Source organism: Lathamus discolor, chromosome 16 (genome assembly GCF_037157495.1).
Source record: "Lathamus discolor isolate bLatDis1 chromosome 16, bLatDis1.hap1, whole genome shotgun sequence".
Lineage (NCBI taxonomy): Eukaryota > Metazoa > Chordata > Aves > Psittaciformes > Psittacidae > Lathamus > Lathamus discolor.
The window spans coordinates 1,037,399-1,172,757 of record NC_088899.1 but is presented as its reverse complement, the minus strand read 5'-3'; the positions used below and the strand labels follow the sequence as shown (position 1 = coordinate 1,172,757).

Below are 135,359 nucleotides of genomic sequence, written 5' to 3'. Positions count from 1 at the left end.
CCTTAAAGCTCCTCCAGCTCAAACCCCTGCACGGGCAGGGACCTCTTCCACTGGAGCAGCTTGCTCCAAGCCCCTGTGTCCAACCTGGCCTTGAGCACTGCCAGGGATGGGGCAGCCACAGCTTCTCTGGGCACCCTGTGCCAGCGCCTCAGCACCCTCACAGGGAAGAGCTTCTGCCTAAGAGCTCAGCTCAGTCTCCCCTCGGGCAGGTTCAAGCCATTCCCCTTGGCCTGTCCCTACAGGCCCTTGTCCCAAGCCCCTCTCCAGCTTTCCTGCAGCCCCTTTAGGCACTGGAGCTGCTCTCAGGTCTCCCCTTCAGGAGCCTTCTCTTGTCCAGGCTGCCCCAGCCCAGCTCTCTCAGCCTGGCTCCAGAGCAGAGCTGCTCCAGCCCTCGCAGCATCTCCATGGCCTCCTCTGGCCTCTCTCCAGCAGCTCCACATCCCTCTGGTGCTGCTGCCCAAGTGCTTGTGTTCTGTCCCTTCCATTGGTGCTGCCCTCAGCCAGCGAATCCCCTCCCTGCCCCGGGGCAGGAGAGCGTTGCCTGTGCCCGGGCTGCTCCAGCAGCGTTACCATGGCTGCCCCGGAACAGGGGATACCGGAGCCTGGCTCTGCTGGAGAGCCCCGAAGGGTGTCTCTTGTCTCGGGTTTGCTTCCCGTGGGGGCTGCCCAGCAGCTCCCATAGACCCCAAGGCAGGGCCGTGGGGCTCCTGCTGTGCTGCAACCGGCTCCGTCCGCAGCCGGCCTGCTCCCGTGCATCCACGCGGGGCACAGGCTGTAAGCATCCTGACGGGCCGCTGGATGTCAGTGTTGATTGAGACAGACGAAGAGAGGGATGCTCACCGAGCTGCGGTGAACCCGGTCCGAGCAGCGCGGGATGAGCCGGGTCCGGCTCGCACCGGGCGCTGACACATGCAAGGGAGCCCGTCCTGGGGCTGGTGAGGGGCTGCAGTGGGGCGATGCGGCCATTCAGCACCCAAACCCGTGGCGATCACATGCAGCACTGGGGTGGGCTGCACACGGCTGCGTGTGTGTCCTGGGCAGCCAGAGCTGCCCCTGGACCCCTTCCCATGGGATGTGGCACAGGCGGGACGCGTCTTTATCCCGGTTATCCAGTGCTGGTGTGGTTCTTGTTGTTGGCTGTAGGTGCCATGGATCTGGTGGTCGTGGCCCTGCAGGGACCGCAGCCTGCTCTGGGAGCCGGGCCCTGTGCTGGGTGCTCAGTTTGTTGTGTTCTAGTCAATGGGTGAAAATACACCTTAAAAGAACGTTATCCTGCCTCTGTCTTTGACACACGTGGTCGAAAGCCAGGTGCTTTGAGGGCACAACAGTGCTCAGAGATGAAGATGGACCCAGGCAGCGCTCCGGGCATCGCACCCCTTTGCAGGCACCCAAACACCCTCTGCAACCCTGCCCTTTGCAATCCAGCCCCAGACATAACCGAGTGCTGGGCAGTGGGTGCTGCCTGCACTGGGGATGGAAGCTCCGCACGTCACAGGGACCGTCTGCAGACATCGGAGCAGCATCAGCACCTTCCCCGTTAATCCTGCACTGGAACGGGCTGGGACGTAAACTGGAGCAGGGCAGCACGGTGCCAGCGTCACTCCCTCCTCTGTGGCCATGGAGAAGAGCAGGTTGTCAAGGAAAAAGCATTTACAAAGCGAGGGGAAAGGCAGCATCCTCGTGTGCCAGGACCTGAGTGGGGCAATCTGTGTCCCCAGCCCTGAGCTGCTCCCCAGCCCGGTGGGATTATGGATGTGGGGTATTTCTGCTGATTCAGGTGGCTGAAGGCATTTGCCAAGGGTTTTCCCTTCTCCTCCCGGGATGCCAAAGGCAGTGTGAGGATGCAGGTCGGGAGGGGTCTGTCCGGGTCTGTGGGATGGCCCATGGCGCAGGACGCAGGGAACACGTGGTGGTGGGAGGGGGACACGCTGATGACCGGGTGGAAGCAGGGATGCTCTGGGCAGCAGTGATGCTGGGCTGATTTGGGGGATGCCAGCTCCCATCACGGGGATACAGCCTGAGACCTGGATGGGGACCAAGCGCCGCTGCTGGAGCAGCGCAGGCAGGGTAGGGAGCAGCTCTGGGGTTGGTGGTGGGCTGCTGGGGGGGCATAAGAGAGAGATGCCACCTCCCACTGCTCCCCCCGCGCCAGCCTCCCCGCTCTCCCCTTTCCACGCTGCAGTCACTGGATGGCGATGCTGACACGATCTGTGTGCAGCAGCCCCCGGGCTGTGCTGGCAGCACCCTGATGCCTCCCAGCCCCATCCCAGAGGAAAAGCAAGTGGGAAGAGCCCTTGGAGCCCTCCCTGTCCCTGTGGGGCAGGGCTGGTGCAGGGCTCCTCTGAGCCATGCAGGAGCTGCAGAGGTGCTGCTCTGCTGCTTGCTTAACACAGGGCATGGCACCGGGTTCTGTGTCCTGCCAAGGGTCCCCTAACACTTGTACCTGACCGGGTGATGCAGGAATCCCCTCTGGCAGAGCAGCCCCATGGCGGACACAGGCATTCCCGGCGCAGGGAAGGTGAATCCCTCCCCGGTATCCCCATGGCCTCTGCCACATCTGGGCAGGGAGATGACCTTCACTACCTCTCCCTGCCAGCTGCCGCCTTTACAAGCCCTGTTAGCATGGGTCGGAGCACCCTGGTGCATGATGGGCTCATGGAGAGCTCCTGTTCCCCTTGGATGCATCCCCCATGGGCAGCTCCTGGTGGGATCAGCCTTTGCAGCGGAAGGTGAGGAGGATTGAATTGGGAATGGCCAAGGTTGCTGGCTGGGATTCAGGAATCTGCCTTGAGCTTACAGCCCCCCGTCATCTTCGCTGCTGTTTTACCTGCCCTGGCTGCTCTCCCCACCCCGGCCAGCCCTCTTTGCTCCCTCTTTTCCCTCTCTTTATGCCATTTTCCTGCCTGGGTGCTCTGTGAGCTCGTGGCCTTGATGTCTGCCCTTCACATCTTCCATAGCATTTGCATCTAAAGGTGGTTTTAATAACACAGGGCTGCTAGGAAATGAGAAACTGATGGATTTCAGTGCTGCTGGCTCCTCCTGGGCCTTGTAAATCACTGCATCAAGCATCGCAGAGCCAGCCAGGGAGAACTGCTGCCTAGCAACTTCTCCCGATGCCCCGGGGGAGCTGGATGCGGCCCTAGAGCTACCTGAAAGGTCTCCTTTGAAACCTCCTGTCTTGGGGGGGAGAGCTGGAACAGAGGAAAACCGCTCCGGGGAAAGGAGAGCTTGGAGTTGGCAGAAGTCGCCTCTTTGCATGTGAGCGTCTGTGCTAAGAAGGAGGAGGGATGAGTCAGCCTGTGCGGGAAGGATGTGGTGCTGAGGGCAGCCGAGCCCTGTGCAGGGGGTGAGCGAGGGCAGGAGGGGGCCTGGTGCCGCAGGGAGACTCTCGGGATCACAGCCCTGTCCCGGAGGACCCTGCTGGTTCGGGGCTGAGGAGCAGCGGGATGGACACAGAAGCTGCTCCCGCATCGTGCCCAGCCTGGAGCAGGGGCAGCGGGAGCTGGTGGGATGTGCCCCATCCCTGGCAGTGCTCAAGGCCAGGTTGGACACAGGGGCTTGGAGCAAGCTGCTCCAGTGGAAGGGGTCCCTGCCATGGCAGGGGTTGGAGCTGGAGGAGCTTCAAGGTCCCTTCCGACCAGGCTGGTTCTATGGTTTATGATCCACCGCTGCAGTGCTGACCTCTGGGGCTGCTTGTCCCCAGCCAGGCTTAACCTGAGCCTCCTGCTTGTGCCAGCATGGATGTGTTTGCCTTGTGTCTTCCCACCAGTCTTTATCCCCATCCCCACCAGTGGAGCCAGCAAGCTCAGGTCTCATCTTGGCTCAGCCACCTTTGTGCCCCCAGTGCTGCAGGAACCAAACTGAGCTGATGGGGACGCCTCATCCGGGCTCCTCACTCATTCTCCCCATCCCACATCCCTCCAGCTCGCTGTGTGTGACCCCACCAGCACCCACAGACCCCCAGGAGGATGCCAGGGCTGATGAACCGGAGCACCCGCTGCCCGCTGCCCCTCACCGCGGCCGAGGTGACGTCCTGTGTCCGCGGCTATGCCTTCGGGATGAGCGCCTTGCTCACCTACCGCAACCCAGAACCACAGGCTTTGGAAGGCAAGTTCCATGGGGTGAAACTGCCAGTGCAGGAGCTGCAATGGGAGCTTTGGAGCCATTGCAGGGCTTGGTTTCTGTGTGTGACCTAAACCTTGAGATGCTCATGGGAAGAGAAACCAAGTTGTGTCCTCGGTTGTATGGTCCAAAGCTACAGGGTTTGCACTGCCTGGGAGGTGATGGAGTCACCATTCCCTGATGAGCTTAAAGATCTTTTCCAACCTGGCTGACTCCGTGATTCCGTGTGTTTTTAACTATGAACAGCAGGGCAGTGCCATGGGGGGTCCTGCCCCACTGCAATCCTGGCCAGTGGGTCTGGGCAAGTGTTTGGTGTTGCTAAACCCCATTCTGGCTGCAGGTCTCTTTGTCTACCCCCTGGATGAGTGCACAACCGTTGTTGGCTTTGAGGCGGCCGTGTCCCGGCGTGCCGTGACGGTGCAGATCAAAGACAAAGCCAAGATAGATGACACGTTCTTTGGGAGCTGCAGCTTCCCTGATGGAAGGGCTTGGGATGGAAGTGGTGAGCGTCTGGGCTGTTCTAATGGACATGGAGAAGAAGAACAGGGGAAGAGGAATGGGGAGGTGGTGGCGGGGTCTGGCTGTCATGTGCCATGGTGTGGAGGGGGCTCCTTTGGAGAGGCTGAGCCTTGGGTTGCGGTGCTCGTGTCCCTACCTCACCCGTTTTGGGAAGCATTGTTGCTTCTGGAAGGTGCAGAGGGCTGGGGCCTGGGCTCTTTAGGGAAGCACTGATGCAGTGATGGTTGTGACACCGCACCTCCCTGCGTGCGTTTCTGTGCAGGAAGGATCGTGATGGATGAGGACCTGGAGAGGATTGCGTTTGTGGCCAACCTGGGCATGGTGCCTCCCCTGGAAAGCGTCTCCATCTTCATCAGCACCTCCTCCGAGCTGCAGACGCTGCCCAGTGGGGCCGTGAGGGTCCTTCTCCCGGCTGTGTGTGTGCCCAGGGTGCCCCAGCCCAGCCTGGACAATGCCAGCAGCTTTCCCAGCCTCCAGCTCCACATGTACGAACAACGCGGGACTGGTCCGAGGGGATGCGGGACTGGCAGAGGAGAAGCCTGCTTCTGCTGCAGGGGTAGCATGGGATGGGATGGGATAGGATCTAAAGGAACACAACAGCATAGAATGGAATAGATAAGAATTGAATAGAACGTAAAAGAATAGAACAGAATAGAATAGAATCAACCAGGTTGGACGAGACCTTTAAGCTCATCCAGTCCAACCATTCCCCAGCTCTGCCAAGGCCACCACTGACCCATGGCACTGAGGCCTCGTCTCCATGGTGTGTGAGCACTTGCAGGGCCGGTGCCTGCAGCCCTGCCCTGGGCAGCCTGTTCCAATGCTGAGCACCCTCTGGGGAAGGATCCTGATCTCCACCCTAAGCTGCAGGGATGCTGCAGGCTTCTCCTCCAGCAGAGCCGCAGTTCCTGGGGGGATGTAACACGCGCACGGTGTTGACTGGGGTTCATCTCCTGCAGGGACAAGCACCACTGTGGACCGGGGAGCCCGGAGCCGGGGAGCAGGCTCTGCCTGGCTCAGCTGCTGGACACTGAGGCCACCAACCCCTTCGAGTACGAATTCAGCTTCCAGCTCGAGATCCGTGGGCCGTGCTTGCTGGCAGGTAGGAGCGGGGCAGTCCTTATGCACCAGGCTGCTCTGTCACTCCTCGAGGCAGTGCCCACATTCTTCCTTCTTCTCTGCCACCCACAATGTGGAGTCTGTTTTGGCAAGTTCCTGTGCTGGGGTGGATTTGCAGTGCTGGTGTTAACGTGGTGTCGATACAGCAGAAGTAGCTCATAGCCCGCTTGGTTCCTGCCCCTGCCATGCTGCTGCCTCTCCTCCCTGGGCCTCCCCATGCTCAGTGCCTGACAGCACCGTGGTTCCCTGGGCAGGTGTGGAGAGCCCCACACACGAGATCCGAGCAGATGCCGACCCCTGCGCCCGCTCTGCCCGGAGCATCGTGATCACTCTGGCCAACAAGCACACGTTCGACAGGCCCGTGGAGATCCTCATCCACCCCAGCGGTAGGTGCTCTGCTCGTCACAGGGCCACAGCCTGCGCTGGGCTGAAGGGCCCTTAAAGCTCCTCCAGCTCCAACCCCTGCCACGGGCAGGGACCCCTTCCACTGGAGCAGCTTGCTCCAAGCCCCTGTGTCCAACCTGGCCTTGAGCACTGCCAGGGATGGGGCAGCCACAGCTTCTCTGGGCACCCTGTGCCAGCGCCTCAGCACCCTCACAGGGAAGAGCTTCTGCCTAAGAGCTCAGCTCAGTCTCCCCTCGGGCAGGTTCAAGCCATTCCCCTTGGCCTGTCCCTACAGGCCCTTGTCCCAAGCCCCTCTCCAGGTTTCCTGCAGCTCCTTTAGGCACTGGGGCTGCTCTCAGGTCTCCTCAGAGAAGCTCCATGTCTCGCCCTCCCCGGGATGCTCTCCTCAGTGCTGGGTTAGCTCTGGTTTCACAAATGCTCTCAGGGTTTAGGCTGCCCAGGAGATAATCCCAATCCTCTCAAGTCTGTCTGTGCTGCTCTGGCTCTGTTTTCACCACTGAGGCTTCCTGCATCTCTGCCAAACCCCAGGGTTAGCCAACACTGTTCTTCACCCCATTCTCTGCATTTCCAGAGCCCCACATGCCTCACATCCTAATGGAAGAAGGTGACATGACTCCTGCAGAGTACGAACGACACCTGAAGGGGAAGAACGATTTCATTAAAGGCACTAAGAAAGACCCCAGTGCTGAGAAAAAGGTGAGAAGCACAAGGTGCAGGCGGCAGCTGAGGCTGGGACTGGAGCTGAGCAGGGAGGCTTTGCCTGCTTGCCTGCAGCACTGGATGTTACCCTGGCCCAATGAGCTCTGCAGCAGCTTCCCTCAGAGAGGGGCTTCTGTGGAGGACGAGGGGAAGATTCTTCCGTGGTTTTGATAAACGGAGCGTGGAAGCAGCTCTGAGCTGGTTATTGTGTGTATAATTAGTGCTAGTCTAGCACAGCATAATCAGACAGGTGCATTGTTATAGCATTAAGGGTATTATAGTTATTGCAGTGACATAGAATAGAATATCCTTTTAATTGCTCAGTAAATGTTTATTGTTTCTGGAGCTGTCAGGGAGGAAGAAGTGGTTTTTGCTTGGGATAATGAGCTGAACTGAAGACAAGGCGGGAGAAACTGCTCTTTGTTCTGCTGATCAGCAAAGAGAGCAATATCCGCTCGGGAGCTGCGCCTCATCCTGCAGCAGTTCTGAAGCAGTGAGTGACAGCCCGGCACGGAGCTGCCACGTCCGTGTGTCTGGGATCAGGGAATGGGCTGCTCAGAGCCCTCCCAGTCTCCAGGGTGGGCATCTTCCCTTACAGCTCACATCGCACCCGTGTAACCACAGCCCTGCTGTACCTGTTATACACTCCCCAGCATTAGTACTGGTGACCAGGGGTGCTCATTTCACCTTAAACCCGTGGATCTGAGCCTGGTTCCCCCATTTACAGACACCCCAAGCCTGCGGCACCCTGTCGCTGCCCGGATATGGGGATTGCTCCTGTCTGTGGAGACGCATCAGCCCTCTCCTCATCCCTCTTGCCCTGCGCTGTCTGATGCAGGAGCAGGACTGCGCCTGCAGCATCTCCTCTAGTGGTGTGCGGCAGGGGGAACAAAGTGGAACTCCCACGCTGTGGCTCAGATGGATCTCTAATTATTCCTGTCTCTTTAGCATGTCACGTTATCGAGTGTGGGGGGATCATTCCAGAGCTATTTCCCTGCAGGAAACCCACCTCTTTGCCCCAGGAGGACCAGGAAACAGCTGCATGGTGAGAGGCAAGAAGCAAAGAAAACACCCCCAGTATGTGGGGAGACACGGATGGGGCTTGGAGCAAGCTGTTCCAGTGGAAGGTGTCCCTGCCCGTGGCAGGGGCTGGAACTGGATGAGCTTTGAGGTCCCTTCAACCCAAACCATTCTGGATTCTATGATTCCATGAAATAGATGTTACACAAGATAATGTCATTTGGCTGGAGGAGAATGGGGATGAAAGAGCCTTTCATTCCTCAGCGCCTGATTAATGTGCACTGCAAACATGAGAGGGAAATGCAGGAGGATGAGGGTGACAGCGAGATGCTTGTTCCTGTGAATGGGAACCGCATTTCTCCGGGGTCAGGGAAGTGACAGAGCTGAAAGCGAAGCTCGTGTGTATGTGTTGGTCCTCAGGGACTCTGTTATTCTTCACCTCATAGATCCAGGGATGTGACTCACGGCTGGGGAAGAACCTGGGTGCTGGGGTCTGGTTTGTTCCTGCTGAAGCTGCCTTTGAAAGAGGAACTCAAAGGCAACCAAAGCCGCTGAGGCCAGAGGTGTTTGTTGTGGAGTGCGTTTCTGTGCTGCCCTCCCACTGAAGCGGGTCCCTCGAAAGCAGTGGTGAGCTGATTCACTGCAGCCGAGGCCATGCACCCGGGACTGCTTCACACCTGTGGGAGCAGGTGATGAACCCATCACAGGAGGCTTTGACCTGTGTTGTTTTATCGTGTTCTTAATGGAGATGGATGCAAAATGCAGAGATCGGTTGGAGTTCTGCGGAGTACAGAGGCACAGCTCATGTGGGTGCCTGTTGAGTGATGTCCTGAGGGATCAGTTTGGCTTCCCAAAGCATTTCAATCCATGCAAAAGAAAATGATAAAGGAAACGGGCAGGAAAACCAGCAAACCAGAGCTGGGAGGAATGAATCAAAGCATGAATACAGCGTGCTGAGGGCTGTATCTCGCACTTCATTATTGAGTGACCACGGACAAAACCTCCGATGCAGGTTTCTCCTTTCAGTGTGATACTAAACTGTGCAAATGAGCCAGGTTTTCCATAGGGATATATTGAAATGTTCGGAGAATCATCACTGCAAGGTGCTGCGTGGGGCCAGCCCTTTCCATTTCCTCCCCAGGCTCTCATCTGAGTGTGAAGCTGCTCCATGGGTGCTGAGGACCCTGGTTAAGGCTTTCTACCAGCCTTTGTCCAATGTGCAAAGCGTGACCATGGCTTGGAGGAGGCAGGAACCCTGCTCACCCATGGAGCAGCTCCACAGAACAACCTGAGCCCAGGTGTTGTCCCCACTGAAGCCAGAACAAGGCCACCCACTTCCACCTTCAGCCCTGCTCTGAGTCCCTTCCAAGTGACAAGGGCAGAAGCATCACCCTCTCGAGCTCTGTCCTCCCTTCCTGCAGATGGAAATCATCCGGAAGCGGCTGAGCAAGGACATCCCCCATCACCCTGTCATCATGCTCAACTTCTGCCCCGACCTGAGGACCGCTCAGCCGGGCCTCCGGAAGGCCCAGGGAGAGTTCATCTTCCTCATAGACCGCAGCAGAAGCATGAGTGGTGTGAACATCAACTGTGTGAAGGTACCACATGGGAGGGGAAGTGCCTGTGTGCCAGTGAGGCAGGAATATTAGAGAGCAGTGGGGGTTGCAGAGTGCTGATGAGTGTTCATTACGAGGGGATGGGGGGTAATTATACACTGTGTCTTTAGTCATCACGACCTTGCGGCTTGTTAGGTACCTGCAGCGAAGCTGCCTCCTGGTTCTGTTCCTCTTCCTCTTCTTCCTGCCAGCACATCAAGTGCAAAGATGTTTTCTGCCCTGGCTTGCTGGCTTGCATGTCATGTGCATCCCTTCCCCACTTCTCCCTGCCTCCGTGAGGGCTTGGGGTGATCGCTGCATAGGAGGGAAGTCTCCAGGCATCTCCAAGGGAAGCCTCGGGTCAATGCTGACCACGTGTTGGGAGGTACTTTGCTGATGGGCATCTCTGTGCACCCACAGAAGATGTTTGAACACGATGCATCACAGACGAACTCCAGCAGCGCAGTGGAGGTTGATGGGAGGGGTGCTGAGACCTCTGGATAAGAAAGGGGCTGTAGAAAGGCCTTGTCGTGATGCTTCGTGGGTCTGAGGTTCCCCTGTCAGAGGTGCCTCTGATCCAGCTGCAGGTTGGAGGCCTCAGAGCTCCTGCTCTGAGCCCACTGGGGACCACTCTGCTCATCAAGGGGAAACCACTGCAGTAATTCAAGCACACACTGAAGCTGGGCCATGGGGAGCTTCTCATTGACCAACACCCCCAAGTCCTCCTCAGGGCTGCTGTCAATCCCTCCATCCCCAGCCTGTGTTGATACCGGGGGTTACCCTGACCCAAGAGCAGGACCCTGCACTTGGCTTTGTTGAACCTCATGAGGTTTGCAGAGACCCACTCCTCGAGCTCGTCCATCTTCCAGCTCATCCCTGTATCCATCGGTCTCTGGTTTCCATGGGAACTGCTGGAGGATGGCCACCTCCAGCAGTAGGGATTGGGATGCTGGGGAGCCTGAGGATGGCTGCAGCAGCTTCCCTGTTGTCCCTGCTTCCACCAGGATATCTCTGAGGTTGTACCCACTTGCCTCTGCAGGTTTTGGAGCCTGGGAATCAGGAAGCATCTCTGCCCTAGGCCACACTTTTGCTTTGCTTGCAGCATGAATGTGTTTGGGTACCGCAGTCTCTGCAGCCTCCATAGAGGCTGCTTTGTCCCATGGGGATGGGAACCCTGCAAGGGATAGAGTTCTGAGATAGACTCTGAGAGGGTCTGATCTGGGACTTCCATCCACAGGAGGCTGTAAAAACAGCAAAAAGGCTGTTCCCCTTCTGGAAAACTGTTTTAGGGGAGATGCTGGAGATTTCAGAGGAGATACCTCAAGGGAGAAAACCACTCCTGAGTCTCCAATCCTTATTTATCCCTTGCAGACCTCAGGGACCTCAGAACAGGGGCTGTTCCTGGGGGGTTACCTTGATGGGGACATTTGCAGCATCCTCAGCTTTGCTGCAGAGGTGCAGATGGGCAGGGGGTGGTTCTGCTCCGGGCAGTGGGGAGGACGTGTCTCACTGCAAGCAGGGAGGTGCTTGGCCAAAGAGGCTGGGTGGAAAGTTCGGGGGTTTCAACATCCTGCATCTCCATTCCCACCCTGATGCAGGCTGGGAGGAGAGCCAGGCCCATGTTGATGCCCACATCTCTGGCTAAACCAGGCTAATAACTGGGAATTGACCTCTCTGGAGGCAAACATCTCTCCTCATTGAGTTGCTGTATAGATACTGAGTGCAAAGGCATCGAGATCAATATTTACCTCAAGAAGCAATAACTCTTTCTGTTTGCTGAAGCAGGAAGCAAGCAGCGGATGCCAACTTTGGGAAGCGCTTTCACAAATATTTGGGAATCTGTGGGGTTTTTAATTCTCCTTATAATTAGCTCCAAGCTGGGATGTCAGCGCTGAGGTTTGGAAGCGCTGCCATCCCAGGAGCCATCTGGGAAGCAGCAGTATAAATATATGCTCATAGGTTTAAGCTAGCAGCTTGGTTTAAAGTACTCCAGAGCCTGCTAAAGGGCAGCCCTGTTCTCATCCATCATCCTGCAGGGCTCTGGGTCTGCCTTCCTGCTGAGTCTTAGCAGTCAGGAATGGTCCCGACCTGCACCCATGTCCCTGCAGCTCTTCCCATGCGGCTCCGGCACCCACCCTCTGCGCTCACTTGGTCTTTGCCACCACAGATGACGAAGCAAGAAGCTGTTCTTGCTTGTTTGACCTTGGCAGCTCTTCTCCTGGGGCTGGCTCTAGGGTTTCTGCTGCCCTCGGCAGACTGGCAGGAGTCTGCCTTTATCAGCACATAAGCAGAAAGAACCAAGCTTCTCCTGAACGCTGCCAGCACTTGGCTTTCAGTTGGTCTCCCTCTCTTGCCACGTTAACTGCTCCTGCTGCCCATGCGGGCTTTGGAGCTCCTTGGGTAGCTCTTGCCCAGTTGCTGCTATCACAAGCTCTCTGCTGGAGTTGTCCACGGCCATCACAGATGCCTGAGACAATTTAAATCGCTCTTCCCTTATGTAAAGACCAGGAATAGGCATGTTAGATAACCACCTCTGGTGAAGAAAAGAGCTAAAAACTGTCTCTCCCGGTTATTTTAATTGATGGCAGCTATGAATACAAGAGAATTGGGGATGGGGGAGGCTTTTCCTTTTGTGTGACTTTAAGCTGTTTGTTTATTTTCTGCAAGTTTGGACATTGAAATGCATTGCGTGTCGCACTTCTCAATTTCACACTCTGCTTCTCACCCACCAGCTCCATGCTGCAGCACTGGGTTGTGAGCACAGAGCCCGTCAGTTAGAAACAGAAAGATTTGTTCAGCTCCTTTTTGTGTCTGGTTTATGAAGGTTCCCCATTTTCCCCACTGCTTTGGACCCAGATACGAAGGAGCTTTGGAAAGAGCAGAGTAACCTGCACTGATTTCTTGGTGTGATGTGGGTAAAAGGAGCAGTTGAATACCAAATGCCCACAACTAAATGCAAGTGGGAATAAGGTGTGATGGGTACGGGCAGAGCTTTGACTGGTGGAGCTGGTGCAGGCAGGGAGAGACTCAGTGTGCCTGATATCTGCTTTGCTTTCCACCCTCAGGATGCCCTGTTGGTCATTCTCAAGAGCCTGATGCCATCGTGTCTCTTCAATGTCATTGGGTTTGGATCCACCTTCAAGACCCTCTTTCCTGCCAGTCAGGCTTACTGTGAGGTGGGTGAAGGGGCAGCCACGATTCCTTGGTGCTCTGGTGCAGAGGCTGATGATCCTGCTGCTCCCTTGGGCAGGAGAGCCTGGCCATCGCCTGCGAGAGCATCAAGAGGATCCGGGCTGATATGGGTAGCACCAACATCTTATCCCCCTTGAAGTGGGTCATTCGGCAGCCCATCCACAGCGGCCATCCCCGCCTGCTCTTCCTGCTGACAAATGGGGCCATCAGCAACACAGGGAAGGTCCTGGAGCTGCTGCGAAACCATTCCTCCTCCACCAGGTATGGAGGGCAGCAGGGCCAAAGGGGCAAAAGCCTGGTATGGTGGGGATGTGCTTCCCCCATCTCACAGACATCCCCACTTCAGAGACAGAGGCAGGAGAGATTGCTGGTATGAGCCATGGGAGAACCTCAAAGGGTTTGGAACAGATCCCAGAAGTTCAGATGCTTTTGAGACAATCAAAAGCAGGATAATTGGGCTCACAACTTCACAGGCTCTCGACTGATGCTTCCTGCTAGGAGAGATTGACACATGAACGAGCTTCCTCGCCGTGGTGGGGCTTTAGGTTTTTTAAAGCACATCTGGGTCTGGCTCCAGCTGCTTCCAGGATGGGGCTGTGCAGAATTGAATGTGCTGAAAGACAGCAATGTAAAAAGCAGCTAATTTGTGCATCGAGCTCCCAGCCCTGCTGACGGCTGCTCTGCTTTCTCTGCCTCTTTAAGGGGCATGAAATACCAGAAAAATGTAGGAAAACCTCATTCCCCTTTGATCCCTCAGACTTTGGGCTTGTCAGGGAAGATGCTCTGTGGGGTTTTCTTATATGGGGGTATAACTGCTGCCCAGCTATATAGGGCAGCCCACCCCTTGCCCGTGTAGGGTGGTGATGGTGGGCTGAATGCAGAGTGACCCTGGAAGGCAGCGCCCAGTAGACCCCTGTCTCAAAAGGAGATTGGAACCTCATTTAAGAGGGGTGTGAGCTAAGATCTGCAGCTGGGGATGAGAAAAGCCTCTGGTGTGGGTGCAGTTTGCTGCTGAAGGTGGTTTCTTCCTCAGTTACCCACTGCCCCGGCTGAGTGCTGCATCCCCACATCCCCATCCCTCCTGTGTCCATCCCCACCAGGCACTCTCACTCCTGCTCTCCTTGCCTGGGCTCCACCTCAGCTCTGGGCTTGCAGCCTTCAACCAAACCCTGGCTCATGGAGCTGGGTGTCGGGGGAGCAGCCTCGCCTGGTTCCTCCTTCCTTGGTTTTAACTGTGAGCAGAGACCATTACTGGGGTTTTAGTGCCCGTCGACCACAGGCACTCAGCAGGGGAAGAGCTGAACCGGCAGCAAAGCACCTTGTTTGTGTCTGCAGAGGAGGGGAGGGCTGGGGTCCTGCAGTGGGATGAAGCCGGGGCAGGGGGTGGGAGAGCAGCGAGGGCCGGGGCTGGAATCTCCTGCTGCTGGGCGCTGATGCTCCGTCTCCCTGTGCAGGTGCTACAGCTTCGCCGTGGGGCCCGGCGCCTGCAGGAGGCTGGTTCGGGGCCTGGCGGCCGTGTCCAGGGGCAGCGCCGAGTTCCTGGTGGGGGGCGAGAGGCCGCAGCCCAAGGTAGGGAGGGCCCCCCCCGCCCGGCTCTTGCGGTGCCCGGTGCCGCGGGGGGAGGCTGCGGGTCCGTCCCCAGCTGTCGGCGGCAGCGAGGCTCAAAGCGCCGGCGGCGGGGAGAAGCGAAGGCTGCGAGCCAGCATCAAAGGAGCTGCTGCCTCCGGCACCGGCGAGGGCAGAGGGACCAGACCCCAGCAGCCAATTAGCTGTGCAGCCAGGCTCAGCCCCGGCGCTGCTCTGGCGAGGAGAAGGGTTGGAGGGAGAGGAACGCGTTGCTATTAAGCCAACTTCAAAGCAAACAGGGGGAGCCTCTTCATTTCCTCTCTCCCCACGGAGTAAACTGATGTGCCTCAAATACAGGTTGAGAATAGCTCTGTCCACCACGGTGCCTGGCCCATCGTCTGCTTGGTGCCCAAACCCAGAGACAATCGGGTCTTTAGCTCCTAAAAAGCTGGCTTGTGCCTTCTTGATCTCCAAAGATGGAGATCAGCAGTTCACCCCTCTGCAGGAACCTGGAGCACACAAAAACCTCCCTCACACAGAGCGGCAACAGCATTGCTGATGTAAATTAAAAGCAAAGACAGTGAAGGGAGAGGGTTTTTTACAGAGCTATTAATAAAGAGCTTTGCGGGCTGTGCCTTCAGCAGTCTGAGGCATCAATTAATGGCCTTATAAAACACAGCCTGGTGTGTCTTCCTGAGCCTGTGCAAAAGCAGGGAACAATAGAGAATAGTGGGGCTGTTCTGCCTCAGATCTGGTGTTCAGTTCCCCTGGTGTGCACAGAAGCTCTTGTAGACGGCTCCCTATTAGTTTGGTCCATGGACACTGGTCATCTCCACTTGCGTAAGTGGCACAGCATCGTTCATCTCCAGACAGAAAGGTACCAAAAATAACAGTGCTGTCAGTTGGTGTGTGAGGGTCGGGGCTTGGGGCTCAGACAGCCAGAGCTCCACAGCGTTTCCTGGCTGTGGGGGGAGCAGGAGATGCTGCCTTCACCTGAGCAAGATGCCTTTGGCAACAAGCTCCCCCTTGCTTTGAGCTGGGCAACGTGGTGTGAGATCAGCCCCGTGCTTTATCCATATCTGCTCTTCTGCCCTCAGTATAACCATGTCAAGGGGATGGGATGGGTGCAGAGCAGGCTCCCACCTAAGGTCAGGAGAAGGTAGGAATCAGCTGGTGGGTTTGCTTGGGGAAGCTCTTCCCTTCCCTCAGCACACGGTGCATGCACCATGGCACCCGTAACACCCAGATGTGGTGTAACCGCTCCCCTCTGCTTCCTGCTCCAGATGATCAAGTCTCTGAAGAAGGCGATGGCACCGGTCCTGAGCGATGTGTCCGTGGAATGGGTCTTCCCCGAGAGCACTGAGGTCTTGGTTTCCCCCATCAGCACCAGCTGCCTCTTCCCTGGGGACCATCTGGTTGGATACGGCATCATCTGCGACACCTCCTCGTACATCTCCAACCCCAGATCCGTGAGTCCTCGCTGCATGGAGCGGGGCTGTACCGGGAGCAGGGGCGTTGGTGTGAACACACACAGGCGGGTGTCATGGCAGGGTCAGGAGGTGTCTCCGTCTGTCCTCAAGGGAGAGGATGGGTGAGACACTGGGGAGAAATAGGAACTTGGATACAAGTGCTGGTGCTCCCCTTGTCTGATGGACACAGTGGTGGGACCCATTCCCTCTCTCTGCTTTCCAGCAGGACAAGAGGCGGCGGTACAGCATGATGCGCTCCCAGGAGTCGGGCAGCTCTGTTTTCTTCCACTCCCAGGAGGAGGGAGCAGGAATGGAGAGCTGGAATCACTCCAGAGATTCCAAGGGCTGCTGCCCTGATCGCCTGGTGGTGGGCAGAGAGCCCGGGGGAGAATCGGACATCGACACCGGTACGAGTGTGGGTGTGATGCCCCTGTCTTCCCCATCAAGCTTCTGTCTCTGCTCTGCCAATTTGCTTGGCTGTGTCTCTGCAAAGAGACAGAAGCTTTGCGGGAGGGATGACAGATCTCCTGAGGCTTGAGCCTGTTTGCTTTGGGTGTTTTATCCAAACCTGTCAGGAAATCAAGGGAAGCTCTGGAGAACCGCCTTCCCTGCAGGGCTTCAAAGCAGCTCATGCTTTGGCCGTGTAATTTGCCCAAGCTTCCCAAGCTGCCCTCCTGTGTGCAGAGAGGAGTGAGCAGATGCCCATCTAGAGCACTCGCCTCTCTGCAAGTCCTGATGTTGCAGTCAGAAAAGGGGGAGAATGATCCGTTCTTTTCAGCCTAGAGCCAGAACTCAGCACGGTACCAGCTATTTGGAAGAAAATAAACCCTATCCCAGCCAAAACCAGGACAGGATCCAAAGCTCTGTCCCCAGAGCATCACTGCTCACCAGCACAGTTTGGCCAGTGCTTGTGTGGTGTAAAGCGTCTGGTTGCACCACAGAGACAAGGAAACCTGTTACTCACGGGATGTTCTCCCTTTTTACCCGGGGAGGATCTGTGCTGCTCATCCCCTCAGCCTTGTCAAAAGCAATGAGAATTCCTGCCTTTCCAAGTGAAATGTTTCCCTTGCTCTGACAGGAGAATGTCTGCACTAATTAAATTGCATTAGTAAACCCTTTGTCTTCTTCAGGGAGGTTTGGGGAGATGCAGGCAGGTTTGTTCTGGCTGAGAACTGCTCAGACAGAACCTCCCCAACCTGCTCTCCTCACGTCCCAGGTATCTTGATGCAGGCTCTTATCTCCTTTGGTGGTTTCGTTGCTTTGCTTAAAACCATGCAGGGTTGAGTGTGGCTCCCTGACCCCTGAGGACCATGGGGTTGGACCATGAGCCGAGTGGGATGGAGCTGATCCTCTCTCCCCCACGCAGGAATGGATGTGAAGGCTTCCTCCAGGAGACGGGCGTACAGCACCCCCCCGGCCGCTGACCACGAGCCCTGCAGGAAGGTGCCCACATCCAGTGATCCCGACAGTGCCCTGGGCAGGAACCCCCTGCGGAAAACCCACCTGCAGGACCTGCAGCAGCTCAGCCCCGAGCCCTGGCAGGGGGAGCTCCAGGTGAGCTGATCCCAGAGAGGCTTTGAGGAAGATCTCGGATGCGTAAGGGAAAGAGCCTGCCTCATGCTGGTCCTGAGATATAGACATATATAGACGGATATACACACATATATATATATATCTGTGTGTGTGTGCCCATGCCTTGTGCTGCAGCACATCACAAACATGTAGGGAAAAGAAACTCAGTCAAATCAGATCGCAGAATTACAGAATCCCAGCCTGGTTTGGGTTGGAAGGGACCTTAAAGCTCACCCAGCTCCAACCCCTGCCATGGGCAGGGACCCCTTCCACTGCAGCAGCTTGCTCCAAGCCCCTGTGTCCAACCTGGCCTTGAGCACTGCCAGGGATGGGGCAGCCACAGCTTCTCTGGGCACCCTGTGCCAGCACCTCAGCACCCTCACAGGGAAGAGCTTGTGCCTAAGAGCTCAGCTCAGTCTCCCCTCGGGCAGGTTCAAGCCATTCCCCTTGGCCTGTCCCTACAGGCCCTTGTCCCAAGCCCCTCTCCAGCTTTCCTGCAGCCCCTTTAGGCACTGGAGCTGCTCTCAGGTCTCCCCTTCAGGAGCCTTCTCTTGTCCAGGCTGCCCCAGCCCAGCTCTCTCAGCCTGGCCCCAGAGCAGAGCTGCTCCAGCCCTCGCAGCAGCTCCGTGGCCTCCTCTGGCCTCGCTCCAACAGGTCCAACAAATCCATCTGGTGCTCCAGCTGGAAACACAGCCTTTGGGCTGAGACCTGGACCTGTGTGCTGATAGATCTGTGTTATGTCCCCTGCCTGCAGCAGATAGCAGGTGAAACTGGGGACGACATTTTAGCTGACCTATGGAAGGGTAAGGGATAGTTTTCTCCCATCCTTGCCATCGCCATGATGCTCTGCTCTGCAATCAGCATCTGCAGGGCTGGGAGGACCAGCAGCGCTTTTGTTCCCATGGAAACTCAGAGAGTGATGTCTGGGGCTTTCGTTTCTCTTCTGCTGCAGGTTAGAGATGTGCTGGGTGAAGGTGAGCTGGAGGTGAGGCAAGGGGATATAGGGGAAGAAGGGCCAGTACTGGGCAGGGAGCAATGAGACCTCTGCCCTCCAGTGGCATCGCTTGGCCAAGGGTGAGCAGTGCTGGGGTTTGGGGGTGTCAGTGACCTCCCCTGCATTGCGAAGCTCCACAGAGCATCCTCCTGCCCGCAGGGTGCTCAGCGTGAAGGCAGGGATGGAAACGACTCCGTTCTGGCGGGCACTGAACAGTTAACAGCGTGTATCCTGCTCTTAATTAAATGCTTCTGCTCCCGCTCCTGCAGCGAGGGCTCCTGCAGCATTCCCAGCCCGGGTCCTGCTGCCAGGGCTTGACATTTTCGGGGGTGTGAACGTGAGCCCTCGGCTCATCTCCACGGGCACCGTGCTGGGAAGGAAAGGTCAGAGCCTGTGATGGGCAGCTCAACCCCCCAGCTCTGCTCCTGCCTGGCTGGAGGCTTCAGCAGCAGAAGGAGCAGGTTTTGAGTGAGAAGGGTCTGGCAGGAGCGTCTGTGACCTCCTGGCTTTGGAATAGCTCAGTCCTAGCTTGGCAGGGAGCTCCTGCCTCCCGCTGCGCTGCTGGTCCCATAAAGCATCAGGAATCGGGTGGTGATGGAGGCCGGGTTCTTCCTGCCACCCAGAGAAAGCATCTTTCCACCCAGCCCTGAGATCCACTGCTTTGTACCACCTCTGCCCCTCGCTGGTGTTGTGCAGAGAACATGGAGGGTCCGTGGGGTTGTGGGGGGCCTTCCCAAAGCCCAGGGGATGGGGATAGGAACAGCCGGAGCTTGGTGTGAGCCGGAGCTGTGCAGAGGGGGATGTTCCTGTGGGAATTGGCACCGGAGATGCTGGAAGGGGGATTCATGATCCTGAAAGTGGAGAAAGAGTCTCATTAAAAAGAAGAAAGATAAAAATTCCCTGCTCGTGCTCCCCTGCGCCTCTCCTCCCGTTACCAAGCAACTGGTCCTTGATCTTCCTGTCTCTTCTTCCCTCTGGTTCCCAAGCGAAGTCATTAAAATGTCTGAAGGGGTGGAACTCATATTTCACCTTCCACACGGCTGGGCAAGGAGCCCTTGGGGCCAGGGTCCCTTCGGGACGCCCTGTCACAGGCAGGAGGGCTCTGTCTGGGCACGGATCCCAGCCGGGGCCATGTTTTGCACCGCTGGGATCAGGCAGGGAGCAGAAGGGATGGAGCGGGTCCATGGAGCCAGCTCCAGCCCTAACGTCTGCTCTGCTCTCAGGCCTTCACAGCCACCCCCACGAGGACGCTGGGTGCCCGGCGCCCATCCCTGCTCCACCACGGCTGCATGTCCTTCTGCCGCGATGCCGAGGCCCCGCCGGTGCCGCATGGGCTGCAGCAAGAGGGAAGAGGCTTGGAACCACTCGATGGCAGCGGGAGGCTGCGGTCCTCATCGGACAGCAGGAGCCCCGGGGACCTGGGTAATGGGGTCAGGGGAGCACAGCCTCACCAGGGTGCTGGTGCATTGAACTCCTTGTGGGTATTAGGAAGTATTAATTGTGGTTTTGGGGAGCTCAGCTCCCGCAGATGGGATTAACCCCCTGCCCCTCCGCTCCCTGCAGAGTCTGCCCAGCATCCTTCCTTCACGTTCGAAACAGAGACCTCCTCTGACTGGGAGCCGCAGGACCTGGACTTCAGCGCTGGCTGCAGCTCCCCACACTCCCCCAGGACCCTCTGCAAGGCGGTGGTGAAGGGGCTCAGGATGAACGAGCCCGTGCAGTGGGAGGTCACCTTTGATATCTGCCCTCTCTTCCGAGAGCGGGAGAGCCAAGAGGAGGGTGACACGGACCCATGGAGTGAGACCTTCCATCACCTGGCAGCCAAGTCGGTCACCCGGGACTTTGAGCATCTGGCTGAGAGGGAGTGTGAGATCGAGCATGGTAACGTGCAGCTGGCCCTGCCCTGCCTCGGGGTGGGCTCCCAGGCCCCTAGAAGAGCAGGCAGTGGTGGAATATTAGGGAATGTCTCACTTGTTCCCAAATGAGATCCCGCTCCGGCCGCTTGTGCTTTTCTCCTCCTTTTACACAGTGATGTGTCCCCTGGTTTGCGTGCTGGGGGACAGTGGTTATCTTTAAAGAGTCAGTTACCTGGAGCTGGGAGGCAGCATCAGACTCAGAGGGTCCAACAGCAGCCGCAGACCACTGCTCTGGGCTGCACATGTCATAGAGCCATAGATCGGTTTGGGTTGGAAAGGGCCTTAAGATCATCTGGTTCCACCCCCTGCTGTGGCCTGGGGTCCTGTCAAGCTTCTCCTCCATGAAGTGCGTATGTGCATGTAAAACAGGAGTGGAAGAAAGAGCTTAGAGGGATGCTTTCCCTGCAGGGCATGGGGCCTAGCATTGAGATGGGTCTGGGATGGAGCCCATGGGCTGTGTGGGCTCTAACCCTGGTGTCTCTCTCGTGGCAGGGTCCGGGCGGCGGTACCAGGTCAACGCTGTCCACACCAGCAAAGCCTGCAACGTCATCAGCAAGTACACGGCATTCGTGCCGGTGGACCTGAGCACCAACACCTACCTGCCGACCATCGTTGAGTACACACACACGGGTACTGGAGGGGAAACCCTTCCTGGGGGGGAAACATCATCAGTCTGAGGAGCTCATCACATCTTGTGTGTGCCAGTTCCTCTCACACTGGCAATTCCCTTCTCTCATGCAAGGGGCAGGATCCAAGCAAGGCAGCCAGCGGAGCCTGAGGTCGGCAAGCAGGAGGCATCGTGGCTTTTCCCCTGGACGTCCCCACTCAGCCTGTGGCCACAATGGAGATGATGGATTTTACAGCATGAGTAAGCTCCATGGGGTTTTGTCTCCTTCCTGATGTGCTGCTCTTAGTGCTGTACTCTATGAAGGGGCATCCTCTTGGTCTTCTTTTCTCGTGCCTTCCTCTTTGGCTACGGTGTTCACCAGACACATGCGCGGCTGCAGTCCACCTCCTTAACCAGGGAAGAAGCTCCAGTTCACCCTGGAACACCCAGATCACAGGCAGTGCCTCCTGACAGTGCTTGGAAGTTAACTGGCAGATATAAAGCAGATAACATGAGGGACGAAACCTCCTGCAATTGGAGGCAAAGGGATGTGAGACACTTGTCACTAAATCCTTGGTTGCGCCGGACCTTGTCTGGCATTGTCAGATCTGCAGCTGAATTAAGCTGCCCCTCGTAACGCTTATTACCCTGATAGTGCTGTGGGGAGGCAGAGTGGCCGTGCTGCAGGCGGTGTGATGGGGTTGCTGATTTGGGGTGTTGCTGACGTGGTTCCTCCGTTGCAGACGCAGAGGAGAGCAGCGTGTCCCCATGCAGCACCCCGTCCTCATCTGCCTGGGAGCGCTGCGGGCTCCCTGAAGGTAAGGGAGGAGCTGGTGGTGTTGCCAGGGTGCGGGTCCAGCTTGGCCATGACCGGGGCTCATTTCTGAGAGGTGGGAATTCCATAGGGAGCAAGGTGAGGAGAAGGGAAGGATTTTTCTACAGGCTCGGCAGCAGCAGCAGCCGCCCCAGGTCCCCGTGCACAGACTCTGCTCCCTTGGGTCCTCCTCTAGCACCTCGGTTTACCCCCAGCTTCGTGTTCCTTCCCAGGGCCGCTACAGAGCCTGTCTGCTTCCTCTGTACAAGCCCAAAGATCCATCGAGAGCCTCTTTGCTGCTAGGTATGGCCCAGCTCCACCTTCCTCTGCCTTAGCAGATACCTCGCTCTATGAGTCCAATGCAAATGCAAGTGAGGGACTGGGTGTGATGCCGGTCTCTGGGGAGCAGGGATGGTTTTTGGAGGCATCGCAAAGGTCAGAGCCACCTTTTTATCCTGCTGCAGGCTCACCCTCAACAAAACCAGGCTGCTGATGCGAGCTGCCAAGGGGTTCATGAGTAGATCTCCAAGCAGAGTGGGTGAAGGCGGCTCCGAGGGCGACAATGAGAGCACAGACTACCTTCCCCTGGTGAGCAGCTCCTCCCGGGCCTGGCTGGGCTTGCATGGAGGGAAGCAGTGGGCAGGAGGATCCCCCCGGATCCTGCCTCGTGCTGTCTCTAACGGCCGTGTCTCCGTCTGTGCGCGCCTTTGCCCTGAGCTGCCCAGAATTGGTATCTCAGAGCTTCCCTGTGTGCCACCATTGCAGGTGTCCCTGCAGCTGGCCTGCGGTGCCTTCCTCATGAACTCAGCCTTCTGTGATGCCGTCAGCATCCCCATGGAGAAGCTGAAGTGGACGTCTCCCTTCGCCTGCCACCGCCTGGCCTTCAGCCCCTCCGGCTCCTACAGCACCAAAACCAGCCCCTCCGTGGAGCACAAAAGACTCGGCTCCAACCAGCAGCTCCTGGTTCCCAACGGGCACGGGAAGAGCCCCAGCACCAGAGACCCCACTCTGGGTGCGGAGGGTGCTGGGCGCCCGCGCCACTCCTCGGGCAGCGCCATGGAAAGCATCTCCAGGGCCCTGAGAGCCGAGACAGAATTGTCCCCCCCAGCCATCACTGTCCGCCGCTTCTCCTCCCCACAGAGCACGGCAGAGCCAGCTGGGAGGCAGCCCGGCAGCGGCCAGGGCTCGGACACTGACAGCAGTGAGGTCCAGGCACTGCTCTGCGCCGTGGAGCTGCAGCAGCAGACGGAGCCGGAGGGGATGCTGTGGGCCACAGCGGTGGCGCTGGCCTGGCTGGAGAACAGCTCAGCTTCCTACTTCATCGAGTGGGAGCTGGTGGCTGCCAAAGCCAGCCTGTGGCTGAGCCAACAGGACTTCCCAGAGGGATACAGCCTGGCCACGGTGAAAGCTGCAGCCCAGCAGCTCTTTGTGCTGCTCCGTCACTGGGATGAGAATCTGGAGTTCAACCTGCTGTGCTACAACCCGGGCAGTGTGTAAAGAGTGTGAGGAGAGGGGCTGGGGCAGCTCACCCAGGAGGGCGCAGGAGCAGGGACCTGTCCTCAAGGAAACACCTCCAAGGAGCTCAGCTCACCCGGTACAGGGACAGTGAGTGCTTATCAGAGCCAGCCCTGTAGGCAGCAGCAGCTCAGGCAAAATCAGTGCTCAGCAGTTGGTGTTTTGCCCCAGGAAGGTACCTATCGGTTGCCCGCAGCTGGAGCAGCACCTCCAGGTCTCAGCCCTGTTCCCAGAGCAGGTCTCCCCAGTGCCTGCTTGCCTGCCTCTTCCCAGCCCCAAATGACTGCCTGGCCCTGCTGCAGGCCCCCAGCCCTGAGCTGCTGCTCTGCCAGCTCGGATGTCCTTTGGTGGAGACAAGGCACTCGTTCCGTGGACCAAAGGGAATCCGGGCTGGGACTGACCATCCAAACAGCAGCCCCGCTGTCCTGGCCGGGAGGCTGCTGCCTTGCCTTGAGCCCAGCGACAAGCCAGGGCGGTCAGAAGTGGCTGGGTGCAAACTGCAGCTTTGTTATCCACCATCATTGACTGAGGGCATCCAGAAGCTGATGGAAAAGGAGGAGGAGGCAAGGAGGAGAAGCTGAAGAGTGGGCAGTTCTCAACCAGAAGCTCACTTGTTATGAGTCAGTGGTGTTCCCAGGGGGAAACAGAGGCTCTGGGTTTTGGGGTATCTTTAATTTCCTGCTGGGAAAGGCCACAGTTCTGGTTGGATTTGGACTGGTTTTGTCTGGAGGCTTGGAAAACTCAAAGGAAATGCAGTCAATTCACAGGCACAAGGGTTTGGGGCCCACTGCTGAGGAGGGACAGGTGAGAAGAGGAGTGGAAGAGCTGAAAACCAGCTGCAGAGAGTTGTGAAACTGAGGAAACGGGGGGCTATGGGGAAGGCTGTCTCCTCCTTAGAGAAACCTCCCATGGGGGAAATGCATCCCCTCATCCCCCAGCAAAGCACCACGAGCAGGAAGGTGCTTTGCACCAAATGTGTGTTTTTTCTGAGCAGAGCTGGTGGAGATGAGGAGTATTTGAGCTCCGGAGCAAAACTTGCCTCTTGGTTTCTGCCTTTCCTCAGCTGCCCGCCCACCATGAGCAGGGTTAATCCCCAGGGCATGAGCATCTCAGCCCTCCTGCAGTTACTGCGAGCTGGCTTCTGATCCCTTGCTTCTCCCAAAAGACTCCCAGGAGCGGCCCAGTTCTCTGTTAATCTGGAGCCACTGGGATGAGTGTCCACCCCACTGTGGGGTCAAGAGATCCCTTGTTCTGCATTCAGGAGCAAGCACATGGCATTGACACAGCCCTTCCTCCATCCCTTTGGCTTGCAGGGAAGGAAAAGGGCATGAAATGGGTGAGCCCCTTTTGGAGCCCTTTTTGGAGCTCTCATTTCTGCAGCCCCAAGCTGTCCTGTACGTGCTCTCTCTGCCCAGTGCTGGGGCTGGCTCAGCATCAGAGCGTGCTCCAGGTGGTCCATGCTGGGACATGAAAGGAGTCTCCTTAAACCTGCTGCCTGGGACACAAGGAGCTGGTGCCCTCATCTCCCAGTTCTCTCTCTCTGCCAACTGGAGCTCAGTGTCCAGCCCCAGCAGCACTGCACCCTGCCTGGTGGCCCCAGGACAGGCTTTCCCGCAGGATCCATCCAGCGGCAGTGCCACGGATCAAGTGCCTATGGAGGGAATCGCACACCGTGGCTGCAACGCCCGTGGAGCCTGTCAGAAACCTGTTGCCTTTCACTCCCTCCCTTGGCATGTAGCAGCCTCGTGGTGCTTCAACAGGTTTATGTTTTGCGTCTGTTTGTCTGTGGAGGGCAAGTGGTACCCAGGACCGTGAGCATCCCTCTGGTCCCTGCTCTCGGGGTCCCCTCTCCAGGGTCGTGCTCTCTGTTGCTGCTCAGAAGTGTTGTTGCTGTCCCAGTAAATCACAGCTGCTTCACTGCCCAGTGTGAGTCCTTTGTTGTGGGGTGGCTTTCCTGGGGCCCCCTCTTCCATTGGAGCACCCCAGCTGGCTGGAGCATTGCGTGGATCTCCCCAGAGCCCCCCATCCTGACTTAGTGCATGAGTCAAGGGCTGGGTTTCAGAGAGGAAGAAGCTTCCTTCAGGTTTTGAGAGTATTTTCCTTACCTGAGGGTGCTGAGGCGCTGGCACAGGGTGCCCAGAGAAGCTGTGGCTGCCCCATCCCTGGCAGTGCTCAAGGCCAGGTTGGACCCAGGGGCTTGGAGCAAGCTGCTCCAGTGGAAGGGGTCCCTGCCCGTGGCAGGGGTTGGAGCTGGAGGAGCTTTAAGTTCCCTTCCAACCCAAACCAGACTAGGATTCCATGATAAAGCAGCCGTTGTGTTTTCCAACCCAAAGCAGGACGTAGGAGCTATGTCATCCCTTACTTTACTGTTGGTGAGCAAGGACCCACCCCAATGCCCTCCTGATTCTGGTGACCTACATGTATATATATACACATATATATTAAAAGTAGTTATGGCCGAATTTGCCCCCTTTGGCCCAGAAGGACCAGCAATTTCCATCTCTTGATTCATTAGTTGGCCTGCGGTCTGCTAATTAGACCAGTAATGGGAGCAGAGCTAGCTGGTAGGATAGGCTGGGAACTGCCACCTTCTCTTGGGACACAATAGGTCTCCCCAGGAGCGGGGATGGGTGTCTCCAGGCACAGCATCTCCAGAAGATCCCACAGCATCCCCTTTGCATCCAAGGGGATTTTCACCCCCTTAAGTCATCATCTTAAGGCAAGGAGCTCCGATGCTGTTGCCGGGGTGACTGCAAGTGCCTTATTAAGAGAAATTAGTTTGGATACAGCTTAATAAATGAGCCCCTTTACTCTGTGTACATAAATATTTGCACACAGTGTCTGCACAAGGAGGGGGAGGCTTCCCAGCCCTGGGCAGCATCAGCCCGAGATCGATACCCGGGGGGGGTCTGGGGAGAGAAACGACCAAATTGGGGCAGCCGCGATGCAGAACTGCACCCAGTGTGGGTGCTGGGGGTATTAGAGTGGTTGGTGGGACCTCACAGAGACCCCTCTGCCCTGCCACCAGCCACGTTCTGCTGCCAAACACCCGCAGGGGCTCATTAGGCTGCAGCTGAAGGAGCTTTTCCTCGCTTTGAAGGGTTATGAAACCTGCAGAAGAGGGGGAGGATGGGAGAGCTTAAAAAAGAGCCGTCGTGTCCCCCCCCTCCGCCCCACAACCCAGCCATCGCCTGCTGAAAAGGGCTGGCAACGTGTCGGCACCACTCAAGCACAGATTGCGGCTCGGCCCCCGTCCGCCCGCTGCCGACAGCGAGAACTTTGATGGAAAAGGAGCTTTTCAACAGCTTCTGCTGTGCTTTGTGTGTGTGTTCCCCCCATTGCTGCCAAGGGGAGCGGAGGGGCAGAGGCCACACTGCAGCCGCAACGCCCTACAAGCATCCGCAGAGTGGTCCAGGGATGCTCTGGATGCTTTTTGCTCCGCATCTCTCCAAGTCGATGTGAGGTGTGATGCTGGGGAGGGGGTCAGCAGCCACCCAGCCAAGTTCTCACCCCCAAGATGTGGCCCAGGGAGCGGCATGGGGGTTGTTTCATCTTAACTATGGAATTGTTTTGCTTTGGGGATGGTTTTCCCTTTGATTTTCCCCATCTCAGGGCCCAGGCACACCAGTGGGGGATGCAGCCGGTTGGTGCCGTAGGCTTCATCGCTCCCGAAATAGAGCTCAGGGGCAGCTTTTGGGTGTCGGAGGCATCTGAGCGAAGTCATGTGGATGTTATGCAAGACTTGATGATAGGTTGTAAACAGCTATTAAAGTGATTGACAGGCCCAGGACCAAGTTTTGAAGGGGGGGAAAAAGAAGGGGAAAGATGAGTAATAATGATTAAAATAATTAGCAAATCGAGACGTCTCATAAATTAGGGGGAAGCTTTGTGAGGACAGGGGAAGGTGCGGTGAAGGAGTCGTGTTTGTGCTCCCCTGAACGTGGGTGGATGGGGGTGATGCTGGGGCAGATCCTGAGCACATCGAGTTGGGAAAAGGGGTTCCTTTTCCAAGCCTCTGGTTCTGGGAGGGTTTCACATCCTCAGAACCAGCCCAACAGCTGAAACGGGGCAGATTTGGGTTTGTTGAGCGCCACTGGGTCCTGACACCCCCAAACCCCAGGGGCTGAGCATCCCAATGAGAGCAGCCTGAGTTAATTAGGAAGAAACAAGCAGCTTATGGGAAAGACAGCTTCTATTTATATATAAATACTTCAGTAATCAGCAGAGAAGGGCAAGGGAAATCCAATAGAAATATGTGGCTGTTTAAGAAGCTTTTTGAGCAGAAAAGTTACACAATTGAGCGTGTTGGCCCCGTTCTATGCCCGAGCCCCACAAACGGAGGGAGAAAAGGGTGAGCCCAAGGAAGAAGGGATTTCCAGAGGTTCATACCTATGAGAAAAGGGGAAATGAGGAGCCCCAGGAGCTCCTATTGCCGCAGCTCGCTTTGACCCCAAGCTCCCAAGCTCCAGCTCAGCGAGCTCTTCTCCTCCAACCCCGCTAACGTGGAGACAGAGACACACACATGGATTTTATGGATAAAAATACGCCTGTAGCTTTGCCACGGCTGCTGTCAGTGGGTGCTGACATGGTGCAGAAATAGCTGCCTTCACCACCTCCCTCCGCTTGGCTTCACCCTGCGCCTCCTGACATCAAAACAGAGGCTTCAGTGGGGCTTTAGGGGAGCCCCACACATACACTTTGCTGGGCATCACCCAAATGATGTGCTTTAGGTGCAAGCAGCCTGCCCAGGGCTCACCTTGGGGCTGGGAGCTCTTTAAGAACCTGGGTTTGGACCCTTTTTGGGTTGTTCTTTCACACCCAGCGCAGCCACAATGGGTACCTGTGATTTATTTATGCTAAAGGTAATATAAGGCCCAAGAGGAGCTGTGGGAGGGCCTCAGAGGAGGGCTGGGGCACTTGTAAGGCTCTGGGGAGCCTGACCCTGCCAGTGAGTGGTGGTTGCCCTTGTCCCAGGGCTCTGCTGTCCCTGCGGTGCCATTCCCCAGCCTACACGAGGACAGACAATGGAAACTGGTTCCCTGGCGCTGCGAGGAGCTGATGTCCCTGCCCAAGCACCTCTAAAGTCACCTTCGCTGGTGCAGTTTGTGCTGGGATGAGATGCAGCCATGAGCAGGAGTCCTGCGAGGTCTCATCCCCTCCACGTGCAGCCCCTCAGGAGGCTGCTTTAACTGCTGAAATCATTGAATCTCCTGAGCACACATTGGAGATGCTCAAGAGTGAGAGGTCTGTGAGCCTCCCCTCCTGCCCTGCGCATGGAATTAGGGCTTTGCTGTTGTTAACCCTTCCTGTGCACGAGGCAGCAAAGAGAGGGATGCGAGCAGCATGGTGAGGTGAGGTGGGTTTGGGGTGGGAAGGTGTCAGGGTAAAACCACCCTGGAAGGTGGGATGAGCTGGCTGTGGGGTGTAAACCCCTTGGAGAAGGTGCTCGGCTTGGGGCTGTGCGTCCTTGCAGCCCTCTCTTGCCATGGGCTGGTGCAAGGCAGGGAGAGGACTCAATGCCAAAGCACCATGAAGGGTAGAAGCAATGGATTTTGGGGATGGCCAAATGCATCCCGGTTTGCTGATATGGCGCTTGTCTAATGGTGGAGCTGGTTCCTTCTGGAGTGAGGGCTGGAGCTGAAGGCTGATATTTGCCCATGTGTGCTCCTCCACAGAGGGAGCAAATGGTGCTGGTCCCAGCCTGCCAAGCCCTGCAAAGTGGCTCCTGTCCTGCATGGTTCGAAGGCTTCGGAAAATGGTCTTCCCCTGAAGACGCCCCCGCTCATCCCAGCCTGGTTTGGGTTGGAAGGGACTTCAAAGCTCACCCAGTTCCAACCCCTGCCAGGGCAGGGACCCCTTCCACTGGAGCAGCTTGCTCCAAGCCCCTGTGTCCAACCTGGCCTTGAGCACTGCCAGGGATGGGGCAGCCACAGCTTCTCTGGGCACCCTGTGCCAGTGCCTCAGCACCCTCCCAGGGAAGAGCTTCTGCCTAAGAGCTCAGCTCAGTCTCCCCTCGGGCAGGTTCAAGCCATTCCCCTTGGCCTGTCCCTACAGGCCCTTGTCCCAAGCCCCTCTCCAGGTTCCCTGCAGCCCCTTTAGGCACTGGAGCTGCTCTCAGGTCTCCCCTTCAGGAGCCTTCTCTTGTCCAGGCTGCCCCAGCCCAGCTCTCTCAGCCTGGCTCCAGAGCAGAGCTGCTCCAGCCCTCGCTGCATCCCAACCCATCCCAGGGCTGTTAGGTGGATGCAGGCAAGTGCTGGATGCTGCAGGGTCGGTGTGAGCTGCTGCTGGCTTTGGGGTTTTGGCCACCTTTCTCCTGTGGTCAAGTTCCCCCTTTTCTGGGTCTCTCCATCAAGGACACTGGAGGGATGGGGTCAGTTCTGCAACCGGGGGTCACCCCATCATGTTAGGGATGGCTCCAGCAGCACCATGTCCCCAGCAGGGGACAGGTTCAGGCCATGGGTCCCACCCCACAGCACAGCTTTGGATGTGATCCCTGCTCATTTCTCCTCTCTTCCTGGGGCTGCACATGCTGCGCGTGGCTTATGCAAGCGTCGGGAGCCTTGTGTAACAGTGCTGCAGGCGTTGGGCACGGCCACAGGGGTGGGTGGCTGCAGGGGTCTGCAGCATCTGTGTGCACAGGAGCATCCATGCACCCACCTGGGCTCTCCCTCCTGCCCGTACCCTTCCTGCATTCACTCCTGGTGCTCAGGGCTGTAGGCTGGATGCTCTGGGGTCTTGTAGCTGTTTGCTCCTGGCACGCAGGTTAAACTGGGATACACCAGACACAGGCACATACACCCCAAACGGGAGATGGGGATCTGTGCTGAGCGTGTTCACTTGCAGGGCCTAAGGGATGGAGGCAGCTCCCCAGGCTCCCTGATGGGGCTGGCCTGGGGGGGTCACAGCCCCATCAGCCTGGCCTCAGCCTCCCCTCATACTCTCTTCCATTGCACCAAGGTGCAAAGTGAGATTCTGTTACTATCCCCCTTGTTTTGCTGTGCTGGGTGTCCTTTGAGCTCGCCCCTGCCTTCCCAGCACCCTCGGCCAATTTGGGACCGAACCTGTTGCTATGGAAACCAATTGAGGATGCTGAGGATGTTGCTGGGGACTCATCCCGCTCCCAGCACAGGGTGATTAGCTTCTGCCTTTCATTAACCTGCGTTATGGGGATGGTGCATTAACCTGGGCATTAACCCTGTTGGGAGGTTAAGCCCTGTGGGTGGTTACACTCAGCGCACAGCTCAGCTTTGCACCGTGCTGGATCTCGCATGTCACTCAACCAAGCGTGTAGCACCTTTGCTGTAAGGGTTTTCTGCCACTGGATTTGTCCAGGTCAGGTGAAGATAAACCCAGAGCAGCTTTCCAAAGGCAGCACCTCCAAAACAAGACCCGTCTGTTGCTGGTTTCCATCCCACTGGGGATGCTGGGGCTTGGGAAGGGCTGGGACTGGATTGCACCCAGCTGGGAGCTGAGCTTTACCCAGCTCCACTCATCACAGTGTGGGTGCCCCAGGTTTGAGGCTTCACACCCTGGAAGGGTCTCAGCTCTGTATCTGCTTCCTCTGGCCTTGACCCAGGGAATTAGCTGGTGCTTCAGGTTATAAACCATGCTATGCTGAGGGAAGGCTAATCAATTGGAGCTAGGTGGCAAATCCAACATGCTTGCATGCAGTGGCATCAGCAACAACCTCCTGTATGTGTGTGTGTGTGTATCTGTGTGTGTGTGTTTTTGTATATCTGTATGTGTGTGTGTATCTGCGTGTGTGTGTATCTGTGTGTGTATCTGTATGTGTGTGTATCTGTGTATGTGTGTGTATCTGTGTGTGTGTATACCCGTGTGTGTTTGTATATCTGTGTGTGTGTATATCTGTGTGTGTGTATCTATCTGTATGTGTGTATCTGTGTGTGTATGTGTGTATCTGTGTGTATGTGTATCTGTATGTGTGTATCTATCTGTATGTGTGTATCTGTGTGTATCTGTGTGTGTATCTATCTGTATGTGTGTATCTGTGTGTGTATGTGTGTATCTGTGTGTATCTATCTGTATGTGTGTATCTATCTGTGTGTGTGTATCTGTGTGTATCTATCTGTATGTGTGTATCTATCTGTGTGTGTGTATCTGTGTGTATCTATCTGTATGTGTGTATCTGTGTGTGTGTATCTGTGTGTGTATCTCTATGTGTGTATCTGCATGTGTGTATCTGTGTGTGTATCTATCTGTATGTGTGTATCTGTGTGTGTGTATCTATCTGTATGTGTGTATCTGTGTGTGTATGTGTGTATCTGTGTGTATCTATCTGTATGTGTGTATCTGTGTGTGTGTATCTATCTGTATGTGTGTATCTGTGTGTATCTATCTGTATGTGTGTATCTATCTGTATGTGTGTATCTGTGTGTGTATGTGTGTATCTGTGTGTGTATCTATCTGTGTGTGTGTATCTGTATGTGTGTATCTGTGTGTGTATCTATCTGTATGTGTGTATCTGTGTGTGTATCTATCTGTATGTGTGTATCTGTATGTGGGTATCGTCTGTGTGTGTATCTATCTGTGTGTGTATCTATCTGTGTGTGTATCTATCTGTGTGTGTGTATCTGTATGTGTGTATCTGTGTGTGTATCTATCTGTATGTGTGTATCTATCTGTATGTGTGTATCTGTATGTGTGTATCTATCTGTATGTGTGTATGTCGTGGTTTAAACCCAACCACAAACCTCGTTTACTCACTCCCCCCCTTCTTGCCCTCCCCCTGCTCCTGGAGGGACGGAGAGGAGAATCAAAAAGAATGCAACTCCCACGGGTTGAGATAAGAACAGTTTAGTAACTAAGGTATAACACAAATCACTACTGCTACCACCAATGATAATAATGCTAAAGGAAATAACAAGAGGAAAGAATACAACACCTTAACACCAGCCGACCAATAACTCGCCCCACTCCCCCCAGCCGAGCACCGACCGATACCTCGTCCAACCCTGTAGTCCCAACCCTTCCGGGTCACTCCAAGTTACATCCTGGGCATGACGTGCTGTGGTATGGAATACCTCTTTGGCTAGTTTGGGTCAGGTGTCCTGTCTCTGCTTCCTCCCGGCCTCCCCTCCTCCCTGGCAGAGCATGAGGCTCAGAAAGTCCTTGGCCAGACCAAACATTCGAGCAGCAACTGAAAACATCGGCGTTATCACCACTGTTCCAAGGCCAAAAGATCAAAACACAGCACTGTACTAGCTCCTAAGAAGGAGAAAAATGACTGCTGCTGCTCAAAACCAGGGCAGTGTATCTATCTGTATGTGTGTATCTGTGTGTATCTATCTGTATGTGTGTATCTATCTGTATGTGTGTATCTGTGTGTGTATGTGTGTATCTGTGTGTGTATCTATCTGTATGTGTGTATCTGTATGTGGGTATCATCTGTGTGTGTATCTATCTGTGTGTGTATCTATCTGTGTGTGTATCTATCTGTGTGTGTGTATCTGTATGTGTGTATCTGTGTGTGTATCTATCTGTATGTGTGTATCTGTATGTGTGTATCTATCTGTATGTGTGTATCTGTGTGTATCTATCTGTATGTGTGTATCTATCTGTATGTGTGTATCTGTGTGTATCTATCTGTATGTGTGTATCTATCTGTATGTGTGTATCTGTGTGTGTATGTGTGTATCTGTGTGTGTATCTATCTGTATGTGTGTATCTGTATGTGGGTATCATCTGTGTGTGTATCTATCTGTGTGTGTGTGTATCTGTATGTGTGTATCTGTGTGTGTGAGCCCCCTCCAGCAGTGCCCATTTCAAAGAGCCCCCTCAAGCGCACCCAGTGCTTTGCACGGTGCTGCCGCGTCCGACCCCGTCCCTGCGGCTCCCTGCGGGCGGCGGGGGCCGCTGCGGGCTGAGCCCCTCCGCGTGCCTCTGAGTCACGGAGCGAGTTTGTGTTTGTGTTTGTGCAGGTTTGGAGCAAAGCCGGGCGCTGCGGGGGGGCAGACACCGGCTGCGGGCCCGGGGCTGACTCAGAGCTGGATCAGCCCCATCCCCACGCCCCGCACCGTGACTCACCCGGGGGGGGTGCGGTGCCGGCGCACGGGGTCCTGCCCGGGGCGCTCTCCCTGTGGTTTGGTTTCGTTTCCTCGCCCCGGCAAGGGGGCGATGCTCCGGGGGCACCAGGGGGTGCCCCCCTCTCGTCGTGGCTGCTCAGCACAGCAGCTCCACGGGGAAGAGCGAGCGGGATGGGGAGATCCTGAGAGCGACTGGGAGGGATGAGGTGGGCGAAGCAAAGGGCTGGTGCAGGTGCTGTCTCTGCAGACGTATGTCATTAATAATAGCCTCGCCTCAGCGTGGAGGGAGCCCTAATTCTTCTGGTTCCTTAGAATCCCTCATGCTGCATCATGGGCTCTTCATCAGGGGCTGTAGCAACAGGACAAGGGGTGATGGGTTCAGACTAAAACAGGGCAAGTTCAGGTTGGAGGTAAGGCAGAAGCTCTTCCCTGTGAGGGTGCTGAGGCGCTGGCACAGGGTGCCCAGAGAAGCTGTGGCTGCCCCATCCCTGGCAGTGCTCAAGGCCAGGTTGGACACAGGGGCTTGGAGCAAGCTGCTCCAGTGGAAGGGGTCCCTGCCCGGGGCAGGGGTTGGGTGAGCTTTGAGGTCCCTTCAACCCAATCCATCCTGTGGCTCTATAAGGCTGGGAGCTGGCACAGCCCGGAGAAGGCAGCAGCGATGCTCCTTTACCCCCTGATGGCGTGAGAACACCCCTGGGTTGCACGGATGAGAGGCTGTGCAAGCATCCCTCCCTGACCTTTCTTGTTTCACTGGGGGGCACCGGCAGCGCTGCAGGGGCTGGTGCTTTGCTGAGGTTTGGGTTTGATTTGAGCAGCTGCTGCTGCATTTAGCTCCAAGTGCAACTTTCCTCCTGTTTTGGGTGAGGTGTCTCCCACTTGTTCTTATAACGCAACAGTTTGACACCTTGAGCAATGTAGGAATGGAGACGTCTGATGCTTTGCTTCATTCTCATTAGTGGGAGCAGCTGTTTAGAATATCCTTGGAATCTTAACTCCAGGCAAAAAGAAGGAGCTTGGAGAGGCGGGAGCTCTGCTTCCTGCCTCCCAGAGGGAAGGGTTTGGGATTAGCTTCAGGATATTCCCCAGGCGTGAAATGTTGCATCCTGGAAACGGTTTCCTGACCCCTCTATTTAGTCCTGGTGAGCCCATGTGTGGTCCAGGAGGAAAGCTGGGCATGAGGAAGCATTTCCCATCCTCTGGAGGTGTTTTGCTTGGTGGAGATGCCTGGGAATCCTGTTAGTGCTTATCACAGGCCTGGGCAACTGAGTGGCTGGACCAGATTTGGTGTGATAAAGGTGCTTTCCCCATCTCCCACAGGGTGCTGTGGGGGTGCCAGTGGAGCTTGGGAAAGAGCTCTTTGGTACCCTTTTTTCCCCCAATTTTGTTGCCTCTGATCATTGTTTCCCCTCCCACCCCCCCCGCTTTTAGCCCTTTGGGTGCTAATGTCAGTGTCCCAATATCCCACAGGGATAACAGGTGGGATCACAGAGCCTCAGTGGCCTCTAGTGGCTGTGGGACAAAGAGCCCGGGGACGAGGGACCTGCAGCCCCCCAGGCCCCCCAGGCAAGCAGCAGTTTGGGTCCACACCGTCAGAAGCCCGTTTCTCAGGGCAATACCCAAAGGTACAGGGGATTTAGGCAAAGAAAGGGCCCCGTTTGGTGGAGGAGCACCCAGCAGGAGGGTGCTGCACCCCAAATCCCCCTGGGCCAAGCAGGGTGCAGAGATTTGGAGCATGGGATTGGTTTTTCCTCATTCTTGCGTTAAAATGTGGGAGGAAAACCAGGTTTTCTGCAGGGCAGAATTCCCTTCATGTTTTATCCATTCCCGGTTTGCTAAAGCAGGTTTTCTGTTGGTATAAAACATGAGCCCCATGTGGTTGAAAATGGTCTTGAAGAACCAAAAAGGGTTTGATACCATTGAAACGCCCGGTTTTGTGTCTCCCCCACCAAAGGTCACTAAACCTGCCCTTTTGTGAGCGACTGTGATCTTCCCATAAGGAAAAGAGTGGGGAAAACTGTCCCCATTTTATTCCCCAAACCCACTGCATTTGGGAGCAGGATGGAGCATCCCTGCCCTCTGCACACCGCTCCCCGTCCCACGCCGTCCCTCCTGGCTCCCCCCACAACAAATAAATCCCTTTGCAGGGGAGTGCTGGCCTAGTTTAACGTGCCCTAGTTCTGGTGGGAAAGAAGGAAACAGAAAAGAGACTATTTATTTTGGGCAGTTGCTCCATGGGCATCCTTTAGGGGGGGGAAGAGCTTGGGGGGGTTTACCCATTGCAACCCCCTGCCCTCTACCTTTGGGGTGGGTTTGTGCTCGTGGGTTATTGCAAACTGCTCTGGAGAGGTGGGAAATGACCCAAAATGAGCATCCATTGATTGCCCTGAATCCCCCATCGCTGGTATCACCCCTTGGGAGTTCATGCGATGCAAAGGGCTGATGCTGCAATCGATGTGAGGGCTTCAAGCCTACAGAAATCAGTGGCTTTAGAGATGGATAAAAATACACCCCCCCCAATTCTTGGGTGCAAGGGGCCTGAGATGCTGGGGCAGCAAGTGCTCTGTCACCATCCCCCAGTGCCAGAATCCCTGCAGAAATGGGATTAAAGGGCATGTTTGGGTAAGGGAGTGGGATTTTGCAAGTGCTCCGGGTGCCACCTGGCCCTCTGCACCTCGCTTGTCCCTTGGCATCCTGCTCCTGCCATAGGTGCCAAGTTCCTCTTGGTGAATAACCCTGCGAACACCTCTTCCATTGTGGCTTTTTGGGGGTTATTTTTACTCCTTTTTATTTTCTTCCCACCACTGCCAAAACAAGCAGCCCATATGGGCCGGGGCTGGGTGGGTTTTTTTGGCTGTTTCCATAGGGATTTGATGCTGGAGCTGCTGGTGCCGGCTCCCCAGGGGGGATTCTTTTCCTCTGATCCCTGTAACCAGAGCCTGGTCCCGGCATCTCCCAGCCAAGGTCACCGGGGAGACCGCAGGCAGTGTTGGGCCATCTGTTAAATAATGTATGTAATAAACTCCTGCCCCGTGGCCAGCTTAATCCTTAAATCCTCCTTCAGAATATCATCTCCCAGTGATGCACAGCTGGGGGATCCCCAGCTCAGCTCTTGGGAACATCTTCCCCCTCACACCCCATCCTGCACCCCTCTTTCCTCATCCCTCCATCCCGCATACTCCCTGTAAGTGAGCTCGCTGCACACCGGGCCCTCCTGCTCCATTATTTATGTGTCATGCATGAAAGATGCATATAAAAGAGCAGTTTATAATGCACCAGAATCTCCTCTTCTTTCAGCATCCCTTCCCCCTTGGGCTTTCTCTGGTTCAGCCTTGGCTGCTCCTGAGAGTCAAAGTGGGTTTTGGGGGCTCCTGTGGCCATGCATGGACCCCATCCCTGAAGTACGTGGGTTTCAGTGCTCAGAGGTGTGTTTGATGCATGGTGACTGTGCAATTGGGTCTGACAGACCCAGAGATGAGGTTTTCATGCAAAATAGAGGCTTTTTGGTACATCTAATTGACCAATGCCTGCATCCAGCCCATGGCTGTGTCTTATGAGCTGGCCTCTACAGATGCAGGATGCTCTGCTCCTCCATGGGCTTCGTTTCCTCTTCCCAAAGCCCTGGGCTCGCACTTGAATGCTGCCTGGGGCAAAATGCATCAGACCTGGGAGGGGGGAAATGTCCCTCCATGGCCTAACTCATGCTTTGCAGGGGCATTTGGTCACCAGCCCTGGAGCCAAAGGGCTGGTGGTGCACACTGAGTCCAAGCCGCACAGAATGCACTGGGCGGGGGGGGTGGGGGGTGGGGGGTGTGGGGGGTGGTGGAATGAAAATAATTAGGGATTTGTAATATATTATTGTAGTTTTATATCTATATATAGTTATATTATTTCCTTTGGGATAACCCCCATACCCAGGACACATTTCCCCTGACATGGTTGTGTTTTCACCCCCTTAGTGCAGAAGTTTTCTTGTGCAGGTTGCACAGGCAGAGCCATAATGGCTCTTAGGAGCCCAGGCAGTGACTACTAGTGGTGTTCGAAGGGGACCAGCTGGGATTTGGGTTTCGATGAGAAGGGAGGGGGACAGCCAGGCAACCCTGGGATGAAAATCTCCATTTCCCACAGCCTTCTCAGTAGTGAAGGGGACGATGCCTTCCTGCATCCCCAGCATCTCCTTTTGGGACCTCGTATTGAATTTCCCCATGAATCTGAGCCCCCGAGGCATTCCCTCATCAAACAAACTAAGGAATCCCATAGGTAAATATTAATTATAACTAATTATTAGGGGCACAGCATGACCCTGATCCCGAGGGGCCCGAGCTGTAGCTTTCCTTCATTACTTGGTGTATTATTTGGGTGTCGGGGGCTCGCGGCGCTGGGTGGGAAATCACGGCAGAGCCACAGGGATTATTATTACTATTATATATATATATATATTTTTACCATTTTTGTTTCATTTTCCTCTTTATTTGGACATCGCAGAAATAGCCCTGTGGAGTGAAGTGCAACATACACAATATCTCAGAGAAGGAGGAAAGAAAACCTTGCCCGGAGGTCGGTCACTCAGTCGCAAACAGAAACAAGGAACAAGCCCTCGCCAAGAGGCTTTTTTTGGGTTTTTTAACCTCTTTTTTTATATGCACGTCATGCAAAATAGTTCAAAAGAAAGATTAGAAAAGAGAAGTCAAAGAAAAACCCCACGAGAGATTCGCCCGAGCCCTCGAAAGAGCAGAAAACCCCGAGTGCTGCTTGACTCGGGGAGGGAATCGCTGCCCTCCGGCATCTCCAAGTGTTTGGCACTCTTGTGACTACATCAGGTTAGTTTATATATCAGTTGAATACAGTCTATTAAAGAAACGGCCACAACAGAAGGAAAATAAACCCCAAACCAAACAAATCACCACACTACAGACTGCAGGGTAGTTAGAAAAGCCGAGCACCCCCCCACCCCCCTGTACATATAAAATCTGTCCCTTTGCTCACAGCAACCAAGAAATACAAGCTTTAAAAAATAGCCAGCGCTTCTTCCTCTAGGCCCTTCCTTTATAAAAGTTTGGGGGTTTCCCCCTCGAGAACCTTAAAACGTGACTAAAATGAAAGAGATATTTATATATTTTATATAGTTTTCCAACATCCAAAGACATCAACATAAAAAACAAACCAACCTCGGAAGGAAAGGGGGAGCGTGGTACATCCAAGTGCACGGATTCATTTTTGCAAGGTTAAATAATGTAAACAAGGTGCCCGCTGGGAATGCCCCTGGAAAGGGGGGAGACCCCCGGGGGGGGGAAGGGGTCCCGCTTCCACCCCTTCCATCTTTTGCCACCCCCTTTTTCCCTTTTTACCCCCCCCCCCCCCCCCCGATCTCGCGTGGCGCAAGGTTCATCAGACCCAGAGGAGGAATCGCGAGTGGTTCCGAGCCGCGGTGTCGCTGCCTCCGTTCATCCCTTGTGCCGCAGGTTGGGATAACGGATGGGGGGGGGGGTATTTTTCGCGATTCTCTCGTTTTCCAGTGGTTTATCAGTAGTTTGGTGGCCGTGGCTGGGCAGGGCTCCTGGAGGGCAGAGGCTGCGGTGCTGTGCGGCGGGGACGGCTCTCCAAGTGCTCGCTCAGCATACGGGCGCTGCGGTCTTGGCGGGGGGGTTGGTGGTGGTTATTTTCTGCCCATAACTTGTGCCATTGTAAACCGACCCCCCCCCCCCCCCCGCCCCCGGCTCTCCGGATGTCCCCGGGAAGGATTTAAACATCAGGAGGGGCTTTTTCCGAGAGGTTTTGTAGCACATCATCGATTCGATCGTCTTCAATAACCACTAGAAAGCAGAAGAAAACCCCAGCGTAACCGTGGTGAATGCTCTGCTCCCCAAGCCCAAGGTCACCCCGCGGTGGTGGGTTTTGGGGGTCCCATATCGCTGGTGTGATGGGTGGCAAAGCCAGCACGAAGCCTGATGTTCTGGGGGGGTTTACCTGGTGTGCTGTGTCCTGTCCCCAGGGAGGGTACCCGGTACCCAGCACAGTGCCTGCTGCCCTGGGGATGGTCGCCAGGGCTTGGTGGCTTGTCCCCGAGAAAGGTCCCTTTACCCCTATGCCCTGGGGATTGTCCCCGGGACATGATGCCCTGTCCGCCGGGAAGACCCCTGCTGCCCTACAGTCCGGGACACGCTTCCCTGTCCTTAGCAAGGTCCTTGATGCCCGACACCCCGGGGAAGATCCCTGGGGCACGGTGCCCGACACCTTGCAGGGGCCCCGCTGCATCGTGCCTGTCCCTGGGGACAGTCCCCGGTGTCCTGTATCCCCGCGGAAGGTCCCTGGAACACGACGCCCCGCACCCCATAGGTACCCAGCGCACAGGGTACCATCCCCAGGGATGCTCCCCGCTTCCCTTCATCCCGGGAAGGCCCCGGGGACGCGATGCCCGACACCCCGCGGGGTCTTCCCCATCCCCGGGGACGCTCCAGCCCCTGCGAGCCCGGCGCCCGCCGCCGCCGCCCGTCCCCGCCGCACCCACCTCTCTTGCTGCGGCCGATCTGCCCCAGCTTGGGCGGCCGCTTGCCCTGCCCGCCGGCGAGGAGCCCGTCGGGGCCGCGGAGCCGAACGGGGAACGGCAGCTGCCCCACGGCCGCGTCCCCCGCCAGCTGCCCCTCGCCGTAGGGCGGCCCCTCCGACATAGGAGCGGCGGGGGGGGGGCCGCCGCCGCCGCCGCCCCCCGACAGCCTCCCGGGGCGCGGGGCCCGCGGGCCCGGGGCAGCGGCGCAGCGGGGCGCGGGGCGGCCGCCCCGTCACATCCCGGCCGGGCCCGGCGCTGCTGGCGGCTCCGCGGCTGCGGCGGCGGCTCCGGCGGCGGCAGCGATAGAGGAGAGGGGGGCGGGACCGGGCGGGACGGGGCGGGAGAGGATCGGCCCCCGGGACCGGCCCCGGCACCGCCCCCGGTGGGCGACCCCCCGGGGATCTCCCTGGGCTGCCCCACCGGAGCGTCCCGCAGAGTCCCGGGGGCTCGGAGCTGCCCCACAGCACCCCTAGGGAGCCCGGAGCTGCCCCAGAGCATCCCCAAGGAGCCCGGAGCTGCCCCACAGCGTCCTTGTGGAGCCTTGAGCTGCCCCAGAGCATCGCTGGGGAGCCAGAAGCTGCCCCACAGCTCCATCTAGGGAGCTCAGCGCCTGACCCCGGGGCGTGCGGGCTGAGCCCCACATCTGCCCAGCAGAAAGGAGCCATTGTGCGGCCTCTGGCACTCCGTGGGGGGCTGCAATGCACGGAGCCGGTCAGGGCACGCGTGGCTGTGGGTCCCCAGGACGTGGCCCTGCACAAGCTGTTCCTGGAGGATTGCCAAAGGGCTTTGGGGTTGCTGAGAACTTTCCAATGGACTTTTCCCTAGCGGTGCTGCCACAGCAGAGCAGCCCGTTGTGGTTATTGCCCAGCAAAGGGCCAGCTTGGGGAAGACCAGGATTATAGTTCTATACAGTCCCTATATACGGGGTGGGGCTGTTCTGGCATCCCTGGTGCATCCTCTGCAAAACCGAGCTGTGGTCACAGTGTGGAAGGCAGCAAAAAGCCCATTTCCACAGATCGGGTTACAACAGCTCTGCTCATGGATTACTCCAGAATCATGGAATGGTTTGGGTTCGAAAGGGCCTTAAAATCATCCAGTTCCAATCCCCTGCCCTGGGCAGGGACACCATAATATAAGTAAGATCAGGCTGTGCTTTCAATATAGGACTTGCAAGCGGCTCGGATTGAAGCTGGGCGGGACCCGGTCAGAACGGGGTGTCCCATGCCCGGGGGCTGGGATGTACTGCTCCTGTATCCAAACCCTGCATTTCCCAAGCCCTCAGCTCCAGGAGCCCCTCTCCCGCACACCCCCGAGCTGTCAGCTCCTTACATAAGGTTGCGTCTCCGCCTGAGCTATCACGGGGGAAAGCTGGAAACAGGAGAAGGGGATGGGGAAAGCACAGCCCCCCCACAAGGGTATTTTTAGGCTCTGTGTGACAGTGACAGCTCCGATCCCCCAGCAAGGCGCTGAGGCCGCATCCTGCCCCACTCTGCTATGGGGTGCATGCCCTTGTGTCCCTCACGCTGCTCCTGAGGAGGGGATGAAGCTGTTTGGGCTGGTTGGTCCTCAGGAACGACAGGGAGAGGAAGGAGGGCTTGGCCATCTGGATCCTGGCTTTTCCCACTGGGATTCTGGGTTTCTGGCATGCAGGCAGTGTGCAGGCAGGCAGCCACCGCCATCTACAGCTGATGTTCCATGTGCTCTTCCCCCAGATCCTGGGGGTTTTGGATGTTCCTACTCCAGGCCCCTAAAACAGGGGCTGCCCACTTGGTGTTTAATCAAAACCTCAGTGCCCCCACAGCAAACATGAACTGGAGTGGCACACTGGGTTTGTTAACGCTCGTGGGTGCTGGCACCACACGTGATATGTGGCAAAATGAGGGATTTGGGAGTTCTCCTTTTGTGGATTCGGTGTTGTGGATGAGGGGCCAGGGGAAATGGATTCAGTGGGGGTGGGAACAGGATCCCAACCCCAACCTTGATCACAGCTTGGGGTGATTTCCCCCGCTGCAGGGCTCATCAGCGCAGCCTCACCCTTGTAACATCTGAGACAAACACGCTTTTGAGCCTATTTTATTAACTTTACACCCTATTTTGCTATCCCAGCTCAAGCCACAGCGTGTTTCCTCCCCATTCTCGTGTCCTGGTGCAATACAGTCCCAAACCAACATTGTAGATGATGGCAGCATCACTTGTGTTCACACACAAACCCACTCCCTGGCACTGGGTGCCAGCGTGGCTCAAATTCTGCAGCCTCTAAGAAACCTCAATATGCTTTATTTTCCCCCACTATGTTTTATAAGCCAGGTAAGGGCCTGCAGGTTTATGAAGCAAACCCCTGGAGTCCAACTCCTAACACAAGAGCTTCACTGTGTCTCCCAGCCAAGCAGCAAGCCTGTTGCGAGGACTCATCTCCCCCCACACATCTCTGGAGCACGATGTGACCCCCCATCAGCTGCACCATCACCTTTAAGCCCCGGCTCTGGACCCCAAGTTGAAGCACCTGCTCACTCAAGCTCCCTCCCCTTCCCTAGACCCAAGCAGCGAGGTGAGAACACCCCTTTGTGAGGGGAGAAAAGCTCCCCCTCCGCAGGCACTGAATTTAACTGTTGTAGAGGGGAACCACCCTGGCGATGCCCTGCCGGCAGATGGGGCACCGCCGGGGCTCAGGCAGCGCCCGGTAGCACTCGTTGCAGGAGCACACGTGCCCACACTCCAGGAACACGCAGGATTTGGTGTTGCTCAAGCAGATGACACAGGCATTTTTGAGTGTCTCTCCCCCCTCCACGTTCATTTCCCTCATGAGGCGCTCCTGGGCCTGCCGGAACTCATCCTGCATCTGCCTGAGGTGCTGCCGCTCGCGGTGGTGCTGGTATTGCTTCCGGAGGATGACAAAGAGGATGGCACAGGTAGCGAAACCAAAAACCACAGTCAGGATTTTCCAGAACCGGACGCTGGATTCTTGCCTGTGGAGCAAGGAGTCGAAATCCATGGCGCTCAGGTAGTAGGGCATGCCCTGCTTTGGGGGCTGCAGCTTGATGGTGGCGTTATCCAGGACCAGTTCGCCCACCCCGGTCAGTGCTGTGCCCACCTTCAGCATCTGCTCCGTCTCCTGGATGCCCTTGGGGCGCTCCCCGCTGATGTAGTGGCCGATGACATCCGTGAAGGACTGGACAGAGGGGTGGAATTTCTCATACACCGTCTCCAGGCTGAGCTCGGCCGCATCCAGAGGCTTCATCACCCTCACGGTGATGCTGCCGGCAACCTCCTCCGCAGGCACCAGGTCAAAGGGAGCTGTGTTGGTTCTCTGGTGGATGATCTTCTCATAGTCATTCCTGGAGAAGGGGATGAGGCAAAGGTGAGGGTTAGCATGTCCCCAAAGGCCTGTTTTGGGGACTGACAGACATGATGGTGATCATCAGGGGCTGGAGAACCTCCCGTATGGAGACAGGCTGAGAACACTGGGGCTGTTCAGCCTGAAGAGAAGCTGCGTGGAGACCTCAGAGCAGCTTCCAGATTCTGAAGGGGGCTGCAAGGATGCTGGAGAGGGGCTCTTCATCAGGGACTGTAGTGATAGGACAAGGGGTGATGGGTTCAAACTGAAAGAGGGGAAGTTCAGGTTGGAGATAAGGCAGAAGCTCTTCCCTGTGAGGGTGCTGAGGCGCTGGCACAGGGTGCCCAGAGAAGCTGTGGCTGCCCCATCCCTGGCAGTGCTCAAGGCCAGGTTGGACACAGGGGCTTGGAGCAAGCTGCTCCAGTGGAAGGGGTCCCTGCCCGTGGCAGGGGGTGGAACTGGATGAATTTTAAGGTCCCTTCAAACCCAAACCAGTCTGGGATTCTGGGATTCTATGTTAGAAAATACAGCAGTGCCTGGGAATGGTCACGTAGGAATTAGGGCTGCTGTGGGTCCAGGTCTGAAGCACCTCCATCAGTCTGCCCAAGCGTGATGGTATTTCAGTGTGTCAGACCCTCTGGGGCACTTTGGCTGCTGTGAAAGCTGGAGGTTTGTGTGCACTGGCCACATACCAGAGGTGCGTTGTTCGGTTCCACACCATCTTGTGCTCCTGCAGCGTCAGCCGCTGCACGACGCCCTTGCAGTTCTCCACAAACTGGCTGCTCAGGGTCTCCTTCACGGACTGCACCACCCCTGAAAGAGAAACACAGCGTGTGTGTGAGCTGCTCCCCAGCTGCACGCGGGTACGGGCAGGATCTCAACACGATGGGGGGCACACGAGCCAGGAGCCCGTGCAATGTGCTGGTCAGAGCCAGTGCCCACCTGCCAGGGGAAATAAAGCCTGGGTTGGAAGGGGCCTCAAAGCTCACCCAGCTCCAAGCCCCTGCCATGGGCAGGGACCCCTTCCACCAGAGGGAGAGAAAGGGGGAGGATGTGCCCCTAACCCCCCTTCCGCCATAGGCACACGCACACACACACACGTACACACACACCTGTGCAGCTGCATGCAGCAGGCGCTGCCCCTACCTTCGATGACCGCGTAGGGCACGCAGCGCCCCGGCGCCTCCAGCAGCACCGCCCGCAGGTCCCCGTCCAGCCGGACCCTCCTGGCGCCCTGCGGGGAGGGAAACGGAGCCCGCAGCTCAGGCGGCCGGACCAGGCCGCGGCTCCGGGACCAGGCCGCGGCTCCGGGACCAGGCCGCGGCTCCTACCCGGGCCCGTGCGCCCCCCCGGGGCCCCCCGTTACCCACCTCGAGGCCGCGGGCGACGCGGGCCCTGTGCCGGTACACGGAGCAGACGAGGGCGGTGAGTGCGGTGCTGGCCGCCAGCAGCGCGGCCTGAGCCAGCGACGGCCGCCCGCCGCCCTCCATGGCCGCTGCTGTTACCGCGGCAACCGGCGGCGGGTGATGACGCACTCAGCGGCGCTCTGACGGCTGGCTCCGCCACCATAGAGACTGGGTCCTCCACGGCGGGCGGGGGAGCTCAGCTGGGGATGGCATCGCAAAGACCCCCCCAAAAAGGGCCTTGTTTGGGGCACCCAAACCCCAGCCCCACAGCCCCAAGGGGCTGGAGGGGTCTGCCCATATCCCGGCCTCTATCCCGGCTCCCCTATGGGGGGTAAATCCAGCGTATGGGGGGAGCAGGACAGTTCCCCCCCTCCGGGTGTTGGAGGAGGGAACAAGCCCCATAAGCTCCAGCCACACAGCCTGGATCCCATCAGGATCTTGGTGTGGGGCCTAAATCCTAGCGCCCCCCTCCCCCATGGCACTGGGGGAGAACCCCAGCATGTCCTGACCCCCCCCCCCCCAAAGAGCCTGGGAGGGGGGGGGGGAACCCAAATCCCACCCCTGCAAAGCCTGCGGTGTGTCAGGCCAAAGCCCCCTCCTCCTATGGGTCCAAACACCAGCCCCATAGCGCCTTGGGGAGCACCGTGATGTGGGGCAGCAGGCCCCCACCATAGCCCAGAGTCCCCCTGTGTTGAAGCCATGGCTGGGCATGGGATCTATAGGGAAGCAGCCCCCCAGCCCCATTTCAAAGGGTCTGTCTTGCACAGCCCACGCAGGATCCTTGTCAGCCCTGTGCTGGGGGGGAAGACACAGAGACCCTGCTCCCCCTCCCCCCCCCCCCCCCCCCCATTCCCTTTGCTATTCCTTATTCTGGAAAAGCAGCAAAACAGGAGGAAAAAGCAGTGATTTGGGGTAAAGGAATTGATTTTCAGGCCCTGGTGCTGCTTTTGGGGTGGGAGGTGGGGGCTGTGGGCAAACCTCACCCTGCAGTGGGGGTCCAAGGGGCCAAACCCCCCTCGCAGCCTTGTGCCACCCCCAGCTCTATATAGATATATAGGTACATATATATAAAAGCAAGTTGCCATGGCTACGGCAAGAGCTCTGCCAGCCTTGGTGCTGCAGGGAGGGTGCAGAGAGCGCTGGGTGCCCCCAGCCCACTTTGGCTCGCCTTTGGGGGGGTAAATGCTGTTTAACCCCCCACTTTCCTCGGCGCTGAGCTTAACTCTTCCTCTCCCATGGTGCAGGCGAGACACAGGCGCTGCTACACCGCAGAAAACACACGTTGGTTTATTATGGCCGCTGTGGAGGAGGCACGAGAGCAGGTTTGTGTGTGGGAATGGGGGGGTGCATCACATACATCCCCCCCCAGGGCTCTGCCTTGCAAATGAAGCCGCTGTTTTGTCCACATCCATCCCCAAGGGGGGTGCAGGTTCAGCCGGTCCCCGCCATAGGGTGTGCGTGGCTCAGCACGCCATGGAGGCTGCAGCCCCTCATCTCCCTGGCCAGGCGCAGTACGGCTGCACGCTCAGCGCCGTCCCCCCGCGGTGCCCCGCTGCCGAAGGCCTCATCCTCCTCCTCCTCCAGGATGGAGCTGAGGCGCGGGGCGCAGCGGGTGCGCTCGGCCGGCGGGCGGTAGGGACACTTGGCATTGAGCAACCGGCGCAGGGGCACCAGGGGCACGATGGCATCGCCCAGGAGCTGCTGCTGGACGTGGCGGAAGTCGTTCTGCCTCTTGAGCCGCTTGAACTCGTTGAAGGCGGACGAGGAGGTCTGGTAGAGGAGCAGGGCCATGGCGCGTGCCTTGTCAGCCTTGGACACGAGGACGGCGTGGCACCGCAGCACCACTGCCTTGTTCTTCACTTGGTGCCTGTAGACCCAAGCGAACACCTTGGGGTGCCGGCGGTCGGCGGCGCAGTAGGTGATGCGGTGCAGGAGGTACGCGTGGCCTGGCCGTCGGGCCCCCTTCTCGCACGGGCTCATGCGGATGCCTTGAGGTCCCAACGTCAGCTTCATCTTCACCCCGCCTGCTCCCGCGTCGCTCTTCGCCCAGATCTTGCCCACCGCCTCCTCCGTGCAGCCCTCACCCTTGGCGTGCAGGGTGACGGCGTTGCCCAGGTACCTCACCGTGTACGTCGGGTCCTCTTTGTTCAGCTCCACTTTCTGGCGCTTGCCACGGAAGACGCTGCCCAGCCGCTCCAGCGGGCATTCGGGCAGGAGGTCCGGGCAGGAGCGCAGGAACCCGGCCAGCAGCGCCGCGTAGCTCAGACCCGGCCCCAGGCTCTTGCTCTTGCACTTACGTTCGTTCTCCACCAGCACAAACTTGCTCCGGCGCCAGGGCAGCATCTCCGCTGTGCCGAGGGTACTCTAATCCCGGCCGCAACAGCCCCCACCGACCCGCTTTCAAGCAGAGAGGGTCCCCCTGCACCCCCCCGCACCCCAAATCTGGTTTTTGGGGGGTTGTCCCAGCACCCCCCCCACCCGGGGGGGTGGGTGTGTGTGTGTGAAGCCCCTACCCCAGCGCAGTGGGATGTGGATGCCGTTATCCCGGTGCCGTCTGCTCAGCGGAGGATGCGGAGACGCTGCTTCCTGCGCCTGCTGGTGGGATCGGCGGCTGCGGGGATGCAGCTCTCCGCGGGCTGCTCCACCTCCCCGCGTCGCCCCGGCCCCGAGGATGCGGGGAAACGCCGGGAAACGTCGGCAAACGTCCCCCTCCTCCCAGTGCGCGCCGCCGGACGCGCGCTCGCTCCGTGCTCGGGTAAGGAAACAGAGATGCTGGGAAAGAACCACTCTCCTCCCGGCATCCGTGCAGCAGCCGGAGCCCAGTGCCAGCTCCAGGGGGAGATCAGGGCAGGATGCAGGGGGTGATGATGGGGATGATTGGATGTCAGCTTCCGGCCCTGGTATAAGGAAAGAGGGGGGGTTCTCCCCAGACCTGAGCGTTGCACAAGGGGCTTGCAGATCCTGAAGATTTGCTGGTATTTTTTGTTCCAGAAACCTCTTTTTTTACCCCATTATACCCAAGCCACTCTCACTGCTCCTCTTGGACCGGGCTTCTGGCTTTTCACTTGTTGCTTTTCACTCTATCTGAGGCCTTGGGACAGTTTTTCTCTGGAGAAAATGAAATGTTGCCCCACAGCACAGCCTAGGGGGGATTCCGGGGGAGCTGTGTGGGGGTACCTGTGAGTTTTCAACCCTACTGCGGAGTCTGAGGCTGTTCAGGGTTCAGCTCTTAGCTCAAACCTGGTTTTCTACCTATGGGGCTTCTTGTGGATGCAGCAGGGGAACCCCTTGTCTTGGGGACACACAAAGAATCCTTGGGATTGAAACATGGGGAGGAGAAAGGGGTGAAACAACAGGTTTAGTCCAGTTTAGGATGGGTTTCCTTTCCTCTCCCAGGGTTTTGTGGGCATCAAACCACACGATGGGGCACAGGAGCATCCGTGGCCCATTTCAGTTGGGAAAACAACCAGGATTTGCACTTGGAAAGATGAAAATAAGGCTCTGCGCTGATTCAGGTCTGCCAAATCCTCTTCTAGCTGCCTGTTGCCTACCCTTGCAAGCAGCTACATGTTGTCATTAGGTTTCAGGGTGAACAGTATGCAGAAGGTGGGTTGTACCATTATCCCGTGGGACAATACTGATCTCAGCATCCGGATTTGATGTCTTGGGGCTCCTGTGTCCTCTCACTGTCCCACACTCCATTCTCAGCTCAAGGCATTGTATCACACCAGAGACTGCTGCCAATTCAGTTTCATGTCCCAGCCTGTCGTGGCTTGTCAGCAGCAACCCAGCACCAAGATTTGCTCCCAGAACTGGCAGGGAAGGTCAATATCCTCCCCACATCCAGCAAACTGGACAAAACCCACAGTAATAAATCAGTGAGGGCTGGAATACCCATTTGTGCAGCCAGAAAATGGGGCACGAAGCTCCTCCAGCAAGGGAGAGGAAGAGCTATCTTTAATTAAGGAGCAATTTGCTGATCAGCCCAGCATCCTGGGAGTGCTTTACCCCATGGGGGCTGATTCCCATGGAAGCACCAGCAGAACTGGGGTTGAGGGTATCCCAAAATGGGTTTTATCAGCTCTACCTTCAGCCAGCTTTCCCTGCTGCCTGGCAGCGGTACTTAAAAGAAGTGGGAATATGTGGTGTGTGTATATATATATATATATATAATATTCCTTCTGTTTTCAAATTAATGTATTTCTTTTGATCTCACTAATCAGAACCTGTTGTTTCTTCCCCCGCAGGGGTGACTTAATGACATTTTCACTGTGAAGCAGCACAACCCGTTTTCAACTGGAAATGAAAGGAAAAAAACACATTGAGGCAGCAGCAGTGGGAAAATGCTCCGCTGGGACGGAGAAAGGAGGAGGTACAAAAGGGACAAAGTGGAAAGCATGAGGCAGCAGATGGGGAGGGGACAGGGGACACCCTGAACGTGATGCCTGGGGGGTCAGGGCTGTCCCTAGGGATGCTCCGCATGGTTCACTGCCGGGGCGTTATCCCGGCAGCGCTGCCCAGCCTATTTTCCAGGCGAGGAAATATTTAACTACGGCGTCAGCGGCCAGGGCAGGCAGGGGCAGGAATGGAGGGTGACAGGCAGGACCCAGCCCCTGCTGCTCCCCCGAGAGAGCACCTACAGCTCCTGTTGCGCCGCAGCCGGGAGGCCAAGAACTGCGCCTACTGCCCCTACAGCCGCTTCCCGGTGGGCGCCGCGCTGCTCACAGCCAGTGGGGAGATCTTCTCCGGTAAGACGAGGCTTGTGACCCCCGTTCTTGTGTTTTGGGGTCTCTTTGGCCATGCGTGGGGTGTAGAGGGGTTGGTGTGAGGTGCTGCACCTCCCCGAGGCGCCTCTTTGGCAGTCGCCACCCCAGAGCGAGCCAAAGATCGCAGTGGATGGGAAAAGAGGAGAATGAATTGGGAACAGCCCAGGATGGGGTGTTGCACACTGAAAATGCTGGGTTTTTTTTGAAAATTCACTAATAAATAGCTCACTTGGAGGGTTTTGGGGTGGCTGAGTGGGTGCTGGGGGCTTCCCCACAGGGTGCAACGTGGAGAACGCCTGCTACAGCCTCGGGGTGTGCGCCGAGCGCACTGCCATCCAGAAAGCCATCTCCGAGGGGCACACCAGCTTCAGGGCCATGGCCATTGCAAGGTAAGGGCACAGCGAGGGAGGGGAACTGGGAGGGGGAGTGGGAAAACCTTCCATGCACCTAAGGGGCAGCTTCTGCTGCAGCGACCCCAGTATTCTGCTGGGGGGATATAGGTTTCTGCATGGTTATTTTGGAGGAAAGGGGGGAAATGTGCTGTAGCTCTGTATTTTTTGGTGCAGGAAGGTCTTCTGCAGGTGTTTCCCTCCTACCTCTGATCATAAGACTGAGCTCTGTGCCATTCTCCTTTGGCAGTGACATGGGGGACACCTTCATCGTACCCTGTGGTGCCTGCAGACAAGTGATGAGAGAGGTGACAGTGCACGCGGGGGTCCCGTGTCTCGTCCCCTGACCCCAGGAATCTCCCCCTAAACCACCCCGAGGTGCAAACGCGGGGTTGCATCCCCCTGTCCCCAGCCCCAGGCTCCTGGAACTGCACATTCCTCTGGGAAAAGGGTTTTCCTCCCTGTCCCTTGGGAGTCGGTGCCCAGGGTAATCCATTAACTCACCCTTCCCAGGGGGTTTATTCCTGCTGGGAGATCCACGTGCAGTCTGGCTTCGGAGCTGTTGCCATGACTTTGGCAAGCCTGAAAATGAGGGTTTTCCTGCAAAAGCCAAGCTCCAAGTGGAGCCCATCCCACTCTCACCCTGCTCCTCCCCGTGGGCACCCCTGCCCCTGCATCCCATTTTGGGATGGTGAATATTTAACGGGTGGCAGGGCTCAGAGTGAAGACCAGATTCAGCAGGTTTGAAGGCATCAGGGCTCACCCTGAGGGGGCAAACCCACACTTTGTGAGCCCAAAATACCCCCTGCGGGAGGTGATGCTGAAAAGCTACCCAAAACACATGCAATAGAGGGCGATGCTCCCTGTGGAGGTGGCCAAAAAGGGCTCTAGAGCAATTTGCTCTAGTGGAAGGTGTCCCTGCCCATGGCGGGGTGGGGGGAACTGGATGAGCTTTAAGGTCCCTTCCAACCCATTCTACGATTCTATGGTTGTTTGGGTAATTTGAGGAAGAAATGGAGGTTTTGCACAGGCACTTCTCCCCTCTCTTCCCCTCCAGTTCGGCACGGATTGGGATGTCTACCTGACCAAAGCAGATGGCAGCTACATCGTCAAGAGGCTGGAGGAGCTGCTGCCGCTCTCCTTTGGCCCTGAGGACCTGAAGAAGGTGTGAGCAGCGTGGCTGCAGCAGCCGTGGCTCTTTGGCAGCAGAGGAGGATGGTTTTCCCCCAATTGCCTGGTGTGTAAGCAGCTTTTTGGGGACAATGCAATTGGAAATGCATTTATAGTGTTAAATTAACCATTCCTCTTGTCATCTTCTGATTCAGCACTGAACAAGTGAAATCAAACTGTAGAAACGCCCTGTTATTAGGAAAGAAAAGTGTCCAGGTACTGCTGCAGGCAAGGGGGTAGTTCACAGACAGAGAAGAGTTCGATGCATAGCTCAGGCTTGGGCTTGTTGGTACAGAAACCACTCCTAAATTGTGCAAAGTCATTGTAGCAGAAAAATGCTGAATGTTTCAGCTCCAAAGGAGAAAGGAAAGAAAAAAGGAAAGGCTCCATCAACCCCGGCAGTTATTAATAAGCCAGTTCAGATTAGGTGACACGCTGGAACTGGTTATCACACCGAGTGTGTCCTTTGCTCTATTCTCTCCAGCTTGTTTTCTTTGCCTTTATTCAATTTGTGGGAATGAAGAGGGAAAGGAGGTTTTGAGGGCTTTGGGGGGGGGGGGGGTTTCCATCTCCAGAGTAATGCTGTTTTCTGATTGTACTATTAATTGAATCATGCACAGTGACAAATGAATGTTATACTGCTCCCAGCCAGCATGCTGCCCATGCCCAAGTGAAATAAAAGCAGTCCTGGTTTATCTCCTATGGTTGCAACCAATGATGAATCACAGGGCAGAGGAAATGGGTGCTTGGGCAGAACAGGAGGGTGCTGGTGCTGCAGGTAGGTCATGGCCAGAACACTGCATGGCCCAGTGTGGCCAGGGCAATGCTGTCCACACAGCCAGGGCCCTACTGCCCTCCGCTGCATGGGCCATGCCCCTACTGCCCTCCGCTGCATGGGTCATGCCCAGCTCTGACCTGGGATGTGAGGGTGCTGAGGCGCTGGCACAGGGTGCCCAGAGAAGCCGTGGCTGCCCCATCCCTGGCAGTGCTCAAGGCCAGGTTGGACACAGGGGCTTGGAGCAAGCTGCTCCAGTGGAAGGGGTCCCTGCCCGTGGTTGGAGCTGGGTGAGCTTTAAGGTCCCTTCCAACACAAACCACCGTGATTCTATGTGCCCAGCCTTGCAGCGGGCTCTCTCGCGCACCGGGCTGTGCCCGGGGCAGTGCTGTGCTCCTTGCCCTGCCGAGCCCCGGGCTGCGCCGAGCACAAGGCACACCCAGCTTGTCCTGGGCGCACCGGGCAGTACCTCGGCTGCGCTCGGCTCCACGCCCCGCCGGGCCCGGGCTGTGCCCAGGACAGCGCGCAGCGGGGGCCCGGCTCCGCGCCCTCTCAGGGCCCCGCTCCACGCCCCAGTCCATTCTGCTCCATGCCCCGCCCCGCCCCTCGCCCCGCCCCGCCCCTCGCCCCGCCCCGCCCCTCGCCCCGCCCCGCCCCTCGCCCCGCCCCGCCCCTCGCCCCGCCCCGCCCCTCGCCCCGCCCCGCCCCTCGCCCCGCCCCGCCCCTCGCCCCTCGCCCCGCCCCTCGCCCCTCGCCCCGCCCCTCGCCCCTCGCCCCGCCCCTCCCCTCGCCGTTGCGGGCCGGCCGCTATGGCGTTTCGGCTCCTCCTCGCCCGGGCCCTGCGGCTGCTCCCGCGCTGCCGCCTGCGCTGCGCCCCACGGCCGGACCCGCGCCCCGAGCCCCGCTCCGTCCCGTCCCCGTCCCCGTCCCGGTGGCAGCCGTGGCTGTCCTGGCTGCCCGCCGCCCGCCGCCTGCTGCTGCCCGGCCCGGCCCGCGGGCTGGCGGCCGCGGCGCTGCGGGGCCGCGGCGGGGCCTGCCTGGCGCTGGCCATGGCGCTGGGGATGGTGGAGCCGCGTCTGGAGGAGCAGCGGCGGGCGGAGGCTGCGTGCAGGCACATCCAGGTGCGGGGAGCCGGGGCTGCGGGGCCTGGCGCGGCGGCACTGAACGGAGCCCAGTGGGGGGCAGTGGGGGTCAGGGCTGTGGGGAGCCCCACAGACACCCCTCATGGAGGGCAATGGAGGTCAGGGCTGTGGGGAGCCCCACAGACACCCCTCATGGAGGGCAATGGAGGTCAGGGCTGTGGGGAGCCCCACAGACACCCCTCATGGAGGGCAGTGGGGGTCAGGGCTGTGTGGAGCCCCCCAGACATCTTTCATGGGACTCAGTGGGGATCAGGGCTGTGGGGAGCCCCACAGACACCCCATAAAACAGGGTACTGGGGAAACAGCCCTGTCAGCAGCCCTAAAGGTGATACTGGAGGATCCTCATTGTGGGGACCCACTCACTCCCTGTCCCCCACAAAGGGAGGGGGTCCTGGCCCTGGTGATGGATGTCTCGTGTCCCAGAGGCTGGTGCTGAGCCCTCAGGGTTGTCCCCTCTTCCCAAGGCAGGCGGTGCTGGCAGGGCACCAGGACGGATGGTGCTGAACAGATTTCATGGGTAAAAATAGATCTTTGGTGTTGGGAGCCAGCGCTCACTGCTAGCCAGGGACCAGCACGTTCCTGCTGAGGATCTGCCTCTCCCTCAGGTTTCCCGGGATGCTTTCCCTCCCTGCCCTTGCTGGGCAGTTACATTTGCTGTCTTCCCCTTCCACTGCCCCTCCTGGGGCACATTCCTCAGCCAGCCACTGCAGCTGAGAGCTCTGGCACTGCCAGGCCTGTAGGGCTGTGACTGCTCTGTGCTTTCCTGTTCTTTGTTCTCTCACATCTTGTGCCTGTCCCATCCCTGGCAGTGCTCAAGGCCAGGTTGGACACAGCGGCTTGGAGCAAGCTGCTCCAGTGGAAGGGGTCCCTGCCTGTTGCGGGGAGTGGAACTGGATGAGCTTTGAGGTCCCTTCCAATCCAAACCATTCAGTGATTCCATGATATAAGGAGGAAATTCTTTCCTGTTAGGGTGCTGAGGCACTGGAATGGGTTGCCCAGGGGGGTTGTGAGTGCTCCATCCCTGGCGGTGTTCAAGGCCAGGTTGGATGAAGCCTTGTGTGGGATGGTTTAGTGTGAGGTGTCCCTGCCCATGGCAGGGGGTTGGAACTGGATGATCTTGAGGTCCTTTCCAACCTTAACTGTTCTATGATTCTGTGATTCTATGATTTAGTTAGACTTGCCTCCACCAAACTTATTTACATTCTAGATTAGCAGATGAATTCTCCTCCCCATTCCTCCTTTTTCCTGCGTGTCCTCATCACCCTCGGAAAGGGCACCTTTGGTAAAGACTATTTTAGGGGTTATTTGTTTCAGAAAAAAATACATGGTCTGCTCATTATTTTCTCTCTGGTTACATTGATTTGAACCTCATGGGTAGAGCCTGATAATGGCTTTCCAGGTTGGTCCAACCCAACAGAATGCAAGATACTGCTTCACCAGCGGGAGAGTTCTTCCCTGGGAGTTCTTGAATAACCAAGTGGGGGTTTTATCATTTCTTCTTCCTTTCAGACCGTGTTTGTTGGGAAGAACAAGCCACAGAAAGATCCCCTGAGCTGCCTCCGCTGGCAGGGCTTCAAGCTGGAGGAATATCTCATTGGCCAGCCCATCGGGAAGGGCTGCAGCGCCGCGGTGTATGAAGCAGCTATTCCTTTCTCCCGCCATGGTCAGGGCTGTGTGGAGAGCAGGCATCTCGCAGGGCATGGCTCAGCTTCACAGGCAGCAGAAGAGGAGCCCGTAGTGAAACACCAACCGAAGGAGGCTTTTCCATTAGCTATCAAAATGATGTGGAACATTTCGGTAAGGAGTCGGTGCCTCGTCTGTCACTGGGAGAGTCTGGAATGTTTAACGCTGAAGTGTTGAAAGTGCTAATTATGTAGTGCACGATGAGCTTGTCAAAACAAAGCTGTTGATAAGTGACACTGGAGACGTCCATTGTGGTGAGCAATCCCAGAGCAAGGTAATTAAGCATTCGTTATTCCTCTGGGATCGGCATCGGGAGCTGCTGCTGGTGGAGTTGTTGGTTATGAAGGTGATGGGTTTGGGAGAAAGCTTTTCTGGAGCTGGCTGTCATGGCAAGGAGTAAGGTTGGGAAAGCCACTGCTGCCACTGCTTCAGGAATCAGTGTCCTTGTCGTCAGGACAGAGAGAGGTTTTTCTTCTGCCAAGTGCAGCCGAGTGAAGCTGTAGTCAGGGCATGGGACAGTAACCTGCATGCTGGCTCCCTGGGCTGTGAAGTGGGTAGATGAGATCTGTGCTCATGTTTCCCAGCCCGTGTGGCTCTGGTGATCCAGTCCCTCAGTGTGGCTGTTCCCCATTTCACAAGCTCCGTGTGGCTTTTCCCATGGGAGAGGTTTCATAGTACTTGATGTGACAGTTCTAAGAGAGTCTTCCAAAACACCAATGTTTGCAATCCCTTGGGCTCAAGAAGTGCCCTGGCATTTAGCTGTGAGCTTTTCAGTCAGGTTTTGAAGCTCAAAGTGAGTGTTAGCATACAGCTAACAGCCAAGGATGCATTTGAAGAGACAGCTGAATTTCTTCATGCAAGTAAAGGCCTTGCCACATCCCTCGGTAAATGCTTTAAGCAGTTAGTTGCCTTCCCTGATTTCCAAGTAGAGCAGGAAGTCCCTTCAGTCTCATCTAACTGCAGATACAGCACCAGCATCAGGATTGTCTGCTTTCTGACTCTATTGAGGCTGGGTGGTTTTAGAGCTTAAATCAATGTGGTGTGTAATTGCTGTTGCAGGCTGGTTCCTCAAGCGAAGCCATCCTTGATGCTATGGGCCGAGAGCTTGTTCCAGCCACAGGGGTTGCCTTAGCTGGAGAATACGGAGCCATCCCTGGACGCAGGTACAGTCGGTATGGAAAAGGCAGATGGTGACATGCTAGTTCATTTTGCAGCACATGTGTGGTGTTAAGATGGCCACAGGTTTCTAGAATAGCTCCTGAAAGTAGATAAAAACAAAGCCTTGGGATTATGGCTGGGCTTGATGCTCTTAAAGGGCTTTTTCAATCTCTACAGCACCTCAAACATCACTCAGGAATGGGGCTGCCTCGGGGCTTTTCCTCTGGTGTGCCTGCAGCAGAGTTAGGAAACCACACACACAGCAGTTCTGCTGTTAAATAGTGATTTAACACAGTCCTTCCTCTGAGGAGCAGACTGTGGCACGGTGCGTGGTGTGTTGGGAGTACTTACAGTTAAACTGCACTGTCTTGAGTGGTGTAGTCCAGGAGGGTGTTGGGCGGGTATGCTGATGACTGGGGACCAACTGAGGACCTGCCAGTGGCCTGATGGGTGACTGGGGCCAGGCACTACCATGCGCCATGCCTCAGTTTCTCCATATGCAAAGTGCATATTAAACATCAAACAATTGGCTGTATTACTGTAGAAGTGGTTTGCTTGTAAAATGTGTGCTGGGCCGAAAGGCTGGAACTTGTAGCACAGGGAAGGTGGTGAGAAAGAAGGTGGGAAACGACTCTGTTATCTCTCTTTCACCTGGATGAGAAGCGAGCAGACAGCATGAAGGTGGAAAACCGCACAGAAGCTTTTAAATGACCCTGAGTTAGCTGTCTGCTTGTTCAAAAATGCATCTTTGTGTTCGGTTTGGAACAATGGAGTCCTCGGTCCTGATTGTCCCATTTACATTTCAAATCCCTCTCGGCTGCCAACACATCGGTGGCACTGAGAATGCCACAGAGCAGCCAAAGGGCTATTTGACATTCAGGGGATGAGAGGGGGGAGGGATCTGTTTTGCAGACACAAATAGGTAATCCACCTTCCGTTGTAGTGAGTGCTTCCTGCCTGTGCCATAGAATATAGTCTGAATTGATAATGCCCAATGTAAAGTTGACCTTTATTTGATATCTACTAAAGTAATTGTGCTTATTTTTCTCTGAAGTTGTTGTAGTTCTTTTTGAATCAGGAAGCAGCTCTGCCTTTATTAGCAGCATGGAAGGGCTGCTAGGGTTTGAGTAAAATGAAAGGCTGCATGGTAAGGGTTTTCAGCATAGCTTTGTTTGCAGCGCTGGTAAAGCACCACTGTTTCCCATTTGGCCTTTGTATATAGGGAAATCCAGTTATGGCAGAGCCCTACTAACAGCCACCAGTGGTGCTGGGACCTGCCCACGGCTGTGGTAGATCCGCTTTGAATCAGCGTGGTAAACCAGTTAGGAAATGGGCCATGAGGGCAGGGAGGTTCCTATCCCTGTTCTTGCTAACTGAATGGTTTCCAGGATGTGAACCTTTGAGTATGTGCTTAATGTGCAGCCCTGTAATGTGCACTGGGCTGCCCTAATGCTCTCTCTAAGAAGGATTTCAGTGCAGAATAAACATGTTTGCACACTGCTTTGGAACTCTTTGATGGGGAGGATGGGACTTGTTAATGAAAAGTAATTGCAGAAACAGCAGAGCTGTGTCTGATAAATCAGAGCTGACTGGGAGACTGATGGTATCTGCACTTCTGCACAGGAAACCCATCCTTGGAAGGAAAAAGTTGCAGCCTCATCCCAATATAATCCAGGTGATCCGAGCATTCACATCCTCTGTCCCTTTGCTGCCTGGAGCCTTTGCAGACTATCCTGATGTTCTTCCATTAAGCCTGAATCCCAGAGGGATCGGTCACAGCCGCACACTCTTCCTGGTGATGAAGAAGTAGGTACAGAGCAGCTTGTTAATGTGACTCAGGCTTTTTGTGAGACTCTGTGTTCTGCTGCTGCTGCATGGGTCCTTGTGAAAGGTTGCTCTGGGCTGCTGCCAAAAAGCAGAGTGTGCTCTTGGAAACACCTCCTGTGACCTGTTCCAAGTCCTTGAGATGTGAACTCCTGTTCGACAATGAAAACAAGCTGTTCAATAATTACCCCAAATTAAAGTCAGAAATGTGCAGCCTGTCCCCATTTGTCTGCCCTTCTGAGGCTGAATTTCACCCCTGGTCTGAACACACCGCTAGAGACAGAGCAGAATCATTGATGAGATTTATGAGCACTCTGTGGCTTGGCTTTCTCTATTGGGTTTTGGTTTTGAATGGGTATTGCAGTGGCATGACCTAAAAGCACCTTCTGTTTCCCACTCTTTTGTTCTGCCTCTGTCTGGAGAAGCACTCTGTCCTCTCTCTATTCCGTGTTCTTTCTCCCGATGCATTTTGCTCATACAAGATGCATTATTAAGCTGCCTCCTCTTTCATGTAAAAGAGAACACCACTACATAAAAACCTGCAAGAGTGACCACTGTGTACCCCGAGTCCCTGTTCAAGAGGCTGCTTTTATTCATGGTTGTTGAGCTCAGTGGTGGGTGTTGGTGCAAAACAGAGGGTTTAAGAACAGCAGACAGGGCGTTGGAACTGGATGATCTTAAGTCGCTTTCCAACCCTAATTGTTCTATGATTCTATGACAGGGATGTGGTGTCACGGTGAGGCTGGGAGGTGGGAAGGCATTGTGGAGGTCAGCAGGAATCTGGCCCATCCAAGTGCTGTATTCCCAGCCAGTCAGCACTGAGGTTGAACTACGAGCCGTAAGCTTCCAGGATTCTGGTTCCAAGCTTTTCCTTGTTCTCACTAGTTATCCCTGCACGCTGCGCCAGTATCTGGGGGAGAACAGCCCAGATGTTTGTCTCTCCACGATGATGATTTTACAGCTCTTGGAAGGTGTGGACCATCTTGTTCACCACGGAATAGCACACAGAGACCTGAAGTCTGACAACATCCTGGTTGAATTTGATTCTGGTATGTAGTCAAATGCCAATGAAGTCAGGCACAGAACTGCTGTATTTGTGAAGGTGTTCAGGGAAGTTCTACCCAGGTTTGGGGGAAGAGCAAGCATCAAACCCTTTGAAGAGTCTCAGGTTTGGTTTTTAGCTTACTGCTTGCTGTCACTGCAGCACTGGGGACCTCACTGATAGATGACTGTGTCTCATTTTTTGGATCATTAAAACAGGCTTGAAAGGAACGTTGTGCTGTAATCAGGTGGAGAGATGCAGCATATTGCTGAGGTGATCCACTTCATAACACAGTGAACCAGCAGATGGGTGTAGAGTAGCGCTGCATTTGTGATGCTGGAGATGCCTTTGCTCAGACTCTTGGCTCTCATCTCACTAGCTGAATCACACAGAGTAAATCTTAAAATCTCACCTCATGGTGAGGTTATGGGGTGACGGAACATGGGTTGGAAGGCAAAGGGACCAGCAGTGTCAAAGTCAAAAGCAGCTGGAGAGGGACTCTTCATCAGGGACCGTAGTGATAGGACAAGGGGTGCTGGGCTCAAACTGAAAGAGGGGAGGTTCAGGCTGGAGATAAGGCACAAGTTCTGCCCTGTGAGGGTGCTGAGGCACTGGCACAGGGTGCCCAGAGAAGCTGTGGCTGCCCCATCCCTGGCAGTGCTCAAGGCCAGGTTGGACACAGGGGCTTGGAGCAAGCTGCTCCAGTGGAAGGGGTCCCTGCCTGTGGCAGCTACCACCATGTCCTCCCAAAACAGATGCTGACTCTGCTCCCCTGTGTCATTTGCAGCTGGCTGCCCCTGGCTGGTGATCACAGACTTTGGTTGCTGTTTGGCAGATGAAAACATCGGCTTGAGACTGCCTTTCACCAGCTCTTACGTGGATCGGGGCGGCAATGGCTGTCTTATGGCACCCGAGGTACATCCCCCTTGTAGCAGTGGTTTGTCTTGTCCTGCTGTCAGGATGAAAAGCTCCACCCTCTGGTGCAGGCTGTGACTGGAACTTGAAAAAGGGTGGGATTAAATCTAAAAGGGGCAGAGGGGGTGCATGCACATTGCTTTGCTGGGATTTGTCCCTGAGCCTTCCCCCGTGTGTACACACCAATGCTCTCTGGTGTGTTCCCATGATACCTCCTGAAAGCCTCTGCTGTCAGATCGATATTCTGCCTGTTCCTCCTTATTGACATAACTTGGTCATGCAAGAACGACCTGTTGCTGGTGCCTGCATAACTAATGTCACCCACGGCAAGCAGCATCCCCTCAGGCAGTGTAGGAGGTCTGTGTCTTGAGTTATGCTTGCTAAACATCTCTGCATTAAAGAAGGAGGTCCTCTTCAGACCCGTGCTGAGCAGTTGTGGAACCAACGCCTTGAGCTCTAAAGGGTGAAACGTAACCAGTCACTGTTAGAAGCAGAATTGACCTGTCCCACAGAAAGCTTGCTTTTTTTCTCTCAGGGCCCTTCCTATGTAGCTGTTGACGAAGTTTATGCAGATAAACTCCTTGTGTTGCAGCAGTAGTTTTTGGGTGAAGTTCAGGTGGCTGTGAAATTATTTATTGTTCTCTTTATTCTCTGATAATAACCCTAACAAAAGCGAAGACACCCTTAACTGTCTGCTTAACCTGGTCTTGCAAGTGCTGGTGCAGTTCATCTGCCTGTTGCCTGCCTGTCTGAAATCCCAGTGTGAAACGGCCCTTGGGAATGCTGGTCAGGAGCGATGACTAAAGCATGGGTGCAGTGAGCAGTTCCTCCCAGTGTCCTAGTAGTTTGAGCAATGCCAAAGGCTATGGCCATGCCAAAAGGAATATTTAGACCAGAGATTTAGATGAAACAGCTTTGGGTTCAGTCTCTCTCAGTTTATGACTGTGGGAATGCTGACTGAAGCCTTGGAAATCAGTGTCAGCATAGAGCCCACACTAGAGCTGTTTGCCTGAGCACCCGCATCTCTGTGGCAGGTGATCACAGCCTCGCCTGGTCCAGGCACAGTGATCAACTACAGCAAATCTGATGCTTGGGCTGTTGGAGCCATCGCCTATGAAATCCTTGGCCTGGCCAATCCTTTCTATGGCCACGGGGCCTCGGCTCTGGAAAGCAGAAGCTACCGTGAAGATCAGCTGCCCAGCCTGCCCGACCATGTGCCCCTCGAGGTGAAGCAAGTGATAAAGATGCTGCTTCGGAGGGATCCCAACAAGGTAAGAAGATGTCTTGAAGACCTCTGTCATCTGACTGTAGATCACCATGGAGGGCTACAGATTCAGGGGGCTGTAATCCAGATGTCATTGTAATCTGGGTAACAAGAAAGGCGAGCAAAAAGTCTTTGCTGCTGTGCCACTGCACATCAAAGATGTCCCTGCATAGGTTCAGTGATAGGCCAAGGGGAATGGCTTGAACCTGCCCGAGGGGAGACTGAGATGAGCTCTTAGGCAGAAGCTCTTCCCTGTGAGGGTGCTGAGGCGCTGGCACAGGGTGCCCAGAGAAGCTGTGGCTGCCCCATCCCTGGCAGTGCTCAAGGCCAGGTTGGACACAGGGGCTTGGAGCAAGCTGCTCCAGTGGAAGGGGTCCCTGCCCGTGGCAGGGGTTGGAGCTGGGTGAGCTTTGAGGTCCCTTCCAACACAAACCAGGCTGGGATTCTGTGATTTCAGTGGATTTTTGTGTTAGGGAATTGGGGGGTCCATGCAGCTGCCCAATATTAATAGACACAAGGAGCTTTTCAATTCATAGGACTGATTCCTTAGAGGAGGCCTGGGGCTCTTTGGGCAGCGTGGGTGCTACATGGCAGCGCAGCAGGAGCAGCTCATCCCCCCTCTCCGTCCTTTTGCAGAGACTCTCTGCCAGGGTTGCTGCCAACGTGCTTCACTTGAGCCTCTGGGGTGGAAGCATCCTGGCGACCCAGGCCCTGAAACCCGACCAGATGGTCACTTGGCTCCTGTGCCAGTCTGCAGCCACGCTGCTCACGGAGGGGCTGGTGGGTAAAAGCCTGGTGGAAACCAAGATGAAGATGTGCTTTCTGGCAAACCTCGAGTATGAAGAGCTCTGGGCAGCCACATTCCTGCTGCTGGCCTGGCGGAGCCGCTCTGAGTGCAGCACAAGCCCATGATAAATGGCTCTATTGGGGCACATGGGAGTCTGTCTTTTCTGCCTGCCTGGAATCCTGCAGCACTTTAGGGAACAAACTTGCAGGCCTGTGTGTAAGAGGTTGAGTCTCTCTCTAGCATTAGCACACGCTGCTTTTCTCTCCTGCTAGAGGAAATGCCTTTGCTTCATTACTGTCTTGGTGTGAGGCTGTGCAGACCTTGTCCTGAGGTTCGTGGTTGGGTTTGATCACGTTTGGGAATTCTGAGTTGACTTCCAAGTTGTGTGTTGAATGAAGAAGAGGGTGTGTGGGGAGGAGGCACTGTCGAACTGCTCTTCCCACTGAAGCATCACAGATTGAAACAATACATGGAGAAAGCCAAGCCGGCAAAGGGATGTGGGAACTCTGTCCTTAGGGAATCCAGTGGTGCCCTGAGGGTGCTGTTCCTCTGCAGCCATGGATGGCTCTTGCTGTGGAGTGCCAGGCAAAGCCTCCTAGTGAGGTGCTGCCTGGTAACAAGTGTCACTGCTGACGAGAACACACCATGAAACGCCCCAGGAGCTGTACGTGAAGCACTTTGAGCTCAAACCCCTCTGAGGTTTGTGTCTTGACTGGTGTAGCCGAGTCAGGCTACTGCGTTAAAATGGGGCTGAGCAGTGGAGCAGAGCGTAATGCTCTTCTGTTTCGCTGACCTGTTTTTCAATGATGTAATACCCTTTGGTTGGGGAGGACACATCAAGGTTTGAACAACAACAGTCACGTTTATGAAGCCATCGTTCGTTTTCATGTCTAGAATAGTGTTTAGAGGAACATGGGCAGGAAGTTATTGCTGCACAATAAACTGGTTTATGCTTCTCTGCTGCATGGGGTCTCTCAGCCTCGTGTGTCTGTTTGGTGGGTCTGGGCTTTAGGCTGCAGATGCACTGGGCCAGCGTAGCCCCGGTTTTGTGCTGCCTTTAAAGATCAGCTCTTTATGGTGCTGTCTGTGGAACACGTTCCTTTATCCCCCAAGTGGAGCTTCCTGGAAAGGAATGGACTTTGCCTCCTGAATGTGCCCATTTCTCCTGTCTGCTCCTGCAGTTCCCAGGTCGATGACAACGTGTGTCAATGGCCGATAGCCCTCGGCATCCTGCAGTAATAAACGCGCCATCAGCGTCTCACGCACTGACCCAGCGCCTTGTTCAGCAGCCCCCAGGCAGGGACCAGCCCTGTTCATGGAGCTCAGCAAAGAGCCTGGGAGATCAGAGGAAATGAATTCTTTGGGGAGAAAACTTGCGGAAGAGGAAGGTGTTGGTGCAGACCTGACCTGCGCCTCCCTGCGGGGCCTGGTCCTGGGCACTCGGTGGTGCGTGAAAGCTGGTGCTTTCCTGGTAGCTCCCTGCTCCCAGCTCTCTGCTGTTCTGTGATCTGAGAGGGGGCTGGGTCAGCAGGACACAGGGCATTGAAAACATGCATATTCCATATCCAAACCCACTGCGTGGAGCAGGCTTTCTGCTGGGAGCATCCTCCGTGATTTACCCCTCTCCTTGCCCTTTCTCTCCCTGCTCCAGTCACTACACGAGCAGGGAGCAGCATCAGGAGCCAGAGCTGCCTGGTTTCAAGCACGTCAGGGTCAGACCGAGCGGGGTTTGACCTGTGCTGGGTACCTCCAGAGCCCGGAGCTCACCTCATGGCGCCTCTGTCCCCAAAACCGCCCTCGATCGCTTGTCCCGCGCCACCGCCCCTCGAACCCGTGCACTTTGGTCCCTGGGGAGCAGCGGGAGGCACAGGAGCGGTGCCTGGAGCTGTGTGCGCCGCTGCAGCCCACGCTCCCCGGCGCTCCCTGCCCTGCGCCGTGGGGCAGGATGAGGCTCCTGCTGCGGGCAGCGGGGCTCTGCGCTCCCGAGCTGCCGGTGACCCCTGCGGCGGCCTCCTCCGGCTCCTCGCCCGCTGTGCCCGTGGGGCTGCCCAGGCCCCCGGCCCGCTGGGGCTCGCGCTTCCACGTGCCCCCCAGCGCTGAGGCCGTGGCGCGGCCCGTGGGGATCTGCTCCATGATGAAACTGCCCGTGCAGGACGCAGCGGCGGGGCTGGATGCGGCCTTCGTGGGTGTCCCGCTGGACACGGGCACGTCCAACCGCCCCGGAGCCAGGTAAGGCCCGCGGCGGGGACGGGGACACGGCGCTCGCCATTCCTGGCTTCGGGCACCTTGCCCGGCCGCGCTTCCCGCCTGCGGCACGTCCGCAGGTTCGGCCCGAGGCAGATCCGGGCCGAGTCCTCGCTGCTGCGGAGGTTCAACGGCAGCACCGGCGCTGCCCCCTTCGATTCCCTGCGCGTGGCTGACATCGGGGACGTGAACGTGAGCCCCTACAGCCTGCCCCAGAGCTGCCGCCTCATCCGCGGCGCCTTCCGGGACATCGTGGGCTCTGGCTGCGTGCCCCTCACCCTGGGTAAGGACCTGCGGCCCCCTCACGTCCCTGCTCACCCCAGCTCCCTCCGCTCACGCAGCGTGAACACGGCAGGAGGCGAGCGATGGCCGTGCCCCGCACTGCTGAGCTGGGGGGAGCTCCACAGAGCCCCAGCCCGGTTTGGGTTGAAGGGACCTTAAAGCTCCTCCAGCTCCAGCCCCTGCCACGGGCAGGGACCCCTTCCACTGGAGCAGGTTGCTCCAAGCCCCTGTGTCCAAGCTGGCCTTGAGCACTGCCAGGGATGGGGCAGCCACAGCTTCTCTGGGCACCCTGTGCCAGCGCCTCAGCACCCTCACAGGGAAGAGCTTCTGCCTTATCTCCAACCTGAACTTCCCCTGTTTCAGTCTGAACCCATCACCCCTTGTCCTGTCACTGCAGTCCCTAATGAAGAGCCCCTCTCCAGCATCCTTGCAGCCCCCTTCAGACACTGGGAGCTGCTTCTCTTCTCCAGGCTGAAGTCTCTCTGCCAAATTGCTGCCATCACTGATGCCTCTTGTGTCAAACTCAAGGCTGGCTCAGCCAAGAGCCCATTTCAGTGCTCCCCTGCAAGCACAGCCCAAAGCTCAGCTCTAAACACAATCAGCAATGGGCTTTTTGTTGAGCAGGACCCAAAGAGCAGTTTGTGGCCCTCTGGAAAGCCTCGAGCTTGAGTGAGCGCCCAGTATCGTCCTGCTCTGCACAGGGCATGAATTGGGCCAGTGTTCAAGTTCCTGCCTGTCACAGCTTGGCATCACTGGATGAAGTGAGTGTGGGGAGTGATGAGGGACAAACTGTCAGGGACGGTGTCCTCAGAGGCCGATCAAACACCGGTTTATAAGCTGCCCTGCTGGCAGTCCTGCATCTCTGGTCCTCCCAAGGAGGGAGGACAAGGGAGGAAGCAGCCTGTACCTGGGAGCCTTATTTTCCTTTGGGAGTGAAGCTCTGGGGTATATAAACCAATGCAGGATAAAAGCAAGGAGGGAAAAACATCACTTGGGTGATGTGAGTGAGTGCTGAGCACCTCCTGCAGTGTTACACGCTCTTCCCTTGTCCTGTTGCAGGTGGGGATCACACCATAACGTACCCCATCCTGCAGGCCGTGGCAGACAGGTATGTTTCTGATCTGGAGGTGTAGGATAAGGAGCTTTGGGAAGGTTCCTGCTTTGCCACGATGGGGAATAACATGGCCGCCCTGTCTCGACCAGGCACGGTCCTGTGGGGCTGGTGCATGTGGATGCTCACACTGACACCGCAGACAGAGCCCTGGGGGAGAAGATCTACCATGGGACCCCGTTCCGGCGCTGTGTGGATGAAGGGCTGTTGGACTGCAGGCGCGTGGTCCAGATCGGCATCCGGGGCTCCTCCTATGATCCCGATCCTTACAAGTACTGCCGGGACCAGGTAAGCTCAGTGAAGAGCTGCTTCTTTTCCCCACCGTTGATATTCCCATGTCAGTAAAAGTCCCTTGACTTCAGCAGGAAATGTCCTTTCTGTGCCTTGGGATGAGCACTCCCAGTGCCTTGAGCCATCAGCAGAGCAGGGAATGAGGCATCCCCACTGGGGCAGGGGATCTGCTCTACCTGGGTGTCCCTGTGCAGGGGTTCAGGGTGGTCCCTGCCGAGGAGTGCTGGATGAGGTCCCTGGTGCCGCTGATGGCAGAGGTGCGGCAGCAGATGCAGGACCGGCCGGTGTACATCAGCTTCGACATCGATGGGCTGGACCCTGCATACGCACCGGGCACCGGGACACCGGAGGTGGCCGGGCTCACACCGGCGCAGGTGAGGGGGGGGGCAGCGTCTTTTGCCAGGGGTGGGGATGGTTTTGCTCCCATTACAGGAGGTCGTGCTGCAAGGGAAGCATTGAGAGCACAGCATTTCTTAGCAGGGATGAGGAAGGGAAACGCTGAATGGGGGTTTGGAACAGGGAACACTGAAACTTGAATGGGAAGTTCAGCTTGAGATGAACTTAAGGTTCTCCCTTACATCTACATCTCACATGGTGAGGCGCTGGCACGGGGTGCCCAGAGAAGCTGTGGCTGCCCCATCCCTGGCAGTGCTCAAGGCCAGGTTGGACACAGGGGCTTGGAGCAAGCTGCTCCAGTGGAAGGGGTCCCTGCCCGTGGCAGGGGTTGGAACTGGGTGAGCTTTAAGGTCCTTTCCAATACAAACCAGGCTGGGATTCTATGAACTGATGCAGTTTGACCTCTACACTTTGGGTTTCCCCCTGCACGAGGGAAAAGCAGAGCTCTGACCATTCCGCTTCCTCTGATGTGTTTCTTGATCCCAAACCTGTTTTCTTTCCTAGGCTTTGGAGATCATTCGTGGCTGCAAAGGCCTGAACATAGTGGGATGTGACCTTGTCGAGGTCGCACCCATGTACGACGTCTCTGGTGAGTCTAAAGACAGTGGAGTGAGAAGTGTGCTTAGCAAAGGCACTGACCACCATGGTTTGGGGTTTTTCCCCCATTCTTGCCTGTTTCAGGTAACACAGCCCTGCTGGGGGCAAACCTGCTCTTTGAGATGCTCTGCGTTCTCCCTGGGGTGAAGACGATGTGAGGGCGGCTCCTGCCTGCCCCAGGGGAAGGGTTTGCTCAGCTGAGGCTTCGTGATTGCAGCCAAGCTTTGCAGTAAGGAACAAACAGCATTTACCCCTAGAAAAGGGAAATCTGAAGCTGAGAAGGGAGCAGATGGGACTGAACAGTTCAAGTGGTGTCCGGAGCTTTTCTTTTCCTGGGCAAGGGAAAGCCAAGGGAAAGCCTCTGCTTTCACAGCTGGAATTACTCACCCGGCTCAGGGGGCTCCTGACATGAGCATCGCTGGTAAAAGGTTCCTCCCACTAAGATGCAGCAGTGGGAGGATGAATGTAAAGGAAGGGAGGGCACGAGGGCAGCTTTGGTCTCAGTCTGGGGACAGGGGAACCTCTGACTGCATTTCCTGCTGGGACTGCTCCTGGGATCTGTTTGTCCATGGAAACACAAGAGCCACCTCATCACACATTAAAATAGTTTATTTTGGTTGTGAATCTGTCATCGTCTTAAACCGCAACGGCGCCGGTGCCTGGTCACAGATACAAAAACCAACCAAAACCCCCCAAAACCACAAAATAAAAAAGACAAGTTTGCCAAATAAGTTAATTCCCACCTTCCCCCCTCCCCAGTATCAAAAGTGCAAAATATATGTACCTGGGTTCAGTCCTACTTCTCAGGCTGCCTTTAGCGAACCAGGCTGGGGTTGCAGGGCAGAGGGGAGGCAGAGCTGCTGCCCTCCACGCTGGGTGCAGGAGCAGCTGTGTGACAGCCTCGGAGCCCTGTGCAGTGTGTGACTGCTCAGGGCTCACTCTAACAGTGCTCTAGGACTGAATTCCTCACTCTTTGGGTTACAAACCACCACCAAGTGCTTCCCATGGGGGATGTGTTATGATACACGTGGACAGAGCTCGGTGTGAGCAGCCTCTGCCCATGCTCTGCTACCACAAAGCACCCAGCACTCCACACTGACTCCACGAGGGGTTTGCAACAGGTTGGAGTTTGCTGCAGGCCATGAAAGGTTTTGTCCATAAACCAGTGACATGAACTGGGTTTGTTGGACCCGGTTACAAGCCACAAAGGGCAGAGTTACGGCTACCCAGGAGCTGTGCTCCCACCCAGCAAGGGCAGGCTGCTGTGAGCACCCCTTCAACCAAACCCAGTCTAAAAGGGGGGTTACCTGTGCTCAAAAGCAAATGAGACCAAAAAGGATTCCTGCAGGTGTAAGGACATGAAGGTTATTTTGAAGGCTCTGTGGCCTTCTTTTCTGGCTTGGGGCAGGGCTGAGCTCCCTTGCTGTAGCACTAGGCACTTCTTTTAATGTGTCAAGGGATTTCTCCTGGTTTCTGACCAGCTGAAAAGATGGCAGAGACCCAGAGAGGGGGGTTTTGCTCTCTGCAAAGCTTTCAGAAGTTGTGCTGAGCCTTCCACTTGGCTAAAAACTATTCCCAGCACAGCAAGCTGGAGGAGAAGCACGACTGCTCTACCTGGATGCAAGTGAAGTCTATCAGCATCAAGCCAGTGTTCTGTTCCCCTTCAGCATTGGAAGTCTTGAGCAGGGAGAAGCCCTCATCTTCCTTCTGTCCTTCCTTCCCTCTACTTTAGTGCCTCTTTCACAAGCTGCCAAGTCTGCTGAGCTCAGATTAAGTAACCTCACGTAGGGTCAGTTGGTAGCATCGTAGCCTTTATTTGGAAGTACATCATACATGGGGTTTGAGATACCTGTGGTGGTTGAAGCACATCAGTCTGCTCCCGGGGTGAGCAACTATGTTGTGTTGGCAGTAAAATGACTTGAGCATTCCCGGATTTCATATGGGACTGGCAGCTAGCTCGGAGACTGGCAGAGTTATTCCTACTAATGGGCTGCTCAAGATGGTAACTAAGGCAGTGAGGGCTGAGTGAGCTTTTAATTAACACCAATGCTGAACCAAGGGCTCGACCGTCAGGTTTGGAGCCCTTTGGCAAAGGTCACCCCACTCGGATGCCTTTGCTTTAGCAGTTCTGTGCCCCCACAGCAACTTGGTACCATGTGTGGCGGCTGGAGGAGGCACTGCCTGGGGACAGCGTCTGCCCTGGAGCAGTAGAAAGGAAGAGCAAACCCCATGGGATTTTATGGAATCACAGAACCATGAATTTCTGTCCCAGATGCAAAGAAAAAGGATGCTGCTGTGAGGAGCAGACGCTGTCACCCTGAGTCTGCTGCTCACCTTCCCTCTGCCTTACAAAGGGCTGCCCTTTCCTGCTGTCGGAGCAAAGCATAACCCAAACCCTGTGTTTTCAGCTGCTCTGGCTTCACAAAGCCCTGTGACTTCCAGAAGACACCAACCCCCTCATGCAAACCTAGGAAGAAGCCAAGGCAGCAGCAAGGTGTGGAGAACAAAGGCTTGTGGCAAGAAAGAAATAGGTGAGAGGCTGAAAGCAAGAGTCTTAAACCCACATGTAAACCAAAAGCAGTGTCACGCGTACATGACAGTCTGATGATACAGCACTTTGGGGCAATGTTTCAAGAATACAGCTGTCAAAGGAGCAGGTTCCTTGACGCAAAGATGGGTCAGTTTGTGCTACAGACATAGGGGTGTTTGGAAGGAGCCTGGCCCAACTCCCTGGCAGCTAAGGAGAGTTTCTTTTACACATCTACTGGCTCATAGCAGCTCATGCCTACGATCTGAAGATGCAGGTAAAGTTACGGCTCTAGGATACATCGTCTAAAGTTGACAGAAGCAGAAAGGCATTGAAAAAAATCAATGTGACATTTAAATGGCTCAACACTTGGACAGTCTGTATGGCTGTGCAAAACCCCTTCCTTCCCTCCCCGGGTTGGGTTTGGCTGGTGAAGCAGCACGCGGAACTATGACACAAGGAGGAGCATGAAAACATGCAGATCACCTACTAGCCTGCACCACACACCACAGGTGAGTCCCAGCTAAAGGTTTGCTACAAGGGAGATGCTCCCGACCATACTCTACATCACTTACCACGGGGAAAGCTGAGAAAGTAGGACCGCCTGGTGGGAGGAGGCCTTTAGGAAGGGCAGGGCCCAGGAGGGTCTGCAGGGTCTTGCCAGTGTTACACCATGCACCACAGCCTAAGCACATGGGGAAGGGGAGACAGAACCACGACCTGGCCCGTGTCACCAGCCGCGTTCAGTCCGGCCTGAATCGCTGTGGCCAAGAAGTCTTTGTGGGTTTTAATTCATCCGAGGTAAAATGAGAGTGGATCTGGGGTGATCTGGGACAACAAGGGGATAAATGGACTTCTTGGCTCTTTAGTAGGATGGTGTCCAAATGCACGCCGAGTTAGTGGAGAGAGGTTCAGTGCACCTGGCTGCACTCCTGGGCTCCGGAGGTGGGGAGGTATGTTCTAGTCGGTGGCCCTAGGAGGAGTTAATCTAAACACTAAGGTCCATTCATCACACTTGGTTGTGGATCGCTGGAGAGAGCTGTCCCTTGTCTTCATAAAGTCTGTTATAACCTCTTTAAGATCCCTCAGTCTAGTGCTGGCCACGAGGGGATATAGAACCTCTGTAAGGAGCCCTCAAGGAGGCGTTCCATCCAAAAGGACAATTTGTGTAATTTGGTTTTAATGGATCTGGATCCTGGGCTGCAGGAGGATTTCCCTCGGGCTTCTGTGTGGAGTGAGGAATTGTAATCCTCAGGTGATCCCCCCTCATCCCCTGATCTGTGAGGCTTAAAAAGGCAGAAGTATTTCTTGTGGCCATTGAGAGCCAGGACGTAGCCCGTGTAGTCGCGCTCCAAGAAATGCTTGTCATACTGGTTTGGGATGGGGGCCGCATCCTGGGCGAACTCTAGCAGGTATTCCAGCCACTCCCGGTGCTTGTCCAGGCTGAGGAAGGAGAAGTGAAGAGAGCTGCTCCTGTAGGAAATGCAGAGGACAATCATAGAATCGACAAGGTTGGAAAAGACCTTCGATATCATAAAGTCCAAGCACTGCCAAGGCCACCACTAACCCATGGCACTGAGGCCTCGTCTCCACGCTGTGTGAACACTTGCAGGGCCGGTGCCTGCAGCCCTGCCCTGGGCAGCCTGTTCCAATGCCTGAGCACCCTCTGGGGAAGGAATTGTTCCTCATCTCCATCTAAACCTGCCCTGGTGCAGCTCGAGGCCGGTTCCTCTTGTCCCATCCCTTGTTCCTTGGGAGCAGAGCCCAGCCCCTCCTGGCTCCATCCTCCTGTCAGGCACTTGTAGGGAGCCATCAGGTCCCCCCTGAGCCTTCTCTTCTCCATCTGAACCCCCCCAGGTCCCTCAGCCGTTCTCCATCACACTTGGGCTCCAGGGCCTGCACCAGCTCCATTGCCCTTCTCTGGACACACCCCAGTCACTCAGAGCAGAGGGATTAGCACATCTCCTGAGTCAGGCCACATTCCTGCTGGACAGGTAACAGGGACATCTTTGGTCACCAAGGGCAGGCGCAGGGCTGTGGTGCTGCAGCTCTTTTTCCACCCTGGCTCCGCACAGCTCACAACTGCCTGGTGTGTGGCACTCTCATGCTCTCCATTCATTGAAACATGGGTATGGCCAAGGTGGTGGCAGTGCCAGACCTGTCCGGTCACCTTTGCCGAGTACAGGCCAGAAAGGCCACTTGGTTTTCCTTGGCTTGAGGCCACTGATGAGCACAGCCACCACCAAGCTCCCTCCTGGCAAGTGAGCTGACACCACTCCTGCCATGGCATCAGAGCGGCCTTAGGCAAGGTATTAGAACAGTAGCAGAAACCTGGGCAAGGGCCCCAGCCTACCCTGTGAACGTGTAGACTTCCAGGGCAAACTTCTGAAGGAGGGCAGTTTTGGTTGAGTTGGACAGGATCAAGACCACATTCATGTGGCCCGGCCTGAGCCGAACCAAGTTACTGTTGTAGTTGATGTCCGTCAGCTCCGTCACCTCCACAAAGCCCTTTTTGGGAATCCTGCTGCAAAGAAATAGTCACTGAGTGAAAGGGGAACGAGGGACCATGGGGAATCAAGGACAGAGAAACCATGAACCCACCCCATTGTGCTGAGCGGTCCCTGATAAGCCCTGTAGATAAGGCCAGTTTAATCAGGGCAACAGATCCAGACTTGGATCCTCAACAAGTCAGGCAGACCTTTGCCCTTACCCTAAGGATCTTGGCTGGGCAAATGTGGTGGGAATTGCTTAATAACTGAGTTTGAGCAGCCCTGTCCTCGTTGGCATGGGCAGAAAACAGTTGTGGAGAAATTAGGGAGGGAACCTGTTACTCTCTTTGCTGAAGCTCGCATCATTCTTCTCAGTCTTTGCTGCGGTTTCTTCTTTCTCTGAGGGAGGACTGTCCCTTGTGTCGCTGGAATCGCTGCAAAGGAAGATGATCGTGAGTGTGTTTAAGGCACCAGGTCAGACTGAGCTGCTCGTGGCTGGACTCTAAGATCCCTGAGGGCCTTTTGGTGTGTACCCACCTGAAAGCTTGAACAATAACAGTGCCAAAGAGGATGAAGAGCGCAGAGAAGAGCAGCGACAGCAGCGGCATCATTTCTCGCCTGAGGGGAAGATGTGCAAACAGCAATCAGGTCTGCGAGTGGCACAGTTTCTGCTTGAACTTCAGTTCCTCTCTACCCCAAGTAATACTGTGCAGTTTCCCCCCAGAGCCTCGGCTTCTTTCCTGGGGTCTTAAAGACAAGCAAGATTTTGAGCTCTGTCCTGCTCCCACCCCAAAGGAGGATCAAAATGGATCCATTTTAAAGAAGGTGACAGGGAAGTGGTGAAAACAACAGATGCATCATGTCTGTGCTCACTCGGCCTTGAGGCTGAAGTACCCAGCACTCAAGGCAGAACCTGATGTCACTGTAGCATCACTGCTCTTCAGCTACGTCTCAAGAGTACAGGTCCCTGGGTGTTTTGATGTGTTTTCTCTTTCTGTGACTAGGAACCTGCTTCTCCTATGACGCTGAACCAGATAACCACAATCCCACTCCCTGTTGAGAGTTAACACCCAGTCCATACCAGTTACTGTGGAACAAACTATCCCAGCAGTCTGAGAGGTAGTCCAGTGTGGAGTAGAACCATCGGATAAGGAACATCTGTTTAGGAAGGTTAAAGGAAAAAGCAAATGACAAAAGCCACTCTCCAGAGCCCTGACAGGAGTCATGCTCCTGAAACAGAATGCTGGGCTCAATTGGCCCAGGATCATGGGACAATCGTGACACCCCACAGGCTTCCTTCCTTCCAGGAGAGCAGGAAAACCTGCAAGAGTCTTGCTTTGGTATGTTCAGGTTTAAATAAAGTCAGTGAATGACCATCAGGGGACCATGGAAAAGGGCAACACGGTTGTTAGGCATCTGGAAAGGCCGTGCACTTACGGGAGCCAGCTCATCGTTCAAGTCTGCCAGAACAGTCTCTGAGGAGAGGAGGTTGGGGTCTGTCCTCAGCTGGTCCAGAAGATCCAGGAGGATGAAGTTGTCCTCTTTGCTGCCTCGCCAGGCCTCCTCCAGGGTTTTATAGGCCACCTTCCCTGCGTTATTGCGCCTCTCCAAAATGACCACCTGGATGGGGCAATAACACCAGAGGTGTCAGGGCAAAGGGACTTTTATCTAGACAGATGTTACGCTTCAAATCGCTGCCCAGAATTAGGTGTCAGATCAAGGTATAGTATCGTACATAAAGTGACATGACAAGGAACTCTTGCAGCAAGTCCATGGGAGGCCACGAGGATGATCAGGGGCTGGAGCACCTCCTGTATGGAGCCGAGCTGAGAACATTGGGGCTGTTCAGCCTGGAGAGCTCAGAGCAGCTTCCAGTGTCTGAAGGGGGCTACAAGGATGCTGGAGAGGGACTCTTCATCAGGGACTGTAGTGGTAGGACAAGGAGTAACGGGTTCAAACTGAAACAGGGGAAGTTCAGTTTGGAGAAAAGGCAGAAGCTCTTCCCTGTGAGGGTGTTGAGGCACTGGCACAGGGTGCCCAGAGAAGCTGTGGCTGCCCTGGCAGTGTTCAAGGCCAGGCTGGATGGGGCTTGGAGCTGGATGATCTTAAGATCCTTTCCACCCCAAACCATTCTATGGTTCTATGACAGATAAAGGGAAAAGAAATCCAAGAGGAAACCCTCACAGCTGATTTTCCCCGATACTTCTCCTCATCCATCAAGAAAGCGTCTGCAAATTCTGGCTGCCGATCACTGTAGATGTGCACAAACTTCAGTGTGTCTTTTGTGTTGGCCACAGCAAAAGTCAAAAACACTTCATAAGCCTCAGCAAACTTCTCTCCTTCTCCAGTAAGCAGGACCACACAGTACCTAGACAACACAAGAAGATGGAGGATTAGGAATCATTCTGGATGTGAGGGGAAACAACTGTTCCCTTTCTGCTACCTGGAATGATCCCGATAAGCCAGAACCCCATTGAACAATGTGGATGATGGAGGCTTTAGGAGCAGCCCCAGAGCTTCAGGGAACAAAACAGGGAACACGTGACACCCGCACAGCCTTACTTTCGCTGGCGGTGAGACTTCTTCACAGGACACAGCTCCTGGAACAGCCTCTGGTTGGTGAGCCTGGCCACCATGAGGAACTTATTCTGCGAAAGGAAGTCATCAATGAGCTGCTTCTTCATATCTCGTGCCTGGTGAGGACAGAGAAAACAGAAGTCAGAAATGAGCGGGATGAGAAGAGAGCACTTGTGATATTCCTGTCTAAGCCTGCCAGCCATCACAATCCTCACTGAAATTTCACCCCCTGAGACATTCTGGGGCCCTGAGACTGAGAAGCTACCTGTGGCCACCCTCCTCACAAGGGCAGACACCACAGCTGATGCCTGCTGAGCTTCCTCCCTCCTAATGGTTGCTCTCTGCCTCTGCCAAAGGATGAATTCATACTGAGAACGAATGCTGTTCACTCTGAAATGCCCCACTGACAAACCTCTCAGTGCCTGCTCAGTCAGAAACCCTCAGCTCTGATTCACAGCAGCTCCTGGAGAGGGCTCTGTGCAATACCTGTACAACATCAGCGGGCCTGTCGATGTGCTCCTTGAAGATCATCATGGTGGGGGTGTAGACGTTGATGTTGTACTGACTGGACAACTCTTCAGTGCCTCGGAGTCCCACATACACGTAACCAAAGGAAAAGTAATCTCGGTAGGCAAAGGCAGTCAGCTGGGAGGGAAGAAAGCACTGGTGTGTGGTTGTGTGAGAGAGCAAAAGACATTTTCTCCCTCATGAGCTCACAGTGATTTTGCTTCAAGAACATCCCTCACTGTTTAAAAGAAAACAGGCTTTCCAGTCATCCAAATTAGACATGCCACAAGAGATGTTTCACTACCAGCAGAGGTTTGTACACACCTCTACTGCCACTGCCTCCGAAAAACACCCACACTTTGGCATCCACTAAAGGTACATCCATGGCAGGACAGAGGAACAAACTCCAAATGAAGTCAGTCATCCAGCTGTGCTGTATTCAAGTGACACAAATCATCTCTGCTAGAACCACTCTGCAGTGTTTGGAGGCATCAGTCTGCCTCTGCTCACAGTGAGATTGCATTTTCTTTTGGAAGAGCTGGGTTTATCAGCAAGTCAACAACGCAGCAATAGAAATTCCATTACCTTGTACAATAATGGCACAACTGGCATGTGATCAAACAGAAGGACGTGGGGCTTGTTTTCTTTCTTCCAGTTGGACAGAAAGTGGATGTAGTTCTTATCTGTGATCTTGAAATAGAATTGGAATGTTAGTTTGAGCTCTGAGCCATCAGACACGCACAGTGCTCTGCAATGAGCTGTCCCAGAACTGAGCCCCAAAAGCTGGGTGTTGCAGAAAGCAGACTGTGGGTCTCTCTTTCCAACAGCTATGTCTCATCTGTGCTTCTTGATACAGGAAATTAATTAAAACCATCAGTCTTGACCCCCTGCTGACCCTCTCTGTCACTGCACCTCTGTCAATGCCATTTCTAGGCCACTGTCATTCTCCTGTTTGTTGGGGCCATAGGCTTTATATTTAGGTGGAAGCCAAGAGTTAGCAATCACCTGTGAGCTCCATCAAACCTGCTCTGTTTCAACCATGGTACCTCTCTGACCTAGAGGAAGGAGAGAAAAGGGAGACCACAGCTTGTTGAGGGGCCTGCAAGGAGAGGAGCCTGCTGCTGCTGTTGGTGATGGCTGTGGGAGGGAACATGAAGAAGACGGGGCAAAAACTCAAGACACCCAGATCACAGCCTCAGCATGCTGAAAGTGGAGGTGGATGAGACCTGAGCTGGCTGGATGTAACCCTGAGAAAGAAGGGAAGTGAAATTCAGTAGGCAGGCAGGGCATGACTGTGGATTCCTAACTTCCCTATGGCTCTGGCAGCCATGGGGCACAACAGCTGGGAGAACAGCAGGCATGCCACGTTGCTGACACAACTGTGTAGTAACGGGATCAGCCCTTTTGCTATGAGAAGTGTGACAAAGCCACGTCACATGGTTGCTTCTGGCAGTTCCAGGGTCTGTAGTTGTAATTACAGCTCTTGGAATGCCTGCCTTCCCTGGCCCTGGTTGGATGTTCTCATGGTTGTGATGCAGATCAGCTCAGGGGCTGAACGGAACAGATCAGCCAAAGCAACAGCAAAGGAGAGCTGAATACACAGACACGGAAGCAAGCACACCCCACCCATGCTGGAGCGCACCTTTTCCACAAGATTCCCGGGCAGGAGGTTCTCCACAAACTGCCGCAGGTTTTCCCGAACCACAGCATTGTGGAAGAAGGTGATTTTGCCGTTGATGAGCCCCAGCAGGGAGGGGGTGCTGTGTGCACCCAGGTGATGGGCGAGGCGCCTCTCGTACCCAGCATGAACGACCCCGATCCCTGCTCCTGCAAAGGAGGACGGCTTCATGTGAAAGTCACCCCAACACCCAGTAGGAAACAAGAGCTGAAGAGCTGTGCCCTTGCCCAGTACGCTGCCCGGGAGTTACTCATGGGACCATCCCTTGGAAATCTCTGCTCTCCTCTCACAACCCTTGAAAGTTTAAACTGGCACATTCAAATTCATGCATTTAAAATTCACAGCTTTAGAATCATGGAATGAACCGGGCTGGAAAACCCTTTAAGCTCATCCAGTCCAACCCTTACCCCAGCACTGCCAAGGCCACCCCTGCCCCATGGCACTGAGGCCTCGTCTCCACAGTGTGTGAACACTTGCAGGGCCGGTGCCTGCAGCCCTGCCCTGGGCAGCCTGTTCCAACGCCTCCATGCAGCAGCATCCCCTGAGAAGGAGATGGGGTTTTATACCTGGCACGTGCTCTCCCTGCCCAAATCCCATCCTGAAACACAGCGCTGGGACACGAGCTGTGTGCCTGCGGACCTGCCCTTCTACCTGATCCCTCCCTGTGATGAGGGAGTGTGCATGTGTCCCACTGCTGCCCCATGTGTCTGTTGTGTTCCTCCTGGAAAACACCTCCTGCCACAGCCCTCAGAATCACGGAATGAACCAGGTTGGAAAAGCCCTTTCAGCTCATCCAGTCCAACCCTTACCCCAGCACTGCCAAGGCCACCACTGCCCCATGGCACTGAGGACCTCGTCTCCACGGTGTGTGAACACTTGCAGGGACGGTGCCTGCAGCCCTGCCCTGGGCAGCCTGTTCCAATGCCTGAGCACACTCTGGGGCAGGAATTGTTCCTCAGCTCCATCTAAACCTGCCCTGGGGCAGCTTGAGGCCGGTTCCTCTTGTCCCATCCCTTGTTCCTTGGGAGAAGAAAGGACACACTGTCTTCTTTTCCTCTGTCCTCTGGTATTTCACAGGCTACATTAAAAGCAGAAACAATAAAGGGGAACAACCCTGCCTTTGTCTCCTGCTGCCTGTTGAGTCTGTGCATGTCTGGAAGCACTTGCAAGTAACAGCTATGGGGAAAACAAGGAAGCTGGGGTGGAGGGACAAGGACAAAACACCTCCTTAGCATCCAGATGCATTCAATAGTCTCAAAACTTCACTGGGTGGTAGCAGCCCTGATGTTGAGGGCATATCGTGCAGGGAGTCGAGCTTTTCAAAGCCATCCAAGTGTGGGACAAAGAGCAATACAGTGCTTACAATGGTGGCCTAACCTCATGGTGGCACGGCTGGCCTTGGCCACGCCATCATATATGGTTGTCAATGTTGGATTAAGGCACCTGCCGTAGGGTCAGGAGAAACAGTACCCTGCCCTTGTGATCTATGGCCTAGTTTTCTCCTCATTTCTAGCCTGTAGCTTCATTGATTATTAGCTGGAAGTGTGTGCTTGCAGACCAGAAACCAGCTGTCTCCTGTGCTGCATCCCCAGCAGCATGACCAGCAGGTCATGGAGGTGATCCTGCCCTTCTGCTCTGATCTGGGGAGACCGCACTTGCAGCACTGTGTGCAGTTCTGGTGTCCTCAACATAAGAAGGACATGGAGCTGTTGGAGCAAATCCAGAGGAAGCCACGAGGACGACCAGAGGCTGAAGCACCTCCTGTATGGAAAAAGGCTGAGGAAGTTGGGGCTGTTCAGCCTGGAGAAGAGAAGCTGTGTGGAGTCCTCAGAGCAGCTTCCAGTATCTGAAGGGGGCTACAAGGATGCTGGAGAGGGAGTCTGCATCAGGGAATGGAGCGACAGGACAAGGAGTGATGGGTTCAAACTGAAACAGGGCAAGTTCAGGTTGGAGATAAGGCAGAAGCTCTTCCCTGTGAGGGTGCTGAGGCGCTGGCACAGGGTGCCCAGAGAAGCTGTGGCTGCCCCATCCCTGGCAGTGCTCAAGGCCAGGTTGGACACAGGGGCTTGGAGCAAGCTGCTCCAGTGGAAGGTGTCCCTGCCCATGGCAGGGGTTGGAACTGGATGAGCTTTAAGGTCTCTTCCAACCCAAACTATTCTATGATTACTAACATTTGTAAAAACATTAGGATAAATCCCCAAAGAAATCTAAAGGTTAAACTCAGTCCTCCAAAGCCAAACACGATGGCCACAGCCTTGCTGGGTGAGGGACATGAGCTCCGCCGGAACGGCCTCATCCTTACCCAGTGCCTCCAATTCCTGAGCAACTTCCTTCCACACGGGCTCGATGTGGATGCAGCTGAAGCACCAGTCTGAGGTGATTTTAATGAGGTAAGGTTTCTTGAAGCTATCCGGCACAATTTCATTGATGTAGTGGGAAAAGTGGAGCAGATACTTCTCATCGGAGGTGTCGCGCCTCTCTGAGTTGAAAGGGAAGTGGAAGAAGGACTCGTCGAAATAGAATCCTTCATGGAAGCGGTGGAACTGGCGATGCTGGTGCTGAGAGTAGCCCTGGCTTTCCCCAGCATCTCCGTAGCGATCAAAGTTTGCCCTCTTCTCCTCGTTGGAAAGGATCTGGGAAGTAAATGATACAAAAATGCTTGGCTGAAAGCATGAAGGGAAGCACCTCAACAACAACCCCTTAGTAACTAACTGCAGCTGTGGAAGGACGGGCTATGAGGGAAGGCGCAGCCTCTGCCATGTGTCAGAAGGATGAATGTGCTGGAAAAGGGGAACTACTGCATTGCCTCTGGGCTTGCTGTGGTAAACAAGGGTAAAAGCCTGAAGAAAAGGAGCCGCTGAACCAAGAGTGGTCTACTGCTCCTGAACGTCATGCTGCCCGAGCATTAATGCTCTTCTCTGGAGCAGCTTTTGCTGGCATCTGCTTGACCATGGAGGGTTTTCTCAAGGCACTGTTGAGAATGACATCTCAATGCATCTTGTAGCAATGAGCAAAGCTTCCTGCAGAGAAAGTGCATTTTTCAGCTGGGATACAAGGCTTTGCCTTGATTACCACAGGCTCCACCACTTAGCATGGACATACTGAGTCACTGTGCCAGAGCAGTGTGTACATAGCTACTTCTGCAAAGGATAATCTGAAGTGACTAAAGCCCTGCAGTGATTCGAGTTGCTTACACCATTCCCAAATGCTTAGATGAATGTGCAACACAGACAGCGCGGCTGCCCAGCTGCTCTGCGCTCAGTGAATACCTGCTCTGCCCTCGTTTGAGGTGTCTGAGCAAGAACAGGGCACACCCGGAGTAAACTATTTGTAAGTGAGGCCACACTGGTGACGTCCAATGGCTCTCTGTTGAGACAGCAGAGGATGCTGTCAGTAGCAGCCAGCTCCACAGGGCTGAGTGTCTTTCCCATGCAGACATACCCAGAAAAAGCAGGTCACTTCGCTTCTAATGACAGTGGGTGTTTAGGGACAAGAGCATGTTACCTCGTAAGCTTTGCTGATCTGGATGAATTTGTCCTCTGCTCCCGGGTCCTTGTTTTTGTCAGGGTGCCTACGAGGCAGAACCAGAGCAAAAAGGGGTCAGTGGTGCCCCCAAGGGGGCAGAGCAAGCCATCAGCCTCCATGCAGCAGCATCCCCTGAGAAGGAGATGGGGTTTTATACCTGGCACGTGCTCTCTCTGCCCAAACCCCATCCTGAAACACAGCGCTGGGACACGAGCTGTGTGCCTGCGGACCTGCCCCTCTACCTGATCCCTCCCTGTGATGAGGGAGTGTGCATGTGTCCCACTGCTGCCCCATGTGTCTGTTGTGTTCCTCCTGGAAAACACCTCCTGCCACAGCCCTCAGAATCACAGAATGAACCAGGTTGGACAAGGCCTTTAAGCTCATCCAGTCCAACCCTTACCCCAGCACTGCCAAGGCCACCACTAACCCATGGCACTGAGGACCTCGTTTCCACGGGATGTGAACACTTGCAGGGCCGGTGCCTGCAGCCCTGCCCTGGGCAGCCTGTTCCAATGCCTGAGCACCCTCTGGGGCAGGAATTGTTCCTCAGCTCCATCTAAACCTGCCCTGGGGCAGCTTGAGGCCGGTTCCTCTTGTCCCATCCCTTATTCCTTGGGAGCAGAGCCCAGCCCCTCCTGGCTCCATCCTCCTGTCAGGCACTTGTAGGGAGCCATCAGGTCCCCCCTGAGCCTTCTCTTCTCCAGACTGAACCCCCCAGGTCCCTCAGCCGTTCCCCATCACACTTGGGCTCCAGACCCTGCACCAGCTCCATTGCCCTGCTCTGGCCCCACTCCAGCCCCTCAATGTCTCTCTTGTAGTGAGGGGCCCAGAGCTGAGCACAGGATTCGAGGTGCAGCTTCACCGGTGCCCAGTGCGGGGGCACAATCCCTGCCCTGGCCCTGCTGCCGCACTGGTGCTGATCCAGGCCAGGACGCTGGTGGCTTCCCGGCTGCCTGGGCACCAGCTGCTCACGCTCAGCTCCATCACTCAGCACCCCCAGCTCCTTTCCCCTGAGCAGTTTCCAGCCGCTCTCCCAGGCCTGGAGCGTTGCAGGGGGCTGCTGTGCCCCGAGAGCAGGACCCGGCACTGGCCTCGCTGACGCTCATCCCCGTGACACAGCCCCCTCGGCGTCCCCTGCCCAGCGGGACTCCCCCGGGGGCTCACGGCTCCCCGCTCAGGCGGGGCGCGCCCTTCCCACAGCCCGGCTCCCGCACGGTTTCCGCCCGCGCCGCGCTGAGGCTGCCCCCGCTCGCTCCGACGCGACCGAAGCGCGTCTGGGGGGCGCGCGGCGCCGGGCTCAAGCCTCGGGGTCGGGGTCGCGGCGGCCACCACCGCCCCCAAACACCGCCCGCAGCTCAGCGGCCCGGCCCCCCCGTGCGCCCGCCCCGGGCACGTACCACTCCCGGGCGAGCCGCTTGTAGGCCTTCTTGATGTCGGCCTGGCTGGAGCTGCGGCCGACCCCGAGCACGCGGTACGGGTCGAAGTCCCCCGCCGCGGCCTGCGCCCCCAGCGCCGCCAGCAGCAGCGCGGCGGCCCAGGCCAGGCCGGCCCGGCCCAGCTCCATGGCTGCGGCGGGGGGACGTGGGGACGCGGGCACCGGGCACCGGACGGGCCGCCCTCAGCCTGCGCCGCCGCTTCCGGCGCGCCCGCCCCGCCGTCACCATGGAGACGGCGGCGGTTCCGGTTGCGGCGGGCGGGGCGCGGCCATGGAGGAGGCGCAGCGCCGGGCCCTGCGGCGCGGCCGGGCGCGGCTGGTGGCGGCCCTGCGGGTGGCCCCGCTCTGGGGCCCGCTGCAGGAGCGCGGCCTCTTCACCCGGCCCATGATGGAGGACGTGCAGGTGAGGGCGGCGCCCCGGGCGCCCTCGTCTCTAGGGACAGGCCACGGCAGGGCCCCGATCCCCCCCTGCTGCGGCCGGGCCGGGGGAGCCGCCCTTGTCCCTCCCTACCGTGGGCCCTAAAGATCGGAGCTGTGACGCCTGCCCCGGGCCTTGACCCTCCTTGCTTTCCCTCCGGGTGTCCATCCCAGCGCGGTGACAGCGGTGAGGGGCCCCCATGTCCCCTCTCAGTTACTGGGGCTGTCAGTGCCCTGTCCTGCGGGGGCTCCCTCCTCCCTTGCCCTCCCTATGGTGGGCTCTATGGGGCAGGCAGCCAGGGGTTGTGATCGGAGGGGTCCAGGGCTGGGGTCTGAGTGGCTGCTGGAGAGATCTGTGACCGTGTCCTTCTGGTCTCGGTCTCATTCACCCTGTGTGGAGGTTTCCCCTCCGTGGAGATCGGTGGGAAAGGCTGGCCCAGCAGCACACCTCTGCTCAGTGTCAGGCTGTGATCCTGGGCTTTCCTCCTCTGCAGAGCGCTGGCAGCCGAGGAGAGCAAGCCCGGCAGCTGGTCATTGACCTGGAGACTCGAGGGAAGCGGGCTTTCCCTGTATTCCTCTCTATCCTGCGGGACACAGGGCAGGGCGACCTCGCGGACATGCTGACTGAGGAGTGTGGGCGCGCATCGGTACCACCCCAGCTGGTAGACCTGAGGCCTGTCGAGCTGGAGTTACGTAGAGAGCATCCTAAAAGTAAGACTCGAGGGTGTGACTGGTTTCTGGGCAAACAGCAACATGTGGGGTGGCAGAGAGGGAGACTCCACAACGCCCTGGGCAGCCTATGCCACGGCTCTGCCACCCTCAATGGAAAGAAGTTCTTGCTCATGTTGAGGTGAAACTTGCTGTGCTTTAGTTTATGGCCGTTGCTCCTCATCCTGTCGCTGGGCACCACTGGAAAGAGTCTGGCACCATCCTGTTGGCACCCACCTTTGAGCTATTGGTGTGCATTGATGAGATCCCCTCTCAGGCTGCTCTTCTCTGCACTAACCAGGCCCCGCTCCTGCAATCTCTCCTCATGAGGGAGATGCTCCAGAGCCCTGAGCATCCTTGTGGCCTCGGCTGGGCCCTCTCCAGTAGCTCCTTGTTTTTCTTGTACTCAGGAGCCCAGAGCTGGACTCAGGACTTCCAATGTGGCCTCATCAGGGTTGAGTAGAGAGGGAGGATCTCCTCAACCTGCTGCCATGCTCCGTTATCCTGGAGCAGGGCTTGTAGAGATGACTGCAGAGCTTGGTCTGTGTGCTTGTGGCGTTAGGAGCACCCTTGTCTGTGGTTTTGCACAGGATTTTGCCATTTTGCCATGTCCTCACCATGTTGTGCTCCTCTGTATGTGCTTGGGGATCCAGTTTGTGTGGTTGTGAGAAGAAACTTGAGTCTGTGAAACCCTGCAGAGGGGAAATGGATGTGATGTGACCTTGCAGCATCACAGCAGGGTCCTTTTGAGGACCCTGGGTTGCTTACTTGTAGCATGAAGTCAGAAGGGGGAGAAGTGAGATCTGCCTGATCTCTGTCTTTACAGATGTGAACCTTCCAGAACATTTGTCCATTCCAGTGCAAGCAGAGGGTGAAAGACCGCGGGTACCTCCTGTGCCAGTCCAGGGTAAGCCGTGGCCCAGGCTGTTCTGGAGAGCCAGGGAATTCATACACACCACCAATGTGTCAGGGCCGACAGGGAAGGAACGATGTGGATTTTGGGAGGAAGGTGGAAAACACCTGGCCGTGGAGTGTGGGAGAGCTAAGTCCTGTGTCTCTGTTGTGTGTTGTAGGTTTGGCTGTTGACAAGTGGAACCGCGATCTGGTCAGTATTTGGTTGCGCTGAAAACATTACCTGTTAAGCAAAGGCTTTGGGCCTTGTGGGTGGCTACCAGGAAATAACCCTAGGATAGCTGGTTCTTGCTGTCTGTCATCTGAGCCATTGCTCAGGGTCACAAGGATGCTCAGGGGTCTGGAGCATCCAACCTCATGATTCTGTCATAGATTCTGTTTAGAGTTTGGAAGCATAGGGCTGAGGGTAGCCCTCATGAGATTCCTGTGGTGCTGCTGTTGATGGTAAAGATGAGTGGGGGAGATTTTCTACCCCATTCCCAGCTCCTCACATGGGCTGTTGTGGTCACATTTGGTGACAATGCCTAAAAAGACCTCTAGAAACTTCAGCTTGCCATTGGAGACTCTGGGTGAAGAAGCAGCTGCTTTCCACAAATTTTCACCCTATTTGGTGGGTGGTTTTGCATTCCCTGATGCTGATAATGACATGTACCTGGAGGATGGAGCCTCTTATCCATCCTTAGGCTTGGAGAGATGGAAAAGCTGTGAACTGAACTGCTTTAAGGACTCCTGTTCTTGGCATTGCATCCTGCAGGAATAGCCAGCAGGCACTCGAATGAGAGGGTGTGTGTGCATTGTGTGCCTGGCAGGTTTACCAGCTGAGAGCGGATCCATGCGGGCGCTGCCTGATCCTCAACAACATCAACTTCACCACAGGCTCGGGTCTGTCCACTCGTCACGGCTCCGACGTGGACTGTGAGAAGCTGGAGAAGCGCTTCAGGGCCTTGAGCTTTGATGTCCTGACTCAGAAGGATCTGGAAGCTCAGGTGAGGCCACTACATTGAGCCCATGCAAGTGTGCGTGATGGGAAATGTGTCCATGTTGGCAGCATGCTGAAAGCAAGGGCCTGTAGGGACAGGCCAAGGGGAATGGCTTTAACCGGCCCGAGGGGAGACTGAGATGAGCTCTTAGGCAGAAGCTCTTCCCTGTGAGGGTGCTGAGGCGCTGGCACAGGGTGCCCAGAGAAGCTGTGGCTGCCCCATCCCTGGCAGTGCTTAAGGCCAGGTTGGACACAGGGGCTTGGAGCAAGCTGCTGCAGTGGAAGGGGTCCCTGCCCGTGGCAGGGGTTGGAGCTGGGTGAGCTTTAAGGTCCCTTCCAACCCAAACCAGGCTGGGATAAGAGCAGTGCCCAGCAGCAGTCTGTGGTATTGTTTGAACAACTGTTACCGTGATATTTCCCATGCAGGGCATGGTTTCAGAGCTGCAGAAGCTGGCACGGCAGGACCACAGCGCCCTGGACTGCTGCATTGTGATCATCCTTTCCCATGGCTGTCAGGTGGGTCCCTCCTATTTCTCCGTCTGCCCATTAGTCAGGCTGCCTGCATGGGAACAGGGTCATTCCCAAGGTTTTCTGCTCCCCTGCCTCTGCACATTGAAAGAGTTACATTTTGTATCTGGGTTGAACATACAAACTGAACCGCTCCTGCTCTGTGCTGCTTCTCCAGCACAGTTTGGTCCAACCTTGCCAAGTGTTCTCCATTTTGGAAGCTGGGCTGTATAATTTTGAGCTGAATGACAGGCCTGGAGTGAAAGGAGGCAGAGCTGACCCTCGTGCTGTGGCCATTCAGGCCTTCCTGTGTCTCCAGCTCTGACGGGGAATATGCTATCAATAGTAAAGCCTGTTTTATCTCAAGTGTGAGGCCTCACAGAATGAGGAGGGGAGAGTCACTGTTAGGAAAATGGTGGATGTTAAGTGCCTGTTGTCCCAGAGGATGGAAAACCCCATTGCTGGAAGAGGTGGGATAGGAGCTGGGCAATAGGAGGATGGGTGTTAGCATGTTTCAGATGATGCTGGATTGTCCCCTCACCCTGACAAGGAGCAAATGTGAGGAATCAAGCTCTGTTCTGGGAACTTTAGGCTGCAGAGCACCCATCAGAGATGGGTTCCCTTGGAGCTGGCCTCCCCTTCTGTATTCCTAGCTTCTGGATTTTCCTCTTGCAGACGAGCCATGTTCAGTTCCCCGGAGGCGTTTATGGAACAGATGGAAAACCGATTCCAATAGAAAAGATTGTGAACTATTTCAATGGGTCCAATTGCCCGAGTCTGAGAGGAAAACCCAAACTCTTCTTCATCCAGGCCTGTGGTGGAGGTGAATCTTTCTTTTGGCTCTGGTAGCGCATTTGTTTTGGCTCTGGTAGTCCCTCTCCAGCATCCTTGCAGCCCCCTTCAAACTCTGGAAGCTGCTCTGAGCTCTCCACGCAGCTTCTCTTCTCCAGGCTGAACAGCCCCAATGTTCTCAGCCTGTCTCCATTCAGGAGGTGCTCCAGCCCTTGATCATCCTCATGGCCTCCAGTCATCTCACCATTGAGCAATTGAGTAATATGAACGTTGGGAACTGACTTGTTCCTGCCTTTTCCAGAGCAAAGAGATCGAGGCTTTGTAGTGGATTCCAGTTCACCTGGAGATGAAGCTCCCAGAGGTTCTGTGGAGTCAGACGCGACTCCTTTCCAGGCTCCATCAGGTAACATGGATGAGCCAGATGCCGTAGCCAGTTTGCCCACTCCCAGTGACATCTTGGTCTCCTACTCAACTTTTCCAGGTGAGATCCCCAGAGGAATTGGCCAAAATGTTGGAGATTCGTAGCCAAAGTTGGGGGAGGTTTGGGGCAATTGGAAATGGCAGGAACTTAGTGAGACGAGAACATAAAACTGTCTTTGGCAGTGATGTTCTCATTCTTCCTCTGCAGGTTTTGTCTCCTGGAGGGAGGTGTCAAGTGGCTCATGGTATGTGGAAACCCTGGACAGTGTGCTGGAGCAATATGCCCCTTCGGAAGACCTGCTGAACATGTTACTGCGGGTGAGTGTCAAAGTCCAAGCTCGTGGGACTTGGGTCGCTGTCATAAGCTTGCTGCCATGTGTCCAGGCAGATCGCGCCCTTGGGGAAGTCCTGCTGGTTCTCTGGGTCCTGGAGATGTCTGTGGTGCTCGCTTGCACTCTGTGGTACTCCTAAGACACTATGGTACATATGTACCCATCACCCCTTGTCCTATTGCTCCAGCCCCTGATGAAGAGTCCCTCTCCAGCATCCTTGTAGCCCCCTTCAGACACTGGAAGCTGCTTTGAGGTCTCCACGCATCCCATAGTCCCGTTCCCTGTCCTTCCTGCTCCTTACCCACTCTCCTGTTCTCAGGTGGCCAACGCTGTCTCTGCCAAGGGGAAGTACAAGCAGATCCCAGGCTGCTTCAACTTCCTCCGTAAAAAATTCTTCTTCAAGTGCAAATGATGCTCCGAGGATCCTGCCAAGCTCCAGAGCTGCTTCCCCCGCAGCCAGAGGAAACCTGCTCCCACCAGGACTCTGTGTCCATGCTCCTGGTGTCATCTCTGTCTGTCGAGACGTTTGACTTGAGAAATGTCACCCGTGAATGCTGTGAAACAGGGAGGAGATGGAGACTGGTGCCGCGCCGATGGGAAATGGTAAGAATGGAGCAGGAAGCCCCTTTGCCAGGGCACGTGCTGGCCCAGAGCCTCTGTGCTCGCAGAGGAGAGCACCTCCAGCTTGCTGCGATGCGCTTGTGCTCAGCCTCAGGGTATTTTGTTTGGTGACCGCCACACTTGTGGCCTTCTGTGCCTGGAAAACCAACTGACGGGATCGAAGTCTGGCATGGAATGATTTTTGTAACTGAAATTTCCAATAAAACACGATGGAAAAGGCAAGAAAATCCTTTGTGTTTCCTTGTCTGTTCCATGCTGTGAGTGCCAGTTCAACATCTCCCAAAGGCTTCTCTGAAAGGGGAAGGGCAAGAAAAGCCCTTGAATTAGAAACTTGGGATGGATGTGGGATATTAGGGAGAAGCGTCCTCAGGGACTGAGGAGCTGCCCTGGGGAGATGCAGCTGCCTTGGGGTATGCGGGGAAGGGAAGTGTCACTGTGCAGAGCCGGGACAGGATGGAGAGCTGATGGGTGCCCCCCAGTTGCGTGGAGCATTTCACAGTCCTGGTCTGCTTCCAGCACAGCAAAGGCAGCTTGTGCTGTGCCCCTGTGCCTCCATGCTGCTGGGGGAGCGAGGGAGGCTTTGGGAATCACCTGTGGATATCAGTATGAACTTGGGCCACTCCTCTACCCAATATGGTTTGCAGGGGTCGCCTTCTGTCAGCATTACAGACACATGGGCAGTTCCAGCAGCCACACCATGGTGCTTTGTGTCCCCCTGACACGGTACAGCCCCAGCACACCCCACTTGTCCCTCGGGCGTGCTGGATGCTCACACAGCCACCACAGGGACTCGCACACCCCAAAGGCACCCTGCTGGCCTCGCTCAGGTCACACACCAGCCTCGTGGGCACCCACCACTGTGGGCTCTCACTGCGAACCATGGTTTAGCCAAGTCTCATGCAGGGACTGTGACTCTCCACCACCTCCTGCAGGAGGGGACACCTTTCACTGGGGTGAGACCCATCTCAGAGGGTGCCAGTGCCAGGCACGGTCCTGCTCCCTCCCCACCACCACTGGTTCTGCAGGCTGTGACCCACTGCCTCGGGGCTCACACCACTGCTGAGCCCCACTGCAGGTCCAGTGCAGGCGATGGCATCGCTCCCCAGGCTGGTGCAGGTGTTGCTCAGGCTGGTGGCAGCATCGCTTCTAAGCTGGGCACCATCCGTCACGTCCCCCGCTGAGCTCGAGGCATCCCCATCCATCACCCTCTGCCACGAAGCTTCCCACTGGGCTCAGCCCTGTGACAAGGTGGTGGCAGCACCGCAGTGCTGCTGGGCAGCTCTGCTCGGGGCTCGTGGTACAGCACCATCCACAGCCTCTGCACACCCGCTCCCACTGGCACGGTGCCTCCTTCCACTGCAAACCCCCACATCCCTCCCAGGGCAGCCCTGGCTGCTCCTGGGGACCCCCCAGCCTGGGTGCAAGCCCCACACTGCCAGACCCAGCACCCACCTTGATCCTCCAGACACTGTGGAAGGAGACCCACAGTGAGACACTCAGCTCCTGGGTCATGGCGCAGGTCCTGCAAACCCCTCCCTGGACCAGTCAGCCCCCCAAGGACCAACCCTTGAGACCCCCACTGATATTTACCTGTCCTCATGTAGCCCAGGACCAGCAAAGTCCCCTGAGACATAGAACCAGAGCATGAGAGAATGCTTTGGGTTGAAGGAAACTTAAAGCTCAACCAGCTCCAACCCCTGCCACGGGCAGGGACCCCTTCCACCGGAGCAGCTTGCTCCAAGCCCTGTGCAACGTGGCCTTGAGCACTGCCAGGGATGGGGCATTCACCACCTCTTTGGGCAGCCTGATCCACTGCCAAGGACAACCAAGACCCCTAAAGCACTTTGGAGCTACCGCATCCCTCAGTGCTCCCCATGGGCCAACTGGCTCCCTTACGGGCCCCCAGCCACACCCCAGCCCCTCTCCCCCAAACCACCAGCAAAGCCTTGAGCCCCTTGGTGCTAAGGGCATGGATCCCACCCCTGCTCCCCACAGCTGCAGCCTGAGCCTGCCCCAGGGCCCTCACTGAGCGATGTGGGGACCCTGCAAACCCCGGCATCCCCAGCCACAGGTGCCTGTCCTCCGCTCCCCCCTGCTCAATAACCAGACCAAGCCAGACCAGCTCAGCACTTGTGCCTTTATCACGCTCGAGACGCGCTGCCCCTCACGCCGCATCTTCAGTTGCTGCTTATTGTCTGCCAAGGACAAGACAGAGGGGATGTGGCAGCGAGCCCCGGCGCTGGGCAGGGGCAGCCCCTCGGTGGGGGCAGAGCATGCGGCACCCACCTTGTTGATCCAGTCGATGTAGGCGGACACGCGGGTGAACACCGTCGGCTTCCTCAGCGTGTTGCAGCCCAGCGCCGAGCCAAAGCTGACGATTCCGGCCACCTCCCAGTGCCCCTCGAACGGGCAGTTCAGGGGGCCTCCGGAGTCCCCCTGTCCCCACGGACACAGCTCCGTACTCGCCCTTCCGGACGCTCACCTCCAGCCCCTCAGCTCCCAGGGCTTCCCATGGGGTCCACAGCCCCGCGCTGCCAGCCCTTGTTCCCTGGGAGCAGAGACCAGTCCGGCACCCACCGTTACCACCCCCTGCCCAACACTCACGTTGCAGCCGGAGACGACACCGTCACCGCCGGCACACACCATGCTGGGGAGCACGTAACTGCCCCACCACCTCCACTGGGAGCAGGTCTCATAGTCCACCACGGGCAGCAGTGCCTGCTGCAGGACGTCAGCCAGGGGCCCATTTGCTGCCACAATAGGCACACATCACACCCTGCACCCACAGTGGACCCCACTGACTCCTCCCCACGGACCCCCACTTACTCCAGAGCCGGCCCCAGCCAGTCACATAGCAGGGGTAGTTGTTCTCCAGTATCTGCCCGGCGGGCGGCAGGCAGGCCACCTGGATGGTCTCACTCTCCTGCACCTTCTCTGCCAGCTTGATCAGGGCGATGTCATTGCTATGGGGAGAGCCAAGGCGTGGGGACAGGAAGATCAGGTCCATAGGGAAGGGGGACCCAGCCATAATGCCCCCCCCCCCATCCATCCCTGACTCATCCCATCCCATACACGATGAGGTAAGAGTCCCATTTCTCGTGCACGATGATCTTCTCCACACCCACAGCCACCGAGCCCAGCTCTTCCTCATCCAACAGGACCTGCTTGCCCAGCACCACGCGGTACGTCAGGGTAGAGCTTCCAGGGGGGGAAACAGAGGTGTCAGTCTCCATAGACATCTTGTCCCCCCTGCATGGACCCCTTTCTTACACCCCAGCACCCACCTGATGCAGTGGGCAGCCGTCAGCACCCAGTTCGTTTCAATCAGGGTCCCGCCGCATGTGTGGTACCACTCCCCAAGGCGGCTGTACTGCAGTGAGATCTGTGGCAGCGGAGGCACAGCATCAGTGCGGGAATGTCCCGTTTCCCATCCCCATCCCCATCCCTGCATCCCCCCTTACCTGCCACGGCCAGCTGTGGGGCACAGCATCTTCACCACCCACCACGCGGGGGCGATGCAGCGCTGGCACGGCCGCCTGCCCGCATCCATAGGCTGGGTGAAACCGGCAAAGGGAGCTCAGCGGCCGCCTGCACCCCCTGCCCAGGGCCACAGCGGCTGCCGGGGTCCCGAGCCCCCCACCCCATCCCCTGCTGCGCTCCAGACCCACCGTAGCCCAGCACCACAGCGAGACACAGAGCACCCAGCATGGCTGCAGCAGTCAGAGTGCATGGACGGGCCACTCACCCCTCTTATAGCACCCCAGGACCTTGGTGTTGACCCTCCCCTGGCCAGCATCTGGTGAGTGTCCCATGCCTGGGGGGGCAGCTCCTCAGCCCCATTGCGCCATCTTATCAGCCTCCTGGGAACAGCCACAGCTGCCCATCCAACGTGGCAGAGCAGGGACGCCTGGGGACACACAGGGTGCCTCCTGGGGGGGCAGCTTGCAGGCAGCCCCCCAGCCACACTGCTCTCTATGGTTGCAGGCAGCCCAACTGCCCCCAGCTTCCAGGGTGCAGCCCCCAAACCTGCTCCCCCCATGCAGCACAGGAGCTACAACACTCGCCCTCCTGGGCCAAACACAACATGAAAACACAGAACAGCCTCAAGAGCCAGCACCCACCTTTGCACACAGCTTCAGAACAGAGACACAGCCCTCGGGGGGCTATGCACCATGGGAGGCTCCCACCCCCCAGCACTGCACACATGGACCCCTCCATCATCAATGGCAACAGGCACCAAGTCACTGTGACCCCTCGGGGTGAGTGCCCGAGTCCTGCACGGTGCATGCACAACACAACAGCGTGGGGACAGCACCCCCGCACGGCTGCCCCGGCAGCAGCAGCCCCTGGCAGGGACACGGCGCTGTCACCCCTTGGGCAGGGGCAGCTCGGCAAGGGGACAATAGAGGGGTATGAACAAGACCTACAGGCAGCACAGCAGGGGTAGGGAGGGCCAGGCACTGACCACCCCAGTCACTCAGAGCAGAGGGATTAGCACATCTCCTGAGTCAGGCCACATTCCTGCTGGACAGGTAACAGGGACATCTTTGGTCACCAAGGGCAGGCGCAGGGCTGTGGTGCTGCAGCTCTTTTTCCACCCTGGCTCCGCACAGCTCACAACTGCCTGGTGTGTGGCACTCTCATGCTCTCCATTCATTGAAACATGGGTATGGCCAAGGTGGTGGCAGTGCCAGACCTGTCCGGTCACCTTTGCCGAGTACAGGCCAGAAAGGCCACTTGGTTTTCCTTGGCTTGAGGCCACTGATGAGCACAGCCACCACCAAGCTCCCTCCTGGCAAGTGAGCTGACACCACTCCTGCCATGGCATCAGAGTGGCCTTAGGCAAGGTATTAGAACAGTAGCAGAAACCTGGGCAAGGGCCCCAGCCTACCCTGTGAACGTGTAGACTTCCAGGGCAAACTTCTGAAGGAGGGCAGTTTTGGTTGAGTTGGACAGGATCAAGACCACATTCATGTGGCCCGGCCTGAGCCGAACCAAGTTACTGTTGTAGTTGATGTCCGTCAGCTCCGTCACCTCCACAAAGCCCTTTTTGGGAATCCTGCTGCAAAGAAATAGTCACTGAGTGAAAGGGGAACGAGGGACCATGGGGAACCAAGGACAGAGAAACCATGAACCCACCCCATTGTGCTGAGTGGTCCCTGATAAGCCCTGTAGATAAGGCCAGTTTAATCAGGGCAACAGATCCAGACTTGGATCCTCAACAAGTCAGGCAGACCTTTGCCCTTACCCTAAGGATCTTGGCTGGGCAAATGTGGTGGGAATTGCTTAATAACTGAGTTTGAGCAGCCCTGTCCTCGTTGGCATGGGCAGAAAACAGTTGTGGAGAAATTAGGGAGGGAACCTGTTACTCTCTTTGCTGAAGCTCGCATCATTCTTCTCAGTCTTTGCTGTGGTTTCTTCTTTCTCTGAGGGAGGACTGTCCCTTGTGTCGCTGGAATCGCTGCAAAGGAAGATGATCGTGAGTGTGTTTAAGGCACCAGGTCAGACTGAGCTGCTCGTGGCTGGACTCTAAGATCCCTGAGGGCCTCTTGGTGGGCACTCACCTGAAAGCCTGAACAATAACAGTGCCAAAGAGGATGAAGAGCGCAGAGAAGAGCAGCGACAGCAGCGGCATCATTTCTCGCCTGAGGGGAAGATGTGCAAACAGCAATCAGGTCTGCGAGTGGCACAGTTTCTGCTTGAACTTCAGTTCCTCTCTACCCCAAGTAATACTGTGCAGTTTCCCCCAGAGCCTTGGCTTCTTTCCTGGGGTCTTAAAGACAAGCAAGATTTTGAGCTCTGTCCTGCTCCCACCCCAAAGGAGGATCAAAATGGATCCATTTTAAAGAAGGTGACAGGGAAGTGGTGAAAACAACAGATGCATCATGTCTGTGCTCACTCGGCCTTGAGGCTGAAGTACCCAGCACTCAAGGCAGAACCTGATGTCACTGTAGCATCACTGCTCTTCAGCTACGTCTCAAGAATACAGGTCCCTGGGTGTTTTGATGTGTTTTCTCTTTCTGTGACTAGGAACCTGCTTCTCCTATGACGCTGAACCAGATAACCACAATCCCACTCCCTGTTGAGAGTTAACACCCAGTCCATACCAGTTACTGTGGAACAAACTATCCCAGCAGTCTGAGAGGTAGTCCAGTGTGGAGTAGAACCATCGGATAAGGAACATCTGTTTAGGAAGGTTAAAGGAAAAAGCTCCTGAAACAGAATGCTGGGCTCAATTGGCCCAGGATCATGGGACAATCGTGACACCCCACAGGCTTCCTTCCTTCCAGGAGAGCAGGAAAACCTGCAAGAGTCTTGCTTTGGTATGTTCAAGTTTAAATAAAGTCAGTGAATGACCATCAGGGGACCATGGAAAAGGGCAACACGGTTGTTAGGCATCTGGAAAGGCCGTGCACTTACGGGAGCCAGCTCATCGTTCAAGTCTGCCAGAACAGTCTCTGAGGAGAGGAGGTTGGGGTCTGTCCTCAGCTGGTCCAGAAGATCCAGGAGGATGAAGTTGTCCTCTTTGCTGCCTCGCCAGGCCTCCTCCAGGGTTTTAAAGGCCACCTTCCCTGCGCTATTGCGCCTCTCCAAAATGACCACCTGGATGGGGCAATAACACCAGAGGTGTCAGGGCAAAGGGACTTTTATCTAGACAGATGTTACGCTTCAAATCGCTGCCCAGAACTGGGTGTCAGATCAAGGTATAGCATCCTACATAACGTTAGAAAAAGTGGAAAAAGGGAAATATAACCCCCATTTTCAAGAAGGGGAAAATGGATGACTCAGGGAATTACAGACCAGTCACTCTCATCTCTGTGCCTGGCAAAATCTTGGAGCACATTCTCCTGGAAGGCATGCTAAGGCACATGAAAATCAACAAGGTGCTTGGTGACAGCCAGCATGGCTTCTCTAAGGGAAATCCTGCCTGACCAGTTTGGTGGCCTTCTATGATGGGGCTACAGAATTGATGGACAAGGGTAAAGCAGTTGATGTCATCTACCTGGACTTGTGCAAAGCGTTTGACACTGTCTCACACAACATCCTTCTTTGTAAATCGGAGAGATATCAATTTGATGGATGGACCACTCGGTGGATAAAGAACTGGCTGGATGGCCGCACACAAAGAGTTCTGGTCAATGCCTCAGTGTCCGGCTGGAAACTGATAACGAGTGGTGTCCCTCAGGGATCGGTGTTGGGACCGGTCTTGTTTAACATCTTCATCGCTGACATGGACAGTGGGATTGAGTGCGCCCTCATCGAGTTTGCCAATGACACCAAGCTGTGTGGTCCGGTTGATATGCTGGAGGGAAGGGATGCCATCCAGAGGGACCTCGACACGCTTGTGAGGTGGGTTGATGCCAACCTTATGAAGTTCAACCATGACAAGTGCAAGGTCCTGCACCTGGGTCGGAGCAATCCCAGGCACAGCTACAGGTTGGGCAGAGAAGAGATTCAGAGCAGCCCTGCAGAGAAGGATTTGGGGGTGCTGGTCGATGAGAAAATGAACATGGGCCGGCTGCAGTGTGCGCTCGCAGCCCAGAAACCAACCGTATCCTGGGCTGCATCAAAAGGAGCGTGACCAGCAGGGCGAAGGAGGTGATCCTGCCCCTCTACTCTGCTCTTGGGAGACCTCACCTGGAGCATTGTGTGCAGTTCTGGTGTCCTCAACATAAAAAGGACATGGAACTGCTGGAACAAGTCCAGAGGAGGCCACGAGGATGATCAGGGGCTGGAGCACCTCCCGTATGAAGACAGGCTGAGGAAGTTGGGGCTGTTCAGCCTGGAGAAGAGAAGGCTGCGTGGAGACCTCAGAGCAGCTTCCAGTGTCTGAAGGGTGCCACAAGGATGCTGGGGAGGGACTCTTTGTCAGGGACTGTAGTGACAGGATAAGGGGTAATGGGTTAAAACTGAAACAGGGAAGCTGTGAATGCTCCACCCCTGGTGGTGTTCAAAGCCAGGTTGGATGAAGCCTTGGGTGGGATGGTTTAGTGTGAGGTGTCCCTGCCCATGGCAGAGGGGTTGGAACTGGATGATCTTGAGGTCCTTTCCAACCCTGACTATTCTATGATTCTGTGATTCTGTGATTCTGTGATCTGCAAGTTGATATTTTCAAGACTGCTTGACCTAACAGTTAGAGGGCAGGGAAGTTTCATAACATGCACAATGGGTCCCATGAGCCGGGGTCCCAAAAGCCAGTGACAGGGTAACAAGAGCCAGCAAAGATGCCACCCAGGGAGGGTCAATCTTCCCTGACAGTGAGACCAAGACTGAGCTCTGGCCCACACCACAGAGGTCTGAAGACAATCCAAAAGTGCCTCAAGCCCACTTCCCACCGCCACCACTGGGAAGACTGGGAAGCACACACGTCACCATTGCAGGGACAGCGGGGCTGGCCCCCTTGGATGCCAAATTCACCTCCCCGACAAAGATCACTGGGATGGGAAATCATCGTGGGTATGGGAAACCATCGTTTAGGACAGGGAATCATCAGCGAGGGGAAGCCGATGGGGTCCATTGGTGCACGGCTGCTCGGCAGCCACCACCGGTGGAACCTTGGGTGGATCCTGTTGGAGAGGGGCCGTCGGCCCAAGCCCACCTGACACTGACCCACGGTCATGGCAGGTACAGCAGCAGCTCCCACTCCTCCCGGTGCTCCTGCCCCCAGGTAACCCCAGCAGCCACTTTCGCACCCCAGCACCTCTCTCTGCGTCTCCCAACACAGAGGTTTCCCCTCCACCTGCCAGCGCCATTGCAAGTGTCTGGTCTGAGCCCCAGCGCTCTGGCCATGCTGAAAAGCACTGCTACTCGTGACCTACCCCCCGTCCCGGGGCTGCCGCTGCCCTTGGGGCCTGCCCAGGACCAGCCTGGCCCCCAGCAGCTGGCGCAGGGGCTGCCAGGGCCCCTTCGGGTCCCCGGGGCAGCGGCTGCAGCTCCCCTCTGCGCTGCCGCTCCTCGCCGCGGCACAAGTCCCCTGCGCCCATGGGCAGGAGGCGGCCTCCACCGAGGACCACGCAGCCATGGAGGACACCATCCCCTCCGCCAGGCCCCACCAGCCGGATGCAGCGCGCAGGGATGGCCCCGTCCCGCACGTCCCCGACCGGGCCGCCTCCCTCCTGGGGTTCCGGAACTCTCCGAGTACGTTGTGCAGGGGGCGGCAGGGGCGCTGGGCTGGGGGACAATGAGGACACTTTCCCCAGTGCCTCCCATTGCCCCAACAGCCTCACCATCACCGCCTTCCTTGAGGAGTTCTGCGCCTTCTTGGAGCGTGTGGCCAACGGCAACTGCCCGCTGGACCTGGCGGTGCTGGCGCAGCTCCCCGACGTCGACGACACCCCCGGGAGCACCGACGGGCCCAGCTCTGATGCACGGGCGCTTCACGAGCTCCCGAACTGTCCAAGTCCGTGGCGGAGGGCGGCTCCCACAAAGAGCCATCGGTGCTGGTGGGGCTGGGGGCTGTCCCCGGTGCCCCCGGTGTCCCCGGTGTCCCCAGTGTCCCCATCCCAGCCAGCTCCCTCTCGTGCTCCCCCTCCTTTTGCTGTGCAGGGCAGAGGACGCCTGCCCTACGGAGATGGAGGACAGCGATGCCGCCTCCCGCGATCGCCCCGACGGCCCTGCCAGCGCCCACTCCTCCAGCCGGGCTCCTGACCTGCTGCAGCTCTGGGCGCACATCAGGAGGAGCAAGGGCTGCTCCGAGACACCGATGCTGGGGGCTGCCGACCCCTTCTGGGGGGCGCCGGCCTCCCCCTTGCAGGACACAGAGCGGGAGCAGGGCAGGGGCTCAGCAGACCTCCCCCCCCGGCCACCCCCGAGCCCCTCCGGCACTGCAGAGGAGAGCTCTCTGCACAGCTCTGCCCAGAGCTCCGAGGACACTGCAGAGCCTCAAGGGGACAGAGCTGCCGAGAGTCCCCGGAAGGAGCCGCTGGCAGCTCCCATGGAGCGTCCCCTGCTGAGCCCCCGCTGGCAGCCCAGGGTGCTTCTGACCCGCCGGCAGCTGCGGAGTGCCCCGGCCCGGGCTGCCCCCCAGCGACCCCCAACCTGCAGTGAGTCACTGCTGCGGGAGGCAAGGCACAGGCAGCCCAGGGTGCTTTAAGGCGAGTGCCAGTGCCCAATCTTCAGCGCCACGGCGGCCGCCCAGCACCTTCCCCCACACAAACACGCACTGGGGCAGCAGGCACTGACCATGGAGCCCAGGGTGCTTCCAGAGCCATTGACAGTGCCGAGTCCCCAGGCCCAGGCTGCCCCAGCACCACCCACCACACAAACACGGCTGCAGGAGGCACTGAACAGGCAGCCCAGGGTAGTTCTGAGCCCACTGCAGCTGCCCCTGGGCCTTGTCTCCTGCCGGGGGTGCCCACACTGCCGGAGGCGGGCAGCAGCCCGGCCAAGCGCCCTGTGCCAGCCCGCACCCGCAGCCAGCAAGAGTGCTCCCAGCAGGACCATTCCCCACCCAGGAAGAGGAGGAAGATGGAGCTGCGCCGGCTGAGCAAGCGCTAGGACACGCTGTGCCAGGGGAGCACACCCAGGCACAGCACGGCTGTGGGCACCAGCGCACAGCAGGCAGGCCCGCTGGAGCGGGTGGCACTGCCCGGCCGCCATCTCACCACCTGCTGTGCTCCCAAGCAGAGGTGACACCATCCCCCTGACTGAGCAGGCACAACCCCAACCCCACAACAAGGAACTGAAACCTTTGCAATGGTGACTGCAGAGTCCCTTTGCCACCCGGGCCCGGTGCTGCCCAGCTGCTGCAGCACAGCCTCTTGGCAAGCTCCAAGCGATGGCTACTCTGGGCAAAACTGGACTTTGTGCTCCTAGAAGCAACCGTGCCATTAGAACTGCACAACCCTGACCACTTGCACACTGCACAACCAAGATTGTTCACTTCTCTGCCCCACTGCACCCATGGGCATTAGTACCTGCAGTTTAGAGTCCCCTCTGGCAGCTGAAATAATGCTCCACATTGTGCTGTGCTCCTGGCACCACCAGAGAGGACAAAACACCGCAACCTGCTGGGTGCTGGCCCGTGCCTACCGAGCCCTGCACAGCCCATCCAGTACCCTCAAGGGGAAAACGATGTCTCTGGATCTCATGGCAACACAACAGAGACAGCAGCAACTCCAGCCCCAGCGACAGACGCTGCAGCTGCTCCAGCCACAGCCACAGTCACTGCAACTGGTGTCTCTTGCTGGGGCTGCACCACCCGCAGGCACTGCACATACTGCAACTCCAGTCACAGGCGCTGCAGCTTCTCCAATTGCACCAACAGGCACTGCAGTTACTACAATCCCAGTGACAGGCACTGGGGCCCACTACACACAACTCATGTAGCAGAAATTGGTATGAAGTACACCGTCGTCATATGCCAACGCACTGGAAATACTGGAGACATGGAGAGGCAACAGTGGGGAATGAATTCCCTTGCCAACTCCAGCAATAGGAAGAAAAACTCTCTTCCTCCCAGAGGTCTCACATCTCGGCTATGGAAAAGCTGAATTAACGAGCTGAGAAACTGTTCCAGGACTTCCAGCAGCAACAGCAAGAGAGATCCTATTCCCCACATGTACACCCCAACATCTCCACTACTGACAGGAAGCATCCTTCCTTTCAAGAGGGAGGATAGAGAAGATACAGTCCAACGGGCTACCCTATGGTTTTACCCGCGAGGCCACAGAAAGGACATGAGGAAGTGCTTTGGAAAGCCTGCCCCAGTCTGAGAGCCATGGGTACATGAGCTGCAAGGCAAAACAAGCACAAATGAGGGTTCTTCCACAAGAGACATTGCTCCAGACTCCACTGGACAGCTTCAAAGACAGAGTGGGAGGGCTGACCTTACACCTCATCCTAGAGGAATGAATTCGAACCTGGTTTTACAAGGACCAAATACAGCATCCTATGACCAGGTCAACAATCACGTGGAGGGCAGGGACAACCATGGTTACAGGACTGTATGGATTAGATGGCCTGGCACATCAGAGCCACAGAAGTATAAGGCCCTATTAGACACCCCAGTAGTGTACCCTAATACCATCCAGGGTCACAATCTATTTGCATTTCTGCAGTGACAGGGGCATCCCAACTCAAATAAGCCTGGCTGGGAAGGAGTGCCAAAAGCATCCCACTGTGACTGGCCCAGAGACATTTCATGCACCAAAAAGGGTACCTCTGCCCTTTTAGCATAGATGCTTTAGAGACACAGGAAATGAAGCCGCTCTCTACCTTGCCTGCTCTCTCTGCTGGGCGGTGGCTGAAGCTCAGACAACAAGTGCCAATCACAACCACAACAGTGCTAAGGAGAGATCAGCAGCACTCGCTCACCCTTCCACGGCAGCCATACACCCACCACTGCGCTGATACCTCATGGCACCCATCTCCGCTGCTCCGTATTTGAGCATTTGAACCTGACTCCCTTTTGATCACCAACCACATCAAGGAAGCAGGAACTTTGATCAAACTGGACAAGGGCAGCGGTAATGGCATCGCAATCAGCTTCAGCATCCAAGAGTCCACCACCACACACCATCCATCCTTCCTGCCCAGAGACACTCATGACAGATGGAGCCCCAAGTCATGGACTGAAGGAACCCTACCAGCCGGGGTCCCAAAAGCCAGTGACATGTTAGTAATGCCCAAAGCACTTCATAGAAAGAAAAAACAGAACCACAGGGACATTAGGTTGGGTATCAAGCCAGAGCAAAGAAAAACCTCAGGTCTATTACTTAAGATTCCTGCTGTAACCACACCACCTCACATGGTATCAGTACTTCATTGAACGTGCAACACCAACAAACTAAAGAGCAGAAAACTCTCCTGAACGTAGACTGCTTGAGAGCTGTGCACCAGTAAAAGAACAGCAAGGACTGTAAAGGAAAGAAAGCCTTTCATACTGCTTGCAAAGTAAAGCCTTTCCTAATCTGAATGTACTGTAATATATGTTTGAATATCTTTGCTCTTTGCTTTCTTTTTCTGTCTCTCAGACTACCTCTTTTCTTCTAAGCACTCTGACAGCCTCGTCGTCAGAGGTCTGTGTTTCTAGTGCAAAGCTGGAGCTTTATAAAGAATTCACATAGCAGCTCCTGGGTAATCCATTAAACCAAACTCTTTATTGACATATAATAAATCCTCAGTAGACTATCAGGTATCTACTCCTGAGCAGAGCAGGGCAATCACACCCAAGCAGATGCGGGGGTTATGAGTCTCTTCCACTTTGAGACGCTGGCCATGACACAGGCAAGCAAAACGTTCCAGCCTACCATAAGAAAAGCAACAGAGTCTGATATGCAACACCTGAAACTCAGTCTTTATATCAGGGATGCACGCAGGTTTCTGACCACTGGCTGCAGGGCTGTGAAAAGACAAATTTTGAAGGAGATCGAAGGAAAACCAAACCTTGCCCTGCTCGCTGGCCAGTCAGTGCCCTCTTTTGGGGATTCCAGGTACTAAGTAGCAATGGCCAAGGAAGACAAACACAGGCTGTGCCTGAGTATGACCGGCTCTGAAATGTCACCTTGCTTGTGCCTTTTGCTACAACACATTAAAATGGCCATATTAAAAGGCACAGGGACTGTCCTTAAGGAGGCTGCAATGAATTGCGTTACCCCTCTCTGAGGAGCTCTCTCAGTCTCCCCAGAGCCCAACTCCAACAGTGAAAACTTCCAACCCCTGCTCCCATGCCGAAGGTTGCAGGACAGAAAGCCGGTGCTGGGCATCACCTGCAAATGGTGGGCTCTGGAATGGTGCCACCAACATGGCAATCCACCATGGACTAACCACCTACAACTCCATCTGTGTATTGCGCCTCTGCTGAGAGCTTTCGGGTGTGCTGGAGAACAGCTCTCAGAGGGCAAACATCCAGCCCCTGCTCCCACACTTGAAGCTGCCAAAGACAGAAAGCTGTTGCTATGCGTAACCTGCACATAGCAAGCACAGGAACAATCCCACCAACATGGCAATGCACCCTTGATTAGTGTCCTGGGTTTACCAGGAGCCACTTCGCTCCTTCTTAGTAACTGGTGCAAGCTCTGTGTTTTGACTTCCAGCCTGGGCAGAGAGCTGATAACACTGATTCTTTTTAGTTATTGTTAAGTAATGTTTATTCTGGCCAAGGACTTTGTGCGTCTCCTGCTCTGCTGGGGATGAGGGGAGGCCGGGAGGAAGCAGAGACAGGACACCTGACCCAAACTGACCAAAGAGGTATTCCATACCACAGCACATCATGCCCAGGATGTAACTGAGAAATACCCGGAAGGGCATGGTCTCTCTTTGGGAGGGGTCAAACTTGTTTGGTGGTGGTATCGTATTCTCTTGTTATTTTCTCTTATCAATATTATCATTGGTGGTATCAGCAGTGATTTGTGTTATACCTTAGCTACTGGGCTGTTCTTATCTCAACCCGTGGGAGTTACATTCTCTTGATTCTCCCCCCCATCCATCTGGGAGCAGGGAGGGTCGGGGGGGGGTGTGTGTGTGTGTGAGTGGATGACCTGTGTGGATCAGTTTAAACCATGACAATTAGCCACCTAAAACTCCATCTGCATTCTGCATCTGTGTCCTTTCACTTGGACTAATCAAAGTTCCCCTCCTAGGGACCCATGTGGGGATCCTGGAAGAGCTCCGGTACCAAGGCCTTGACCTGGATGTTGCAGATGCTGACATCTGTAATGGATGCACCTGGCTGAGAGTTGATTCCCGCTCATGACTATGAGCCACAGCAAAGTACGGTTTTGACAGGCTGTATCTGATAAGGTAGATATTTTGTTGTCATTGTGGCTGTTCAGCTGCAAGAGGCAGGAAAACAGAAGGATGCAGCGGTTCTGTGACCTTTATGTTTGGCACCTGAGGCCAGCACTCTCGGTGAGGGCAAGAGGGAGATGAAGAGAACCTGCAGGGCCCCACAAGTAGGCAATGACACAGCAGGCACAAATCCCTCTGTTTTTCTAAGGGAATAAAACCAGGACCCTCAGGGAGCAGGGGGTTTCCTGGCAGCCAGCTGGGTTTGGGAATCCCAGGTTGCTTTGGGAGTGCAGGGAGGGTGTTTGGGGGCAGAGGTGGTTGGAGCGGGTCCCATGAGGTGTTCTGGGGGTCCCAGCAGTGGTTTTGGGGGTTTGGGGTTCTGGGGGTTTCAGGGTGCAGGGGGTAGAGCAGGAAGCTGGGGCTGAGGTTCTCGGGGAAGGGCCCTGAGGTGCAGGTGGTTTGAGGTGCCAGGGGTTTTCGAGGTGCAGCACCCAGCACGGGCCATGAACAGCAGAGCAGAGCAGAGCTCGGCTGAAAGGGGCCCACAACACTCCTGTAGTGCAACTGCCTGCCCGATTCAGAGCTCGCCAGAAGTTCTGGCACGTTCTTAAGGGCAGAGTCCTTCTTGGCATTGTCCATACGCCTCTTCAGCACCCACAGGCCTGGCACACCAGGAAGCTTGTGCCAATGTTTGAGCACCCTCTCTGTAGAGAAATGCTCCCTAACGTCAAGTGCGAGCCTGCCCTGGCTCCCAGGGAGATCAGCAGCTCCCTCCCCTCCCCGTGTCCCCTCCTGAGGATGCTGCAGAGAGCTCTGTCCTGCAGCCTGCCCCCCTGCTCCCCATGGATCCCCTCCTGGCCTGGCCCTGCTTCCCTCTGGACTCCGTCCTGCTCAACGCCCCTTTGGCTCTTGCACCCTGGAGGCCATCGCTGCTCTGTCCCTCTGCACCTCCTCCCCCCGCCCCACGCTGCTGCTCCTCAGCCTCTCGGGCTCGCTCCTGCCCTTCTCCTCCCCGCGCTCTCCTCCTCCTGCTCCCTCTGCCCTGTGCCCAGGGGACGCTGCCCCGGCAGGGCCTGGCAGCAGGAGGAGCGCCCCGGGCCACGCTGGGAGCTGCGGTGCCAGGGCAGGGGCTGCCGGCGGCCATCTTGGTGCTGGGGCTGCGGCCCCGCTCAGGGGAGGGCCGGGGCCAGCGCTGAGGGGAGCGAGCCCCTGGGGAGATGGAGACAGCCCCGCTGTGGGCACAGGCACCGGGCACCGCGGCTGCCAGAGCCCCCCGAGCTGCCCCAGCCCGGCCTGCGCCCTGCGCGCTGCAGCTGGCCCTGGGCCTGCCCGGGAGGAAGGTGTTGGCGTAAGAACAAACACACAAGCACCGCAGTGGTTATATGAGGTGCTTTATTGCCGCGCTGGGAAACCAGGGGCACCCGCCCAAATCTGGCTTTGACCTCATCACATCGCGTTCGCAATTTATACACTAAAAATTTCGTAACTAATACGTATTCAACACGGATTACATCAGTAACTAACACATATGCACCAGGGATTACCGCATCAGTCTATTAGGATATCAGCCTCTTCTGCGCTTGCACAGAAGAGGTGCGCTTGCACCCCTCTGGTGGTCGTCCTGAGGAAGTAAGGAGTCTTCCTCGTCTTGTCCTTTTCACCTTTTCGTTCTTTGGACATGTCCCAACCTTTGTGTGGACGCCAGCATCCTCTTATTTTCCCTTGGCTGCCTCTGCTATGTGTAGGTTCTGCTTGGGTAGAGTTTCACAATACACACTTCTCCAAATGCACCATACACCCTTCACCATATGTGGTTATGTTAGTTTTTGCTACTAAGACTACCACTGTATCATTTATTATAGAGTAACCATGATACAAAACTGCAAACAAAACTGGGAAGTTACAACCATCTTCTAATATACAAAACCTCTCTATTGATTTTTAGGTTTTTCAGATATAATCATTTCTACTATTTTATATGATTACTTTATCGTAAAACTTCTCCCTTTTCTAACAAAGGGGGAGAGCACGGAGAGGCCGAGAAAGAAGGGCCTGAGCTGAACAGTTTCCCTGGCAGGACGGAGAGGCGGAGCTGTGTTGAGTGCCGGGCCCTTGGGGCCAGGTCACCCTCTTCTGCTCTCAGCGCCTCCAGGAACCCCCCTCCCTTTTCCCTTGCTGGCATTTGTCGCTCCATCTCCGCCCTGCAGCCCAGGGGCCTTTGTGCCTTCCATCTCTCTGTCCTGCTGCCCAGCCCTGGCTTTCTGACCTCCATCCCTATCGTTCTCCCCATCTCTTATTTTGGCCTCTCTTTCCCTTTGTCCCGCCTCCTGTCTCGCCACTTCAAAGCTCTTCCTTTTTTCCAAGGAAGTTTCAAGATGGGCTCTGTGAAATGGGAGAGAGAACCCTGCTCTTTTCTTCTCGTTTCTGTGAGCTTCGGTAAGCAAGGGGAAGAGTGCTTGGAAGAGTCTCTTGTTGGAGAGTAACGTGTTCCTATAGCGTGCCTGTCTTCACCTTATGGCGCAGCTTTCCTCCATGAAGCGTGATTTTGCTGACCTATGAGGTTGCCTTGGCTTGGTAAACGTCACAGGCGTTGTCTTCACGGGGAGTGAAGCTGGAGCAAAACTAGCGGGAAATCCCAGTTTCTTCCCAGATTGCTGCGCAATAAAATCAGAGCAAGTAAAGGCACTTGCGGTTGGCTTTTCTGTGCAGTCTTCGTGAGGAGCTCTTGGGAGGGATTGATTTGCGTGAAGCAAGGCATCAGCGAGGAAGGAAAAGCAGGGCTTGCCTGAAGGGCTGATTCACCACAGGCAGGGCTGGAGCCTTTGTGCTGGAACAGGTCTGTGCCACAGTTCCTAAGCACAGCAGATGAGCTGTCTGTGAGGAGAGTTGCGTTCGAAGCAAGGCTAAATTTGCTAAATTGGCTCCTCTGTTGCAGCTCTTTTGGCAGTATTTACATTACGTCCCAGCTGCGTGCCAGCGTGTTAACGTGGGCCATCGAGGTCTTTTCAGGGTACTGCTGGAGTGCAGGTGGTGTGACTGGGTGTAATAATGTTAATAACTACATATTAATAACTTGAAACCTAAGAGCACCTACCCTATGAAGACAGGGTGAGAACACTGGGGTTGTGCAGCCTGGAGAAGCGGTGTGGAGACCTCAGAGCAGCTTCCAGTGACTGAAGGGGGCTAAAAGGATGCTGGAGAGGGACTCTGCATCAGGGACTGTAGTGATAGGACAAGGGGCAACAGCTTCAAACTTAAACAGGGGAGATTTAGGTTGGAACTGGATGATCTTAAGGTCCTTTCTAATCCAGACCATTCTGTGATTCTATGATGTCTTTGAGAAGCAATTCCCCATTTATTTAGCTGCGCGGAGCTGGTCATACCTCTGGCTGCGGAATTCCTGCAATTTCATCCCATCATTTGGAAGGAATAAAAAGAAAGCATGGAGCTTGGAGGAAGAAGCCCTCCTTTCCTTCTTGCCTATGGGGATTGCCCTGGGTTCAGCAGTAGCTGTAATTTTTTTTTTTTCTCCTTGGTGGCTGCTGCAGTGCTGTGTTTTTGATTTTTGGCCTGGGAACAGTGCTGATAACGCCGATGTTTTCAGTTGTTGCTCAAATGTTTGGTCTGGCCAAGGACTTTCTGAGCCTCATGCTCTGCCAGGGAGGAGGGAAAGCTGGGAGGAAGCAGAGACAGGACACCTGACCCAAACTAGCCAAAGAGGTATTCCATACCACAGCACGTCATGCCCAGGATGTAATGGGGAGTTACCCAGAAGGGCTAGTGCACTGCAGTGTTGGACGAGGTATCTGTGGGTGCTCGGTCGGGTGGGACTGGACGAATTATCTGTCATCTGGTGCTGAGGTGTTGTATTCTCTTCCCTTGTTATTTCCCTTATTATTATTATTATTGGTGGTTGCAGTAGTGATTTGTCTTATACCTGAGTTACTAAACTGTTCTTATCTCAACCCGTGGGAGTTGCATTCTTTTCGATTCTCCTCTCCGTCCCTCCGGGTGTAGAGGAAGGGCAAGAAGGGGGGGAGTGAGAGAGCGACTGCGTGATTTATGGCTGACTTTGTTTCAACCACGACATTGATGCCCAGAGCTGGTGCTGAGATTTGATCAGATGCTGCCCTCCATCCATCCCCTGCCCCGGGTGCTGGGACGGCAGTACCCTAAGGTGTAGAAGGTAAGGGACATCAGTCTCAAGAGGTGCTCTCTTCTACCTCTTGTCACTTTCTGTCCCACAGCTTCTGCGTTCCCGTTCCTGAAGCTCATTCCCAGTCTTGTTTGAGAACCGCTGCTCTAACATGGCCCTTTAGCACAAGGGGTGTTTAGGTACAGGAGGTCTGGATGTGTCTTGGCGTGCCATGACATGAACTTTCTGCAGGTCTTTACGTAGCTTGGAACAAAGGGGACATGAATTCACTGACGTCCATATCAACTGACATGCATCCCATATTCGTTGATGTCCATCCCCATGGCTGACCCTGTGGCGAGGGCAGAGCAGAGCCACGCACGGCAACATCGCCACATCAGCAGCCAAGCCAACCGTTGGAGGGGCCACAGAGTCCAATGTGAGGGCTTGGCGGAAAGGCCGGATTGTGCGAGGGAGCCAGTGAAGCTCAGGGATGTGAGGGAAAGGTGTAGGAAGAGGCAGGGCAGTTGAGGAGCAGGGGAGGAGGGAAGCGCCAGCAGAGTCAGGACGCCGGTGCAAGAAGGGGCCTTTAGCCCAGGAGCCAAGCAGAGGAAGATGGTCCTAGGCAGCCAGAGGCTGCGGTTCTGACGCATGAGGCAACTGTGGGCTGAGCCAATCATGGGCTGAGCAGAGGGTCGCCAGCCAATCAGGGTGCAGGGAGGGAACTGGACGAGGTTTCCAAGGCGACGGGCCCCATCCTCACAGCAAACTCACTTGGTGTGAGGGGAGGCTGCCGCTGTGCCACGGCGGTGTTAGGGGATCGCAGGCTCTCGCTCGGTGGTCGGGTCCTGGTGCAGGCCCCATTCAGAGGAGCATGTTGCCCCCGGAGAGCAGCACTGGGAGCAGCAAGGCCTGGGAAGATGTGTGCCACAAATACCGGTCATTGCTGAAGCAGCTGACCTACAACAGCAAGCGGCGCATCAATGTGCTGACCATCCTGGCCAAGGAGAACGTGTGCTTCACCAAGGACTTTGTGTCCCTGATTGAGGCACAGATCACCAAGGTTTTTATAGGCCACTGACTCCTACTTGTACCCATGCTGCTGGAGTGACCAGCTGGGGCAGCAGACATGGGCGGCCTTAGGGGCTAGGAGGAAGGGCATAGGGAGATGGAGTGCCGAGGAGCACAGGAGGAGACAGGCAGCACGAGGCACATGGGTAGCAGGAGGACGAATGCAGAAGGGACAAGGAGAGACAGTAAAGTGGGCAGGGGACTCCCAGGAGGGCAAGAGCCCTCCCTCCCTGTTCGTAGTAGGAGAGGCTTTGGGGCTCGTTCCACCAAAAGCTCTGGGAGAGCAGCATGTCTCACGGTTGAAGCCCCTTGTCAGTTTCTTCTCATTACTCCAGGCTCCTCCGTCAGAGAAACTGCCGGTCATGTACCTCATGGATTCCATCATCAAGAACGTGGGAGGAGACTATCTTCCTGCTTTTGCTACAAACCTAACTTTAATATTTCCTTGCGTGTTTGAACAGGTATGCACAGAGTCAGAAAACTTCTGTAATCTCAGCAGCATTTGTTCCTGGCAGAACATACATGCTTTCCATTTGGGGTTTTCTTGTTCTGCTGCCGTACCTTTAACGTCTTAACTAGAGGCGACTAGTATAAACTCAGATGCAGGAATATCCACCTGATTTGGGGAAAGAACTCATTTACTGAGAGGGTGTCTGAGCACTGGGATGGGGGGCCCAGAGCAGTTGTGGAGCCTCCTTCCCTGCTGCCTTCCAATATGTTTGTTACTTTTTTTTCCCATAGTAATTGGGCAAATAAAATGAGAATCTTGCTAGTGAAATAGTTGAAAGAAAGTTGTCAGAGAATGGTAATGTGCAATGAAACCTTCAAATAGCCTTGAAACAACAAGTCCACATTCGAGCTTCTGTTCCTCAGTCCATGGGTACAGCTGTATGATCTGCACTGCTTACAAATTCTGTAGAGCAAGTTCAAGGTGCTAAAATGGCAAACTGTTCATAGGGATAGGAAATAGATGAAGTCTTTAATTCTACAGAAAAGATCAAGTAACTGTTTTCTATTAACTTAACAAGCCGTACAATTGTTTGATTATTTTAGGTGGATGCAGCTACTAAGAAATGTTTATTTAATCTGCGCTCCACATGGAACGGTATTTTTCCTTTGAAGCAAGTACTTGTGCTGGATATCAAAGTCAAAGTATTAGATCCTGCTTGGCCAATTAAATCTTTTCTCGCAAACCTGGACTTTTCCAGCATCCTTGCGAAACGCAAGTTTCCAGAGAGCTCAGTAAGATTGTATGCCTACTGCATGCACAGATGGTGGTACGTGTAGTTGTCATTGTTTGCTGCTGTCTGACAATTCAGCATGTTAATAATGAAGTATCTGAGCTTTGTATACGAGCAAGAGGATTTTCTGAACTGGGCATATCGGATAGGTTGGGGTTTTAGATTTCAAAACTCTCTTCTAGATTGGGGAACAATTACGCAGTTCTTGGGGTTTTGTTTTTCACTTCTCTCCAAAACGATGCCTGCTGATGATCCTTGTCTTCCATCTCATCGCTCACAGCAAGCCAGGCTAATTCAGATATATTTGCTCTTATAGAATAAGGAAGCCCAATTGCTGGAAATAAAATCAGTTTCCTCATTAGCTCAGGCTGGTTTGATACCACCGTCAGAAGACGGTGGTTAACCTGCGTTGTCTTACATTCGTAAGTGAGAGCCTTGCTATGTTTGATAGCTAATTATACTAAAATAAAGCACCTCTGAAGTGTAGAAATAGGAAAATTATATCAAGTGCTCATCAGCTTTGTTGCCTTGAGCATGTGGAATATGTAGAAAAGCTAATGCTGTCATGAGAATATGTGCCTAGGTGCATTCTGCATTCTGCAGTTCTGACTTTGTATTACTGATTTTGCAGGAACACGAAAGCACAACAGAATCTGAAAGAAGCAGGCAGGATCCAGGAGTGAAAAGGCGTCTTCAAGAGAAGTCAGAGGATAAAGAAGAGGAGGTGAAAGAAAAGAGAAATAAGGGAATTATAGAGAAAAAAGAAGAAGAGGAACATAAGACGTGTGAACACAGAGCAGCAGGCAACGGAAATTAAGAAATCGACAGTGCTCTTCAGAAACAAGACACGGGTACAGAGGATGCAGAAAATCAGGGTGGAAAACAAGGGAGTCCAAGTCCCAAACGGTCACTATCACCATGTATACGAGAGAGGATCTCACGCAAAAGGGGATGTCGGAGTTTATCTCCCAGTTCGTCACCTCCTAAAATAAGGAAGGTATGTCAGATAGGCCCTAAGCAGCCTCATGTTGAAGAAGGCTTATGCAGTCCTTTGTGGACCTTTCAACACCAAACTGGCATGGTTCACTCTGGGGAGGAGCTTTCCATGTATAAAATCGTTGAGAAACTTGTACAAGTTAATGATAAAAAAAGCAAGTTTAGAATTGCATTCTTACACAAACAATACTTAAATGCTTATTTCCACGCGTTTCTTTCGTGTCTGCTCAGCCAGGGCCTCATGGCCAAGCTCAACAGCACTTCCCACATGAAGTTTAGTTCAGAACCCTTCATGACCTGCTGAAAATCAACCACGTTGTTCATGACACAACTGTTTAAATAAACTGAGGTGTTCTTTCTTTTGTTGTTTTGCTTTCTTCTGCTTTCTTCCAGTTTGCTTCGTTCTGAAAAATAATGAACTGAATTGTTAGAGTTAAATAAACTGAAATACTGAAATGAAACAATGGAAGACTGAAATGAGAAAAACAAAACTAAAAGAATCAATGAAAATAATGCAGAGGTTTTGGGAGTTTGGTGTTCTGGGGGTTTCAGGGTGCAGGGGGTAGAGCAGGAAGCTGGGGCTGAGGCTCTTGGGGAGGGGAAGGGCCTTGAGGTGCAGGTGGTTTGAGGTGCCAGGGGTTTTCGAGGTGCAGCACCCAGCACGGGCCATGAACAGCAGAGCAGAGCAGAGCTCGGCTGAAAGGGGCCCACAACACTCCTGTAGTGCAACTGCCTGCCCGATTCAGAGCTCACCAGAAGTTCGAGCACGTTCTTAAGGGCAGAGTCCTTCTTGGCATTGTCCATACGCCTCTTCAGCACCCACAGGCCTGGCACACCAGGAAGCTTGTGCCAATGTTTGAGCACCCTCTCTGTAGAGAAATGCTCCCTAACGTCAAGTGCGAGCCTGCCCTGGCTCCCAGGGAGATCAGCAGCTCCCTCCCCTCCCCGTGTCCCCTCTTGAGGAAGCTGCAGAGAGCTCTGTCCTGCAGCCTGCCCCTCTGCTCCCCATAGATTGATCCCCTTCTCACCAGGCGCTGCTTCCCTCTGGACTCTGTCCTCCTCAGTGCCCCTTTGGCTCTTCCACCAACCTGCCAACATACCAGATGTGAGGAATTATTTTCTGCAATCATATTCACTTTTCTGACAAAAGAAACAGGAATTAAGACTCGTAATATTGTTTTCAAACGTCAGTTCTGGATATAGGCATCGAGCTCCTGAGAGAAGTGCTTAGCTTTGTAGCACTGACAGTCTTTGCAGAAGTTGGTTGCTGAGTTCAAGGCAACATACGTATTAAAGAGAGACAGTAATTAAACAGGTACACTTTTTAATTGTGAATAATTTAATAGCTGTGATGTAGTCTCATATTACTATAGCCCATATAAGGACCACAAATTGTTTTAAGTTCAGGACAATATTAACAACATATCTTTTATTCCAGTGAAGACCCACTTATCTTATTAGATCTTACCTAGAAGAAGAGCAATTAGGCAAGCACACTGTCCCTCACCCTGACGTAAAACACCACAACGCCCAGGAAAAACATAATAAAAATTTCGCACAAATTATTACCAGCTTTTATTTCATATACAGCATATAAACACGGGGAGATGCTTTTTTTTGCAGTCTTGCCACCAATAAATAAAACACACAAGGCAATGTTTAAATTTCAAAGTGATTCCAGCATAGCAGTTTGGAATTGCTGCCTCCTAAATAGAGCTTAGTGAAAATGACCGTCTGCCAAAAGAAGGGGCTTCCATACTGCTATGTAGAAAGTGTTCCTGTCCTGTACATTCATTTCCTAAATTTCCCACAATTAGTAACCGGGAACAGACTGGGAAGTGTTGCTAAACACCAATAACTTGTCCCCAGGTTACTTGTTTTGTTGGAAACATACACAATCACATGCAGACCTACAGGTAGTGAGGTAGTTACCCAACGCACTTGACAGCACTGGCTGGAAAAGATAACTCGACGCTGCTGGGTGCTGTGTGTAGGGATGGCCAAATCACAGGCAGATTTATCTATTAAAAGGCTGCAGGACACTACTCAGTTTCACCCATCATGCGCCCATTCAGACAAAATAGCGGAAAATGAAACTGTGCTAGGGCATTTCTGTTCCAGTGTAACACAAGGCGAGAGAACTGAAGCCTCCCGGATGAGCTTTACAGGCTCCTTGTTAGCAGAAGTGCACTGCTCGTGCCGCTTGGTCTAACTGCTTCAGGACTGTGGCATTTCACAGCATGGACTCAAGTTGATGCAGAGACTCAAATCCTCATTTATTGCCAACAAGCCCTTTTCATCCCCTTGTTCAGTACTTTCCCAACCTGCACATACATACAACCTTCAATCTCATTGGCCACTGTGAAACTCTCCAGGTAAGCAGTCCAATCACAATGTTGCAGACCCTCTCACAGCCCCCACGTCCTCTGGCCTCCGACTGAGATTCCCACCACAACTACGTTCTGGCCCATCCTCCCAAGGCTTGATCTTCGACCTTCCCTGTCCTTCAACGCCCCAAATCATCGCCCCAGGGCTTGTCAAGCACCAAGGCCCTGGAGATCATTCCCAGACTGTTTGCCTTCACTCCCCGCGTCTCCCCCTTCTTTGTTTTATATCTTCACTATCAGCACCTGCTTAAGGGCTCGATTAATAACAAACTGTATAGGCTAATAAAAACTAACCAAACATTCTTAATACAAGTTTTTCACTCGCGCTCCTAGCTTAGCAAATAAGCAGTTAAAGAACAGTTAACATTCTGCACTAACAATTGGGTTTGAACTATATAATAAAATACAGATACATATCCATTTTTACAGATCTTAACCAATCAATTTCTTGCGGCTCTGTTGTTATACCCCTCAGCCATCCCACGTGTCCACACTATTTGAGGCTGCCATTGCTTCCAACAGCTGTCTGAAAGGATTTCTAGGTGTGGAAACTGACAGGCACAGGGTGTCTTGTCCTGTCGCATTGGCTACAGATGTTCTGTTTTGGCTGGGCGGGAAACCACTGTAGGGTCAGTCCTATTGTGATGAAGAGATAGAGGACAAGGCAGGACGAACCCATCGTGTACGGTCCCAACAAAGTCCTTTATCTGTGTGTCGTGGTTTAAACCCAACCACCCAGCTCGTTAACTCACTCCCCTCCTTCTTTTCCTCCCTCTACTCCCGGAGGGATGGAGAAGAGAATCGAAAAGAATGCAACTCCCACGGGTTGAAATAAGAACAGTTTAGTAACTAAGGTATAACACAAACCACTACTGCTACCACCAATGATAATAATGATAAGGAAATAACAAGAGGAAAGAATACAACACCTCAACACCAGTTGACCAATAACTCGCCCCATCCCACCCAACCAAGCACCAACCGCTACCTCGTCCAACCCTGCAGTCCCCCAGCCCTTCCGGGTAACTCCCCATTACATCCTGGGCATGACGTGCTGTGGTACGGAATACCTCTTTGGTCAGTTTGGGTCAGGTGTCCTGTCTCTGCTTCCTCCCAGCTTCCCCTCCTCCCTGGCAGAGCACGAGGCTCAGAAAGTCCTTGGCCAGACCAAGCATTTGAGCGGCAACTAAAAACATCGGCATTATCAGCTCTGTTCCCAGGCCAAAAGTCAAAACACAGCACTGCACCAGCCACCAAGAAGAAGAAAAAATGACTGCTACTGCTGAACCCAGGACACTGTGGAAACAGAAGCACACCCTTGTCCCCAGGTTATTAAGGGGAATGGACCTTCCCATTCACGAGTTTCAAGATTACGTACTTTAACATGAGCTTTTTAGAACCTCCAAAATGGTGCTGTATAGGAGGTCCATCCTCCATTCAGCGATTTAAAACGTTCAAAACATAACAAACTTTCGCTATACATTCTTGTGTGGTTAACCCTGAACTCCCCCTTTTTTGTTTCTGCAGCATAGACTTAATGGTGCTCAGTGTTCAATAATTACTTGGCCTGTGGGAGAATGTGGAATACCTGTGACATGTTGAATTCCCCACTGTTGAAGAAATGCTTGTGTTTTGTGTGCTATGTAACCTGGGCCATTATCTGTTTTTATGGTTTCTGGAACTCCCAGAGTAGAAAAAGCTGTAATAAAATGTCGACAAACATCTTTGGTCTTTTCACCTGGATGTACCAATGCATAAATACAAGATGAAAAAGAGTCAACAGAAACATGGACATATTTGCATTTGCCAAATTCTGGTACATGAGTAACATCTGCTGGCCAAATTCCAAGTGACAGCAGACTGCGAGGATTAGTTCCAATCATCGGTGTGGGTAGAACTTGCTGACAATCAGGACACGATTGTATGATTTGCCTCGCCTGGTCCTGAGTCAGCTGAAAAGCACGTTGCAGAGCTTTCGCATTTTGATGATAAAATTCATGGGATAAGCGAGCTTGTGCAAAACGGTCAGGTAAGACTGTAAGACTTGCAAGCCTATCAGCCTGTGTATTTCCCTCGCTTATAGGTCCAGGTAGAGAAGTATGTGAGTGCAAATGCTGTATAAAGTACGGGCGTACCCGTCGATCCAGGTGTCACTTGAGCTCCCAGAGAAGGGCAAACAATGTTCCGTTGGAAATTTCCTTCAGAAAAGTGTGTTCTAGCCTAGAAACAAAGCCTGCCACATAGGCGGAATCTGTGATAATATTTATTGGAGTAGTCCATAATTTAAAACCACGGACTGCAGCAGAGAGTTCTGCTACCTGAGGTGATCCTGTGACAATGTGTATATCATTTTTCCAGTGTCCTTCAGCATCTTTCCAAACTATTACTTCTCAGCCTGTCTTGCTAGGCCCATCAGTGAATATGGTGAGGGCCTCAGTTATTGGTTTAATAGGTAATTGTGAAGCAGGCAAAAGGGGAAGAGAATGTAGGGATTGCACAATTTTGTGTCCTGTGAAATGAATACTAATTTGCCCTGTAAAATCTGCTAGAGCACACTGAAAAGCAAAAGACTGGTGAGTTAAAAAGGTTAGTTGTTTTGTATCAAGAGGCAGATAGGTAATAGTAGCTTCAACACCATCTAAAGTCAATGACCTCTCTCTTCCTTTCTGAATGACCATAGCTATCATTTCAATGGCTGTTGTAACTGGTTTTCCAAAACTATGTGACAAAAATAGCCATTCGAAAATAATCAGTGGGTTTGCGTCCTGTGGAACCCACTGTGCTAAAGAGCCCATAGTGTGGAAAAGATGAACAAAAAATAAAAGGATAATAGGGTGGTCCATTTTTCACCTATGAGCAACTTAACCGGTTAATTTTACAACCACTTTATCAAGGGCAGTTCGCGCTGATACGTGGATTCACTCCACAACTCGTTAAAGTTGTAAGTAGGTATGCTTTTTATTCAGTGCTGAGGTGCATGGGGATAGCTCCTCCAAAGTATGCACACCCAGGGTCGTTTTTCCCTATACATTTATTCTCTTAAGGTATACATATGCATTAGATTACTGATACGCCTATACATATTTAGTATCTATCCCCGCTTCGTATTCTAATGAGCTAGAAGGTCCTATGCACCTGCGCAGTGCCCACTCTGGTCATGGGCAGGGGTCTCAAGATGAATTAAGCGAGTCTTCCTCCTGTGGGCAGGGGTCTTCAAGATGAAGTAGATGAGTCTTCCTCCTGTGGGCAGGGGTCTTCAAGATGAAGTAAATGAGTCTTCCTCTTCTTAAACTTTTCACCTTTTAATCTTCACGCATGGCCTTAGGGTTTGATCGGTATCCCAGCCATAAACCATCTGCTACTCCCCCTTATCAATAGACTCAGGTGTCTGCTTTTTCTTATCAATAGTTGTTTATCAATAGAACCAGGCCTCTGCTTTTCCCCTTATCAGTAGTTTGTGCCTTTGTTCTGCTTAGTAGGCATGATAGGTATTTACAACAGACAATACTTTTGTTTAAGCAAGCGAATTCCTCTAGCCCCCTTGTACATTGGTCAACCCTCCACATCAGTCCCCCCTTTTCTATAAAGAGAGTAAATTCTGTTACTCTTCAGACAAGTTCCTCTTCCGACCAACTCCCACGGAAGGTATCTCTCAGCACCTCACCATGTGTATTTGATAGAGAGGTCAAAATCATTATGTGTTGTAACATTCACCAGTTCCAAACAAATAATTCAACAGACAATACAAAACTAACTAACGTTAGAAGAACGATAATGGGGTGACACAATGTATTCAGTATACCAGTCGCAGTTGGTGACCATCTGAAAAGTACATCTCATCAGTGGTGGCTTGTATCTTGTCCTACCCTTAGTAGAACTCTGCTTATTTCTTCCGTGTCATGATGGACGGTAATTAAAGTTTTCTTTCTGTTTTCCTGAAACCCTCTTATTATATTTATCAGGTCTGGATGTTCTATTAATTGTCTTACCAACGTATGGTCCATTCCAATGGGGGTAGGTAATAGCTCGTGGTACATTGTGTAATTGGATTTTATCAGTTGGTGGGATACAACTGGTGCTGAATATGTGAAGTCACACCCAGTGATCTTAGTAAAATTACAAAAACAAAAATTAGAATGATTCTTAACAGTCACAATTTCATTATCATTATCTATCCTTGCAAAAGCACAAGCAGTCCTACAATATAAACAAGTACAATATATATACAAGTACAGTCCTTTGAGTAATGTCTGGATGGATTTCAAAATGACAAATGCCTTGTTCTGTATCAAGGCATATGTCCTTAGCATCAATTGTGTTTCTTCTTAGGATTTCACAGTTCTACTTGGAAAGGCTTCTGGCCAATCTGAAAAGGTATCCGTTAGTGCCAACAAATATCTATACCCTCCTTTTCTTGGCAGTTCTGTTAAGTCGATCTGCCACTGTTGTCCTGGTCTGTTGCCCCTCCCAATTTGACCCGTTTTGGGTTTAAGATTACTTCTGGGGTTGGTTTGGAGGCAGAGATCACACTAGTGAGTTACCTGTTGAATAGTAGCATACAGATTTCTAGCCATAATTTTGCTTATCAAATATTTATACAAGGCATCCACTCCCCAGTGTGTTTTTGATGTGCATTCTTTACTAAGGACCATAACGAAGATGAAGGAACAATTATCTTCCCCTGTGGTGTACTAGCCCACCCTTCCTCATTAAATATTCCATCTTGATCTATAATCAATTTCTGATCTTCCGTATTACAGTTTGGCTTATCTTCCAGAGAAATTTTCCCATCAGGAATTAAAGCTCCTTCAATTGTTATCTCACCTCTTGCCGCTTCTTTTGCCTCTGTCCGCCAGCTCATTTCCTTCCTCTAATTCTGAGCTCACCTTCTGGTGTGCCTTGATGTGCATAACTGCCACCTTCTCAGGTAGTTGGATCGCTTGCAACAGTCTCAATATTTCTTGTGCATGTTTAATGTTTTTCTCCTTGTGAATTTAACAGTCCTCTCCTTCCAAATGGCGCCATGTGCATGCACAACTCCGAATGCGTATCTTGAGTCTGTATAGACATTTATGCTTTTTCCTTTTGCCAGTTCCAGAGCTCTAGTCAGAGCAATCAGTTCCACCTTCTGTGCAGAGGTGTTTATGGGTAATGGTCTGGATTCTATTACTTAACTGCATATCCAGCATGCCATTTTCCACTGATGACATAGCTGCTCCCATCAGTAAACCAGGTTTCCGCGTTGTCTAAAGGGGGATCTTTCAGATCCGGATGACTGGAATATGTGGCCTCAATAGTCTCCAGGCAATTGTGGTGTACTGGTTCTCCTTTGTTTCTGCTGAGGAAAGAAGCTGGGTTGACAATGTTAGCTACCACTATATCTACATCATCTTGCTCCACCATGATGGCTTGATATTTCAGAAACTTTTGTGGGGAAAGCCAGTGCCCGCCTTTCACTTTCAGCACTGCAGACACTGTATGGGACACCAGCACAGTCATTTTCTGGCCCAAGGTGAATCTTGTACAACTGCTGCAGCGGCCCTGAGGCATCCAGGGCATCCTTCAGCTGCAGAGTCCAATTGCTTAGAAAAATAAGTAACTGCTTGCCGGTACAGACCCAGGTCCTGTGCTAGTATTCCTAAGGCAATTCCTTGTTTCTCATGGGAGAAAAGAAAGAATGGTTTACTCACGTCTGGGAGTCCTAAGGCTGGTGCCGACTTCAAGGCGTTTTTTAAATTGGTGGAAGGCTCAAGTGGCTTCCTTTGCCCACTGAAGATTCTTGTTGTAGTGCATATAGGGGCTTCTACACCATCCTGTCATACTGTCCAGGCCACACAGGCCTCTTCTGTCTGGGTAGCTATTAGGATGTCGTCTATGTACTGCAGTAACTTCCCTTCTTGTGGTGGGGCTTCCCAGGACTCTAAGTCTTTTGGAAGTTGTTCTCCAAACAGGGTGGGACTGTTCTTCAATCCCTGAGCCAGCACCGTCCACGTGAGCTGGATTTTGCGCCCACTCTTAGGACTTTCCCATTCAAATGCAAAGATTTTCTGGCTGGCTTCATGGAGAGGGAGGCAAAAGAAAGCATCCTTCAAAGCTAGAACGGTAAACCAAGTTAGCTCTGATGTTAAGCATGTTAGCAGAGTGTATGAATTTGCTACTACAGGGTAAGGATCCTCAGTTATTTTGTTAACAGCCCGTAAGTCCTGTACCACCCAGTATGACCCGTCAGGTTTACGAACAGGTAAAATAGGGGTGTTGAAATCAGATTGGCACTCTTTTAGCAGTCCTAGCTGTAGGAAATTTTCAGTCATTGGGCAGATTCCTTCCCTATCTTCCTTCTTCAGGGGGTATTGTTTAATCCTGACTGGCTGTTTTCCCTCCTTGAGCTTAATCTGTATTGGGGGTGCATTTTTGGCCCTTCCAGGTATGTTTGTAGCCCATACCCCTGGGAATACCTGATCCAGTATATCTTCAATCTGGCTTCTCCCTCGACATGATTAGTGATCAAAACTAAGCTTTAACATCTCTATATACTGTTGGTTGTTTACTTTTAAAGTAATCTCACCTCTTTTGAAGGGAATGGTCGCTCCCAAGTGTTCTAACAAATCTCTCCCCAAAAGAGCTTTTGAGGAGTTAGGCATATACAAAAACTTATGGATGCCCCATTGTTTTCCCAATTGATATTTTAATAGTTTACAAAAAAAAGCCTTTTCACCTTGGCCAGTCGCCCCTTTTACCATAATATAATCGTCCCCAAAGGCTTTAAAGCTTTGTTTAAAACTGAATATGTTGTGCCTGTATCAACCAAAAATTCCACTTCCTTTTTCTGTTGTCCCCTAGCTCCATTATAACCAGTGGATCTGCTAGGGAAGATTCCCCTGGTCCCCGTCAGCCTAGTTCCAATTCAGTCACCGGAGCCACCCCATGGCACTCCCACCAGGGCAGTCTCCCAGCGTCCAAACTCCTCATAGCACTCACACCGATCCGGTTCCACAGAAGAGGAGGTCACTCCCCCACTTCTGCCCGACGTTCTTCCTCCACCAGTTTCAAAGCAACCAGCGCAGCCGTGGCTATAGCACGACCCAGCTTTTTCTTTTCTACCTGTTCCCGATTCCTATACACTCTCCTTCACTCCTGTGCACATTTATTCAACAACCCCTCAGTCCCGTCTGTCAACATGTCTGTTCCCACTTGTTGCCTGCCCCAGCACCCATCCCACGCTCAAGCACAGGAGCTGCGCCAGCTCCCCTCCTTTCCTTTTTTGTTTTACTTTTCCTCACAGGTGCTCACCCTGCTCTGCAGGGGTTACAGATGCTGCTTCTGCAACAGCGCTTCTGGTTTAACCCTTTCTTAACTCTGAATGTGAATGTGCTGCTTGTTGTCAGTGACAGCAGTCTCCTCCTCCTTATCAATACCTGATAGGACAGAGGCAGAGGGTGCTCCTCTTGGAGGTACCTGTGATACGTAATTTTCCTGATTACTGTCCCAATATCACAGGCTGAACAACATCTCTCCAGCTTAGCTTTCTGTTTTTCCCTGTCCTTTTCCAGAACCAAAATTAGGGATCTGGCAGAGCTATATTAATTTCACATTCTGTCTGCCACTCCGGGTGGTTTTTTAAAGTGAAAACCGTATCTGCATACATTACTTCATCCCATTATCCTGGCCACCTCAAAACCAACATTAATTGTTAAAATGTATTATAATTCAGAGTTCCATTTTTAGGCCATTTCTCCTGATCTTCCAAAGTATATAAAGGCCACCATTGGTTACAATACTTTATCAATGTTTTCTTGTTTATCGAGCCCCCAGAAGACCCTCCCGATTCTTTCCAATGTCCCAAAATGTAGCCCAATGGGCTTTGCTTCAGAATTCCCTTGTTTTGACTGGCTCCCGTTTCAAACAATCTCTTACAGATCTCTACAGCTTCTCTCTCCCCGTGCCCTGCAAATACACTTAAAAAAATATGAGAGCACCTACACACAAGTTTTATGATATTCTCAGGGGGGTCAGTAAAATACTATCTATCTCTGGATTCTGCAGATCAGCTCCCCTGTCATTAGATCATAGTTTCGGTTCCAGCAAAATTTACACTGTCCTAGTATCCGCAGCAGGTTCCACTGTTCAAAAGTTATTATGCACCCATATATGAGGTTACAAGCCTCTGGTACTGAGTGTAAAGTCCAGGTCTCAACAGTAGGACTACAGATATTAGAGGTTATATTTCTCTTATACAGCCACTGGGGCGCAGAGAGGGAATTCTTCATAACCCCCCCCATTTGCCATGGTTTACTTTCGTCTACTCCTCCCCCACTGCTTAAACACTGTAATCTTTAACACTAACGACAGACATATGCACAAGAACAAACAGACACAACACAAAACAAATACGCCTGGTGGAGAACACGGAACCGTGGATCAGGACTCCGCAGTTGCTTCGTAGCTATGCCACGTCTCAGCCACACAAAACACTTTCGCACCCACATGGGATCCCATAGACACAGCCACACAGTGGTTCCGCTTACCCCCCGTACATTAGTTGGACCCCTCTCTAAATTGGTCAACCCTCTGCATCAGTTACTGAACTAGTTTTTATTCTTCCATAATGTAGTTTCTATAAAACTTGTTGCTCTGTGGACCCACTTCTAGTCCATTCAGCTTCTGCAGAACTGCTTTGTGCAGCAGGCTCTGCCTTGTCTCCGGACGGTGTGTGTCTGCCTGCTGCCCTGGACCTGCAGAATTCATTTCCGCACTCTCATGCTGCACGTCCCCACTGTGAAAACAAGAACCCCACGAGGGTCTCCAAAACCCCAGCATGGAAAACAGAGAGAATTTAGGCCAGCATCAAACCATTCTCCAGCCACTCAACAGCACTTTTTGACTCCACAGGCCTTTTGGATGTATGACGTATCACTGCAAACACATTTCTGACTAAGAAAGGCCTCTGAAAGTCCAGATGGTTTCAAATTTGTTCTGAATTGTTCTGCATCCACTAAAAGCATGCCTTAGTGCCAAGATCTTCAGAGAAAGCAGGCAGCTGAAATCTGTTTGTGGTGGGTTTTGAAATCCCTTGGGACAAGCTGGGACTTTGATGCCTCTGGTGAAAGATTCATGGTTGATTGCAGTTAGCTTTAACAAACCTGCCTAAGAAAGCACCAAGCATTGCAACCATCTGTAAGTGCTGCAATGTCTCTGCCTTGTAACCAGGAATTCCGCTCTTTAGTTGGTCCCTAATTCCAGTCTTTACTAATGGGTCAGAACCCACTCACGCAAACAGCCAAACTGACCGTTTCTGGCTTTCTGTTCTTATTTGCTGCTAGGAAATTCACATGGCAGTTGTGACTGTTCAGTACATCTGTGATACAACCCCACGGCCCTGGGGATAACGTTGGCACATTATAGGCTGTATTCATAGAACAGAAAGAGGGTCCATAACATCTGAAGGAGAGGGAAAAAGAACTTTTACTAAACTGGGACATCGCACCTATGCCACATCCCAGCCTGCCTAAGTTTGTCTGCAGGCTGGGACACCTGGGCCAGTGAAGTATCTGTGTCCAGGGAAGAAAGCTGAGGAAGCACAGGGCTGTTCCTATTATTGAATTATTATTAAATTAATTATTATTAAATTAAATAATTTATTATTATTATTAAAGTGCATTATAACTGTTCTGTATATGAAACATACGGGGTGCATACTGTCAAACATTGTCCTCAGAATACACAATTTAGGAAATTTTCACCAGCTGTGGTTACCTGTTTTTTCCCCCTCCGTATATCATGATATCATTTTGTTTGGAAGGGGCCTTAAATTAAAGGTCATGTAGCTCCAAGTCCTTGTCACTGGCAGGCATAGCAGAACCCATCTCTGGGTGGGCTTGAATCACCAGCCTTCCAGTTAACAGCTGAACGTGATGACTGATTGCATGAGGGAGACTCCCCCAAAAAGCCTATTGCCAGTCATCATCATTTGTGGTTGGAACTACCACAGCGATGCTCTGACTTTTGGTCTTGATTAATTAAAACATTCTTGGCAAATGCTTTCACTCGAGGCTGTCTTGTGCTGGTCCAAGAATCTCACCTCTAGCGGCACAGTATGAATGTGCCTGGCCATCCCTCTTAATCATGACCCTGCTTCGGAAAGCCAGCAATATAGAATCAAAGTCGTACTCCAGAAGGCCTTTTGTAAATGTGACATGGTTCTGCAGCCACCCAAATAGCAACTCTGAACATGAACTGTAAAACTTTATGGCCTTTTAACCTTAAAATTCTAATAAACTACTTGCAATTTGTTGCGGTATTTACGAAGCAATAATTTAAAAAACATTATATTGTATGAATCTTAAATGAACAGAAAGAGATCTGTACCCCACTGCAGTACTGGGGAAATACTTCTGAAGTTCATGTTGAAGTCTATAAAGGCCAGAACTAAGGATATTAATTCAAGCTTCTTACTTGCATTTTAGCCATTCCCTTTTGAATTAGCAAAGGTGTACCATGTAGAGCTACAGGCAGTAAGTCAGTTGGGTGATCTCATCTTCCTCTCAGATCATGGTTTTTTTAATGCTTAATTTCCATAAATGTTTGTTCCTTAATAGAATTGCCAGCATCTCCAAGATCTTTCCCACCATTACATTGTACAAGATGTGGGAGGAAGGAAAAGTCACGTCTCTTGATGATCCATTGGAATGCTATGCCCAGAACTTTGTTATTAAGAACCCTTTGGGAAGGCTCAAGGCATCGGAACAGAGACACACAGCAGATGGGCTGATTTTCGTGGAAAAAGGCTCAATGCCACTTAAGCCATCCCCTGTTCCCCCGCGCAGAATGGCCAGCCAGCTCTCAGGGGAGACAACACTGCTGCTTGCTTGCCCTCTGCCCACCACTGTACCACTTAGAAGAGTCCACAGAGAGAACAGACCATGTCCCAGGGATAAAAAAGGTTGATGTTGAGGCTATTTCACCTTTGCACGTCCCAGAGGTCAGACAAGACCCTTGGAAGCAAGCTGCCAGCAGCTTCATCAGGTGTTAAAAGGAAACTCTTGTTGAGGCTGCCTGCTAGGAAAGGGGCCAAGCTGCACTGTGGGCTGGGGAACTGTTTTTCCTGTGCAAGGTGAATATCTATTTCTTTCAACACAGTAGCATGACTGGAAATCAGGCTCCAATTGCATAAGGAGTATTTGTACTCTAGTCCAGAGAGCTTTCATTTGTCTGGGATATAGAGTTGATGGTCAAAGTGGCACCATCAATCTTTGCTTTGAAGAGACGCACAGGTGAACGTCATATGCTCAAGTATTTCACCTGGGCTATAGAAACAGCAATAAACTCCATGCAGATTCTTTCTGCAGTCATGTATGATCATGCCCAGAGGTGTGCAGGCAGATACGTTGCACTATGATTTATTTCTGTAGAGGTGCCTTTACTCTCTATGGCATGCCTGACACAACATTGCTTTCCAGGCTTTGAACTCACAAGGTGTAGTATTTGATTGCAAGATATTCAAGCGGTCTAACCCTGATCTTTTTGAGTGAGGGCTGTGTGCCAGTTTGGGGCAGTTCTTCTTGCTCTGGAACAAAAAAAGTGATTGTTTACCCATCAGCTACCTTTAAAAACTTCCAAGAATCATTAGGATTTATACCCCATGGCACTGTCTAGTCAGGATGCCGCACCACTGGAGTGTCTCCATCTGTCTGATGGAGAGGATAAAATGTTTTTCTTTTCCATCAGTATTGCAGACACTAACAAGTCTTGCCTTTTCTAGTGAGCCACCCTCAAACCTGGACACTGGCACTTTTTGGTGCTCTTGTTCATTCTCATTAACAGCAAGAGAGGTGTTCCATGTGGCAGATCAAGAGCAACGGGCTGGAAAACAGCCTGTAACTTACTGATGAAGGCACGTTACCTGAAAGTAGAACATCTGGCCCAGGATGGAGAGGGGTTTGAACCAGGTATCTTGTGAAGCAGAAAAGCACTCCAGCTGTGAAGCCATGGGTGATATCCATGCCCTTCACGTTTGCCTTCTAAAGCACCCTTTGTTTTGTTGGCTGTGCCATGTCTGGTCCCCCCTACACCTCCATGGATGGGTGCATCTCACACGATGTTGCTTGGTGAGTGACCAGGCAGCCCGGTGCCTGCAATATACCTCAACGTCCCATTTCAGCAGGTGTCAGTCCCGAGCCGGAGCAGCTCTGGTTTGCTCTCAAGCAGTGCAATGCCCTTTGTGCCAGTGTTGTTACCTGGAAGCCCTGTTCCTGATGTATACAGTGCCACTTCTCGTGCTGTTAGGTGCAGGAGCATTGTCTGAACTGTGAGGCACTGTGGTTCGCTCAGTCCCTGTTTCCAGCATCTCCCACCCACAGACTGGTAAAACGGGATTGTTGTGGCTTCATTTTGAGGAATTCAGTCCTGCAGTCGGAGTTCTAACCCAAAACCTGACACTGTCATTCCATCACTCCCGACCCAAGATCTTCTTGACAAACAGACCAGCCCTTTACAACCTTCTTCGCTCCCAGCTGCCACATTATAACTGACTTTTCACTTTGCTTCAGCTGGAGGGATGTGTGATACGAAATCAAGCCATAACACATCACTCGATGCATAGCATGAGGGCATAAATTTAGAGACAGCATGAAAAGCCTCGGCTGTAAATCCGTAAGGTTTTGATCTTTTGTGTTGTACCTCAACAGCTCCCTGATCTTTCTCACTGCTTAAACAAAATGACAGCAAAATGACAGCCTGCAAGGACTGTTATTTGCCGTCGTTGGGACTCTTCTGCCATCTCCTGGGAGAGAGGTGCAAACACCCTCAAGAGGATGCATTGATAAACCCGGAATTACAGAAGGGGCTCTGAACGTTCACTTTTGCCCCTTCTTCAAAACCAGCCACCCCCACCAAAGAAACAGGCGAAGTGCTCCTCAGTCTTTATTCGTAGGGGTTCTAAGACTGAAATGATCAATTTGTGCTTCTGGGGCTCAAAAAAATTCTTAAGCTATTAATGGTTAAGCTATGGTTATAGTCAGACTTTTCATCCGTCCATGAATCATATAATCATAGAACGGTTTGGTTTGGAAAGGACCTTAATATCATCCAGTTCCAACCCCTTGCCATGGGCAGGGACACCTCACACTAAGTTATCTCACCCAAGGCTCTGTCCAACCTGGCCTTGAACACCGCCAGGGATGGAGCACTCACAACCTCCCTGGGCAACCCATTCCAGTGCCTCACCACCCTAACAGGAAAGAACTTCCTCCTTATATCCAATCTAAACTTCCCCTGTTTCAGTTTTAACCCGTTACCCCTTGTCCTGTCACTACAGTCCCTGACGAAGAGTCCCTCCCCAGCATCCCTATAGTCCCTCTTCAGACACTGAAAGCTGCTCTGAGGTCCCCACGCAGCCTTCTCTTCTCCAGGCTGAACAGCCCCAACTTCCTCAGCCTGTCTTCATACGGGAGGTGCTCCAGTCCCCTGATCATCCTCGTGGCCTCCTCTGGACTTGTTCCAGCAGTTCCATGTCCTTTTTATGTTGAGGACACCAGAACTGCACACAATGCTCCAGGTGAGGTCTCCCAAGAGCAGAGTAGAGGGGCAGGATCACCTCCTTCGACCTGCTGGTCACGCTCCTTTTATATTTAAATCTCCAGAAGGATTTTTCTTGTGTGGTTTTCATTTTAAACCCATTCACCTTCAAAATATCTTCATGATCGAACTGGTGAAAATACACACAAAAAGGTCAAGTTCTCCAGTTACACAGAGATTATGACACTCATTTGTTCACACAAGGCTTTACGTCAAATCTAATGAAGTCTGGTTTTCATCTTCATGTTTAATTTGTCTATTTAAACATGGTTCTTACTGTGTGTGTGCGAGGAAAGACTGTGTTTCAGACTCTTGCAATGCAACAGTATGTGACAAGCATATACATTGACGCTGTCACAATTGTTTATGACTCCTGGATCTTAGTCTAGTAAATCCAAACATCAGGTTACATTTACATTGCGTACACTGAAAGCTTACCTTTGAGGTGTGTGCTAACAAAAATCCACAGAGGTGCCTGTTAGCCTCACCAGCTGGCAGAAAAAGGTTATTTAGCCAGAATATTAAAATCAGTTGCAAAGGTCTGCACCACTGCATAGGAACCCTCATGGAAAGCTTCGCCTCATGAAGCAAAAGAAAATAATAGAAATTTTAATATTCATGTATTAGGATGTGGAATAAGTCAAAGAAATGCAGAATATGTCAGATGATCACAAGGCAGTTTTTAGGACCACTGAGATACAGCTGATGAGGTTTTTTTTATATAGCACAAAAATAAGAAATAGCATTAATGACCTCAGGGTAAAATTATGTTTCATTTTTATTCAGCAAGATGTTGCACTCTCAGCAAATGAATGTATCTGCGTGCAGAACATCTGCTCCACGTAACTGTAACCTGACAAAATGGAATGGCATCTCACTCCAGCCACTGTAATAGACTCTTAAAGAGACCATTGCCGTGTTCTGCATACTCAGCCCGCTGAGACTCTTTATAGAAGAGTCTACTGGGAACGATAATGATGTCAGAGAAGCTAAAATAAGTGAGATGATAACTGTTTAATGATGATAACTGTTTAATAATATCTTATTATGTGAATAAAGCTGAGCTATGCCACAAGAACTTAAAGTTCTGGACTATGTCAGAGAACATGCTGCAAAGGGGACAGTGTCATCCAGTTTACCAATAACACAAGTGTCTCCACAAAAAGAAGGGCTGGGTGGAATGGGACCTTCCTTCACAGGCAGGATCAGAAGAGTTGCATTAATATTATTCTTAGTACTCACCATACTCATGTGATCGTAGAGTGACATTGGAAGGGTTTGTATATGGTGGTGAAACACGGAACTCTGGTTGTAACTCAGTAACTGTACTTGGTTCCCCAGCATGCTCAGCTGAGTCACAGGGGACTGAAAGATCTCAGCCAGCTCTTTTTGGACTCTTGGTTGAAAGCTAGCAAATCCAGCTTGCTCAACTAGAAATGAAACAAATAAATCCTAGCAAAGCTGGTGCAGTCTATGTAGCCCCTGACATGCAGTTGGCAGCCCTGCTATAACACCCCATCTGTCTGCGGAAAATACAGCCTGACCCACCAGGAGAGTCACCCAGATTGACTGTGAACTAACTTCAGTATACAGCTAATCACCCTAATGGATCTTTTTATATTACTACAGTCTTCTTTCAAAACAAAGGAGAAGAAGACGATGTGTTGAACCTGTCAGCGTGGTCCAATTCAAAGAACATCTCTTATGACATCTGCTTTCACAAGGGAAAATTGTGAAAACTCAGCCACATCTTGGATCGAAACAGAAGCTTTTCCTAAGATATTTAGACGTAGTAAGACAAGGGATGTTTCTTGGACACAAGTAATCTCTAACATGGACAGAGCACTTTGAGGCCCCAAGCCCACCGCATACCTTTGCTTCTCAGGCTTCCTCACTGTCTTGCTTGCGCTAACAAGAGTCATAGCCTGATTGAAGATGGGTTTAGTATTTTTAGCTTTTTGTTAGGAAATTGCAATAAATTATCAAAAAGAAACTATGTATTTCTTTCAAGCTAACCTTGGGCTCGCTTGTCTCACAGAAACCTCTTCTAGATATAGAATTTTGCTCAGCTGGTGAATCGCGGTGTTATACAATAAACCTGAAAACCCAGCCTGAAGAAAAAGAGCTTTTCTTCTCACAGTTAATGTCACCATCTCCTCTAATTCATGTAAGGATTCTAGTCACATTTAGGATTTAATTTAGTTCTGTACTTCGTGAACAAAAGCCTGTTTGGCAGAACCTGAAACCTGGCATTCCTTCTGCCTCTTCAGGCAGACATTTTGTTACTGATGCTTTTATTAGAGATCAGATCTTTCATTCTGCTTCCCTTTGTAACCCTGGAGAATTCCTTGTTATTTTTGTTCTGGCTTCTTTCCTAGTTGATGCTAAACTTCGATTTAGACTGAACAATCTGAAAAGATGTCATTTCAGTGGCTGCAGGTCACACAGTCTGTATCTGTGCTGGTAAATCCATAGTTGTTTCTGAGCCTCTGAAACAAGTCCCGTTTTCCCTCCCAGTCCTACATAGAGATAAGACCCAGAGAGTACATTGTCATTCCTTATCACAGAATCACAGAATCACAGAATCCCAAGGGTTGGAAGGGACCTCAAAAGATCATCTAGTCCAACCCCCCCGCAAGAGCAGGGTAACCTACAGTACATCACACAGGAACTTGTCCAGGCGGGCCTTGAATATCTCCAGTGTAGGAGACTCCACAACCCCCCTGGGCAACCTGTTCCAGTGCTCTGTCACTCTTACAGTAAAGAAGTTCTTCCTGATGTTAACGTGGAACTTCCTATGCTCCAGTTTACACCCATTGCCCCTTGTCCTATCACTGGATATCACTGAAAAAAGCCTAGCTCCATCATCCTGACACCTACCCTTTACATATTTGTAAACACTGATGAGGTCACCCCTCAGTCTCCTCTTCTCCAAGCTAAAGAGACCCAGCTCCCTCAGCCTCTCCTCATAAGGGAGATGTTCCACTCCCTTAATCATCTTTGTGGCTCTGCGCTGGACTCCTTCAAGCAATTCCCTGTCCTTGAACAGAGGGGCCCAGAACTGGACGCAATATTCCAGATGCAGCCTCACCAAGGCTGAGTAGAGGGGGAGGAGAACCTCTCTTGACCTACTAACCACACCCTTTCTAATGCACCCTAAGATGCCATTTGCCTTCTTGGCCGCAAGAGCACATTGCTGGCTCATGGTCATCCTCCTATCCACCAGGACCCCCAGGTCCCTTTCCCGTTCACTACTTTCCAGCAGGTCACCCCCCAACCTGTACTGGTACATGGGGTTGCTCTTCCCCAGATGCAAGACTCTACACTTGCCCTTGTTAAATTTCATCAAGTTTCTCCCCGCCCAACTCTCCAGCCTGTCCAGGTCTCGCTGAATGGCAGCACAGTCCTCTGGTGTGTCAGCCACTCCTCCCAGTTTTGTGTCATCAGCAAACTTGCTGAGGGTGCACTCAGTTCCCTCATCCAGGTCATTGATGAAAATATTAAACAGCACCGGTCCCAGCACCGACCCCTGAGGAACTCCACTAGTCACAGACCTCCAGCTAGATTCTGCGCCATTGACCACAACTCTCTGCCTTCTTCCTTTCAACCAGTTCTCGATCCACCTCACTACTTGATCGTCAAGCCCACACTTCCTTAGCTTATCTATGAGGATGCTGTGGGAGACAGTATCAAATGCCTTACTGAAATCAAGAAAAACTACATCTACCGCTCTACCATCATCCCTCCACCTAGTCACTTCCTCATAGAAGGCTATAAGGTTGGTCATACATGACTTCCCCCTCAATTCTGGGAGGAAACCCAAATACCTGTGCTGGGAAGCCACCAGGATCCTTATCTGGAGAAGCAGGGTCCAACCCAAGCTGTGCTACCAACCACATCCTTTCCTTATACGATGGTAATCTTTTGTTATGTCCTGTATCTGCAACCACCAATACTGGATCAGATTCTTTGTCATATACTGCACTTCTCTTCTTGCACAGCTCATGCAGTTGGTTTCACTTACCCAGATGAATTTGCTGAATGGTTTTGGCTCTGTGTTCAAGATATTTAGGGGGTGATTTTTTGCTTTCTCCTCACCTTGCACCAATTACTTTGAAGTAAAGTCTCCTTTACCAGATCTGTGTTTACATTAAACCCGTCACTCTGTGGACTACAATTTCCCTGCTCAAAGGTGATTTTCAGCAGTGCACCTAGGCAGTTGCATGTGCTTCACTGTGAGATCAGCCATAAGCACAAGTACAACTAAATGAGTTTCTTGGCTGCAGATAAACTGTCAAAATACTAACTTTCACTCTGGGGAAGGATTATTGTTTAATCCCAGCCCTGCTCATCAGTGTGGCTGCAATAGCAGATGACTGCAAGAGTAGCTCTCCTTGAGCAGTTGATCAGAGAAAGATAATTCTAGCAGCTGAATGCACACAAGTGTCACATGATAGAGCCCCTGTTTGAATGCAGGACTGATGCTAAGAAGTGTGGATACAACAGAAACAGTCGGGTCCATTCTATTTAATTAACTGAATTAAGCCTCCGTTTCCTACCTCTTTAGTGCCCACTGAAATCTAAGCAGGTTCATCTATTATTATTAGAACTGGATATGGGTTCATGTGACTAGCAGAAAAATATATCTCCAGCCTGCCAGATTGATGAAACAGAAATAAAACCAACATTAATTTAATTGTGTCTCCTGCAGAAATCAAGTGCCTCAGTTGCATAGGGAAAAACATGTTTACGGGTGAGTGCTTTATTCTCTCTCTTTGTCAGTTACTAAAGCCTATTTTCAAAGTAGGGTTTACAAGATCAGTTTCTTAGAAGATGGCTCATCCTTGGCTCTCATGGGTTTAGTTTATTCTCTGCAAACTTCATTTTTGTTTTAATTCATGCTTATATCACTTATGGACCTAAAGCTTTTGTTTTCCTTTCAGTGTAATCATACAGATATACATATAGACACACACATACATATCTCAGAGATTACCCTTGTAACTTCACTTGAAGATGAATAACTGCACTTCTGGCCAGAAAAATCCTGTCCTTGGACCCTGGACAGTGGAGGGTGAGCTTATTTTATGATCTGCTTTTGTTATGTCATTCTGTTATCAGTCCCCACGCAATAACAAGGTAATGATTGCAGCAGATGTCTCAACTGATAGAAATATGGGTTTGTGAGTATCATGGAAACTGGTCTGCATTTCATTCACTGGCAGCTTCTCCACTGTTGGTGATTCTGCACTGTTGTTCATAAACACAAAACAATTCTTTTGCAGCAGAGGGGGTGGATTGTCAAAGAGATACCAGTACAGTCAAATAACATCTTCATTTTCAAACACGATCCTTCCAAAGAGTGCCATCACAATGCAGTCATCTGGGGAAAGACAGTGGTAAACAGGATGTTGAAAAGAGTGTGGAAGTCGGGATGGTTTTGATCAAGACATTTGGAATACCAACTGATACGCAAAGTAAAAGAATAGGGCAAACACAGAGTGTTGGTCCTGTGACAATTTTTATAACAAGATGTGAGTTTTGCTGAATAGCCCTCCATGGACTGATCTTCCATGTGCGTTTTCATTCCTTTTTTAAACTCCTGTAAATATTTGCCATTTGTTGCTGCATGTGAAAGGAGGTCCGCAGCTTGGCTTTCTGGGCTGTGAGCGCACACTGCAGCCGGCTCATGTTCAGTTTCCCATCAACCAGCACCCCCAAGTCCTTCTCCGCAGGGCTGCTCTGAATCACTTTTCCACCCAACCTGCAGCTGTGCCAGGGATTGCCCTAACCCAGCTGTAGGGCCTTGCACTTGGCTTTGTTGAACTTCATGAACTTCACTGTCCATCTCTCAAGCATGTCAAGGTCCCTTTGGATTCCATCCCTTCCCTCCTGCGTACCAACCGAACCACAGAGATTGGTGTAAGCAGAAAAGATGCTGATCTGGTCAAACGCTATCTGTCTCACCATAACTGGACTGAAAGCAACGAAAAACGACCTGCATCATCAATTCTAGTGTCTGGTAGTGAAAATATACCAGAGAGAGGTGCATGCTGAATTTGAATTCCAGATGCCTGAAAAAACAAGATAAGCTCCTAGAAAGATCTAAGTCTACAGAGACTTCACTGTTGTTTATCAGAACCCATGCCAGTCACACAAAATATTTAATGTAAATACTCTGCATGCAATTAAGTTAATAGCTCTTTTATTGCTCATAAACCTAATTACGTCATTACTGATACTTTCTTTGACCGTTATCGTAGTTAAAATATTACTCAAAGACAATCACACCTTTGTGTGTTTAGTGTTTGCCGAGAACACTTTCTGTATCCTTGCGTTTGTGTGATAAGTAGGAGTGAGAGCATAACCAGAGATAAGACCAATACCATCAAAACGGCTTGCAAACATTTTGCTTTTTTTCCTAGAGTTTTTCAATGTCATAAGCATAATGGCATTGAAATTCTGTTTCCTCAGCAAAAACTTCATTTTAAGTTAGTAAAAACTCTTCTTTAGTGACATGGGCAGCAAAGCGTGATTTAAGGTTAAATCATGGGTCCTTCTGATTTACCGACTTTCATTGTGACAATGATTAAACTCTGCCAACTCTTCCCATGGCAGCCCTGACAAACAGGGAATCTTGTTAGGCTTTAAGGAGTTTAGCACCATGGGGAAGATGCCAGTGACCCTGGTAGACTGGGAGACAGACAGCATGAAGCAGCATGGAAATCTCGTCCAGATTCTTTGTAGGATCTCTTCACAGCACTCCAACAAGATTTCTTGCCTTATTCTGACCTTTGCTGTCTCGATACATGTTGTGCGTGTACTTACTACATACAGCAATATAGGAATATGATGCATGTATTCCTCAAGGCTAGGGAGGCACAAAAATCATTAACTTAATCATGATCAGTACAGTCACAAACTTAACTACAATCATTATTTTAAGACCACAGCCTTCCAAGATCACATCTGTCTTCCACCCATGGGCTCATGGTATGAGAAATTACTAGAGAAGTATTTACTCAGAAAAGCTTCCATCTTTCCCAGGGGCCAGCAGCAACGGGCAGTGTCATACTGGACCCTTTTACCATCCCTTTGGTACTTGATTGCAGATTTTTCACTGTTTGCAGTACATGTTGCCCATGACACAAAATACCTCTATCAAATCCTTCCACATAAAACAAGCAGAGAATAAAATACAAGCATGGACAGTTAGAATATTTTTCACACTGATAGATTGTCCTAGTCTCTTCTGAGTTTACGTATGAGGAAGTCCTTTTACGACCGCTTTATTGTTGCTTGCTCATCATAGGAATTTACTTGATGTGTATATCTAGCAACAATTTCATAGCTTTGCTTGCATCTTCCTGGAAAAATACTATGATACAATGGAAAGAAGTAGAGTGGAGTGGCAATGAAGGAGGGAAGTATTCCATTGTCTCTGTTCACAGATATGAAGGACTTTTAGCTCGCCTAGCCTGCAGTCCAAATTTCCAACGGTTAAAATGGCAGGTTAGCCAGTGAAAAGTCTTTGGCTAAAGAAGCAAAAGTGGCTGTTTTAATGTGGCAATGTGTATTCACAGTAGGTATCAGCTTGTTCTGATTTCAGCTGGTGTGGACTTATTTTTCTTCCTAGTAGCTGGCAAAGTGCTGTATTTTGGCTTTAGTCCGAGAATAATGTTAATAATACACTGATGTGTTAGTTGTTGGTCCGTAGCAATTACCCTGATCTAGGACTTTTCAGCCTCTCGTGCTCTGCCAGTGAGGAGGAGCACAGGAAGCTGTGAGGATGCAGAGACAGGACACCTGGCCCACACTAGCCAAAGGGGTATTTCATACCACAGCACGGCATGCTGGGAGACAAACTGGGGGCAGTTTATGTTGAACAACAGATTAGGGTGGTCTTATGTAATATTTGCTTACACTTGTTACTTTTCCCAGGTTTCAGGCCAAGCAGTCATGCTGAAATTTAGTCTGTTATGCTGATCTACAAAGTTCCCAGCTAGGACTCTCAGCCATCTTTAAGCTTCCACCTAGGTAGGGATACACGGTACTTCTCATGCTCAGACTCTTCTACCACAAAGGTTGTTTATGAGTGTCTGCTATGGCTCAGGACACAGAGTGGAGCTGTCTAGGGGAGCAGGATGTTTGCGCAGATACCTGCTCACTGGGTATTGGCAGTGCTTTGTACACATACATCAGCAAACAGCCAAAGTTTGCTTGCCCTCAAGCACACTGAGGTGAGGCCATGGGAGGAAAAATAGGCTAGAAAACTTGCTAATCTTACCTAAGGATGCCAGAGGAGACCTTGCATTCTACAACTGAAAAGTGGTAACAAGTGATAGGACAAGAAGAAATGACCAGGGGAGGTTGAAATTGCATACTTCTTCACTGAAAGTGGTGTCAAATGCTTCAGCAGGCTGCCCAGGGAAGTGGTGGGGTCACCATCCCTGGAGGTGTTTCAAAGACATATAGATGGGGCACCTGGGGACATGGTTTAGTGTTTAGTGGTGGACTTGGCAGTGCTGGTTTAATGGTTGGACTTCATGATTTTAAAGGTCTTTCCTAATCTAAATAATTCTATGATATAGGATGGTTCTACCCTCAAAAGGTGCAATTAGGTGGAATAAATGAGTTGAGCCAGCAGCTTACTTCTTCTGAGCAAAGGCTGTGACTAGCTGAAGACTTTGTCTTCTTTCTTGTCAACAAAGGCAATTAAAACTGGAGGATATTTCTTTTAGACCTACCTTGGTTTTCCTTCATTCACTCTCTCATGTGTGTGTTTAGTACATGGGCCAAGAAGGAGATGCTGATGAGTACAGGGTCACGGGAGGAGACAGCAGCTGTGTGGAGGAATACTTATCATTTGCCATGGGGGTTACTTCTTAGGGCAAAGAAATATTTTCCTAAAGCAAGAACGTCCTACTAGTCAACACACAACTCTATGGACCAGTACGTCAGTCAGTACACAGTGCTAATACGTGTACACAGTATTAGCAGTTCAGCAAGTCAGCTTAGGGTTTCTGCACAAGCATGAAGCCTGCAGGATATTTCTCAGATTGTGTGCAGATGACAGTGGGTCAGTGGATGAGCTGGTAACCCAGCCTGGTGAAATACTTGCTCTGCTCCGAGCACGCCATGCCTACAGCTCCAGCTCCCAGAGGCTGCTGGGGAGCACCGTTCTCAAAATCTGGTTTCTCCAGTGGGCTTTTTACAGCCTACTCCAAACACGAACTCCACTCCTGCCAATTGTTTCCTGGCTTTCTTGGTTTGTCTATTTGATTGTGTGCACCCCTTATCTTCCACAGAGGCATAACACTCATTCTGTATAATCCCCAACTGCTAAAATTCTCATCCAGCAAGTGTGAAACAGAGGTTCGTTATCCTCCTTTAACCCCCTTTTTCTGTGTGCCAAGACACTGCTCTATACACTAGACCATAATTTGTCTGTGGTGTATAAAAAGGGGGAGAAGACTCATGGGAAAACACTCATGAGGGTCTCCATTTCAGCAGGCACATATTGGTTCTTATTACCAGCAAGTCTTCCTTGCAAAGTGCACAAGCAGTCCTCTCTGAGCTACTCCAAGCTGTTGTGCTAAGATTTATTAATTTGACAAGCTAGTTTTAAGAGAAAACATTAAGCCACATTTCTATATGCAGAGGAATAGCTTTAGGGTTCAAATAAGCCCAGGTAGTGTTTTGATTCAGGAAATCCATTTTCCCAGAGATGCTGATTTTCAGGCAGCAGAAAGAGACTTAGCATGAGATTCTCCTTTGGCATTTGTTGTCAAAATTTTGTGTCAACATACCAGATGAGAGGAATTATTTTCTGCAAACGCACACCCTTATTGACAAACGAAACAGGAAGTAATACACCTAATATTGTTTTCAAACATCAGTTCTGGATTCAGGCATCTAGCTCCTGAGATAAGTGCTAAGGCACTGGCACAGGCTGCCCAGAGAAGCTGTGGCTGCCCCATTCTGGAAGCATTCAAGGCAAGGTCATATGGGACTTAGGGCAACCTGGTCTAGTGTGAGGTGTCCCTGCCCATGGCAGGGGGCTGGAACCGGATGATCTTAAGGTCCTTTCCAAGCCAGACCATTCTGTGATTCTATGATATGTTTGAGAAGCCCTAGGATAATTCCCTGTTTATTTAGCCGAATGGATCTGGTGATTCCTCTGTCTCTGGAATTCCTGCAATTTCATCCCATCATTTGGAAGGAACAAAATGAAAGCTTGGAGCTTAGAGGAAGGAGCCCTTCTTTCTTTCTTGCCTATGGGGATGTCCAGAGCTGGTGCTGAGATTTGATCAGATGCTGCCCTCCATCCATCCCCTGCCCCGGGTGCTGGGATGGCAGCACCCTATGGTGTAGAATGTAAGGGACATCAGTCTCAAGAGGTGCTCTCTTCTACCTCTTGTCACTTTCTGTCCCACAGCTTCTGCGTTCCCGTTCCTGAAGCTCATTCCCAGTCTTGTTTGAGAACCGCTGCTCTAACATGGCCCTTTAGCACA

The 135,359-nt window shown here is 53.5% G+C and overlaps 11 protein-coding genes across 12 annotated transcripts; 5 read left to right on the top strand and 6 right to left on the bottom strand.

Annotated features, from left to right (window-relative positions):
- Nucleotides 1–3,968: 3,968 nt before the first annotated feature.
- On the top strand, nt 3,969–23,106 carry VWA5B1 (von Willebrand factor A domain containing 5B1). The gene is made up of 21 exons (XM_065696482.1): nt 3,969–4,107; nt 4,463–4,624; nt 4,904–5,126; nt 5,601–5,743; nt 6,015–6,146; nt 6,737–6,861; nt 9,306–9,482; nt 12,545–12,655; nt 12,730–12,932; nt 14,126–14,240; nt 15,521–15,706; nt 15,933–16,113; nt 17,073–17,260; nt 19,496–19,694; nt 19,836–20,153; nt 20,681–20,818; nt 20,931–21,056; nt 21,539–21,613; nt 21,843–21,912; nt 22,074–22,197; nt 22,375–23,106. Exons 1-21 carry the CDS (start codon nt 3,969–3,971, stop codon nt 23,104–23,106), a joined length of 3,867 nt encoding a protein of 1,288 aa, XP_065552554.1.
- A 14,506-nt stretch (nt 23,107–37,612) lies between these two features.
- Nucleotides 37,613–39,894, bottom strand: CAMK2N1 (calcium/calmodulin dependent protein kinase II inhibitor 1). The gene is made up of 2 exons (XM_065696486.1): nt 39,673–39,894; nt 37,613–38,977 (listed from the first exon to the last, which is right to left on the bottom strand). Exons 1-2 carry the CDS (start codon nt 39,830–39,832, stop codon nt 38,907–38,909), a joined length of 231 nt encoding a protein of 76 aa, XP_065552558.1. The 5' UTR covers nt 39,833–39,894; the 3' UTR covers nt 37,613–38,906.
- Nucleotides 39,895–41,768: 1,874 nt separating this feature from the next.
- MUL1 (mitochondrial E3 ubiquitin protein ligase 1) lies at nt 41,769–44,581 on the bottom strand. The gene is made up of 4 exons (XM_065696483.1): nt 44,416–44,581; nt 44,192–44,279; nt 43,738–43,858; nt 41,769–43,046 (listed from the first exon to the last, which is right to left on the bottom strand). Exons 1-4 carry the CDS (start codon nt 44,533–44,535, stop codon nt 42,314–42,316), a joined length of 1,062 nt encoding a protein of 353 aa, XP_065552555.1. The 5' UTR covers nt 44,536–44,581; the 3' UTR covers nt 41,769–42,313.
- Nucleotides 44,582–45,713: 1,132 nt separating this feature from the next.
- FAM43B (family with sequence similarity 43 member B) lies at nt 45,714–50,194 on the bottom strand. Its single transcript, XM_065696484.1, has 3 exons — nt 50,111–50,194; nt 49,814–49,892; nt 45,714–48,747 (listed from the first exon to the last, which is right to left on the bottom strand). The coding sequence occupies exon 3, from the start codon at nt 46,792–46,794 to the stop codon at nt 45,883–45,885; it is 912 nt and encodes a 303-aa protein (XP_065552556.1). The 5' UTR covers nt 46,795–48,747; nt 49,814–49,892; nt 50,111–50,194; the 3' UTR covers nt 45,714–45,882.
- On the top strand, nt 48,773–51,476 carry CDA (cytidine deaminase). Its single transcript, XM_065696485.1, has 4 exons — nt 48,773–49,199; nt 49,495–49,606; nt 49,857–49,914; nt 50,664–51,476. The coding sequence occupies exons 1-4, from the start codon at nt 49,037–49,039 to the stop codon at nt 50,775–50,777; spliced, it is 447 nt and encodes a 148-aa protein (XP_065552557.1). The 5' UTR covers nt 48,773–49,036; the 3' UTR covers nt 50,778–51,476.
- An 842-nt stretch (nt 51,477–52,318) lies between these two features.
- Nucleotides 52,319–62,331, top strand: PINK1 (PTEN induced kinase 1). The gene is made up of 8 exons (XM_065696825.1): nt 52,319–52,672; nt 54,203–54,490; nt 55,436–55,539; nt 57,158–57,340; nt 58,244–58,407; nt 59,188–59,315; nt 60,350–60,586; nt 61,216–62,331. Exons 1-8 carry the CDS (start codon nt 52,361–52,363, stop codon nt 61,489–61,491), a joined length of 1,692 nt encoding a protein of 563 aa, XP_065552897.1. The 5' UTR covers nt 52,319–52,360; the 3' UTR covers nt 61,492–62,331.
- An 863-nt stretch (nt 62,332–63,194) lies between these two features.
- Nucleotides 63,195–66,911, top strand: AGMAT (agmatinase (putative)). Its single transcript, XM_065696827.1, has 7 exons — nt 63,195–63,595; nt 63,691–63,893; nt 64,952–65,000; nt 65,096–65,291; nt 65,489–65,668; nt 66,195–66,279; nt 66,372–66,911. Exons 1-7 carry the CDS (start codon nt 63,312–63,314, stop codon nt 66,443–66,445), a joined length of 1,071 nt encoding a protein of 356 aa, XP_065552899.1. The 5' UTR covers nt 63,195–63,311; the 3' UTR covers nt 66,446–66,911.
- Nucleotides 66,912–68,077: 1,166 nt separating this feature from the next.
- LOC136022905 (dnaJ homolog subfamily C member 16) lies at nt 68,078–81,224 on the bottom strand. Of its 2 annotated transcripts, none has more exons than XM_065696823.1 (14): nt 80,988–81,224; nt 79,570–79,636; nt 78,368–78,698; nt 76,030–76,214; nt 74,973–75,077; nt 74,367–74,525; nt 73,866–73,996; nt 73,488–73,671; nt 72,741–72,923; nt 72,385–72,461; nt 71,841–71,921; nt 71,639–71,737; nt 71,168–71,338; nt 68,078–70,287 (listed from the first exon to the last, which is right to left on the bottom strand). In XM_065696823.1, exons 1-14 carry the CDS (start codon nt 81,152–81,154, stop codon nt 69,900–69,902), a joined length of 2,328 nt encoding a protein of 775 aa, XP_065552895.1. In that variant the 5' UTR covers nt 81,155–81,224; the 3' UTR covers nt 68,078–69,899. The 2 variants fall into 2 exon arrangements, with proteins under 2 accessions (XP_065552895.1, XP_065552896.1); XM_065696824.1 differs by having other exon boundaries at nt 71,168–71,335.
- Nucleotides 81,225–81,266: 42 nt separating this feature from the next.
- LOC136022907 (caspase-9-like) lies at nt 81,267–86,940 on the top strand. The gene is made up of 10 exons (XM_065696826.1): nt 81,267–81,428; nt 81,937–82,153; nt 82,977–83,057; nt 83,224–83,255; nt 83,872–84,048; nt 84,468–84,557; nt 85,224–85,371; nt 85,642–85,821; nt 85,969–86,078; nt 86,412–86,940. Exons 1-10 carry the CDS (start codon nt 81,297–81,299, stop codon nt 86,502–86,504), a joined length of 1,260 nt encoding a protein of 419 aa, XP_065552898.1. The 5' UTR covers nt 81,267–81,296; the 3' UTR covers nt 86,505–86,940.
- Nucleotides 86,941–88,875: 1,935 nt separating this feature from the next.
- LOC136022755 (chymotrypsin-C-like) lies at nt 88,876–90,421 on the bottom strand. Its single transcript, XM_065696475.1, has 8 exons — nt 90,382–90,421; nt 90,175–90,266; nt 89,998–90,095; nt 89,786–89,911; nt 89,540–89,676; nt 89,318–89,463; nt 89,000–89,149; nt 88,876–88,908 (listed from the first exon to the last, which is right to left on the bottom strand). Exons 1-8 carry the CDS (start codon nt 90,419–90,421, stop codon nt 88,891–88,893), a joined length of 807 nt encoding a protein of 268 aa, XP_065552547.1. The 3' UTR covers nt 88,876–88,890.
- Nucleotides 90,422–91,600: 1,179 nt separating this feature from the next.
- On the bottom strand, nt 91,601–95,333 carry LOC136022916 (dnaJ homolog subfamily C member 16-like). Its single transcript, XM_065696833.1, has 6 exons — nt 95,313–95,333; nt 93,134–93,316; nt 92,821–92,897; nt 92,278–92,358; nt 92,076–92,174; nt 91,601–91,775 (listed from the first exon to the last, which is right to left on the bottom strand). The coding sequence occupies exons 1-6, from the start codon at nt 95,331–95,333 to the stop codon at nt 91,601–91,603; spliced, it is 636 nt and encodes a 211-aa protein (XP_065552905.1).
- Nucleotides 95,334–135,359: the final 40,026 nt, after the last annotated feature.

Excerpts from the sequence above, each read along its gene's own strand:
- VWA5B1 (XM_065696482.1), top strand. The coding sequence starts at position 3,969 with ATGCCAGGGCTGATGAACCGGAGCACCCGCTGCCCGCTGCCCCTCACC. Across the intron at positions 9,483-12,544 it reads TGAACATCAACTGTGTGAAG|GATGCCCTGTTGGTCATTCT; the intron begins GTACCACATGGG and ends TTCCACCCTCAG. Across the intron at positions 19,695-19,835 it reads CAGGAGCCCCGGGGACCTGG|AGTCTGCCCAGCATCCTTCC; the intron begins GTAATGGGGTCA and ends CGCTCCCTGCAG.
- CAMK2N1 (XM_065696486.1), bottom strand. The coding sequence starts at position 39,832 with ATGTCGGAGGGGCCGCCCTACGGCGAGGGGCAGCTGGCGGGGGACGCG. Across the intron at positions 38,978-39,672 it reads GATCGGCCGCAGCAAGAGAG|TGGTTATTGAAGACGATCGA; the intron begins GTGGGTGCGGCG and ends TCTGCTTTCTAG.
- MUL1 (XM_065696483.1), bottom strand. The coding sequence starts at position 44,535 with ATGGAGGGCGGCGGGCGGCCGTCGCTGGCTCAGGCCGCGCTGCTGGCG. Across the intron at positions 44,280-44,415 it reads GCGTCGCCCGCGGCCTCGAG|GGCGCCAGGAGGGTCCGGCT; the intron begins GTGGGTAACGGG and ends CCCTCCCCGCAG. Across the intron at positions 43,859-44,191 it reads GCCCTACGCGGTCATCGAAG|GGGTGGTGCAGTCCGTGAAG; the intron begins GTAGGGGCAGCG and ends TTTCTCTTTCAG.
- FAM43B (XM_065696484.1), bottom strand. The coding sequence starts at position 46,794 with ATGCTGCCCTGGCGCCGGAGCAAGTTTGTGCTGGTGGAGAACGAACGT.
- CDA (XM_065696485.1), top strand. The coding sequence starts at position 49,037 with ATGGAGGGTGACAGGCAGGACCCAGCCCCTGCTGCTCCCCCGAGAGAG. Across the intron at positions 49,200-49,494 it reads CAGTGGGGAGATCTTCTCCG|GGTGCAACGTGGAGAACGCC; the intron begins GTAAGACGAGGC and ends GCTTCCCCACAG. Across the intron at positions 49,607-49,856 it reads AGGGCCATGGCCATTGCAAG|TGACATGGGGGACACCTTCA; the intron begins GTAAGGGCACAG and ends CTCCTTTGGCAG.
- PINK1 (XM_065696825.1), top strand. The coding sequence starts at position 52,361 with ATGGCGTTTCGGCTCCTCCTCGCCCGGGCCCTGCGGCTGCTCCCGCGC. Across the intron at positions 59,316-60,349 it reads GCTGTCTTATGGCACCCGAG|GTGATCACAGCCTCGCCTGG; the intron begins GTACATCCCCCT and ends TCTCTGTGGCAG. Across the intron at positions 60,587-61,215 it reads TTCGGAGGGATCCCAACAAG|AGACTCTCTGCCAGGGTTGC; the intron begins GTAAGAAGATGT and ends GTCCTTTTGCAG.
- AGMAT (XM_065696827.1), top strand. The coding sequence starts at position 63,312 with ATGAGGCTCCTGCTGCGGGCAGCGGGGCTCTGCGCTCCCGAGCTGCCG. Across the intron at positions 65,001-65,095 it reads CTGCAGGCCGTGGCAGACAG|GCACGGTCCTGTGGGGCTGG; the intron begins GTATGTTTCTGA and ends TGTCTCGACCAG. Across the intron at positions 65,292-65,488 it reads ACAAGTACTGCCGGGACCAG|GGGTTCAGGGTGGTCCCTGC; the intron begins GTAAGCTCAGTG and ends GTCCCTGTGCAG.
- LOC136022905 (XM_065696823.1), bottom strand. The coding sequence starts at position 81,154 with ATGGAGCTGGGCCGGGCCGGCCTGGCCTGGGCCGCCGCGCTGCTGCTG. Across the intron at positions 76,215-78,367 it reads TCAGGAATTGGAGGCACTGG|GAGCAGGGATCGGGGTCGTT; the intron begins GTAAGGATGAGG and ends CCTCCTTTGCAG. Across the intron at positions 73,997-74,366 it reads GGCCCGCTGATGTTGTACAG|GCACGAGATATGAAGAAGCA; the intron begins GTATTGCACAGA and ends TGTCCTCACCAG.
- LOC136022907 (XM_065696826.1), top strand. The coding sequence starts at position 81,297 with ATGGAGGAGGCGCAGCGCCGGGCCCTGCGGCGCGGCCGGGCGCGGCTG. Across the intron at positions 85,822-85,968 it reads CTCCTACTCAACTTTTCCAG|GTTTTGTCTCCTGGAGGGAG; the intron begins GTGAGATCCCCA and ends CTTCCTCTGCAG. Across the intron at positions 86,079-86,411 it reads TGCTGAACATGTTACTGCGG|GTGGCCAACGCTGTCTCTGC; the intron begins GTGAGTGTCAAA and ends TCCTGTTCTCAG.
- LOC136022755 (XM_065696475.1), bottom strand. The coding sequence starts at position 90,421 with ATGCTGGGTGCTCTGTGTCTCGCTGTGGTGCTGGGCTACG. Across the intron at positions 90,096-90,174 it reads CCCACAGCTGGCCGTGGCAG|ATCTCACTGCAGTACAGCCG; the intron begins GTAAGGGGGGAT and ends CCGCTGCCACAG. Across the intron at positions 89,150-89,317 it reads GTGTCGTCTCCGGCTGCAAC|GGGGACTCCGGAGGCCCCCT; the intron begins GTGAGTGTTGGG and ends CCGTGGGGACAG.
- LOC136022916 (XM_065696833.1), bottom strand. The coding sequence starts at position 95,333 with ATGACCGTGGGTCAGTGTCAG. Across the intron at positions 92,175-92,277 it reads GTTATTGTTCAGGCTTTCAG|CGATTCCAGCGACACAAGGG; the intron begins GTGAGTGCCCAC and ends CTTCCTTTGCAG. Across the intron at positions 91,776-92,075 it reads TTCAGCAAAGAGAGTAACAG|CAGGATTCCCAAAAAGGGCT; the intron begins GTTCCCTCCCTA and ends ATTTCTTTGCAG.